The sequence below is a fragment of the Panicum virgatum genome, chromosome 5N (assembly GCF_016808335.1).
Source record: "Panicum virgatum strain AP13 chromosome 5N, P.virgatum_v5, whole genome shotgun sequence".
NCBI classification, from domain to species: Eukaryota; Viridiplantae; Streptophyta; class Magnoliopsida; order Poales; family Poaceae; genus Panicum; species Panicum virgatum.
In genome coordinates, this window is record NC_053149.1 from 51,007,955 (window position 1) to 51,121,057 (window position 113,103).

Consider the following 113,103-nt stretch of genomic DNA (forward strand, 5'->3'; position numbering starts at 1 on the left):
CCTCGGTACATTGGACCGTACCAAGTTCTAAAGAAAGTCGGAGCGGTAGCATACCGTCTGGAGCTACCAGAAGGAATATCAGATATACACCCAGTGTTCCATATATCCCAGCTAAGGAGATGTTTGAGGGTACCGGAGAAAGAACATGTGCTAGAAGAAGAGATAGATCTACAAACAGACCTTCGGTACCAGAAAGTACCTGTCAAGATTTTAGACACTGTCACTAGGAGGACAAAAAACTCCGAAGTACGGATTTGCAGAGTTCAGTGGAACAGACACGGAGTAGAAGAAGCTACATGGGAAAGTGAAGATGCTCTGAAGAAATAGTTTCCCCATCTGCTTAGGAGCCAGCTGAATCTCGAGGACGAGATTCATTTTAAGTGGGGTAGGTTTGTAATGTCCCGAAAAATTTACCACGATAAATCACGCGCTAAAAATAATTTTCAAAACCTCTTTTCATCGTTGAGCTCGAAACTTTCCTAAATCCCTTTCGCCCGACACCCTGATCCCTCGAAATTATTCCCGGCGACCCGCCGTCCTGACACCGGTACAATTCCTATCGCTTTCTTTCCCTCAACGCGCCGCGCGTCGCCGACCGGCACGCGAGCTCGACCGGCCGCGGTCGCCGCCGCGAATCCCGCCGGCGCCCCTCCCTTTTTCCCTCTCACCTTTTCTTTTCCCTTCTCCCTTTTTCTTTTTCTTCTTTCCTCCTTCTTTCTCCCTCCTTCCTCTCTCGTAGGCACGAACAGAGCCAAGCTCGTGCGGCACGCCGGGCGCCCCCACGCCGGCCCCTCTCCCAGCACCGAGCTCCCCTGGACACCGCCTTCCCCGCTCGCAGCCGCACCGCCTCTGCTCGCCCCGTCCCGTCCCGCTGCGCCACCGTACCGCTTGACGCCTCGACGACGCCCCACCCCGCCATTGCCGCAGGCTGCGCCCCCCTCCCCCATGCACTGCACGCGCGCGTGCCTGAGTGCCCACGGGCACCACGACGCCGCGCCGCTCGCCGCTGCCGTCCCATCACCTGTGCCGCCTCGGCACCCGAGTTCGCGTGAGCAAAGCCGCGCAACAGCGCCCCGCCCTCACCGCCGGCCGCACGGGCGCACTGCACCCACGTGCTCCATGAACCTGCAGTGCCTAGCGCGCCACTCAGCCCTGCCCAAGCCGTCGCGTCGTCCTGCGCCGGCCTCGCTACGTGCACCGCCGCCCCGCGACGCCAAGCACCATTAAAGGCCGCCCGGGATGCTCGCCAGCCTCCACCGCGCACCGCCCACTCCACCGCCTTGCCTCGCCTATAAATAGGCTCCACGTCGCGCTCCACCACCACCACAACCACCTCCGCCACCTCTAGCCTCCTCCCTAGCTCTGCAGCGCCGCCGCCAAGAGCTCCGCCACAGGTCCCCGTGGACAGCTCCCCTCGCTGCGCCTAGCCCAAGCCGAGGTAGGGACAGAACCATCTCGGTCCCCTCTCGCTTTCCCCCCTCCTTGACCGCCGCCGCGCCTCCAGGGTGCTGGCCTAGGGCCGCCGCCGCCCGCCTGCCGTCGTGGCCAGGCCGCCTCGCTCCACCTCCGAGCTGCGGCCGGGAATCGAGCCTCCTGACCTCCCTCTCCCTTTTCCCCCTCCCCACGGCCGCCGCCGAACCTCCAGGGCCGCCGGCGCCCTCTCCCCCTCCCCTGTTTCGGTCACGGGAGAGGGGAAGAAGAAGGGCAAATATGCCCAAAACCCCCTGCCCTTCCCTCTAATTCTTAAAGAACCCCCCCCCCTTATATGTTACTTTTGAATAAAGGCCCCTCTACTTTTACTTATTTAGGGAACTAGCCCTCCACCGTATAAACTTAATTTTAAATAGACCCCTACACCTTTCTAGTATGCCCCAGATATTTCTAGAAATTACAATCCAGTCCTTCCACCCTCAAAACTATTTACAAAGAGACCCTTAAACCCCCATTTAGCCCTAACCACTCCTTTAATGTCATTTCATGCGCCAAACATTCTCCGAATCACCCGAAATTCGACCACGCCATTTCTGACATAACTACGGCCGTACCATTAGAAAACCACCCAAAAATATTACTTCCATCTCCATATCGTAATTGTTCTCGATTCGAGCTCAACGATAAAACATTTATTTCTTTTTCTTGATTGTGTGCTTGCTTGTGTGCGTCGTAGATCACGGTGTGAACGAGGGAGAATCCGTCGACGAGCAGTACCGCGAGCAAGTGAACGAGGACCAGTTCCACGACCCCGAACCCGAAGGACAGTACCTCGATCAGAACTTCCCGGAAGGCTTTGAGAACGGCAAGTTCAATCCCATCCTTTGATGCATGTTTTGTCCCAATTTTTATAAACACAACCTGTTGGCCTGTTTTACAAAATTGCATATGTTTTACCTGCTGAAAACACGGTTGGATAGCCACCCCTTGATTTATTATAACCATTCCTTGACTGCCTAGATTAATGTCTGAATGTGATCTGTTTGGACGTTAATCGCTGCTAGAATACTTAGGACCTTAAACACGATACAACTTGTTTTATAAAGGGAAAATGTGTGAGTGTGTGGGAAGGGGAAAATGTGGAATTTCGATAGATGAGTTTAGACGGGATGGATGGCACTTCTGCGTGAATTGCCTAATGGTGTGCTCGTACCTGTGTGGTTGAGCAAGGAAGGGAGATATCCATCTTGTCACAATTAAGGACTGAGTTGGTGTGTCATCTTGCCTAACTCCACTATCGTGCAAACCACTCGACCGTTGTATGGGCAACGGCTTAGCATAAACCCCACTAGTTAGTCTGATAGCCATCAGGAGAGCTGAGAGCAACGGGTGACCAAGGAGAAGGGATAAGCTCTGTGTGACTGATGTCCCGGTTAAACCTCGGTGATAGGTCGATGACCCCTTGGTGGATCCCGTGGTGGCTAGTTAGGTCTAGCTAAGGTGGGTAATGGCTTTGTTGGGATCTGCACCGACACTAAGGTGATCGTGCTGTGGTACGCCGCTTGTGGGTAAAGTTGCACACCTCTGCAGAGTTAAAATCTATTCGAATAGCCGTGCCCACGGTACTGGGCGAGTTACGGTTTGGTCACACAACTAGTGTTTCTTCTAGGAATGGATGGGTTAGCGTGAGTTGTTTTGGAAAAGTGTCCAGCAGTTGTGCCGTGTGCTACGAAGGATGAGGAGTCCGGTAGCAAATTTAAAACTTGGATCCTGTGTGGATCAACTCTACGTGTTACTCGGTGTGAGAAAGTTGCTTTGAAAATCCTTTTTCTTTCAAATGAACCCCTGCATAAAAATTAGCTTTCCACAAATTAAACTCTAGACTTATCCTTTATTTACCATGTGCATTATATTCTGTTTATACCCCTCCGTGGGTGTGGTTGGACTTACTGAGTACGTTTGTATTCACTCCATTCTTAATTTTTACAGAGGAAGATCCAGACTTCATTCCCGAAAACGTTGAATAGAGGTTCCGTCCTGCACCCAACCTTGCCTGTGGTAGGGTCACCCGCAGGAAGCTCCGTATGGCGCAAGACTCTGATGACCTCTTCGTAGTCAATATCATTGTGTGGGTTTTAGTTGTTCTTCTCGCGATAGTGACGCTTCACTGCCCATTACCACGTAGAGCTGTACGGTGATGTACCATCTGTTGTAATAAATGTGCTATCAGCCTCCTGGGACTAATATTATATCACATTTAAGTCTTCTCTTATGAGAGGACGCTTCAAAAAGATTGAGCTCGTGCTAATCAGTTAGACTGTATAATTAGTTTTTTTCAACTGCATATAATGCTCCATATATGTGTGATTCGATGTGACGGATACTGTGAAAAAAAATCTGGGCACTAAACAGAGGCTGAGGGCGGAGTAAGTACGTGGGACGGGGTTGGGCGGTGTCGTCCCGGGTGGCCGGCGGCGGCGGCGCTGGCCGCGGGCACGACGGTTCGGGAAGATATGGCTGCCGCCACGGAGCTCGATGCGGCAAGTGGAGGAGCACTTTCAAGGGCGGAGCTCGATGCGGCAAGTGGAGGAGCACTTTCAAGGGCGGAGGCGTCACCGGCGGCCGCAGATATGACATCAGTGGAGGGTCCTGCGATGTTGCGGACGCCGGCGATGCTAAACGCGACGGCGCGGCGAGCACGAGAGCGCGCGCCAGGCAATGCGGGGTGGACGGTATTTCGTTGACCGACGGTATTTCATCAACCGTCCAGGTCTGGAGTATTTCAACCCGTTGGATCGGGAGGCTGCGGTCAGGATTCGGTCGATGAAGTGAAGCAGCAGCGTTGCTGGGCCAATCGGGGGCAGCTGCATGAGCCCACCGTTTGTTACCGTGGCCCATTGGCACTCAAACGGAGGCCGTGTACGCCGCCGCCTCCGTGAGGGTCGGTTTTAATCAAGATCTTTGCATGTGGTGACGAATGGGCTTCGTAGCATCACATGGGCTGCCTCTACTTCAATAGCCAGGCCAGAAGGCTATTCGGAGCTAGCTCGAATTGATTACTGGAAAAGTCTTACTCCCTCTATCCCAAAATATATATAAAGTACGGTCAAATTTGATATAATCTCCAAAATTAACATTTGACTCTTAATATCTCCCATAATATAAGTATATAACGTTTACATCAGCAAAATTAGTCATATGAAAGTTCTTTAAACACAAATACAGTGATATTATTCTTGTTAGACTAAGTTTCCATTATATAAGACTCTACAGGTTAACAATTTTAACATTTGAATTATGTGCGCCTGGAGGGAACACGTACAAGTCGGCATTGCAACTGGCGCTGCATCTGCGTGCATGCACGCACTACGAGCCGGTTGGCGATGCTAACGAGTAACGACCAATGCCAAACCGCCGAGAAAAAAAAACGCCATGCCGAACCGCGGCCACTTGTGCATACTGCATACACATATACTACGCGCTTTCTTCTGTTTCTTTGGTACCAGGATTGTGACGAGACGTGGTCCCCACACGGCGTAGCATGCACTGTGCGAGTATTCTATTGGCTCGCATGGCTTCCACGACATTGGAATATCCCAAACAGAAGAAAGGGTGACCAAGTTGCTGCACAGGCCCAACCGCCCAACTATGGTTTATCCGCCTGCGATTGCCTCATATCCTACAGAAACACGCCACTATACTGGAAACACCTGCCAAATTGTTCCCTGCGAGGCTGCGTCCACGACTCACGGTTGGTTCACGAGCGACAGCCATGCCCATGCGCGTTATCCATCGACGCATGCGTACGTGCACGCTGCTGATGTGTATTTATACGCTAACTCGCTCGTTACCTGACCATCATCTATCACTCGGTCTGCTGCAACTGCAAGTCTGTTGGCCACTGCTAGCTCCCAGTGTTGTAAATGTGAACTAATGTGAACACAAAACCAGTGTGAATATGATCTGGGCTAAATTAGAGCCCATAATTGTTGACTTGCCATGATTGGGGGCAAGATCAACCTAGAAACAACTAGGTGTTGTCCCCCCTATGTGCAGTGCTATAAAAGAAAGGGTAAAGCCCCTCAAGGGTTAAGTTTTTGCACTCTTGAGCCTCTGCCCTAGCTAATCCAATCAATAAACGCACTGTCAACACAGGGAAGGACCATCTACACGTCCTAGCAGCAAGAACAGAGCAAGAACAAAGATAGGAAGCTCAAGTCTCAAGGTATGTAGTGTGGATTTATCTTGAGCTAGTGATCCAAAACATCTAACAATGGCACCAGAGCCACCTAGCTCTAAGGTTGAACCCCTAAAGTTTCAATTTCATCATAAGAAGAAGCTCATGTTCGTGTTCTTCCTTATGTTCACGTGTTAAAGTTCATGCTCCTGCCCGCATACATGTGCTGTGCAAGCAAATCGTCATGATTTTCATGTGAAGATCATCATTTTCATGCTAAAGTTCATGATATTCATAGTTATTTTCAAGTTCTCATCAAGATTAAGCCTAGTTTAGCCCACTGTTCAGTGCTTAACCACTCAAGTTCAAGCCCAAATCATGCAAGCTGGCTGCATCAGTGGCCTATGTGGATCTAGGGTTTCGGTCTATGCATGCTAATGGAAGGGGACTGTGCAAATCAAAGCACACCATATCAAATTCCCCAAAACAGGAAACCCTAGATCGAAACACCTAAGCTTATCCCCAAATCAAGAACCCTAAGCTAAGGAAGCAGAAGTGGACGCACCTTAGGGCCAAGGTGGTTGTCGTTGACTACGGCGCCGTCATGGCCGTCACCTCAGTAGCGAGTGCGCGCTTGGGGACTTGGTACCGAGCGGCCTCGCCGTCCCCACCGCACCGGCTCGATGTCGGCCCTCCTCGTGCACGTGTTGCCATCGCGGTCGTCGTCACCACGCCGGATCTAACAGAACTCGCCGCTGCCGCCGCGAATCTCCCGCGCGCCCGGCCCTTAGGGCACCGCCGTGCACCGCTCGACGGAGCAGCACGCCTGTGAAGGCCGCACGCGGCTCCAGCGAGTGGGGCTCAGCAGCGCCACCGGCTCCCTCCGCCCGGGGTGCGCGCGCGCGACCGCGCCGCTGCCCTGCTCGCCCGTCGCCGCCGCCGGGTGAAGGAGAGAGAAGAGGGAAGGAGAAAATGAAGCTAGGGTTTTCAGGGGTGGCGGCCGAGCGGCCGATTTTTGTTCCGGCCGGGGCGCGACGTGAGCCGTAGATGCCAAATCCGATGGCTCGCGGTGGTCGGCCGCTCTGTGGGCCTAGCAGGCCGGCGTGGGAGCGCCACTTCCCTGGCCCAGGCCCAGTTTTTTGGGCCTGGAGCCCAGGCGGGAAGGCGGTGCGGCTAAATGGGCCAGGCCGAAATCGGCCCAGCTCGGAAGAGAGGCTTTGGGCCGAATTTCTTTGATGTTTTTCCTGAAAAATTATGAAATAAATATTGGGCTGCATAGTGATGGGCCAAATAAATTGATGGGCTAAGATAATGCTGTTTTTAGATTATAAATATTGTTTCACTTTTAAGTTTTATGATTATGATTGTTATTTTTATGTTTAAAGATCTTTTATCATACCTTAGTAAATTATGACAAGAATAATAAATGTATTTATTATGTGATGAAATTTCCTTACTTTTTGGAATTGATTATTAGGTTTATGCTCAACATTAATGTAACAATATTATACAAAATTAAGTTTTATTTTACAGTATTATTTTATGAAATTATTTTTAATAAAGTTATGAGCCTTTTTGCCCATAAGAATATTAGGGTCATAAACCAATAAGATTCATGATTTGAGATCAAATATTATTATTTTGGGCAATAAAATTAGGGTTTTTGAGCCATTTATACTCCATAATAAGAAATTATGTCCCTTTTATTTATAATAAATAGCCCAAAATAAAGTAATTAATGTTTGTTTCCCAAAATGATGTATTATTTGAATAATGCCTTTTATGATAAATGAGTTCGCTAAATTTAATATTAATAATTGATTTATTCCTAAGAAAAATTAGTGGCCTCTTATGATTAATCATATGTCAAGATCATGATCAAACCAATAGAAAATTTAGTTCTGAACTAAAGTATTGGGCTTAACTATACCTAATGTTAATTTTTCATGGTTATATACCAACCAAAGTTGCGTATAATGGAGTGTCATAATTTGTAACCCATTAATAATGGATTCATGTCCTTATGCCATGCATATTTAATTAGATTATTTTCATCAAACATGTCTCAAATTATATAAAGGTGGCTTGTATTTATCATTCTGGCCAAAGCTGATTGATAAATACATGTTCACAAAATTTTATTGTTCTTGTCCATTTCTGGCCAAAGCTGATATGGACTAGATCAATAAAAGAAGTACATAGAGACATGTAATTTCAATTAAGTGTGGCTTATATTTGTCATTCTGGCCAAAAGCTGATGTGGACTAGATCTGTAAAAGAAAATTAAAGTCAAGTAAAGTGTGACTTGTATTTGTTATTCTGGCCAAAGCTAATTAATGAATACTTGCTCACAGAATTTTATTGTTCCTATCTACTTCTGGCCAAAGCTGATGTGGGTTGGATCAATAAAAGAAGTTAATCATCTGGGAAAATCTTAATGCATGAATGGCTTTTGGATTTATTACTTATATAAGGCCACAAAATGATTAATGTATTACTAGGGAATTATGCTAAAAGCAAAAAAGTTTGAGTAAACATAAGAGAATATTAATAACTAATGTTTACGCTTCCGCAAATAAATGCCTCTAATTAAAGTGTTCTCGAGACTTGATAAGTTTTATGATTATATATAGTGACTTATGACTATATTATGACCAAAGCTGTTTATAGTCATGTGTCATTATTTAATTCCCAGATCAATTAAATTTTCAAGTCTCAAGCATGATCAAAGTTGATTATATTGATGTAATATTCCCTGAGTTTTGATATTTACATAAGGAATTTTATGCCTATAATAATAATAATAAATAATGTAGAATTATTAATATTTAATTTCATGTTAAACTCTACTTTGTTTCTGCCCAAAGGTGATGCAAAGTAGAATGATTAAGTCTTAAAATATCCTTATTGATAATGTTTTGAATTTAGCTATAATTTTCTTGGCTGTTTTAACTACCCTCAATAAGAAATGAGCTAAGTTTATTGATAGATTACTGTCTTTTGTGAGGTCATAAATACTTGTTGCGTGGATAAACGCAATAAGCTCCAATTAGAGAAGCCTTGATAATTAAGAAATTGATAAGAAATCTAATGGATTTCTTGTCTATTAATATCTAATGGGAGCAATCTAAAGAAATCTATCTTATGATCAATGCCAGTAAAGGTCTGAGAGAGTAAATCCCTTGGTACAATTATGTTATGATTTCTCTAGCAATAATGGAGAAGTAATTCTCAAAGCCTAAAGATCATATGAATAAAGCTAACATATAAATGGTCATTGGAACCTTTTTGAGTTCATTCTATCATGTTGCCAATCATAAAGCATTATGGTTGAAGCTCAAACAAATTTATGCTCATAAGACATTATGAGTATGATGATACTATGGCCTCATGAATATAAAAGTTTTGAGATAAAGTTCTCAAGTGTTAAAGAATGGATTGGAGGTTAATGCTAAAGGCTATTGGAATTTTTCCTAAGATTTCATTCTCCATTCCAATAATGAAATAGTTGTTATGAAGTTCTATCGAAATGTGACACTATTGCTTAGTTCACATTTCGAGGGGGAGAGTTAAACTTCCCATTGAAGAATGAAATGCTTTATCAGGTACGCTTATATGTATTGTGTATATTTCTTTTTTCTTTGTGATGTTTTATGGATACAAATGAAGTAAATTAAGAAATTATGTTATCAAAGATATTAATATTAAGACATTTATGCATATGTGAAATCATCTCTTTAATTACCTGACTTTATTAAGTATATTTAGCTTCTATACCTTCTTCAAAGGGAGTATTGTCACTAATATTGTTTAAAACATTTAAATCAAAGTTTTTTTTGGTTAATGATATTAAGAGTTATTAAGAATGAGTGTTTGTTTTAAGACAAAAGTGATTAAAGTATAATTAGATTTATCTTTTAATGCTAATGGCCTAAGTTAGTCATCTTTTAATAATAAGCCTCACATTATTGCCTCCTAACTAAGATATAAGTTTTAAGAATCCTTTCCATCTCATTAGATAAGGTTCATGTAAAATAAGGAATTGATTATTATGATAAAATATATTAAAGAAAAGAAGTGCTTATTATTGCACATTACTTTGAGGGTATAAGCTTTTAGAATGATGAAATAAAGTTCAATAAGAAATTTAGATTAGTCAGCATTTTGTTGACAATAAACAATAGGGATATTGTATATTATAAGGAATGAGTTTTATCCTCAGGGAATTAAGTTTATTCTTGGTGATGTCCCTTATGTTGTTTAAGATTCACCAAGATTGGTCCAGAAAATGGGAGTATTATGTATTATCCCCAAAACTATGTTTACTCTCATAAGGGAAATAAGTTCTCTTATGTTGTGGCAGACATAAGTGATGTATATACCTGAGTTATGATATGCCCTCAAATTTTAAAGACCGGGATATCTGGCAAACATAAGTCTAGGACTGGACTCCTGGAAAATTGTTTAGAATGCACTGCCTGTTGGCATAAGTGCTAAAGAAGTTTTGTGCTATAAGTATAACACTAAGGGATTACATGCTCATTTTGAGAAAGTCTGGTAACCACCAAGTTATGGGGTATTCGGACAATAATATTTCTTAGCAAAGGTGCATTAATGTCCACAAAAGTTGCACCCTTGTGGGGGAGCCATATTGTGGAATGGCTTCACTCAACTCAAGACATCATGAATGATCCAGATTAAGTTATGGCATGTTAATCCCAATATTTTCTTAGATATGGATTTATGTCCCTAGTCCATATTTTTGAAGAGTAAAGTATTTCTTTTAAGAAAATTATCCCGAAACTCATTATGCAAAGAGTGCAGTTTTATTCGAATAACATGTCAAAGGGTATTGCCAGGCCCAAGACATTGTGAAAGAATCATTCCAGAATCAAACATTACATGTTTCAAAGCCTTAATGATGTATTAAGATCTTAAGTTTTAGTGCTCAACAAATAAGTGTTAAAGACATAAGTGATGAGCATCATATTAGAGTTTAAGAGGCTTGCCTTCTAATATTGCCGGCATAAAGATTAAATGGCAGCCTATTATTCAGGGACAAACTATGATTTTGGAATATGTTTGATTTTCAATTTTGAAGTGCGCACATAAAATTTATAAGAATATATATATGAGAAATAAACTGCACTCTGGGACTATCGAAGCACCATCTCCCTATGAGCCTAAGAGGAATCATTTTGATTTTTGAACGGGAACTATGGTCATTTAGTCCTGTAGTACTTAATTGACTGCAGTGATTGATTGGTCTGGTGTACCGTCTTTTGAGAAATGAATCCATAAAGTTTTGTATAACGATAAAGAGTAAGTTTTTGAGCTCCTAAGTTAAAGAAGTTCATTTGATATGAGGTGGCATGCTATAGTAACTGGATTCAATGGTACGTATAATTGACCATTGTAATCCTTTTATCTTGGTATGTCATTTTTGTTGAAAAGTGGACTTGTAAATTTAGCCTCATGATCAAGGGGGAGAATGTTGTAAATGTGAACTAACGTGAACACAAAACCAGTGTGAATATCATCTGGGCTAAATTAGAGCCCACAATTGTTGACTTGCCATGATTGGGGGCAAGATCAACCTAGAAACAACTAGATGTTGTCCCCCCTGTGTGCAGTGCTATAAAAGAAAGGGTAAAGCCCCTCAAGGGTTAAGTTTTTGCACTCATGAGCTTCTGCCCTAACTAATCCAATCAAGAAAAGCACTGTCAACACAGAGAAGGACCATCTACACGTCCTAGCAGCTAGAACAGAGCAAGAACAAAGATAGGAAGCTCAAGTCTCAAGGTATGTAGTGTGGATTTATCTTGAGCTAGTGATCCAAAACATCTAACACCCAGTCCCAGGTCCCGAGCGAGATCGACGGAGCTGAGCCATGACTGCCGCCTTCGAGACGGCCACCAGCCCCGGCGGCGTTTCCGCCGCCGTCCCGGTCGTGGACCTGTCGTCGCCGGGCTCCGCCGGTGCCGTGGCCAGCGCCTGCGGCAGGCTCGGCTTCTTTAAGGCGGTCAACCACGGCATCCCCGTCGGCCTCGTGCAGAGGCTCGAGGCCGAGGCGCTGGCCTTCTTCTCCCTGCCCCAGAACGACAAGCTGCTCAGCTCCTCCGAGTCCGACGCGCCGCTCGGGTACGGCCACCGGAAGATCGGGACCAACGGGGACCTGGGGCTGCTCGAGTTCCTGATGCTCTCCGTCGGCTCCAACTCTGTCACCACCTCGCGCTGCCCACCGTGCTCTGGTACATATACGTGAACGAATTGAATGCATGACACGTTTTGACAAAAAAAAAAGTGTTTTTAGCTCTAATATTCCTTATAAAATCTGATAAATTTACACAGGATTATGAGAGTGCAATCATTGACGAATATGTCTTTTGTATTTCCAAATCAAATATTTGTAGAGAGGTATTCTAAAATCTAAACTCTGATTGGATAAAGTGAAGTGTCTGCATACTTGATTGGCTCGCTCAGACAGTCATCAGACTACTTTAATTGTTGGTCCATCTTCCGGTTTATTTTCAGCTACATGCTGGCGGAGTACATGAGCCGTGTGCAGGAGGTGGCCCTGAGGGTGCTGGAGCTGATGGCGGAAGGGCTGGGGATGGAGGACACCAACGTGTTCAGCCGCATGGTGCAGCGGGACGGCCGCGACGTGCTCCTGCGGGTGAACCACTACCCGCTGGCGATGCGGCACCAGGCGGCGGCGGGCGGCGCCGTGGGGTTCGGCGAGCACACGGACCCGCAGATCATCTCAGTGCTGCGCTCCAACTCGGCGTCCGGCCTGCAGATCGCGCTCCGCGACGGCAGCTGGGTCCCCGTGGAGCCCGACCCGGCGTCCTTCGTCAACGTCGGCGACTCCATGCAGGTGCTCACCAATGGGAGGTACCGGAGCGTGAGGCACCGGGTGGTGGCCGGGGCGGGGGCCGGGGAGCGGGCGCGGCTATCCATGATATACTTCGGCGCGCCGGCGCCGGCGCCGTCGGAGAGGATCGCGCCGGTGCCGGAGCTGATTGGGGACGGGGAGGCCAGCCGGTACCGGAGCTTCACGTGGCGGGAGTACAAGGCGGCCGCCTACAGGAGCAGGCTCGCCGACCGCCGGCTGGATGGCATCCAGCTCGACGCCCAGGGGTCGCCCGACCCCGACGACGAGCCATGATGAGCTGCTGAGCCATCTTATTACCAACACACATATGCACCGAGATTGTGTAACAAGCAACGTCGAGTTGGTTACTTGGTTTGGCCTGCGGCCTGCTTGTTCCGAAAAGTGCTAAGCGTTGTGGACTGTAATATGAATTACATACAGGTGATGAACCAAAGGCAACTTTTTTTTTTTTGATAAAACTGTAACCTGTATTAGACAAGGAAACCGTACACAAGCACAGAACAAATACAGGCACCCCCTAGAAGGATACAGGAGGACAGCTGTCCCAACCAATTTGCACAAAAGTCCCTACAAAAAAAGAAAATTACAACGAAGTTCTGGGAAGCTTTTGTGCCTGCCGTCCATGGCCGTCGCCTTTGTCTTCCTCCACCACCGTTGTCGGGAACACCAGGATTGAGGAAGAGCGACAGCATCACCCAGATCGAAAGAAGCCCCATCGCCCATAGGCTTTGAAAAGAGCCGCAGAAGAACATCGTTGAGGCGCATCGGCCGGGGACGCACCCTGAGCTTCTCCGACCATGGAATAGCACCCATCGCCAACAAGCAGCGAAGAACAGGAGCCAATCCATCCACCGAGCATCCACCAAACCCTTCGCCATCCCTCTGTAGAACATCACCACAGCTAGAACCATACCTGGTTTAAGCAGTGATGAATGAACTCCTACATCGGAGTCTCCAAGAACAGGATGCAACTCCGCCGTAGCTAAGCCGCCCGCTCTGTCGGACCCCGCCTTCCCAGGCCTCTCGCCGGCGCCGGAGACCACGCCGCCGAGGTAGGGACGAGGCCGGAAGGACTTATTCCACAGCGCCGCCGCCGCCTCCACCTCGCCGGCGTCGCCCGGACACAGACCTAGATAAACTAGTACCTACTGTACACCGCCAGCGTTGGAGACGCGGATCCCCCACACATCCGAGGCCGTCGGAGGCAGAGAGGATCAGCGTCCCCGCCGGCGGGACGACGAAATCGCCTTCTTTTCGCCCTCTCAACTGTAGCAGAACTGGAGCTTGTTAACCAAAGGCAACTTTGCCTCCACAATTCCGGGTTTCTGGCACGTCGCTAGAAATATTAGGCCGTCAAAGAGACTAAGGGCTTGGCTTTCTGAATAGCAGGTGTTCAAGCTGCTCAGTGGAAGAAACTCAAGAAATGGATCATAAAACAGGAATTAAGAATAGTGCCAGAAAAATAGGTAAAACGAGCCACGTACCACCCTAGTTTCTGCTGATTCCAGGTGGAGCTAAATTAAGCCAAGAGCTTATTACTCGTCAAATGAATGATAATGTACAGGATACAAGCATAAGCAGTGCGTTTACAAGGATACCTTCATCTCATCGATGGAAACTCAACACTGATCTAACAGCCCATGCACGAGTTCAATACTGAGTACAAATATCTTACAACAGACTCCTGCACAGAAAGGAATGCTACAAATGATTAGGGAGTAGTTCAAAGAACACCTAAGAAATCTTGTCATAAATATTCTTGGTCGTACAGCTCACTTTCAGCCATGGACATGGCTACCATAATCTTGGTTGAACTTTTCATATCTGTGTGCATGAAGATGAGCAGACGGCCTTGTATTCCTTAAAGCAAGTTCAATATCTTCTGACGTTACCGGACCGACTTCAGGCAACTCTGCAACATTTCGGCCAAAACAAGTGTTAAAATTCCACTGACTTCATAATAGAAAGAGCAGCAATTTACTGATAATTTACTTTTGATTTAACATGCACAGAAGGGTACTATCACAGTATAAATTCAGTTTTTTGTAATATGTGTGACTGCTTATTTTCTATTCTGCAAGAACTAGGCACAACTCATACAGCCATACAGGTAACATTTTCCTAGAAATTGAAAAGTAGGCAACAAAGAGCAATTAGTCGTCTGTTGAAGTGGTGACTAGGGTCATTTTTACACAAATAGTTGCTTAAAAGAAGTAAAAAACACTAGTTACAGACAGGTCACATACCATCCTCAGGGACCTCTTCTTGGTTGCGTTCGAGAACTGTCATTAACCGTCTTAGGGGCTGCATTGCTGCCTCCTTGCACACAAGGCGAATATCAGAGCCAGAATATCCTTCAGTTTTCTCCACAAGAACATCATAGGGCATCTCCATTCTGCCAGGACCAGATGGCAGGAGCTCTTCAAACATAGCATATCTAGCATCTGGCTCTGGCAATGGTACAAGAATCTGATTGACAAGTTAAGGAAAAATGTTCCTTCAGATTTGCCATGCAGCTTGAGCTTTGACATAAGCATTCTGGTGGCTGCTGAGTATTACAGTTTCTCTTGATCGCGACCAAACAAACACTGTTAGAATGGTGCCAAAAGAATCGGTTGTATTGGAATTCGGAAGTTCTAAGATAACTGAATAATTGGAATTGGAAAAGGACTCTATGCAGTCTTTTATTCAAGACTGCTAGAGGGAGGACATTATACAGTTATGCCAGTGGTCATTTGTATATTGTAAAAGTGCATGATTATCTGGACATGAAGGCTTGTCAGACAAAGCAAAGGTTTCTGCAAAAAGAAAAAGAAAAAAGACGAGAGGCTTGACCTCCTACAGTTCAGTGTAAATAGTTATACTCCCGAATAAGAAATTAAGTAGCTATCACACATTCAGAAAACTACAGGAAATCATGTGGTAATATGTATGCAATTTACAAATCAACTAACATCTGAAGTACAAGATTGTTTAGAAAAGGATACACGCTTCTCCAGCCGTCGCAGCATTGCTGCATCCAACTCCCATGGTAAATTTGTAGCCGCTAGAACAAAGACAAGCTCATCTGTCTTAGTCAACCCATCCATCTGCAGCAAAAAATCAAAATGTAATGAAACAGTTTGTTCTCGAAATTAAAGAAGATAAAGAAAGTCAAGAGTATTTGAGCATGTCAACTTTTTTTTTCTCGAACACGCAAGAGAGCTGCGCATCTTTGTATTAAGAAGAAGAGAGTGGCCAATTTACATCACCGATCACCCACCTTGGGCCAGAATGGGCGACGGTTGAACAAAACTCCTAAAAGACTCCTATAGAAAAAGTGTAGAGAGGTAGGACCTGACCAAAACACCCTAATGGCGTCTTCACTCTATCTGTCGTACACGCAGGGCCCTGAGCCCCTTAGCTCCTGCAGCTATCCAAAGCTGCAATTCATCCTTATAGGCTTGCAAAGCAACTTGGAGGCAGGGAGCTAGTCCATCAAAGAGACATGCATTACGGTGTTTCCAAATGATCCAAGTGCCCAGCATGTCAATTTTGCAAAGTCTGCAGATGCTAGATGATCCTCACGTGGTAGATGTAATGTCTTTTTTTTTCAGATTTTGTAGCTTCCATGGAGTTATTGGTCTGTTACTCTGATTCATGTTTTGAGGGCTGTGGGTACTCGATTTTTGTGGCCACTAGATCTTAATCCAATGGTGCATATTCATCTTCTACCTCCATACCTCCAAACTTTATTTTTTTTTTTCTCAACTGATTCCTCCATGGTGCCGAGCTGATCTCACATTATCACCATCAAGCATATGATGCCCCCCCCCCCCCCCCTTCCCATCAGCCACCACATCCTGTCTCTGGCGGGTCTAGACTGCCGCCACCCAGCACAGTGCTAACCTGGCTTGCTGTGATGCCCCGAGCCCAGGCACTGCCCAACTGGCATTCCAATAGCGCCCGCAGCCAGCGGCATCCACCAGTCCGCCCTGCCACCACGGCCTTGCTCTAAGGCCACATCTCCAGTGGAAATCCCACCCCCCAAAACCCATACCCCTAACCTCGCCGAACCATTGCCGCAGTTGAGGAAGATGAAAGCAGCTTCAATAGCAGTGATAATCACACAGACATCACTTGAGTCGAGCACAAATCTGAGACCCCAGAATTCTGGCATCGAGGAGACCCAAAACACTCAGTTGTTGATTAGCTTTCCTCTAAAGTTATTGCTTGTAACCAAATTATGATTGAGAAGATCGCGCATTTCTCAATGGAAGATGATTGATTATACTTTAGACTATGTAAATATCAAAGAAAGCTACCTGTATTAATAACTCAGTTTTCAATCGCCGGCTAGCTTCATGTTCACTACGAGCTTCACCACGTTGACTAATAATAGCATCAATCTCATCAAGGAAAATGGTAGATGGTGCATGATGCCTTGCAAGCTCAAATAACACTTTGACTAGTTTCTCCGAGTCACCTGCACCACTCTAACTATTAGAATAAGAATAACATTTCTGGAAATGAGGTCAGAAAATAATACTGGATGTATATTTTCCATGATGTGAATGTAAAGCATGGAAGTAATAATATCATAAAGACTACGAGTGTGTGTTGCGCTTCTTGCAATCAATTAGTATGCATTTGGCAATCAGCTCTATGGCAGAATTAACACCAGAGGCTAGAGGGGGCATTAGCATGGTAGCATGCTATGCAGCACGGATACGGATACGCGTATCGGTATCGGAAGGATACGGATACGCGGATACGACAATTTCCTAAAAAATCCGATACGCGGATACGTTTTACTATTTTTTTAAATAAATAAATAATGGCACATATTAAGTTTGTAAAAGCAGTAAATTACCTTGCAAGAAATTCTAGGAACTAAAATGTGAGGGAATATAAGTTTTAGGTACTAGATTGTGAGAAAATTGAAGTTATAGGGACTATATTGAGAGAAAAAAGAAGTTTCAGGGATCAGAATGCGTCACAACTTCATATATTCATATGTCCTATAATAATTAAAAAATATAAGGGGTAAAATGAAAAAGAACCAATCCTTATCTCTTACTATCTCTTAGACGAGTGGTGCTGGCGTGCTGCTCTGTTTTCTCCCGGCCTGCCCCTCGTCTTTTCTCTCTCTCGTCCCGCCAGCCCCTGGCGGCCATGGAGCTCTCCCTCACCGGCAACTCTCAGTCCATGCTCCCTCCCCCGCTGCCTACCCTCCTCTTCCTCTCCGCTCGGCGCGGCGTTCGCCGCCGGCGGATCTCCCCCTCCCCTGCTGCCTACCCTCCTCTGCACTCGGCGCGGACGGCCGCGAGCGGAGCGGCGCGGGCGGAGCGGCGGAGGCGGGAAGAGCGGCGTAGGTGGGGCGCATGGCCATGGGAGGAGCGGAGCAACACGCGGCTGCGGGTGAGCGGAGCAGCGCGGGCGGACCGAGCGGCGCATGCGTCCGGCGAGCAGGGACGGAGGCTCGTCGCGTATCGGCGCACGTGGCCAGCGAGCAGATATGTATCGGCTCGCGTATCCAATATTCATGAAAATAATAAAAATTCGGATACTCCGAGGATACGTATCTAAGGCGTATCCGACACGTATCCGTATCCGATACGTATCGGATACGCGATACGCTGCCTTAGTGGCGTATCCGTGTTACGGAGGTAGCATGTGATGCAATGAGGAATTCAGTGACAACAATGGCCATGAAAGACTAAAGTGCCACATAGTGCAACAATTAAGAACCAATAGGTGGCAGAAGATGGTATAAATACATGCCAGTGAACAAGAAGTGTTGTTATTTGAAGGCAAAGGGCACAGGTTAGCAGTTTTAGAGAATTTTATTGAGACAGTATGACAATTAAGAGCAGCTCACAAGTGAGCAGCATAGGAGGCCCTAAGCATTGCTGCATTGGCAGCAAATACATGCATACAGAAGCAGGGAAATATACAAACAAGAAAGAAAAGGAAACATAGCAAGAGTTATCCATCTCCTGGTTGCATACTGAACTAATGTTGAGGCAGCTCGAACAACAACAACAACAACAACAACAACAACATAGCCTTTTTTCCCAAGCAAGTTGGGGTAGGCTAGAGATGAAACCCGAAAGAAATAAGTTCAAGGTTCAGGCACATTAATAGCTAGTCTCCAAGCGCTCCTATCCAAAGCTATCTCTTTAGAGATGTTCCAATCTTTAAGGTCTCTCTTAACCGACTCAGCCCACGTCAGTTTAGGTCTACCTCTACCCCTCTTTACATTATCGACTAGCTCAAGGACCCCATTACGCACCGGCGCCTCAGGAGGCCTTCGTTGGACATGTCCAAACCATCTCAGCCGATGCTGAGTAAGTTTCTCCTCAATTGGTGCCACCCCGACCCTATCCCGAATAACTTCGTTCCGGACTCTATCCCTCCTTGTGTGCCCGCAAAACCACCGCAACATCCGCATCTCTGCTACACTCAGTTGCTGCACATGTCGCCTTTTTGTAGGCCAACATTCAGCACCGTATAACATCGCCGGACGAATTGCTGTCCTATAGAATTTGCCTTTTAGCTTTTGTGGCACCCTCTTGTCACAAAGGATGCCAGAAGCTTGCCGCCATTTCAACCAGCCAGCTGAAATTCTATGTCTAACATCTTCATCAATGTCGCCATCCTTTTGTAGCACCGATCCTAAATACCGAAACGTATCCTTCTGGACCACCACTTGCCCATCTAGACTAACGTCTCCCCCCTCATGCCTAGTCGCGCTGAAATCGCACATCATGTACTCGGTCTTGGTCCTACTAAGTCTGAACCCTTTCGACTCTAACGTGCGTCTCCACAGCTCTAACTTCCTATTAACCCCTGCCCTACTCTCGTCAACTAGCACCACATCATCAGCAAAGAGCATACACCAAGGGATCTCACCTTGTATATCCCTTGTGACCTCATCCATCACTAAAGCAAATAAATAAGGGCTCAATGCTGACCCCTGATGTAGGCCTATGTTAATAGGAAAGTCAGTGGTGTTGCCATCACATGTCCGGACAAACGTCGTCGCATCCTTGTACATATCCTTAATGAGGGTAATGTACTTAGTTGGGACTTTGTGCTTCTCCAAAGCCCACCACATGACATTTCTCGGTACTTTGTCATATGCCTTCTCAAGGTCAATGAAGACCATGTGCAAGTCCTTCTTCTGCTCCCTATATCTCTCCATCAATTGTCGTATTAAGAAAATCGCCTCCATGGTTGACCTTCCAGGCATGAACCCAAATTGGTTTTGGGTCACACTTGTCCCTCTTCTTAGGCGATGCTCGATAACCCTCTCCCAAAGCTTCATCGTATGACTCATCAGCTTAATCCCACGGTAGTTAGTACAACTTTGAACATCGCCCTTGTTTTTGAAGATAGGTACTAATATACTTCTCCTCCATTCTTCCGGCATCTTGTTTGACCGAAAAATAAGATTAAAAAGCTTAGTTAACCAAACTATTGCTCTATCTCCTAGGCATCTCCACACCTCAATGGGAATACCATCAGGACCCATCGCTTTACCTCTCTTCATCCTCTTCAAAGCCTCCCCGATCTCTACCTCCTGAATTCTCCTCACAAAACGTCTGTTGGTATCGTCAAAAGAGTCATCTAACTCAAGGGTAGGGCTCTCACTCTCTCCATTAAACAACTTGTCGAAGTACTCTCTCCATCTATCCATGATCTCCTCATCCTTCACTAGCAGTCGATCTGTCCCATCCTTAATGCATTTGATTTGGTTGATGTCCCTTGTCTTCCGCTCGCGGATCCTAGCCATCCTATAAATGTCCTTCTCCCCTTCTTTCGTGCCTAGCCGCTGATACAGGTCATCATACGCCTTACCCTTTGCTACACTCACAGCTCGCTTTGCAACCCTCTTCGCTAATTTATAGCCCTCGATGTTGGCTGCACTCTTGTCAAGGTGGAGGCGCTTGAAACACTCCTTCTTCTCCTTAATAGCCTTTTGCACCTCGTCGTTCCACCACCAGGTGTCTTTCCCCTCCTGTTTGCCTCCCTTACTCACGCCAAACACCTCTGAGGCCACCTTCCGAACACATGTTGCCATCTTTAGCCACATGTCATCTGCGTCTTCTCCTTCTTCCCAAGGCCCCTCACCTAGCATCCTTTCCTTAAACGCTTGTGCCGCTTCCCCTCTAAGCTTCCACCACTTTGTTCTCGCAATCTTAGTACATTTGTCCCGGTGGATACGTACCCGAAGACGAAAGTCCGCCACCACAAGCTTGTGTTGAGGGACAACACACTCCCCAGGTATCACCTTACAATCTAAGCAATCACGTCTATCCTCCCTCCTAGTAAGGATAAAGTCGATCTGGCTCGAGTGTTGTCCACTACGAAAAGTCACAAGATGGGATTCCCTCTTCTTAAACACGGTATTCGCTATCAACAAGTCGTAGGCTAACGCGAAGTTCAACACATCCTCCCCCTCTTGACTCCTGCTACCATACCCAAAACCCCCGTGCACTCGCTCGAACCCTACATTAGTCGCACCCACATGGCCGTTGAGATCTCCTCCTATGAAGAGTTTCTCGCTGGTAGACACGGTACTAACCATGCTATCTAGATCTTCCCAGAACTGTATCTTGGTGCTCTCACTAAGGCCTACCTGAGGGGCATAGGCACTGATCACATTCAAAACCGAATCTCCAACTACCAACCGGATTAGGATAATCCGGTCGCCTTGCCTTCTAACCTCTACGACTCCATCCTTAAGGTTCCTATCAATCAAGATGCCTACACCATTCCTACCCGGAGTTGCTCCCGTGTACCAAAGCTTGAAGCCAGTATCCTCAACCTCCTTCGCCTTCTGGCCCTTCCATTTAGTCTCTTGAACGCATAGAATATTTACACGCCTCCTAATTGCTACATCAACTAGCTCTCGCAACTTACCCGTTAGGGACCCTACGTTCCAGCTACCTATACGAATCCTAGTTGGCTCGGCTAGCTTCCTTACCCTTCGCACCCGTCGAGGGAAGTGCAAAGACCCTTGCTCATTTTTCACTACACCCGGGCGTAGATGTAGCGCGCCATTCAGGTGACGACCCGACCCTTGCTCACTTATCATCGTACCCAGGTCATGATACGACGCGCCCTTGGGGGGATGGCGACCCGGCCCTTGCCCATTTATCACCACACCCGGGTTCCGATGTAGCGCGTCGCTAAGAGGGTTACGCCCCAACGAGTTTCTTGTAGGTTTCATATCCATTAGAGTGGCATTTTTTATGCTGGTTTGCCAAAACCTAACGCAACCCTCCTCCTTTACCCGGGCTTGGGACCGGCTATGTTGAGACGACTCAGGAGAGAGAGTCTTCCAGTCAGCATAGGCGGAGTTGTTGAGGCAGCTCGAAATTGGATACAATTTATGATCAAGTTTCAGCTCCGTAGTTATGCACAAAACAACTTTTAAATTTCATGGAAGGATTAAACTTCCAAAGTTATGTAACTTTGAGCGGAGCTAAATGTTTCTGTCAAAGACAATTCCATAGAACAGGGGAAAAGGTTACCGCTTTAGCAAATTTGCAGAAACAATACGGAGTGCATGAGATATGCCTTACTTTTAGGAGAGGGATCCCTTTTACAGCAAAAGATTTGATAGCCAAGGCAGAAAATACAAGTGTAACATAAGGAAAGGCTTGATCATCCATGTCTAGCTCATGTTGGAAGATATACATAAGCTATTGCCGCCAACATGGAAAACATAAATCGATGCATGCTCGTGAACCAGTAAAAACATGTCAAGAAATAAACAAAAGACAGTGACATACCACGCCACTTGCTCACAATTGACGAGGCAGAAATATTGAAAAAGGTAGTTTTGCATTCAGTAGCCACAGCTTTTGCTAGCATCGTCTGAAATGAAATAAGTTGAGGTTTTAATAACAATTCGATTTGGCGATGATCAGCAATTGGCAGAGCCAGGATATAACATCACAGACAACATACGTAATGGCAGTAATAGTACAGAGGATGAGGATATACAGCTGAAACAAACCAGTGTATAGACAATTGATGTTAACAAGTGACATTGTCCCTTGTTTTTCAATAATTCAGTATAACTAAAACTAAAACGATACTGAGAGAGAAGAAACAGATTAACGGCAACTTATTCCAAGCCACAATTCTAGGTGTAATGAAGCTTGATTTTAGCCACCATAATAAAGGTAGCTTGATTCTCTATCATCTTTGATAGTTATGTGCTTAGCTATATCCCAGTAGACCATACCAAAAAACCTTTGTAACTTGGTAGTTCAATTATACTATGTTAAATACTTGAATTGTTTACTCAGCTATTATAGTTCCATGATGAAAAGTTCATAGTGTTATTTGTTTTGGACAGGGAAATTGAGCAACATGGACCATAAATAGCAAAACATTGCTAAACATTGCAGGCTTAGCAACTTATAAATATATACAAAAAACACTTAAAAATGGTAGAAATATCATATATCTGTCAATAAAAGAGCGAGACAAACAAATACACATATTTTTGTGAAGTGCAAACCTTTCCTGTTCCAGGTGGACCAAATAGTAATATACCTTTCCAAGGTGATAATAGGCCTGTGAAGTACCTGAGATTGAAATGCAATTACAGCGCAAGTGTTTCCCTAGTGCATCAAGATATGAGCTAACTTGGATAGTTGAATTATATCAATTGAGTCTGATTAATAGACAGAGAAAAATGTATCCCATAGGACATCACATGACTGAGAAAAGTTGGCATACAAAAGAATTCCTTAAGACCACAACTTATAAAATATCGGATATTAATGTGGGATTGTTTAAACATTTAGTCCAATAAAGATTACAAATTGTTCCTTATTTTGTATCCAGTAATTGAACTGGTAAAGTAGGAAATTAAAAATTGATTACCCAATTAATAACTGATTACCCAATTTCGATACATTGCTTGACAGAGTTGACCTTTTGAATCAGTAGAAATGGAAAGCCAATGTGAAAAGTATATACAGATACAAATTTAGTAAGCAAACCTTCTGAGACATGAATATCATAAACGTATACAAATACAAATGTCATGTTTAGAATATGTTAAGAATGTATCTTTATCTAAGTGCTTTGCATAGCTTTGCTGCTAAAGTATAGTCAAACAAATGTTCAAATGAATAAAAAAACATCTACTTGGTACTGCAGGACATGTGAGTCTTTCATTTCATCAAATATTTTCTAGGCTGTAGATACACAACATACTATATATTTCATTGAGAAAACAAACCTACTTGGGATATTTAATGGGCATGACAACTGCTTCTTTGAGGAGCCGCTTTGCATTCTCCAGACCTTTTATGCTTTCCCACTTGACATCTGGGATCCCACGAATTATATCCCTGTAGGCATTGGACATGGAAGCTATAGTAAGTTAGTAACAACAGTCCAAAATACATTTCAGTGCCACATGAATAATGTCCTGTGCAGATTTTTTTGACACAATGTTACCTCAACAATGTCTCAGCTAAGTTACGCATTTCTGCAGATTCAAATGAAGGAAGTAGAGGTTTCAGCCTGCAACCATCATATATCCTGTTATCACAAGTGTATTAAAAAAACTCGAACCCTGGGGGGTGACCTCCCCTGAGGTTTGACACGAAAGATAGAAGTTTTTCTCTTCCGCAGGGTCAAGAAAAGGCCACGAACCCTGGCTATACAGGACATGCCACTGACGACGAGGGCACGCCTACAGATGCGTATCATGCTGCAAACGTTAGTGGACCACGCATTTCCTATTAAATAGCACAACGAGTGGCCTTTTTTTACTCCGTGAGAACGGGAAGTCGAACTCCGACCTGCAGGGTGCACAGCTGCAGCCCTACCACTGCGCTACACGCACGTTCTCGTTATCTAAAGTGTATCAAGAAAAGGAACACACCTATGCATGACACGTGAAATACACAGTCCTGGGAGGTTGTGTTTCCAGACAAAATAATAGAGCAATGCTTAAAGATTAACAATTGGATCAAGGAAAAAAAACCCTAGTAGAAAAAAAGTTTCCTGCATGTTGCAAATAAAGTCGGTATTGTTTTGGAACAATCAAACAACTACTTTCCTAATAGTTATTTATCAACTACTCCCTTAGTTCCAAATTGTAGGTCTAGATACATACATTAGGAAAGTAATTTAGCAACTACTCCCTCCGTTTCAAATTGTAGGTCTAGATACATACATTGTTTTGGAATAATCAAACAACTACTTTCCTAATAGTTATTTATCAACTACTCCCTCCGTTCCAAATTGTAGGTCTCGATACATACATTGTTTTGAAATAATCAAACAACTACTTTCCTAATAGTTATTTATCAACTACTCCCTCCGTTCCAAATTGTAGGTCTAGAACTCTAGATACATACATTATGTCTAGATACATACATTATGTCCAAATTTATCAACTATGGAGGGAGTAGTAGCAAACTTTAAAGGAACAAAATGATTAGTTGTTGCTGCAGTTTGAAGCCCAAAATAAGGCGCACAATTCATCAGCGCCACTGAGCATCGAAAATCATATAGTTTTCATAATGTAAGCCACATGAAAACTGCTGGTCAACATGCAAAGCATATAAGGCTAAGAGCAGCTCTATCTTACTGGAAACCTGTTATCTCTGGAATTCAGTCAACTGAAGTAGAATGCAGGCTTTCAATCCCATCTTAGCTGACTACAAATTAAACAAATACTATAATACAGTTTCGAGTGAATTTGGCCACAATAACTGGTTACTAATTGCTGCCTGGAGCAGAGTAACATATGAACATCATATCAGTGGTCCAGATGAAAAACTATGTAGTCAAACTCTTTGTACGATAGACCCTAGCAAGTAGCAGGACTTACGGCGGCCCATCCTCTATAGCCCCATTGCGCGCCTCCACCTTCCTCTCCTGCGAATCAAAACAAGGGAAGCAAATAATTGCAGAATTCTCCCAACACGAACTAAAACCATCATCAACAACTGCAGCAACGCGTAGAGAGCCGCGAGATAGCGAAGCCGGCGACGCACCAGCACCATCCGCTCGAACTGCTCGACGACGGCGAGGTCCGCGCCGCCGTTGGCGCGTGGTACGGCGGGGCTGCCGGCCAGGTGGCCGGATCCGCGCGGCGGGGGCCCATCGTCGCCGTCGTCCGCGGGCTTGCGGCGGACGCCGAGGCGCGCCTCGTAGTAGACCTCGAAGTCCTGCACGCGGGGGAGGCCGACCGATGGTGCCACGGGATCTCTCAGCTACATAGCGGAGGGGAGGAGTGATACGAGAAGGAGAGGGAGAACGCGCGGAGGTCACCTCGAAGGTCCAGCGCGTGAGGGAAGGCTCGCCGTCGGCCATCGAGAACGCGCACCGCCAGTGCTGTGCTGCTCCGCCGCCGCGCGCGCCCGCCAGCGCACGCACGCACGCGCCACGCGACGCGAGCTCTCCGGAAGCAGCGAGCGGGGATGGAGGAAGCGGAGGGCCCCGTTTGGATGACACTAGCACGACTAGTAAAAAGAAAGAAATCTTACCTGCACGAAATACTAAACGAAATTTATTTATAATTTTTTTAATGAGTGAGTGCAATTCTTCATGATGAATCTAATATAGAGTAACCAATCTTTAATCGTACGGTCAAAAGTCTCATTAGATTTGTCTCGGAAAATAGCGTAGGAATTGTAGAGTTAGTTTTACAAACTGTTTTTATTTAATGCCTCTAATTATTGGTTAAAATTTGTGCAACTAAACAGGGCCGAGGTGCGGTCGGTTGGGCTGAAGGGAATAAACAACAGACAAGCGTGAAGCAGGCCGGACAGCGGGGCGGCGATGGAATCTGCGCTGGTCTTTGCCCTTCCCCCGGCCGCACGCACGGGACGGGAGGGAAACAGGGGGCCTCCGTTTCGCCGTGACCCCGCCGCTCTGACTGACAGCAGGGGCCAGCGCGCGAGCTCGCGGGTGGGGCCGATCAGTGGGAATTCAGAGGGGTTTATGTCTCGTGGGTAAGGGTAGGGTGGTAGGTCCGTAGGTCGGCCCACTTTTCACGGCGGACGCTGCCGCACAGTTAGCTACAGTCAGAACTCAGAAGCCTGCCGCTTTTCCGTGTCCCGTTTTCAACGTGGCGTCCATGCGGCTCTGACCTGACGGCTCCGCAACAGTGTTACTGTAGCTGTTATCCCCAGGAACAGCGAGACAATGACAGTGGGGCCGAGGCGTGAGCTGGCAAGAGAACCGATGCTGGTGGTTTTGGTAGCCCTTTGCCCAGGGCCCCAAGCAATTGCGTATAGCCCGAGCATCTCTTATCTCAATAATTTCTTCAACATCCATCAGTTCTTTAATCGTTCTAAATTTAAATTTATATAAAATACGAGTCAGGTTTTCAAAATTTCTAAACTAGATTTTTATACTCTTTACCCACAGCTAGTTATACGATGTTGAGAGTTGAGAGTGAGACCGCCCCGTGCTTGCTGTACCGTGCAGTCTCCGTATCATGACAGCAACACTGCTGCAAATGAGACAAGCTTTCGAAAATTCGCCAGAAAACCAATCATCACCTTTGCTTTACCAGTGGTCATTCACTTGACGCCGGGGCAACGAGGAGACAAACAACTGAACAAAATGTTAGATAACTAGGTAATTTTTGGTATATTTTAATTCCAAATATTACTAGCAATTTTATGGCATAAATGAGTGATAATGTGTGAATAAGATATATGCATGTGTTCATGTTATTCTTACAAAAAAGCATGAACAAAAAGTTAAACCAAAATAGGTTTAGAGTGTACCCCAAGGCGGGACTAGTGCCGGAGGCACCGGTTGCGTCGTTACCAGCTGGAATAGACATGCTATTCGACTGGCCTTGCCTGAAGTAGCCGAACGATGTCGATGCAGTAAGAGGTTCGCAGTGCAGTCTCACGAACGGTCACCAGGAAGCAGACGAAGTAGTCGTTCGTTCACGCCGGGAAGTAGACGAAATAGTCGATCAGGGAGCGAGCAGTCGCGTCAAGACGCTCCCCAAAAACCTGATTGCCTGCGTCCCGTGCAGGGCGTTCAGCGAGCAGAGGTTCCGGAGGCCTGCTCTCGCTAGAGCTGTGCGCGCAGCACTAGCGATGGGAACGGCAGAAAGCGGCAGAGGGAGAAGGGAGAGGTCCCCTAAGCAGGAGTATCTGGATCAAATGCTGAAGTGTATGTAGATGAGAGGAGGAAGGGGTGGTTTATATAGGCGTGGAGGTGCCTCAGGTTCAACGAACCTGGACGTCGTAAAGAGCTTTGATGAGCGGCAGTTACTGATGTGATTCTCCAGTCATTATTGTCAACGTTTATTCTCTGTTTTAATATTCTTAATAGCAAAACGTTCTTCTCATCTCAGCACATCACGTCGCACCGCACCGCACCGCACCTGCACGTCACGTCCGGCCGTGCACACGCACCGCACCGCCCGGCCGGCCGGCCACGCTGCGCCTCGCCTCGCCCACGCCCACGACCTCGGCCCGGCTCGGCGAGGCGAGCGAGCGCGCGCAAGTGTAGTTCACCGACCTCCTCTTACCGGCTTCACAAGTGGTGTACACGAAGTCCACCCTTTAAGTCGGTTGAGATCCTCCTCAAATCCCGGTACGGAATTAAGCAATTGATTCCCTAGCATTTAATAGTGGGTTTTAAATTCTTTTATTGTATTGATTAGAATAAATGGGCCAAACCCATAATTCCAACAATCCCCACCAAGAAATTCAAGCCACACTAGAAATGCGCTCATTCCCTCATTGATATACCAGTATTTGACATAGACTGTTAAGTTGAACTTCCATCTAGGACAAAAGCTACACTTATTCACAACTGTACAATGGACTATGCCTTGAATTAGCAGTCTTGTGCAAATAAGTTTGACCAGAGCCCTACACTGGTACTAGGCTGCAAAAGCATCCCCGCAGTTTGGAGCTTATAAGTCATACTCCAGGCCCTTCATGAGTTTCTAGAGAATAACCAGTTCTCATAGACCATGATCAGTAGTCAGACTCATATAGGTGTGTTCCTTTCAGATGTTCTGTAGGACAACATCTTTCTTTCAAGAAAACAACTCATTTGTTTTAAAGAAACCACCTGGAATACATTAAGGTATAGACCAACCTGCCATACAGATTAGAAGAAAAATGCACCTTATACACGGAATGAGCCCATTTCATAAAGGTTCTCTTCTCTCAGTCAGACTTTAGTTTGTTTCACCATCCTAATTCACGAGATCTCTGATCACATATGACAGGTTTCCACTATAGAATGACTCACATGGGTCTCAAGCTCAATTTCATAGATGCATTGTCTATCACATTTCATGAAAGACCCTTTGTAAACTGATCTGACAGATTTTTAGCCGTCTGAACATAGTTCAGGGCTATAACTCCGGAGTTTCTCAATTTTTTGACAGATTTCAACCGCCTTTTCACATGTCTAGATGACTTCATGTTATCCTTTGAACTGTTCACCTTGACAATCACCGTTTGATTGTCACAGTTCATTAGAATTGCCGGTATCGGTTTTTCAACTATCGGCAAGTCCATACGGAGCTCACGAAGCCACTCAGCCTCAACAGTGGTGGTATCTAATGTTGTGAGTTCTGCTTCCATAGTTGACCTCGTTAAGATGGTCTGCTTGCAAGACTTCCAGGAAATAGCTCCACCACCAAGTGTAAACACATATCCACTTGTGGCCTTTATCTCATCAGCATCAGAAATCCAGTTTGAATCACTATACCCTTCTAGTACCCTTGGGTACCCGGTGTAGTGAATTCCATAGTTTATTGTCCCCTTTAGATAGCGCATTACTCTTTCAAGAGCCTTCCAATGATCATCTCCCGGGTTTGAAACAAACCAGCTCAGTTTGCTTACAGCAAACGAGATGTCAGGTCTTGTAGCACTAGCTAAATACATCAATGAACCAATGATCTGAGAATATCTCAGCTGATTTTGCATTATCCTTTTGTTCTTCCTAAGAATTAAACTGGCATCATATGGTGTTGAGACAGGTTTATAGTCGATATAACCAAAGCGACTTAACACCTTCTCCACATAGTGAGACTGTGTAAGAATCACCCCACCATTGCTCTCTTTTACCAGCTTTATATTAAGGATAACATCAGCTTCTCCCAGATACTTCATCTCAAAACTTTGAGATAAAAACTCTTTGACTTCCTTAATCACATTAAGGCTAGTGCCAAAGATCAGTATGTCCTCCACATACAAGCACAAAATCATTAATTCAGCCCCACCATAGCGATAGTACACACATTTGTCAGCTTCGTTCACAACAAAGACAGCAGACGTCAAAGTTCTGTCGAACTTTTCATGCTACTGCTTAGGCGCTTGCTTGAGACCATATAAAGATTTCAACAACTTACAAACTATTCCTTCTTGACCCTTTGATACAAACCCACCCGGCTGATCCATATAGATCTCCTCTTCTAACTCTCCATTGAGGAAAGCCGTCTTAACGTCCATCTGATGAACGAGAAGACCATAAGAGGCTGCCAGGGAAAGTAACACTCGAATTGTGGTCAATCGGGCAACTGGTGAATAAGTGTCAAAAAATCTTCTCCTTCTTTTTGGGTATAACCCTTGGCCACAAGTCTAGCTTTGTACTTTTCAATAGTACCATCTGTAACGCCCAAGTGCTAATTAATCCTAATTACACTTAACCAAGGTTATTAGTTTCGAGTTAATCCACAAACCGTGAGATAGAAAAAAAAAGAAGTTTTCCTGTCAGTCTGGGTCCGACCGGTCTGACCGTTAGGAGCAACCGGTCTAACCGAAATTTCAATGTTTGGGTCCCACAGCATTTAAACCTCACTCCCTTCCTCTCACCAACTTCCTCAGTGTTCACCCCGACGGCCAGCTCCTCCTCACCCTCTCCCGTGCCCTCTCTCTCGCCCCAAACCCTAAAGCCCAAAACCCCCTCCATTTGATTCCAAGGGCTAGAACGGATCAAATCGGCGTGGGGGAGCTCCATCTCCTCGAGTCCTTCCCTAGGGTGCTGCGGATTCAAGCTCTCCTCGAGGAAAAGCCTCTCTCAAGGTATTTTTCTTGGCATGGGTCGATCTCCTTTTCTAGAAGGTGATAGGTGATATCCTCTGGTCAAAAGCATCCATATGAACCCATGAACTAGTACCTAGAAGGGTTTTAGAATTTGTGCACGATTTTCGCCGCATTGTGGATTCTAGGTTTGGTCTGGGTAGGACCGGTCTGACCGGTCGGGTGTACCGGTCTGACCGGTAGGGGCCCGGACAGTCCGGCCATTTGTCCGGATACTCCGAGTTCGTGGGGGTTTAGACATTCCGAGTTTAGGTCCGGATTCTCCGGACTCGGTGGTCTGGATACTCCGAGTATATGTCCGGGTACTCCGGATTTCGGTCTCAGTGTGCACCCAGGCCAGACCGGTCTGACCGGTTGGGTATACCGGTCTGACCGGTGTGGCAGAGGCTGAGAAGAGTTTATTCAGAGTTGCTGGTACAATTAGTTAGGAATTAAGTGGTTATTGGTTACTCTTATATTTTTTATAAATCATGCATGCAATCTCTCATGTCATGTGCATATGCATACGTGTAGCGGCCGCGGCGGAGGGGGTCGTATACGAGGTGGTTGCGGAGCCACAGGAGCCGCTGGGGCAAGCCCCGCAGCAGGAGGTTCGTGGGGAGTCGGCCCAAGGCCCAACTCACCCCAGTGTTGAGCAGCAGACGCAAGGCAAGCCCCGGTGCACATCCTTTTATATTAAATTATGACACCTATATTTATGTTTCTATTACTTGTGCATTAGGTTCAGGAATTGTTTGGAACCCTAGTTGCATGATCCCTAGGTTCCCTCGAGTTATACTAGTGGGTAGAGAACGTTAGAAATGCTACGCTTAATAGAACTCGGTAGAAGACGAGTGCTTTTGGGTCACTCGCGAGATATAGGGTATTTAGTTATTTGAATATATGGAATATTGAATTATGGTAAGAAAGGAAAAGAATTTGGGGACCGGGCGGGGAAAAGTTAGCCCCGTCTGTGTCGGTTAAGGACCGTTCGTTGTCTGGCCCTGTGATCGAGTTTGATCAGTACTGTCATCAATCAAAGTCATGAAATATCTTTTACCACATTTTGTCAACACTCCATTCATTTCGCACAAATCGGAAAGAATTAATTCTAAGGGTGCCAAGCTCCTTGCCTCCGCGGCCTTATGAGGCTTGCGAGTTTGTTTTGATTCAACACATACATGACACTTAGAATTTTTGACAAAAGTAATCTTTGGAATTAAACTCAAATTAGCTAAGCGCATCATACAACTAAAATTAATGTGACAAAGCCTCGAATGCCAAACATTTGTTTCATCAACGTTAATAACATTGTATGCAACTTTATTACAAACATCTGACAAAGAAAGACGGAACAAGCCTCCGCTTTCGTAACTTTTTCCAACAAAAGTACCAAACTTAGACAAGATACATTTATTGGACTCAAAGACTAATTTAAAACCATCTCTACACAATAGAGAGCCGCTGACTAGATTCTTCTTGATGGCGGGGACATGCTGCACGTTCTTCAGCTGCACGGTCTTCCCCGAAGTAAATTTCAGATTTACCGTACCAACACCAAGAACACGTGCATGCGATCCGTTCCCCATCAGCAAGGAGGAAGTCTCGCCGTCCTGGTAAGAAGAAAACAAAGAAGCATCAGCACAAACATGAATATTAGCACCAGTGTCAACCCACCATTCGGGTGAACAAAAAACTGAAAGAACTGTAGGTAATAAATTATCGTACCTCGATGTCCCTCCAGGCTCGCTAATGACCATGTTGGCGGAGTCGTTGCCTTTGCGGTTCGGATACTTTGCAGCAAAGTGTTCCGTACTAGCGCACACATAGCAAGCTCACTTCTTCTTCTTCTTCTTGAAGGTGGTTGTCTGCTTAGTCTTTGGTTGGTTCTGCGGTGGCTTTTTTTTGTTCTTGTGGGAGTTGTTCTTCTGAACAAGGTTGGCGCTAGAAGCACCAACAACTCCTTTACCACGTATGTCCTTTGCTCTCGCCTTCTCCTCAACATCAAGAGTCCCTATGAGTGCATCTATGATGAACTCCTGTCTCTTGTGTTTTAGAGAAGTAGCAAAGTCCCTCCAAGAAGGTGACAGCTTAGAGATAATACCTCCGGCCACAAACTTATTGGGTAACACACATGGGGACTCTTTGCTATAATTTTTGAGATTTTTTGCTAGAGTATGTATTTCATGAGCCTATTCCACCACAGAACAGTCTCCGACCATCCTATATTCAAGGAACTGTTCCATCGTATACAACTCACTACCGGCGTCAGACACTCCATATTGAGCCTCAAGAGCATCCCACAACGCTTTGCCAGTTGGCAGCCGGATATAGGAATCCACCAGGTTTTCACCGAGAACACTAATGACCAAGCCTCAAAAGAGGGTATCAGCCTCATCGAACGCACTCCCTTCCTCTGGAATGAACTGTTCAGGCTTACCCTCTTTTATATGGATCACTCTCGATATTGTTAACCATAATATAAGCCGCTCTTGCCAACGTTTGTAATTTGAACCATCAAAAGGTAGTGGTTTGATTGATGCAACAAAACTAGATACCGAAAGCCTATTAACAAAATCAGGTTTTTGGATTGTTAGATAACTAGGCAATTTTCGGTATATTTTAATTCTAAATATTACTAGCAATTTCATGGCATAAATGAGTGATAATGTGTGAATAAGATATGTGCATGTGTTCATATTATTCTTACTAAAAAGCATGAACAAAAAGTTAAACCAGAATATGTTTAGAGTGTACCCCAAGGCGGGACCAGTGCCGGAGGCACCGGTTGCGCTGTTACCAGTTGGAATAGACATGCTATTCGACTGGCCTTGCCTGAAGTAGCCGAACGATGTCGATGCAGGAAGAGGTTCGCAGTGCAGTCCCACGAACAGTCACCAAGCAGACGAAGTAGTTGTTCGTTCACGGCGGGAAGTAGACGAAGTAGTCGTTCGTTCACGCCGGGAAGTAGACAAAGTAGTCGATCAGGGAGCGAGCAGTCGCGTCAAGACGCTCCCCAAAAACCTGATTACCCGCGTCCCGTGCAGGACCTTCAGCGACCAGAGGTTCCGGAGGCCTGCTCTCGCTAGAGCTGTGCGTGCAGCACTAGCGATGGGAACGGCAGAAAGCGGTAGAGCGCATTAGCGATGGGAACGGCAGAAAGCGGCAGAGGGAGAAGGGAGATGTCTCCTAAGCAGGAGTACTTGGATCAAGTGCTGAAGTGTGTGTAGATGAGAGGAGGAAGGGGTGGTTTATATAGGCGTGAAGGTGTCTCAGGTTGAAGGGGTGGTTTATATAGGCGTGGAGGTGCCTTAGGTTCAATGAACCTGGACGTCGTAAAGAACTGTCTCGGCGAGGCGAGCGAGCGCGCGTGTGTGGTTCACCGACCTCCTCTTACCGGCTTCACAAGTGGTGTACATGAAGTTCACCCTTTTAGTCGATTGAGATCCTCCTCAAATCCCGATACGGAATTAAGCAATTGATTCTCAAATATTTAATAGTGGGCTTTAATTTTTTTATTGTATTAATTAGAATAAATGGGTAAAGCCCATAATACCAACACAAAAGCAATGAGACTGTACCAGTGGAGCCAACAAAATTCTTTATTCTAGCTCCACCACTGGCCGCGTCGCGGTCGCACTTTCCGCTTGCTCCATCTGATCCGAGGGCACTGCTCCGAGTCCCCAACCCACGGGCAAGTGCGGGCACATCACGAGTGCCTAGCCGCCTACTGCATTGGCCGGTCGGTGGGGCCATGCTCCCTGGTACAGTCTCCAATCCATCCTGGCCCGTGTTGTTCGCTCCGCTGCACGCAACGCATCCATCCTGGCATGTCTCACGCTCGTGTCGCTCATGTCTCACCCTCCCATACACGGATTCACATCATTTGACTTCGTTGACCTTTCTCTGTAGTCAACGCAGATCCATCGTCCAGCAGCAATCCTGCGGCACCTCGTAGGTAGCTCGCGCGCGGCTCCCTGCACGACATTGGCTTAGCTCGCGAGCTGACACGCGGGCCCCTGCTGTCAGTCAGAGCGGCGGGGTCACGGCCCGTGCGTGCGGCCGGGGGAAGGGCAAAGACCAGCGCAGATTCCATCGCCGCCCCGCTGTCCGGGCCGCTTGTCTGTTGTTAATTACCTTCAGCCCAACCGACCGCACCTCCTCTTCCTCCATTCCCGCTCGCTGCTTCCGGAGAGCTCGCGTCGCGTGGCGGGTGCGTGATGCGGCGGTCAGATACACCCGAAGTCAGAGGATCCCGTTCCCCCATACCCCGACCCTCCGCCCAGAACCTCGATTCGAAGATGCGACGCCTCTCCCACCCAGCCCCCCGTCTGCTCGGCAGCTCCGCAAGGGGCGCTCCCAGCGCTCTCTCCACGGACGCCCCAGCGATGTTCGACGAAATGCCTCCTCCGCTTCCCGCGTCACCAGCACTGCCTCGCCGCTCGCCGTTTTCCCATGCCCACCAGGTGCTCGGCGGAACGCACGCCTTGGGGTTCTGCAGCGCGGCTCAGCGTTCTGCGGATGACCAAACTGCCGCAGAGCCAACACGGTTCACAGTGGTACCGGGCGACACTGCCATGGATGGTCCGGGCACAGGTGCGGGTGTGGGCCTGTTGGATGCTGCCAAGAGGGTGTGCCGCGTCGTGTCAACGCAGCCAGAACATGGGATTGTGTCAGCACTTGATGCGCTCAGGGTGACCGTGTCACCAGAGCTTGTGGCCGAGGTGCTAAAAAACCTGAGCAACGCCGGCATGCTAGCGCTTGCCTTCTTCAGGTGGGCAGAGAAGCAGGAGGGCTTCAGGTACACGGCTGAGAGCTTCCACAATCTGATCGAGGCACTTGGCAAGATCAAGCAGTTCAGGCTGGTGTGGAGCTTGGTGTAGACCATGCGGTGCCGGTGCTTGCTCACGAAGGACACGTTCAAGCTTATTGTCTGGAGGTATGCCCGGGCGAGGAAGGTCAAGGAGGCTGTGGAGACGTTCGAGAAGATGAGTAATTTTGGGTTCAAAACTGAGTTATCGGATTACAACTGGTTGATTGACACATTAAGCAAATCCAAACAAGTGAAGAAGGGACACGCCATCTACAAGGAGATGAAGAGGAAGGGCAGGTTTGTTCCTGATTTGAAGACCTACACAGTCCTCATGGAAGGCTGGGGCCATGAGAAAGATCTGTTGATGGTCAAAACAGTGTACCAAGAAATGCTGGATGCAGGCATTAGGCCTGATGTTGTGGCGTATGGAATGATGATCAATGCCTTTTGCAAGTCTGGCAAATGTGATGAGGCTGTCAAGGTGTTCCACGAGATGGAAGTAAGTGGTTGTATGCCGAGCCCTCATGTGTACTGCATGCTTATCAATGGGCTTGGTTCCGAGGAGAGACTGGATGAAGCTTTGAAGTACTTTGAGCTTTATAAGGAAAGTGGGTTCCCCATGGAGGTGCCTACATGCAATGCGGTTGTTGGAGCTTACTGCAGAGCCTCAAAGTTTCAGCATGCTTTCAAGATGGTTGACGAGATGAGGAAGTTTAAAATTGGACCCAATTCACGGACTTATGATATAATTCTTCATCATCTTATAAAATCGCAGAAATTCGAAGAGGCATATGATGTATTCCAGAGGATGGGGTCGGATGGCTGTGAACCTCAGCTCAATACATATACAATGATGGTTGGCATGTTCTGCAGTAATGAAAGAGTTGATATGGCATTAAAGGTGTGGAAGCAAATGAAGGAGAAAGGTGTCCTCCCATGTATGCATATGTTTTCAGCATTGATCAACCGGTTATGCTTTGAGAACAGGCTCGAAGAAGCTTGTATATATTTCCAAGAGATGTTGGACAAAACAATAAGGCCACCTGGCCAGCTGTTTAGTAATTTGAAGGAAGCTCTTGTTGAAGGAGGAAGAATTAGTTTGGCTCAAGAGATGGCTTTGAAGTTAGATACGTTAAGGAAATCCCCTTGGCGTGGTTGAGGAATTCTTTTTGTTCTTAAAATATCTGAAGTGATTGGATCATTTCACAGTTATACACAATATTTGGGCATGCAATATATATTTTGTAGCCCTAGCAATTGGTGGAAGCAGTTTGAGTATTCTGTACTTCAGATGACTAAAACAATCTCTAGCCATCAGCTAAGTTGTATTTTCTTTGAAATGTGACAATCAATATAATATCGTGAGTTTGTGAAGAAAATTTGCTTTTTGATAAAAATAAACTAAGCATATTAATATGTTTATGTAGATTATCATGTTTGCATTATTACTTTCCTTTCACAAGAAGGTATGTAATGTATTCAAACTAATAAAGATAAAAAAAATAAACGTTCCATTTGCGCGGAACAAGCCTTTGTTCATAGTTATTGATCTCATTGTTTCTTCATTTTCATGGCTGTTACCCCTAACGACTCCGAGGAGTGCTCCGCTTGTTCTTGCTCCCACAAGCAAAGCAGATCATTTGCCTGGAGAACGTACCCGGTGCTCCCAGCATCTCACATGCTCCTTTGCTCGTCACGTCCCGAGCCGATGGATGGATAACGGATGAACAAGATGGCGGTGGAAGAATAAGTAAGTGCTATTATGTATGCAGCCCCCTCAATAAAAATTAGAGTGCATTTTAGTCCACGCTTGTATCTCACTTGTTCCCCAACCGACCAAATGGAAGCCCCTCAAGAAGCTACGTACAGTGCAAAACCAAATCCATTTGTTCTCAGCCTACGGGTCAGAGAGGAATTGCCCGAATCGCTACTGCTGTGACGCTACGCAGAGACAACGCACGACATTGCAGTGGCACCGGCCTGCCGGACTGGCAACCGAGATTGGCGGCGGTCCCGGGGCAAGCTAGGGAGGGAGGAGCGAGCTATCTTGGCGCTGGTAGGGAGGCGTGGCCATGCGAGCGCGGAATCCACAACGGTGGTCTGCTGCCTTGCCGGCATGAAGGGCTGCTGCGTCCTCGGCCGGTTGCCCAACGTGTTTTTTTTTAACGAGTCAGGCAGAAGAGCTACCGATTATATTAAAAAGAAGAATAAAACGTCTAGACTGGGCGCAACAAACAACAACACATGCTGGTTGGATTGGGACATCAACACGGCCACACAACTTCACACTCTACTCAACAGCATCCGGTTCGATTGAGACATCAACGCGGCTGTAGCCTCAACTAGACTCCACACCAAACCACCACACCACAACCCAAAGAAGAAACGGCACGAGTCAGACTCAAACACTGCACCTCCCAGAGACTCATGCTCCTAAAGTCGTCGGAGCTAATCATGGCCCCACGCTGATAGGGAACAAGAAAAGGCATACCGCACCGCACCGAGAAAGCCGCCGTCCTATGAGGCCCTACGCCGAAATGCCGCTGCAACACCATCCACCAACTGACAGAGTGAAAACACCACATTCGACCACTCCTCAACGCGCGGGGGCCTCGCCACGTCCGCCGTTGGCCTCCACTCACTCTAAGAAACGTTGCCCAACGTGCTGGATCACTAAGGGTCTGATTGGTTCGCTGCTGCGCAGCGCCTGGTTCGTACTAGGGAGCCAGGCTCTCAGGAACCAGGCTGAGCGCATGCAACACTCCCGTGATTGGTTGCATATCTTTGTCTAACCTTGCTGCTCAGGGTTCATGTTTGGTTGGCCGCATAAAGTAGCAACTGCATACATTTAAAGCTTGTTCCAGTGTAAACTACCGGCGTGCTTGCACCACCCGAGACAGGCTCTGAAGAAACGGTCATTTTCTCCGTATCCCGAGAGCCTGGCTCACCAGCACCTTTTGCATCCGGCCGCCCAGGCTCAATCCTTAGTCCAAGCAACCAATCAAAGCACAACTGCATCTAGAGAGCCTAGCCAGAGCAGATTCAGCAAACCAAACAGGCCCTAAAGTCGAAGCTAGCGGCGGAACGCCCACCGCTAGAGCACAGCAGCAAGCCGAGGTGCAGCAAGCCGAGGCAACATTGCAAGGTACTGATTTCAGAAACTTGTGACTTGTTTTTGGTGGGTTCCTCATTCACAGCCATGGCAGGAGTTTCAGAAACAAAGTCTATTATTGCATATTCATAAGAAAAAATAGCTCCATGTACACGTTATAATCTAGGAAAGCAGAAATGAATTTTGTTTACACACAAAAATAGAGCAACTGCCCACAAAACACAAGTTAGCAGTAACTGTCGCATATTATATTGGAGTAAACATTACTAAAATTACCTGCACCTTTAACACCATTAATAGAATATTAAAAAGAAAAGATGGTACTCATGAATAACAAAATTGAGTGGCTAAAGCCACCAGCCCACCAAACAATACAAGCTTACCTACGTGTGAATAAACTAAAGCAAACATTTTCATAATTCACCCCATTTCTAGTGGCATCTTAACTAGAATCGTCTCAATTCGAGGATTGTTATCTAGAAGCGCTCTGATGCCACCACTCCATGCCATGCAACATAAAAAAGGGTGCCCAAATTCTAGATTAGAAGTTGGCACCTCCATAGGGCGACTGCGCCGGGCCAAAGATCATGACGTTGAAGTAGCGCATGTTCTCCTCCGAGGGCAACGCGCTGATCCCCGGCGGCTGCACGCATGAACAAACCAAGCCAAATCATTTAGCAAGCAGTGATGTGGCTCCCAGAGGAGGGCCACAGCCGGGTGGCGTAGCGCACCCGCCTAATCCCAGAGGGTGGTTACTCGGGAAAGTGCAAGCTATTCCTCAGATCTACTCATGAAGCAAGAACACAAGAACATACGAGGATTTAGAGTGGTTTGGGCCGCCGGAGCGTAATACTCTTACTTCTATCCGGCGTGGGGAGGGCGGCCTGTGAGCAGCCGGTGCTCCCTGAGCTGCCACGTGCCCCCTCCGTGAGATAGCCCGACGCGGGCCGTCCGATCCATCGCGGGAGGTTGATCCGCGCCGTTCCTCGGTTCTTTTGCAAATAGACCCTTCAATTTTTTTTATTCAAACCCGCCGTCCATGTTTTTTTGCGAAACACCCCCCGCACCACCCTCCCCACATCCCCATCAGCCCCCGCCCCCCGCCCCGGCACAGCCTCCCCTCCCCTGTCTCCCCCGCCCCTCCCCTAAACCTAGCGTGCCCCGCTGCCGCCCTCTGCCCTTCGCCCTCCTCCCCCGCCGTCGGTCGCCATCATCTGCTCCTCGCCCTCCTCCCCCGCCGCCGGTCGGCCACCGCGTGCCTCCCGGGCTCCCCACCTCTCGACCCCCGTCATCTGCTTCGCCCCGCCGCCGGCGGGGGATCCGACCACCGGCGTCCCGGAAGCGGATTTGGCCTGCTCCGCCCTCCGGCGTCGTCGTCCGCCGAGGCCCTTGCCCCTTCCCCCTCCCACTCCATCCCGGTCGCCGCCGGCCTCCGCCCTGGTGGATCCCGGCATTAAGGTGGTGGATCTAGGCGGCGAAGTGGAGGAGGAAGCGCGCGAGCGGCGGATCCGGCCGTCGGGGGTGGCGTCTGGGGCGGCGGCGCCCGGGCGAGGAGGCGGGGCATCGTGGAGGGATGGCGGCGGCCTCACCCGGGCAAGGAGGCGGGGCGGGGCTGAGGGGCGGCGGCGGCCTCACCCGGGCGAGGAGGCGAGGCATGGCGAAGGTTCGCGAGGAGATGAGGAGAGGGCAAGCGGGGCGGTGGCGCCCGGGCGACGAGGCGGGGCACGGCCGAGGGTCGCCGGGAGAAGGCGAGCATGGCGGCGGCGCCCGGGTGAGGGTTGGCGACGGCGGCGGTTCCGGGGAGAGGGGAGGACGAAGAGGATAAGGGAGACAGATTTTTTTGTCACATTTCGAACTGGGTGCGGCGGAGCGCGCTACTGTCCTAGTACCCTACGTCCACTGAGAGTTCTATTGCTCTAGAGTTCGTGGATGAGTCTATCCTCTGCCTCTAAGCCCCTTTTTCAGACTTGAGTCCTTCTCTAGCGAGCGTCCCCCCTTTATAGCGCAAGGAGGACGCGTACACAGGCATTGGACCCCGACAGGTGGGCCCAATAAGGATGTATAGTATACCACGAAAAAGACATTGTTGTGCTATAGTGATGGAGAATCTTTTGCCGGATACGCTTCATCGCCCTGTAGACTCTCTGACCGAGGGGGGTCTTCACCTGTCCCATCGGCGAAGTGACCGTTGAGGCGGTGTAAGTTGCGGCGTAGACTGTTGGGTCTACTGCATAGGCGTTATGATACTCCGTCGCCGAGCTGTCGTGTCTAACTGGCGTTGCAGACTGACGCGCGTGGCGTGGGTGGCGTCAGCGGCTGCAATGTGCGCCTTGGTAACGCGCGATCAACAGTACAGCCTGACAAAAGTCACATCGGGCTCTGCTGTAGCAGAGCGCACTTAACGCCTCCCGCATTAAATGCGGTAGTGGGCGAGTCTTCCCGAGGAAGCCTCACAACCGCGCGCGTGCCTGCGCCTGCGGATGCGTGGCGGCTCCGGACTCCCCAGGCAGAGTGTATGTTCCTTCCCCGCTGAGGGGTCCGGATAGTATATGGGGGTCCGAGATCCCGTGGAAGGTCCGGGGCCCCTGGCTGTTTTGGCTTAGCGCTCCCTTCCCCGGGACACGCAGCGTCACCGGACTCTTCCTTAGCAAGGAATGGGTCTGGGGCTGCTGACCGGGTGAGAAGGGCTTCGGACCGCGGGGGTCCGGCTGCTCAAGCCGTCAGCGCATAGTCACAGATAATTACGAGGACACGTGGTGACACCGGACCCGTCCCAGAGCGGGAAGCGGGTCCGGGACCGTTGGTCTGGTGAGGTGGAGTCGGACCCTAGGGGTCCGGCTGCTCAGCTCCTTAGGGTGTAGTTACGGATAACTACGCGAGTCTTGACGTAGCAAGAGGGGGTACCCTAGTCCAGAGGTACCGACAGTGGCCCCCGGGCCCACCTTGGGGGAGGTACGAACCCGCAGGTGGGGCCATTATCGTGACGTGTTCCAATGCAATCCTGGTTGCGTTGGCGTGCTCATGTCGAGAGCGGGTGCTCCGGACCCCCTAAAGGTCGCAGCACTTGTTGACAGGTTCTAGTACTAGAGCGTTCTCCGTAGGGCGGCGAAGGTGCAGGCTTAGGGTACGGAACCAAGCTAAGTGGCTGCACTGACCTCGAACCGCCCAGGGAGCGAGCACCTCTCCCCCGGACCCGGCTTTAGGCGACCGTGGCGAGTGGTCTCCGCCGGAGCGGGCCACCAGAGTGGACTTTGAGCTGTTGCCATCGATCCACCGAGATATGCTACCGGACCTCGCGGTGGGGCATTAGGAAACCACGCCTTACACTAGAAAGGAGTCCGGACCCCTAGGTACGGCAGCTTCGGATATTAGGGTACTCGTAACAGGGCAGTGAAGTGCGTAGGCTTAGGGTACATTACCAGGCTAAGCGGCTACGCAGAACTTCTCCACCCCAGGATACAAGCACCACTTCTCCGGAGCAGGTCCTTAGTAGTTTGGACCGCCCTCCAGCTAGAAGGGGTGTCGCAACCTGACCACAAGCCAGTAACTCAATTTGGATCGTTAGCAACAAAAAAACTCCGTTCAGGAGAAGGAAACATGCAAACTGAACGGACAAGTGCTATTAAGTTAATGTAAAGATAGGACCGAGAAAGCAAATCTCCTTTATTACTTGATTTGTGGTGTACATCAGAGGTCAGGATTACGAGGGTGAACCTCTACCGCTCTGGACCACTTGCTGGTGTCGCCTGTTTGTGCGATGAAGCCAGAGGTCGGGTTTACAAGGGCGGACCTTTACCGCTCTGGACCACACGTAGGCACCACATCATTACAAAGGAGAAACACACTCAATCTTGTCTAGATGTAACCTACAGCCGTCGCCTCGTAAGGCATACACGTTCCTGGCCGGAGTGGAACTGCCACCTTGGAGGTTCTTCTCAGTCGTTGGGGGCGAAGGCGCCCTGGACGTGCATATACAGCATCATCCAGCATCACCTCGGGAGCTTGTAGGGCTCTTCCCAGCACAAGAATTGTCCCACGCTCAGACAGCATGGGAACAGATTCTTTGGCTTTGAATGGGAGTGGCCCTGCCGTTGCCAGCTGCCGTCGGAAGCCAGCCCGATGGCCGCTCATAGTGAGCTGAAGCCAGCTTGACAACCTGGCGCAGCGGGTGGACGGGTGCTCGTTTGGACGAGCACGGAGCGTGGAGAAGGGCGGTCGTTCGCCGGTTCCACCTTGGTGATAGCACAGGGCCCCCGCGCCTTGCGGTGGAGGTCGACGCCTATCTGCAGCAGCTCCAAGGGGGGTTTGATCCAGGCCAGGGAGAAGGCGACAGACATCCTTCCCGAGCCACAGCCGTCGGCTCCAGGCTCCATCTTGAGAGGAAACCTTGAGCCGGTGACGTGCCGCCACAGGGGACCCCCGGTGGTTGCTTGAGAGAAAATCTTGAGCTGACGCTGAGGTGTCGCAGGGTGATGTGCAGCAGGTGTCACCCCTGCGCGCCACCGTGCCGGCTCTGAGGTGTCGCCGTGGCGATGCACAGCAGGCGCCGCTGTCGTGCGCCACCGCACCGAGGACACTACTGCCTCAGTGCCAGGGCATGCGGGGTAGGTGACGCCGCGCCACTCTTCATCTTCTCGTCGACGTTGCAGAGGATGAGCTCAACCTCAGAAGCCAGGAGGTGGGCGAAGATCTGGCCAACGCTTGCGCGATCCCCACGGACGGCGCCAGATGTCGTGGCTCTAAGAGGAGGGACACAGCCGGGTGGCGTAGCGCACCCGCCTAATCCCAGAGGGTGGTTACTCGGGAAAGTGCAAGCTATTCCTCAGATCTACTCATGAAGCAAGAACACAAGAACATACGAGGATTTAGAGTGGTTCGGGCCGCCGGAGCGTAATACCCTACGTCCACTGAGAGATCTATTGCTCTAGAGTTCGTGGATGAGTCTATCCTCTGCCTCTAAGCCCCTTTTTCAGACTTGAGTCCTTCTCTAGCGGGCGTCCCCCCTTTATAGCGCAAGGAGGACGTGTACACAGGTATTGGACCCCGACAGGTGGGCCCAATAAGGATGTATAGTATACCACGAAAAAGACATTGTCGTGCTATAGTGATGGAGAATCTTTTGCCGGATACGCTTCATCGCCCGGTAGACTCTCTGACCGAGGGGGGTCTTCACATGTCCCATTGGCGAAGTGCCCGTTGAGGCGGTGTAGGTTGCGGCGTAGACTGTTGGGTCTACTGCGTAGGCGTTATAATACTCCGTCGCCGAGCTGTCGTGTTTAACTGGCGTTGCAGACTGCCCGTGGCGTGGATGGCGCCAGCGGCTGCACTGTGCGCCTTGGTAACGCGCGATCAACAGTATAGCCTGGCAAAAGTCAACTCGGGCTCTGCTGTGGCAGAGCGCACTTAACGCCTCCCGCATTGAATGCGGTAGGTGGGCGAGTCTTCCCGAGAAAGCCTCGCAGCCGCGCGCTTGCCTGCACCTGCGGATGCGTTGCGGCTCCGGACCCCCCAGGCGGAGTGTCTGTTCCTTCCCCGCTGAGGGGTCCGGATAGTATATGAGGGTCCGGGATCTCGTGGAAGGTTCGGGGGCCCCGACTGTTTTGGTTGAGCGCTCTCTCCCCCGGGACACGCGGCGTCACCGGACCCTTCCTTAGCAAGGAATGAGTCTGGGGCTGCTGATCGGGTGAGAAGGGCTTCGGACCGCGGGGGTCCGGCTGCTCAAGCCGTCAGCGCGTAGTCACATATAGCTACGAGGACATGTGGTGACACCGGACCCGTCCCAGAGCGAGAAGCGGGTCCGGGACCGTTGGTCCGGTGAGGTGGAGTCGGACCCTAGGAGTCCGGCTGCTCAATTCTTTAGTGCGTAGTTACGGATAACTACGCGAGTCTTAATGCAGTAAGAGAGGTACCCTAGTCCAGACGCACCGACAAGCAGAAACAACCCGCCCTCAAATAACGAAAACCTTGCCGAAATCCGCCGAGACCGCGCGGCAGAAAGCTCCCGCACCTGGCTCGCTGAGCAGCCGCTGCGTCTCCTGCCAGATCCAACCGCACGACAGGCAAAAAGTGGTCAGCCAGAGCAAGCGAGAGCGCAACGAATAGGATCAGAGGCGATGAGAGATATGCACCGGGGCGATCAGATCGGACACGCGGACGCGGTTTTTGCTGTAGTCGTCTACTTGTGTAGCGCAGAGAACAGTAGTGCTTGGGTTTTTTCTGAGCCCTGTGATAGAATCTTTGATGGTTGTGATCAATCCTTGCTTTTTTTTTTCTTTTTTCATGAGGGCCGTTATTTTAGGTGAAGTGGAGACCCGCTCTAATGCTTAATAAATTGGGTATAATCTCACGTAAATTGACTTAAATACTTTCATATTTATTATTACCTACTAACAATTAAACGTTACCATTTCTATTTTGCTTCATGCATGGTTATGTTGGACTTGGGCTCTATTTATGATCATAATGTCTTTTTGAAAATTATTATGATCATAATGTTATAAATATATTTTTTAGAAGATATAATACATTTATGGTTCTTTCTCCCATTTTGTTGACAAGTGGACGAATCTCCTAGCATAGTTTCGCTTATTCTATTCCGGTTTCTTGCTTGAAGCATGTGTTTCTATTGTCATGATAGTATTCTACTATCTTCACAATACTTCTATTACAAGCAATAATCAAATTTTGCATAACATCACGTTTAACTTGTGTCACGATTTTTCACTAGTTTTACATGACCAGCTCTTAAATTATATTAGCATTATTTTTCATGTGCAGACTAATATTGGGGCCTAGCAAGTAAATGAAGGACTCATTCATACTGTTTGGTTATTTACCTCGGCTGGCTGTGGCTGGTAGCTGGTGTTAATTTGTTGTAAGAGAAATTGGCTGGCTGGTGGCTGGTGGTTGATGCTGATTTGGTATGAGAGATAAACACTGCTGACTGACTGAAAAACCAGCTGAACAGAGCCTAGTTCCTGTACACAAAGTTCTTAAAAAAAAGAAAGCAAGTTCGTGTACGCGGGCAGAAGAATGACGTGAATAAAAAGGTAGAGACGCCCAGGATTCTTTTCCAAGCCAGGAGCGAGGAGCCGAGGACCCAAGCTAGCCTCGATCGTACGCAACCCCACACTCTCCTGCGGCATCTGACGTCAACCGCTGCGTCACCCGATCCCCTACCTTTTTCCTTCTCCAGCCGCATCCTCTCTCTCTATCTCTCTCTCTTCTTGCGGGCGAGGATCATCGCAATCACACGGGGGATGATGGATAGACAGACGCTCACGCTGTGCTGTGGCCGCGACAAGAGCAGAGATTTAACTCTTAATTAGAGATCACGACGATCCCTCGATGGACAAGGAGACGGGGCCGCGCCCGCGCCGTTCTTCTTTCGTGCATGCTGTGGCCGCTGCTCACATGTCATCTCGACCCCATTATCCATCCAGGTACTGTTTCCACGGAAAGCAGCATAGTTTATGAGGCCGGCAGCTCACGTGGGAGCAGGGTTGTTGTTGATTAGCTGTGCCTTTCTGAAATTGGAGCGAAGTTAGCTGCCTGACGTACGAGTCGGTTCCTAGCTCACCAACCGAGGGCAAGCTTCTCCGATCCGCTTCACTACCAATAATGAACTCCATGGATTTTCTGTCAGGGAATTGAAGAAAAGAAAATAGTAAGACTGTGAACTAGATAATCAAATTGGAGGAGTGTTATAGTGATGACACTTCTCTCGCATTTTATGATACTTTCTCTTCTCTCTTTTCTATTATATCAATAAATTTAATGTTCATGACACTTCCATGACATTTTCTATTGAGACCGGTCCAAGCATAGTATTTTCTACATCCACTGTTGTTGGCATTATTGTGGAACCTCGTTGGCTCAAAGAGCTAAGAACATTTGATACCGACCTATCTTTAGAAATTCAGAAAAAGAAGAGCTTTCAATTTCTCATGTGAGATATTAATTAGATAAAATATCCAAGAGAGTTTCTCATCAAACTATAATTATAACAGCATAACTGCCAGCTGCGCGCTAAAAAAATGTCAGATGAGCGTGACAATCAGATAACTGCACGCGCCCTTGTTTGAATGAGCTCACAACGGGACAAACGACAAGTTTGAGCTTTTCATAAAACGGACCGCGGGCCTGATGATCTAGGCAGGTGAAGGTGTCCCTTGCTGGCAAGCTAGACTGGATGTTGACTTCAAGTATATATAAATAAAAGATTACTACTACTCCCTCCGTCCTTTTTTAACTGTCGCCGTCGGTGTGCGTGTCACAAATTTAACTCGATTTGTAGAAAAAATGTGCAACAATTATATCTCCAAATAAATTTGTTAAAAAACTAGATTAAAAGATCTATCTAATGATATTAATTATGTATCATAAATATTAATATATTTTTATATAGAATTAATCAAAGTTTTTCTCGAGAAGCGAAAGTGATAATTATTTAGGTACGGAGTGATAATTATTTAGGTACTGAGGGAGTACACCACTAGCTCCATCTCTCGTTTGACGAGAAGGCTCAAGTACTCGTTCGTGCGCACAAAAGCTCCACACCACACGCCATTCCGAGTCTGTTCACTGCATACAAATCAGGGTCCCGAAGCATGGTGTGGCATGATTGGACAAGACTGCCGGAGAGGTGATGCATGCACGGCGGGGAAAAATCAGCTGGCCCGGCCAAACTTGGACTGGCCGGCGCGTCACCTCCAGCTTAGCTTAACATTCCGGATTGGGACACTCGTATGTGCGTGTGCTGCTTCTTCACATATTCGTTGCATCTGTTCATGCCTTTTTTTCTTTTCTTTTTTTTTGGCGGAGAACGCGACCATCCACATCCTGGCATCGGCATGCATCATTTTATAGTACGTACACGTTTTTCTCACTGGTTCTGGCGATTTGGTCACCAAGAATTGTAAGCTCTTGAAAGGTCAGTAAGAGTGAGTCATCAGTCAGGTCGGTAACCATAGTTTTACCAGCTTCAGATGACCGCGTGGGCGTGGAATTACCCTCCTCCTCTCATCTAAGCTGGAACCGAAAATGGAAAAAAAGACAGGATCATCCCGTGGTCACGCTCACGGGGGATCGCCCGTATCCGGGCGGCAGCACAAGTTGAGCACAGGCCCCCGGCGCTTTTCGCAGCTGGGGAGATGTCACGCGCACACAACGGGGATCGAGAGAGAGAGCGACGATGTCAACGCCCAGCCAAAAAAAGATAAGCTCCCGTCTCCCTCTCCAGCACAGCACATGTCGGCATCCTCCGAGCCAGATGCTACAGCAGCTACCAAGTACCAATCCCACTGGTGCTTTTCCGGCCGTGTTGCTTCGCGGCTAAACAAGGCTGCTGCTGCGGCACACAAGAATCGTATCGCTCGCCCACATGAGGCCAATCCGCTCTTATTCCGGGGCGGGAAAAAGGCGGCGACCGTGGGAAGTCAAACGATTATGATAACGAGAAGAAATCGCCGGGGTCAACACGACGTGAGGCGGGAGCCGGGAGCAGGCTGGCAGCAGCCAAAAAAGTTGCAGCAGCGGCTGCGGCGAGGGGATCTCTCGCGTCCGGCGCCCGAAACCCTTGCGCTGCGCGGCCGGCCAAATCTCCGGGCCACATGACCCCGGCATATTTTCTCTGCGTTTTCCGCCTGATTCCCCCCCCCCCCCCCCTCTGGGCGCCTGCGGCTCCATGCCACGGTCCATGCTTCCCAGTCCAGGAGGCACCAGCCAGAGAGAGACCTTCCAGTCCGATCTTAAAAAAGGTTCGGGGAGGGGGGGAGCCCATGTCTAGGGCTGGACTCGAGCCGAGCCGAGATTTTTTTCGAGCTTTCTTCGAAATCAATATATTCGTATTTATTATAGTCTCCCGCGTTGTTTGATATGCAACTTCAAATCGAGCGAGCCGAGCCGAGCCGAGCCGAGCCGAGCCGGTCAAAATTGACTTTTGTTCCAAATCAACTAATCTTTATTTAAAAAAAAGAACGAACGTAATCGGAGCAATTTTGAAAAAAGGCACCGAGCCAGTTAACGAGCTTTTTTTCCAGCAGCCACATGCGCTATTAGTAGCGGGCGGTCACGCAAAGAAGTCAGGTGTGTGAAGCAAAGTGAGGGCGGGGGAGAGGCGAGGCGATGACCGGCTCCACCTCCGCTCCCCGGGTATAAAAGGCGGCGGCGGCGGCGTCCTCCCCCTACCCACCCCCGCGCCCCCGCCTCGGCGCCTCCCGCAGTCCCGCTGCTCTCCACCCGACCATGGCTGACCTCCCCGACGCGAACGCCGCGGGGTTCAAGCTCTTCGGCAAGGTCATCCAGCCCCCCGACGCGCACCGCGCCGCGGAGGCGGGCGCCGATCCTCCGCAGCCGCTGACGACGACGACGGCGGCGGCGGCGGTTCTTCCGCCTCCGCAGCCGCAGTCCCGGCCGCTCCCGCCGCCGGTTCTGCAGCTGCAGGCGGCCGGCGCCGGCGCGGCTGCCGGGGCAGGGGGCGCGGGCGAGCCGCTGCCGTGCCCGCGGTGCGGGAGCCGGGAGACCAAGTTCTGCTACTTCAACAACTACAACGTGCGGCAGCCGCGCCACCTCTGCCGCGCGTGCCGCCGCTACTGGACGGCCGGCGGCGCGCTCCGCCGCGTGGCCTCCGCGTCCCCGGGCCGCCGCAGGCCGCGCCCGGCCGCCCGATCGGCCGCCGCCGCCGCCGCAATCGCCACCGCGTCCTCCGCCACCGCCGCCGCCGAGGAGGGGGGCGGGGAGCGTTGACCCGGCGGTCGTAGGGCGCGGCCGCTCCGCTCGCTCGAGGCTTCCTCCCCGCGCGGGCGTGACGCCGTGGCGCGGTGCCGCGCGCCCGGGGCCACGCCCCAGTGACGGGCCGGCCGGCCGGCCTGCGTGGGGCCACCCCCGCGCCCCGTCGTCGCCCTTTTCACACGTAGCCCCTCCCAGGGTTAACAGTTTCGTTTTTACTGTTCGGAATTTCATTTGTTTGACCAAAATTTGACTTTTATATTTTTGAATTTGGAATTCAAATATACAATTTTCCGAACCGAAATTTCTGTCCCGGTGAGTAGCGAAAACGGGAAAAATGACCGAAATTTCGGTCTTTCCGACCGAAATTGTTAACCCTGGCCCCTCTTTGCCCTTTGGTTTTATTAGGCTCTATTTTTCATACCTTTATAGGATTCTTTTGGTGGCCAAAAGGATGCGGCCGGCCAGCTGCGACCGCGAGAGTTAAGTTTGGTAGGCGGTTTAAAAAGTGAGCTGCTATGAATGAATGCTACGTTACCCCGATACTCCAGAGAGGTGCGAATTACGTATCCGATACGTATCGGATACCGATACGCGGCGAATACATGACGGATACGTATCGAAGAAATATCTGTAAAAAAAATAAATGAAACATAAATCAGATACTTATTTGGGTACGTATAAAATCTACTTCCGATCGACCGATCTAGAAAAAGGGAAGGTTATATGGACTGTTTGGTGGTCTCTTGGGCTGGACTTTCTTAGTTTCTTCTTCTTTTCTTTTTTATTTTCTTTTTCCTACCATTAATATGCATTAATATTTATTTTACAAAAAATTACTAAAACGTATCCGCATATTGATTTTTTTAGAAAATGACGTATCTCCGTATCCGTATCGACTCGATACCGATATGTGTATTCGTATCCGTGCTGCATACTGCATAGAATGAATGTACTAGTACTGCTGCTGTAAAATTCGGCAACGGTGAAACGGTGAACTATGGAAGGATCATCATTCTCCATCCCCCACTTCCTCTTGGTTGGTTCACGTGTTTTTACCCTCCGCGGTGCAGTTCAGTTAATACTAGTATGTGCAGGTGACATTCAATGAATGCTGGATCATGTGAAATCTGTGACAACATTCAGCGGCAGGCAGGTTGATGCAGATCTGGAAACTTGAATGGGAATCGGAAGGGGTAGGTAGAAGCTGTTGTTATCACTACCGGGCACTTTTGGAATAAATGATCTTGTGTGGAGTTTCAGGACATCTCTGGGAAATGCCGTAGTTCTGATTTCCTAAACGAGTCTCGAATTATGTGAATTGTGTTGTCCCAAGAAAAGGTAAGCCTTATATTTCCATTTTCAGCCCCAAACCTTGAGAGTAAGGCTAATAATACAACCAGCTTGATAGCTGTAAAAATCCTTGCAGCCTTCTCTTAGGCCTCCTCCAACAAAGCAAGATATCGCTGGCTTAAGGTGAGCTGAAAGAGGGAGGAACCGTGAAAATTGATGTACCGGCTCTTATCTCGTCGCTAACCTATAGCAAGGTATGTGAGAGCGGAACGCAAAACGAGAGCGGGGAAGGGATGTTGTTTCAATTTTTTATTGTTTTAATAGCTCCAGTCAGTCGGCAATTTCACCAGTGTCGTTGGACACGGCCTTAGCCCACCTCTCTTCACAATTAATATTTGACCCACTTGTCTCTCTCACAGATTTTCTTAGTTCTTGTGTCCAAACTGGCTGTAAGCTTCAGCCCGCTTCTCTTCTCTCTCATCTCTTCTCTCCTCCACCTCATCATTTAGCCGACTTACAATCAAATATAATACTTATAATATAATACTTGCTCTGATGGAAAAGCTGCCACGGTTCAGATGTCCATTCCGGCTAGTGGTGGTGGAGCTGTAGAGGTGATAGCTTTACTGTTACTGACTATTGCCGTTTACTTGTTCTCTTCAACGTTAAGCATATACTGCTTACATTTAGTACCAGTCAACAAGATCTGGTGCAAGTCCAAGTGTAAAACACACAGTGCATAGCTCGTGCCTAACAGACAGTATATGAACATTTGCCATAAACATAACGAGTTTCTCGATGATTATTGCATTTGCAAGGTGTGGCTTTGTTTAAAACAAGAAAACTGACAGCCGGCATTACTTACATTCATTCGTGGTCTATGAACTGTATACCACTTTGTTCATCCTGCTAAATGCTGTCATCGTGGTAAAGTTCCCAAGTTGTAAATCTGTACAACATTGATGATCTACGTATTAACAGCATGGAGTGAATATGGCCACATCACCTGTTTACCACCTTGGGTCGTAGTAGAACATTTGTATAAAATATGTTGTTAACCACTATTCCACTAAAGATTTTCAGATGGCATCCTTAATGAGCATCTCATCTACTTGGTGATGACGCCAGATCAGATCCTTTTAAACCAACCTGTAAAATAAGCCTTTGGATCAGGGTAAACGGAAAAGGTTGTACTTCTTTTCATTTCATATGGTGCAAAATCACGCATGCCTACAGCAATCCTGCTTCAAGGATGCTACGAGCATAAATCTTTACAGTTCTTCCGTGGTCAGAGTCACATGCATCAGCAGGGAGTACACTCATTATTGCAATTTAAAAACACTGTAGACAGCAAAAGTAGGCATCTGAGATTCCGGATAGGTGTCTGCTGCTTCAAGTCTAGGGTCATGCATGCACTTTCAAGGGCACCATGAGGTGCGGGCACAATAAACGAAAATCAAATAATGGTCAGAATCACATGCACTGGCTACAAGCATACTTATAGAAACAACTTCAAAACAAAAAAAAAAATGTTTGGTGATTCCCAACAGGTGTGCTTCTTAGGTTCCGTTTGATAACGGTGGTTTGTTTCCCTTTTCGGGGTCAATGTATTATCTGTCTGGGTTTGACTTATAATAATGAACAGATATCTTGCTTGCTGATTTCAAAAATAAAAGGGAAGGAAAAAACGAGAGGAAGAAAACCACTATTGAGTATTGACAGGAACATAGGCACATATTTGTTATCATGCTGAAGAGAGGAAGATTGGTACCTTACTATCTGGGTGACCACTGACCAATCTTCCCTCAGGGATTAGGGTAACGACATGTATCTTCCGTTCACAAAGGCACTGTTCAGACCTCACGATTTCCAACTGTAGGTATCGAATCTTGAATTGCTTGAGCGAACGTAGCAATCTTGTAGGTAAAAAATCCAACAAGCATCGGTATCAACTCCAGGTGCATGAAGCCATAATCCGGAACTAATATCCTGAACCAGATACAAAGAATGTAAGAAAAATACTTCCTTTCCCATAATCTGAATCAATAGTAAGAATTTACTGAGAATTTTATCTGCTTACTCATTCCATCTGTTGTACATCATCACAAGTAACACTGGAATAAGCAATCTTGGTTGTGCAGCAGCACTCCTGCAAGCATGCCATAAAAGGGTAGCCTTCATCACAAACATCTTTTAGAAGATACATAGCATTTAGGGCTTGTTTGGATTGAGCCTGGCAGGCAGCTCGCTCGCTCAGGCAGCGATCGTGGCCCCCGGCGACCGAAATCGGAGCCAGGGCTGCAAGCAAACAAGCCCTTGCAGATGTGCTACATCCTATTGTACGTTGCAGGAAAAAAAATACAGCAGCCATTTTATGATAAACAAATAATTGTTACTAAGGGAATTGGCTTCTCATGGATATTCAGATGATGAGAACCATCATTTTTTTCACGTTCTTTGGTTAAACCCTACAGAATGACAGATTACCAATTAAAAGCATCCTACCCTGTTTTGTGTGCATGAAAATCAGCTGCTTAAACCTTACGGATCAAGCAATGTGCTGGGTCACAACTACAGGGTATTACTATTATCTGAACTGCATCTCCACAATCTATCTCGACAACGAAGCATAGCTCCAGAAAAGATCTCGAATGTAAAAAGATCTTTTCCTTGTATGTTCTGTTGTCGAAGGTTATTGAATGAATTAGTTCTATCAGAGGGAATTGACCAGGAGTAACCTTCGATTTTGAAAATAGAACTGCAGACCTTTAGAATGATATCAGAAACTATATTTAGCACAAGCTAGCTGTGCCAAACTAAACCTAAGTCTGAGCAAATTTTATTCAAGCACCTATCTGCAAACCCAATTTTTCAAATAAGCAAACTAAACCGAAGTCTGAGTAAATTTAATTTGAGCATCTATCTGCAAACCCAATTTGTGAAATAAGTAAATAACTAACTGAAGGGAACATACTTGACAGTCTCTCCAGTTCCACCTGCTAGGGAATCTACACTGGTTCCAAGCATGCGGAGGTACACCAATGATCCAATCAACCCTGCACCAAAGCTGAAGAGTAACTGCTGTCAGTTGAAGACTTGAAGTAAATGATAACCGTAGACTGGAAGTGGTAAAGCCAAAAGGCCAATTTTCAACTTTATCTCTACATAAGCAGGAAAACTAACCTGGCAGCAATTTCAGGAGAGTATGAAACATAAGCAGAGACTACACCAACACCACCAACGCCTAAAGTGAGCAGCTGCAATCTTTGTTTTAACTGCAAAAATTGGAGTTATCAATAAAATACCAAAAGATGCATATTTCAAGAGTACACAATACCAATATGGGCCAAACAAATTTGCACGTGCAACTCCCTGATGAATATCATGTGGAGGAAAATGACTTGGATATATATACCTTTAGGTATTCCTCTCTGGACCTAGCTGCCAATACCTTAGGGTCCCCTTGCTGCACTCTTGACTTGGACTCCCTTAGTATAACATCCTAGAATGGGACCAAAAGAACAGATACCACTTATGAAAGAAGTAAAATTAATAATAATATACAAATCAACATATGTACAAATAAGAGAGGGGTGGGGGAGCTAAGTGTACAATAGTTGCAAGTTGTTACATCACACATCCTGAAGGATCTAGAGCAACCAATAAGCCAATTAAAGGATTGTAGTGACTTACACTGCCACCAGTAGCAGCCTTGGCAGCTCTGTCCCACTTTGCCTGCTCCCGGCGAGTCGGGACTAGCCTCCATCTAGCAGAGGTGGCACCATTCACAGCCTACACCCGAATTCCACAAACCCAACTTATCACCATCCCCAGTAGACAAAAGAGCTACAATAAAGGGAAGAGGTTAGCACGTAGAGAAATCTCACCTCAGCACCAAAGGCCCGGCCTCTCCTGGCAGCCTCAACCTGGGTTTGCAGGATTGGCCTGGTCGGCGCTTGAAGCTCCTTGCTCAGGTCAACCTCCACACTACAAAACATACACCCAGATCATTCAACCGTGCAGAACTATTGTCGAAAGACAGAGAATTGATCGATATTAAGGCAAGGCGAGATATGGCAGGAACCTGTCAAGGCTCATTGCACGGTTGATGCTCAGAAATCCCGACTCCTCCTCATCGACCTGCTCAATCGACTTACTCCTTAGAAACCTAGTATCCACGCTCGAGCTCGATTTTTTTTTTAAACAATTGAGACCAGGCAGGTCGGTCTAGTCGCTGAGTGGAACTGCAAAGCCACAAGCAAACTACGGGAACGAGGCGGAGAGCGCAGGTACACACCGGAGTAAGGCGGGTGATGGTGGGCTCCGCGCTGGCGCCGCCGTTGGCGATGACGCGCTCCATGTGGGGGAGGAAGTCCTTGTTCCAGATGAAGTCGTCGGTGTTGCCGACGGGGTCGCGGTCCTCCTTCCCCCACCAGTACTTGCGCGGCTTGATGGTGGCCGGCCCGCCGCCGTACTCCCCGGGCTCCATCCCCGTCGACCACTTCTGCGGCTTCTTCTTCGGCAGGATCACCTTCACGGGCCTCCGCGCCGCGGTCTCCGCCGCAGCCGCAGCGGGCGACGGGACCGCCTCGCCCGAGGCCGCCGAGGCGCGCAGCGGCCGCACCGCCGCGGCGCGGGTGGAGGAGGCGACGGCGAGCAGCGGCATGGCCAAGTGAGGGGTTCGTATGAAATATCTCGGCGGCGGAACGGGGAGGAAGCGGAGGAGCGAAGTGGACCAGTGGCAGTCGAGAGAGTGATCCGGAACGCGGACGGGTGAACGGGAGATTGCCGTCGTGGGCTCGCGGCGGGCGCCGCTGTGGGGTGGGCGGCGTCCGGGTTTCACTTTTTCATATTTGCCCCTCATCTTTCGAGGAAATGGTGATATATGACGTCCTCAAACGTTTCTGACTTTTTTTTTTGCGAAACCTGAAGTTTTTCTTACTGAACGTGTACCGAATACCGATCATGTTAACTGTCATCTAGTCACCAACAAAAATCCATTTGTGTATAACTGGTAGAGGATCAAAAATTAAATTTATAAAGTTTAAAGATCGAGCTTTAGAAAACAGACTAAATTCTTATTATTTTTTTGCTAAAAAATTAAAGATTAAGTTGGACGCAAGGACAATATGCTACGTACATATTCTGTGCTCCTTCTAAGCCTGTAACTTAAGATAAAGAGTTCAAGTTTTTCCAGGCATAATCAGAAGGAGAAGTTTGAGGACGACGGCAGTGTTTGAGACGTCACTCTAGTCTCTACCGATCAGATGTGAGATGTCTCGGCGCTTGGTCAAAGGGTGTCTAGCCTAGCAGTTAGCGGTTAGAGCACCGAGACCTGAGTAGCACCCAGTAGGTCCAGATTCGAATTCAAATTGGAGCGAATTTACAGGACTGGTGTTACAAAATACCCTCCCGGCAAAATCACTAACTGAAGAAAATCAACAGACATCATACCAGAACAGACGAACTGCATAAACAGAAGGCAACAGCAAAAGCTTTAGATCTCCAAAATCAATTAACTTCATTTGTAATTGGAAGTTAGAACGCCAATTACATAGCGCAATATCAGCCCTTCACACCCATGGCAACGCCCAAAACTGAAGTACGATAGGTGCTTCTATGCATGTCATGACACCTAAAAAGGGTATACAACAACAGGAAATATGAGGTTTCCAGTGCCTTCTCTCACAGCAATAAACGCTCCACACCACTTCAGATAACCACGAGCAGAAGAGAGCACAGATCAACAACAGAATGTACACATTGCCGCAGTACCAGCAGTACCAAAGCAGTACCACAGATCAACCAGCAGAATGTACACATTGGTCAGCTAATCTACCTTCATGCTACCTTCATGATACAGTCTACTGCGAGAACACAGTTGACTTGCAAACAGGGCACAAGATCCTCATACCGAGCCATCTGTCGATGCACTGCAGAAGACAAGTTGGATCGAGTAGGGATATTAAACTGAAACATTAGGACAGAAAACAGTTCTGACCAATTCAAGCGTTTGCCTGTACCTCTTTGTGAAACTTGTGCAAGCATGGCAGATGCCGGAGGGAGTCCCCACCAGCAGGGCAGTCCAAGCATATAGGGCAGGGTTCATCTGAACAAATATCGCCCTGAAAAAGGAAAGGAGAGGAGTCAAATTAGGCCAGCTAAAACGAGGGAAAGGGAATGCACACCATCATGAGTAAGATTGAATCCGAACCTCAACTCTTGACAGCGGCAGGCTGTTTATTTGATCATCAGAAGCACCTCTGTGATGGATGTTGGCATCAAGTGCTATGAGGGTCTCATAATCATCACTAACAAAACAATAATACAAAACTAATTAGTCACAATGGATATGCAACAACCCAGCAAGGAAGAAACACATCAAGAGGGTCTCATTCATATTGCAGGATCCATATGGGACAAGCAATTGGAGCAACCTATAAGCTACGGCACTGCACGCATGAACTGTTTGGAGTATTAGCATTTTTTTAATATGAAACTTTGCAGGACGTGTTCCCAAATAAACAATATTTGATACGCAACAATCAACCAAACATGATAGCAAAGGATGAAATTCTGAAAATAACAGAACATATGGTCGGAGAAATTTCCACCCAAAATTATGTCTGAAAAGAAAAGGTGCCACAGAAAAGGAAATACTTACTCATCAGAATCTGGAGAAAATGTCTCCCCACAGTTATCAAATGCTTCAGAAAGTGAGTCCAGTACAGCCATTCTCTACATGTTACAAAACAAAAAAAACACAGCATGATTGCTAAGACGTTGATATTGAAATGTGTTAAGCGGTATACTCTTTAGATCTAGTGAGGGACGTGGAAGGAGGCTTTTGGTTTGGTATTATCCTTCCATATCGAAATTAATCTATCAACATATTGTATGGCACTTTACAAACTTTTACTGTGACTATTGCCACAACCCAAGCGGTGTGGATATTTAGGTGTATAGAAGCTGCTTGACATACTCCGTATTAGATAAGCAGAAGAGAATAGGTAAATGCTGAATGCTCTCAAAATTCCAAAGTAGCATGATCGTCAAGAATATAGAGTATGTTCTAACCGTTTCTAGATCCATGTCTTCTCTGAAGCACCCCCTGGTCAACTGAGAGATGAGCATCTGAGAATGAGAAAATGTCAGGGCACAGGACAGAGGTGGAGGTTCAAGAAACTAGTTTGTAAGTATCTCACATCACGTTGTGCCGCTTGAGGACAGTTAGTGTTTCTTGGCAAAGTTCTGGTTGGTATTGGAAGCTGAGTATGATTGGATGCCCAAGAAGCAAAACTTTGAGCAGGTGAGTGCCGACCAAATGAATACAAGTGTGCCATTGATCTGTCCCTCTGGTTCTGGGGATAACAAGAGTACATTTTTTTAGAAAAGAAAGGATGCTACTAAAAGTTAGATAAATAGCAACTGAGAAACAGAATTCCATAGTAAATAGGAGGAAAAAGGACATATGTCAAGGTGGGGATTCATATAAATGAGAATAAAAATAGACATGAATAACAGGGAAATACATAGGTACAAAACTAGAATATAAATCAAGATTGGAGCAATGAGAGATACTTTTTAATACTTCTACGGAGGCTTGCTTTCTATTTATTATTTAATGAACCCACCAAGTGCTAAATTTTACATGCTTACAGGCAGGCATCATAATATGCATCCTCTTCAGTTCCAATACTTGATGGGATATAATTGAGCTACTTGATTAGATTAAGGTGTCCATAACTTCCAAAAAAAAATTATCAGTATCAACATATCAGCTCATAGTTAAAGCATTTGGTAAACATGTCCAAACGACTTTCACAATCCAGAAAACAACACCTCGTGCTGGCATCAAGCCATGTGAGAACTTACAGAACTAGACTGCCCTTCTCTTGCAGCAAATCTGGCATGCAGAGCATCTTGCTCATGTAATGTCCAGGCTATTGTCATATCAACCTGCACAATGTTAGCCATAAGTGAGCTATTTGTGACAACTGAAATACACACGAATCATCAGAAACAGACACATAAATAGACAAATCAACTATGGAACAGAAATTGGTTGAAAAAGACAGTGAGAGGACACGTCAATATTAAGATTTGAGTAGTCCAGAATAACAACCGCTTCAGAATGCTGAGAGCCTGGCTGTTCCTGATTGAGCTGCTCCTGAAGCATTCGGGCAAACACCTCATCATCCTCAAGTTGCTTGGTTCTCAACTGACGCTCATCAGGAAATGGGAAGTTCAGCCCTTCGATCCTCGAAAGCCATGCTGAGCTACTTTCTTCCATAAGAAAGTCATCACATCCAGAAACTTCATGAGTATCCAGAGAGTCTTGAGATAGCATTCCAACCTCATTTTCTCTCTTGCCAGCATTAAACGGGTAGCGCAGTGTGTTGGCAGGATCAGCAGGTCTAGCACCAAGAATACCCTTCCAGTGATCATCTGATGTGGCAGAACCCTTGCGAAACTCCTCGCTCTCCGATCCTTTCTGCAGCACAGGGACTGAGTCGCGAAGCTGATCACCCCAATCACCCCAGGCATCCCAACACCGAGCTCCAACATCTCCACTGTCTCCAACCTTACGCTTGCTCACCAGTGCGCTCCAAGGATCTCTCCCAGCTCCCACGACGACACCAGCAGCACCGAGCGATTCTCCGCCAAGTTTCGGAGGCCCCGCAGCCCACGCGCTCTTCCCCTCGCCAACCTTCTCCTTCCCTTTCTTCACCGCGTCGCTGGGCGGATGCAGCAACCTCGCTGCGCCCTCTTGCCTAGAGAGGCTGTCGACGCCGCTTCCTCCAATTCCTGTGTTTCCACCCCCGCGATCAGCACCTGGACCCGCCTGCCGCGCGGGACGCTTGTGCTGAGGCGAGTGCGCCGACACCTCGCCCTCGGAGTCTGACGACAAATCGAGCACCTGCACCTCCATCCCCTGCAAAAATTTTGGGGAAACGCCATGAGGATCAGGGGAGCTCCACGCAACAAAAAATTGGAAAAACAAGCACCACAACCACAAGCGGAAAATTCGCAAAAAGAAATGGACGGATTGGGGTATCCAATAGAAACAGACACGTGGAATCGATCGATCGCAGAAACGGAAATGGGAAAGTAAGAACCCAAATGAGCCCCCAGCGAATGCTCCTTACCAACGAGGGAAAATACAAATTCCGGGTCCGCATAGATCCGCGCCGCCGGCACTTGTCGAGGAGAGAGGGGGGAGGGCAGCGCGCTACGGGAGAAGAATTCGAGGTGATGTGTCCCGGTGGGCGGGGGCTTGGCGAAGCGTTCGGCGGCGCGGTGAGGCTTCGAGGGTTCGCCTGGTGATCGAGGGAGCTGGGGATGAGGTCGCGAGGACCCCCGGCCGCCGGTGAGGCGGAAAGCGGCGAGAGGTGAATTTTGGGCTGAGAAGGGAGAGGGGCAGGAGCCAGGAGGAACCAATAGGGCTGGGCATTCGGATATTGCGGTTAAATCAGTTCGGTTAATTCGGTTTTGAAATATTTCGATTATGACAAACTCTTAACCGAAATTGTAGCTAGAAATTTTTTAACCGCGTAAATTCGGTTGCGGTTAAATCGGTTCGGTTTTGCGGTTAACCGTAATGTATACAATACATAAATAACAAGCAAATTAGAATGAAATTATGACATCAACTACAAGCTATTGGCCACTAAAATAAGCTTAGAAAGCTAGAAAAACAATTAATGTAGCCTCACTTAGATATCTTAATTATGAAAACCAAGAATTCTTGATATCTCACATGATTATACATATATTTAAGACATAAGATAAATACATATTACACTCAACTTGCTAAATCGGTTAATTCGGTTAAATCGGTTAGTGGCACATCAAAACCGAAATAATATGCGGTTAAAGAATATCTCAAAAATTTTAACCGCAAAATTAACCGTTAACCGAATTAACCGACTTTTACGGTTAAAGCGGTTCGGTTCGGTTCGGTTAATCGGTTTCGGTTATATTTTGCCCACCCCTAGTAACCAAGAGGCGAGAGAGAGGGAAATGGAGAGGCGGTCTGTGGCCTCCGGCGGAGCCGGGTGGGTGCTCCGGGCCCACCAGGATTTCCAAAAGTTTGAGGCGCAGGACAGGAGGGAGTGAATTTTCGGAGGCAGTTAATCGGAGACAGTCCGAATTTTTGGACTGGTGGGATACCTCGGCGCTAATGCGGACACGTGGTTAAAGGGCAAGTACATTGCTTTTCATAAGTCGCTTATGATTACGTGGTGGAGAGAGAGGGGGAGAAGAGGGAGAGGGAGGGGGAGAAGAGGGAGTAAAGTGGCTATTAACATTTAGAATTATGAGACATGAGACTGACTATTAGACCATATCAGTGCAGTTGCCCTAAAAGGTCAGGCTAAACGCAATAAAAACTATACGAAAAATGCATGTACTTTTTTACCTAGGTGTGCAGGTAACTTTAATCTGGTTAGTAAGTTATATTTTTCTACCTTTGACTAAAGCTATAAAAAGTATATTATAATTGTAATATCAAAAAATACACTGACGAGTCATATGTTGACTTTGTTGTGGTGGGAGTAAAAAAATTTGCTAAGACAGATTTTGATGGGTGTTCCCATAAATTCGATCAAACTAAATTGATTTAGAACAAACTTAAATTGACCACATTCTAGAACGAACTAACGCTATTACCAATACTTATGAAATAAAAATATTTTTCCAAATTTCACCGCAAGAGTAAAATTTAAGCACTACTACAATCGAACTGTATACCGGGAGGGAGCATGCCACCCTTTTATATTCTAAATAAATACAATTCGCGTTGTTTTTTTCACTCCAAAGCTTGTAAAAAGAAGATTTAGCGGAGTCTCCCCTACAGTACCTCTCTAATTCCCAAAGTAAAAGCAACAAGTGCCCATAAAAAAAAAGCAACAAGTGAAATTTCGAAACGGTAAGAAGTTGCAGCGATGCACTGCCATGTTCAGTCCGGCGCACAGCAAGGGATGATGCAGCGTTCTGCTCTGGTGTCCTCCACACCACCTTTCCCAAAGAGGCAAAGTGACAGTGAAGATGGAGCCTACAAGGACGTGATGCCGAACCCCATTCGTGAATGAAAACCTCGCGGAGCAGGGCAGGAGCAGCTTGCGGCTAGTGCGGGTGTGGCACTTGTTAGAGCACATGACCACTGACAAGGGGACGGCCAAGGACAAGTGACCGCGCCTTCTCCCTGTGCTGCTTGATATATTGCTAGATTCAGCTAAGGCCTAAAAGGGACCTGCTGCTCGATACGAGTGCTGGTTCTCTTTAAGCTCAGTTCCTCTGTGGTGCCTGACTGGAAATGCGTCGGCCGTAGCCGTAGACGCACGCCAATAATTTCAGTCGGTGAATCCATGCAATGGGGTAAATTCCAGAATTTTTGCGGTTAAATTTAGAATTCAACTGTGTCACTTGAACTTTGGTTACAGAACTATATGAGAACTGCCAAAAGAAAACGAAAGATAAGGGCCTTTAGTTTACATGACTCCGCTCAGCAACTCAAAACTGTTTAGGCAAGGGAAAAGAGGGATCAGACATGTCGTCCACACTTGGGGACTGATTGGCGAGAACAGGTATCACGCCATCATCAGCAAGCTCACTCTGTTTCCACTACCAACTTCAGGACCGTCTATACACCAAACTGCTACCAGTGAACCTAGTGGATCTTCAACGATGGCAAAATCATCTCGTTAGCTTGTCTCCTAACAATCTGAAAAGAACAGAAACTAATAATGTATCAGTACGCAATACTGCTGCCCAACAGAAATGCAAGAATTTTTTCAAGTAGTAAATCTGATGATGTACAAACTAAAAATACAATCATAAAACACAGACGACAAATCTGATGACGAACCTTAAAAATACAAAGACGATGATTGGTGATGAAGTAAAATTCAACTGTAGTCTTTGAACACCACTTGCAAGATCAACACAGGAAATACAGTGATAGGTATGGAAATGATGCAACAAGACAGCTTTACGCACAAACTAATTCTTAGTATGAGATTTCCTAGGAGTGATTGACGTGCAATCAAAGTACAAACTCTTATTGCAATCTAACCAATCAAACAATCTTCTTTTTATATCATCTCATCTCTGGAAGAACTGACTAGAATAAAAGAGGGTGCAACATTGGAGAAAACAATAGGTACATCTGTACATGATACCACGAGTTGTATACAAAATTAACAAAAAAAGTTGTATGAAAAAATTAACAAAAAAAGTCCAATAAATATCAGTAGATGCCAACCATCACACAGCATGCCAAGGGCATTTAAAGATAACAAGCCCGGGGTATTTGAAATTGAAGGGGATCTAAACTCATGCTTGGATTTTGGCAAAAAAAAAGTGTTTGCCAATATCAAAACAATGCCTGTTTTGCAAATCAGAACAGACTCCAGCTTATGCACAAAAACAGCAGACAAGTACTAGACTTAACAATAGAAGTAAAAAAAAGCCACATGTTTCTTCTATGATACATGGGTCATTAATGATTAAATACTTAGATGAGCTAAGTTTGGTTTAATCTATGTCAGAGGTGGCTAATGAGCATGCAGTTAAATGTTCTACTACTGGTCCACCAAACAAAGAAAAAAATATTGAAAAAACAATTAGTATAATACTATAATTCAAATGCAAATACAACCAGACATGTACAATTATGTACACTAATGAACTAACCAGAAATATCCCACAGATGAGCCTGGCAACTCTGAACTCACATAATGTGAGTACAACAAGATTCAGATACATTAAACTATTTTTTATGACATTCTTCTTAAGTTCCTGTGTCAGACAAATAACTGCTAGTACAGTCTAATTAACAGACAAAAACAAACAATCAGAAAATTGCACCTATACCATCAAATACAAAATTATCTATCCATCTGTACCATCAAAAAGTAACTCTGCCCATCCATACCAAGAAAGTTCAAACATTCTTTCAGTTACAGCATATGTCCATCTCCTTTCATCCCCAACCTTGCTCCTGTCCGATGTGGCCATCTCCATGGCATCAGCCTTGCTCCTCCCTCGATCCTCAGAGGCTAAGAACGCAGGGAGCCCATTTTTTAGGTTGGACGTTTGAAATTTGGAAGGGAAGCAGGCTTCTTAGTGGTGGCATGAGGCAGTGTGATTGTGCGAGTAGCTCGGTGCACTAGCAAGGTTAAACAGCTGGGACAAAGGCTCTGGTCAGCGACGATTCATTCCTTTGGACCAAGAGGGGTGGCGTTTGGCACCGGTGTTCTGGATGACATTGGCTCGACAACTACTTTGTTACCGTGGATTGAGAGGGGCAGCGTTGGTGCCAGGTGGTACAAATGACGTCCTGGCAGGCTCCTAAGATGGGAGAGAGTGAGACTGGCCTAAAAGAGTTAATTGGTGCTCTGCGAGACAGGGTTTTTCGGAAAGCTGGAACGAAAGTAACTTCAAAATGTTGTTAAATGCCGCACACTGGTAAAACCCTCCAAGCTGGTAGCATCAGTCAGGAAAACTGCACAAATGGCTGTGCGTGCGTGCTCTGTGTGTGTGTGTGTGTGTGTTGTGTTTTGGGGTGGGGGGGGGGGGGTGCAGCAGAGTGGTTGGGGACATGGGTAGTTTGTCCATTAGAAATGGAAGGGGATAATAACTGTAACTTTCAGAATAGTGACGATATGGATGAAAGTATTCACTTTCTGATGGTATATATGCAAATCTCCCAAAAAAATGCAGTACTACCAACTCAAGCAAGTTCACATAAAACAGAAGACATTATAACATGCTTCCTCATATCCCAAATATAAGTCCATTTGCCTTTGTCCTAAGTCAATTTGTTTACCTTTAACCATCAATAACTCAAATGTTACATAGATTGGTAACATGATGCTGATGTTACTAGATTCATCAGAAACACTTTCATGATGTGTAACTCTTTTTATTCAAAAAAAAATATTTTATAGATATTGTTGGTCAAAGTGTAATATGGACAGCGTGTCAATGTCCTACATTCCTAGTGGACTTACATTTGGGATTGGAGAGAATATATCACATTGAATATGACAGCAGGTTATGATTATCATCATTTGTGCAGGCTAATTTCATTTATGTATTTTTTTTAAAAAGAAAAGGATCTAAAATTGAAATATCTGAGGAACAAGCCAAGCACATAACACGTTCAGAAAACTAGAAGCATAACATTCTACTAAGCGAAACTAGTGGATAATTTTAACTCCTCATCGATTCAATTCTATCAACTAAGCTTAAAACCAAGTTCAAGGGAAGATCTTAAAAGTTAAAAATGCCTTCAGTCAAGACTAAACTACCCAACACCGAGCTAGTACAGAACCATCAAATTCTCATATCAGTGACAAAACTTGACACAAAGGATCATTACCATCCATTAATGAGCACTCCTTTAAGGTTGACCCAGACCAAAGATTTTCAGCATTGGCATTTGGCAAGTCACAACAGACAAACTAAAACTAAAAAGGTAAGGAAACCTACTGTCAGGTACACCAAACACAACTTTGTGAGTTGCCAGGGCTCACATATACACTATTAAAAAAACATAAAGTATTAGAGTTTCCCTCCAACTCCGCCTATGCTGACTGGAAGACTCTCTCTCCTGAGTCGTCTCAGCATAGCCGGTCCCAAGCCCGGATAAAGGAGCAGGGTTGCGTTAGGTTTTGGCAAACCAGCATAAAACTAGCCACTCTAATGGATTTGAAACCCACAAAAAACTCGTTGGGGCGTAACCCTCTTAGCGACGCGCTACATCGGAACCCGGGTGTGGTGATAAATGGGCAAGGGCCGGGTCGTCACCTGAATGGCGCGCTACATCTACGCCCGGGTGTAGTGAAAAATGAGTAAGGGTCTTCGCACTTCCCTCGACGGGTGCGAAGGGTAAGGAAGCTAGTCGAGCCAATTAGGATTCGTATAGGTAGCTGGAACGTAGGGTCCCTAACGGGTAAGTTGCGAGAGCTAGTTGATGTAGCAATTAGGAGGCGTGTAAATATTCTATGCGTTCAGGAGACTAAATGGAAGGGCCAGAAGGCGAAAAAGGTTGAGGATACTGGCTTCAAGCTTTGGTACACGGGAGCAACTCCGGGTAGGAATGGTGTAGGCATCTTGATTGATAGGAGCCTTAAGGATGGAGTCGTAGAGGTTAGAAGGCAAGGCGACCGGATTATCCTAATCCGGTTGGTAGTTGGAGATTCGGTTTTGAATGTGATCAGTGCCTATGCCCCTCAGGTAGGCCTTAGTGAGAGCACCAAGATGCAGTTCTAGGAAGATCTAGATAGCATGGTTAGTACCGTGCCTACCAGCGAGAAACTCTTCATAGGAGGAGATCTCAACGGCCATGTGGGTGCGACTAATGTAGGGTTCGAGCGAGTGCACGGGGGTTTTGGGTATGGTAGCAGGAGTCAAGAGGGGGAGGATGTGTTGAACTTCGCGTTAGCCTACGACTTGTTGATAGCGAATACCGTGTTTAAAAAGAGGGAATCCCATCTTGTGACGTTTCGTAGTAGACAACACTCGAGCCAGATCGACTTTATCCTTGCTAGGAGGGAGGATAGACGTGATTGCTTAGATTGTACGGTGATACCTGAGGAGTGTGTTGTCCCTCAACACAAGCTTGTGGTGGCGGACTTTCGTCTTCGGGTACGGGTCCACCGGGACAAACGTGCCAAGATTGCGAGAACAGTGGTAGAAGTTTAGAGGGGAAGCGGCACAAGCGTTTAAGGAAAGGATACTAGGTGAGGGGCCTTGGGAAGAAGGAGAAGACGCAGATGACATGTGGCTAAAGATGGCAACATGTGTTCGGAAGGTGGCCTCAGAGGTGTTTGGCGTGAGTAGGGGAGGCAAACAGGAGGGGAAAGACACCTGGTGGTGGAATGACGAGGTGCAAAGGGCTATTAAGAAGAAGAATGAGTGTTTCAAGCGCCTCCACCTTGACAAGAGTGCAGCCAACATCGAGGGCTATAAATTAGCGAAGAGGGTTGCAAAGCGAGCTGTGAATGTAGCAAAGGGTAAGACGTATGATGACCTGTATCAACGGCTAGGCACGAAAGAAGGGGAGAAGGACATTTATAGGATGGCTAGGATCCGCGAGCGGAAGACAAGGGACATCAACCAAATCAAATGCATTAAGGATGGGACAGATCGACTGCTAGTGAAGGATGAGGAGATCATGTATAGATGGAGAGAGTACTTCGACAAGTTGTTTAATGGGGAGAGTGAGGGCCCTACCCTTGAGTTAGATGACTCTTTTGACGATACCAACAGACGTTTTGTGAAGAGAATTCAGGAGGTAGAGATCGGGGAGGCTTTGAAGATGATGAAGGGAGGTAAATCGATGGGCCCTGATGGTATCCCCATTGAGGTGTGGAGATGCCTAGGAGATAGAGCAATAGTATGGTTAACTAAGTTTTTTAATCTCATTTTTCGGTCAAACAAGATGCCGGAAGAATGGAGGAGAAGTATATTAGTACCTATCTTCAAAAACAAGGATGATGTTCAAAGTTGTACTAACTACCGTGGGATTAAGCTGATGAGCCATACGATGAAATTTTGGGAGAGGGTTATCGAGCATCGCCTAAGAAGAGTGACAAGTGTGACCCAAAACCAATTTGGGTTCATGCCTGAAAGGTCAACCATGGAGACGATTTTCTTAATACGACAATTGATGGAGAGATATAGGGAACAGAAGAAGGACTTGCACATGGTCTTCATTGACCTTGAGAAGGAATATGACAAAGTACCGAGAAATGTCATGTGGTGGGCCTTGGAGAAGCACAAAGTCCCAACTAAGTACATTACCCTCATTAAGGATATGTACAAGGATGCGACGACGTTTGTCCGGACATATGATGGCAACACCACTGACTTTCCTATTAACATAGGCCTACACCAGGGGGTCAGCATTGAGCCCTTATTTATTTGCTTTAGTGATGGATGAGGTCACAAGGGATATACAAGGTGAGATCCCTTGGTGTATGCTCTTTGCTGATGATGTGGTGCTAGTTGACGAGAGTAGGGCAGGAGTTAATAGGAAGTTAGAGCTGTGGAGACGCACGTTAGAGTCGAAAGGGTTCAGACTTAGTAGGACCAAGACCGAGTACATGATGTGCAATTTCAACGCGACTAGGCATGAGGGGGGAGACGTTAGTCTAGATGGACAAGTGGTGGTCCAGAAGGATACTTTTCGGTATTTAGGATCGGTGCTACAAAAGGATGGCGATATTGATGAAGATGTTAGGCATAGAATTTCAGCTGGCTGGTTGAAATGGCGGCAAGCTTCTGGCATCCTTTGTGACAAGAGGGTGCCACAAAAGCTAAAAGGCAAATTCTATAGGACAGCAATTCGTCCAACGATGCTATACGGTGCTGAATGTTGGCCTAAAAAAGGCGACATGTCCAGCAACTGAGTGTAGCAGAGATGCAGATGTTGCGGTGGTTTTGCGGGCACGCATGGAGGGATAGAGTCCGGAACGAAGTTATTCGGGATAGGGTCAGAGTGGCACCAATTGAGGAGAAACTTACCCAGCATCGGCTAAGATGGTTTGGACATGTCCAACGAAGACCTCCTGAGGCGCCGGTGCATAATGGAGTTCTTGAGCGGGTCGATAATGTAAAGAGGGGTAGAGGTAGACCTAAACTGACGTGGGATGAGTCGGTTAAGAGAGACCTTAAGGATTGGAATATCTCTAAAGAGATAGCTTTGGATAGGAGCGCTTGAAGACTAGCTATCAATGTGCCTGAACCTTGAACTTATTTCTTTCGGGTTTCATCTCTCGCCTACCCTAACTTGCTTGGGAAAAAAAGACTATGTTGTTGTTGTATTAGAGTTTCCCTCCCCAACTAGAAAGGAGAAAACATTACCCTACAACACCGTGGGACCACCACATGTCTCAAATGAGAGAAACTGGGAAGTCAAAATTTAACATGGCAGAGGACCACGTACACTAACAAAAACTACTAGACTTCCCTTCCAAATTAGAAAGGCAGGTGACAATAAAAAAAACAAAGCCACCTAATACTGCGATAACATAAATGAAGCAAAGGCCTCCCATCAAAGTTGCAAACAAATCAGGCATAAACATAAATTGCCAAATAAATCTGAAGTGATATTGAACAAAGGCAATAGATATTAAATTCCTAGATTACATTGGCAGTTACATGTCCTAAACCAGTAAATTTCCATCTCACCTAAGAAAAACTTAAGCATAAGGTATTGCAAGGCATGTTTAAACACCTGCAGTACCTCTGTGGTTTGTATCAAACAATGGCATGGACTTAGCAAGCACAAAAACAATCCACTAAAGCCTATCGCAGCAACCAACTGACTGCACCCTAATTTAAGCAGCAAAATCTTCTTTTACCTAACTCTTCTTCAATTCAGAGATAAGCAGGGCTGCTGAGAAAAGGCAGTGCGGCTAGAGACATGAGCATCTCCGATGAAGCATCACCTTTCCTGGCGTGCTTTGCCCTTGCAAGCTGCAGCTGCATGTCCACAAAAGTTTGCATCCGCTTGAGCTCCAGATCCTTGAGGAACTTGATCCGCTGCCTCTCCATCTCCTCCGCGTGCCTCTGCTTCGCGGCCTCCATGCGCTCGTACATCTCCGCAAACGTCTCAATTGCCCTCGCTAGCTCCCCGAACCCACCACTCCCGCTGCTCATCTTCCTCTTGCTGCCAACAGCAGGAGCGGCAGCGGCACCACCACCGGAGCGAGAAGATACAGAGCGCGATGGCGACTGCTGAGAACCATCATCATCGTCGGAGTCATTGTTGTTGTTGTAGCCGTCCTCTGAGTCAGACTCCGCAGCGGCGGCCGCGGCCGCGGCGGCTGCCTTGTGGATGAGGTTCGCAGAGGGAAGATCGGAACCGCGGCGGTAATTTGGCAGGGGCAGTGCCATGGGAAGCGGCGGTGGCGATTGCGGTGACGGGGAGCGCGACGGCGACTTGCGCCTCCTGAAGACGGGCATCGCGGCGCGCGGCGGGGACGGCTTCTTGGAGCCGTTGCCGCCGCCGGCGAGCGTGGGCCCGACGAGGAGGTCGAGCTGGCCGTAGAAGGCCCACGGCGACGGCCCGCCGCGCGCGCGCTCGGCCTTGTACTTCTTCTTGAGCGTGTCGACGCGGTTCTTGCACTGGATGTCGGTGCGCGGCGGGCGGCGGCGCGCGGAGGCCCCCAGGCGGGAGTTGACGGCGTCGGCGACCTCCCGCCACTGCGGCTGGCGGAGGCTGCCGCGGTTGAGGTCGAGGTAGCGCGAGCCCCACGCGTCGACGAGCGCCGCCGTCTCGCCCTCGCTCCAGCAGTCCTCCCGGTACGGCAGGTTCGGGTTCGGCGGCGGCAGCTTCCCGTCCATCGCTCCTCCTCCTCCCAGATCTCTACGCCTCACGACGACGACCTAGCCCTCTTTCTCTCTCTCGCCTGCGCGTCGAGACGGACGGACGGGTGGATAGATGTGGGGCGGCGGGCGAGGCGAGGCGAGGAGGCCGGGGTGGGGAGGGAATAAAAGAAGGGGAGGGGCGGGCGGCGATGGGAGGGGAGGGGAGGAGCACCGGCCCGTGGGCCGTGACGAACGCGGCGCGGCACGTGGAGGAGCGGAGCGGATGCATGGGGGGTGCCGTCTGGGCGAGCGGCCGCCGTTGGATCGGCCCCGTCGGTGGGGGGCGGGGCGCGGGTTTGACCGGGACACCGAGCCGGCGAGGGAAGGAGGGGTTAGCTTGGCTAGCTGTTGGCGCTGGGGGACGGAGCCGGAATAAAGATCGGCGTGGTTTCGGTTGGCCGGCCGGCCGGCACGGCGCGGGATAGGTGGGTGGGTGGGACGGACGGACGGACGGACGGACGGCGTGGGCGGAGACGCGGGTGCGGGCCGCCGGGCCGGGGAAGTTACGCGCCTCGCGCCGCGCCGTGCCGTGCCGAAGGGGGGGGGGGGGGGGGGGGGGGGGAGGACTCGGGAACCGATCGCGATCTCGCGGGGGGAGGTGAGGTGGGAAGGTGGACCGGCCAGCCGGCCGGCCGGCCGCCGTGCGTTTCGTTTGGGGCGGGCGCCCGCGCCGAAAGGGATGGGCGCGGCTGGTGGGCGGCGTGGGAGACCGGAGACTCCGCGCGGGGGACGCGCGCACCGCGCCCGCCGGCTGCTGCGTTGTTTTCGGCGGGCGGTTCGGTTCCTTTTGGCTCGCCGCCGAGGTCCGCGGGGAACGAGTCACGCCGCGGCCGCGCGCACTCGGTCGTGGCTGCCTCGCTGCTGTCCTCTCGTGTTCTCTGGCTTCTCGTCAATCTGGGTCTCTGAGACTGAGAGCTGATTGCCCGATTCCGAAAATTCAAGGGTCAAAATATACTAGTAGTAGTAGAAGAAGCATGGTGGAACAAGTCAACGTTATCGTGATCCGATTTGTGTTAACATTAGCAAGATAGCCACGTAAGCAAAGAAGTAGTGTTCTCGCAAAAAAAAAAAAGGCAAAGAAGTAGTGTATCGTTTCATGAAATTCTTGTCCCCAACGTATGGTGCTATAGTTTCATGATGTTGTTTCACAGGTATATGTTGATCCTTGAGTGTCACGTGATGACTGACCACATGATCCACATTAAAAACTCATTGGCTACAATGGAGGTTGGAGAGATTTTTCCAAAATTTGGAAAGAGTGTGCAAAAGATTTTCATCTAGATGAGATCGGCGCGCTCCAAAAATTCTGGAGCATATCAAGAATCTTATATGATGACTTGAATGTTACGTAGCCATGCCAAATCAAACAAAAGTGAAACTACAACGTTTTTACTAATATTGTTTTTGACTAGTAATTTCTACGTAGTTGGATAAGAGGGTGGTCATGCATAGAAGGTGCTCTTCAATAGCCTAGATTAAGGTTGACTTTCATTCGCACAAAAGCAAAAGAAGTTACCGCTCAGCTTCTGAAGTTTATTTACAGTCTTGTTAAATTTAGTATAGCTCCCACCCTTTTAATTTATTTCATAGAACCACTTCATGAAATCAATCTAGAATCACTTTTCTGCACACACTTATTTGACAGAGTTGCTAGTCATTCAATCTGAAAGCGGGTCTAAGAGCTCTGCCAAACAAGTCTGGCACATGAACCCATCACTTGTAGTCATTTATCATTCAATTAGTGAAGCATAAACTCACTCATTTGATTTCCTAATATTTTTCCTAATATTAATCAAATTAGCATATTTCTTACTTTAGAAAGAAAGCCTTTTTGTTTTTAGCAAAATTCTTTCTACTTCTACCTGCTCAAGGTATTCATCATTCCAGCACAACTGTTGCAGTAGAATGACAACAGACTCGTGTATAGGGAACTAGATTAGCTTAGCTATCTATCTAATTTATTGTAGAAATTCCGAGATCCGCGATTGGACATGGAAAATAGAAATATTTTTTCTTGGTTAAAGGAACAGATGATTCGATCGATTTCTATATCGATCATAATATAAGTAATAACTCGTACATCTATCTCAAATGCACATCCCATTTTTGTGCAACAGGGTTATGAAAACCCACGGGAAGCAATTGGACGAATTGTATGTGCCAATTGCCATTTAGCTAATAATCCACGGTATGGCGGCTGCAGATACTGTGTTAGGAAATTCTAGCTCAAGATATCATCCTATTTCTTCAGTCACATATGGGCTACGGGTTAACAGAAAGTTAATATGTAAGGGATGTGCAAATAGATAAAAAAAATTGTACCATTTTGTAAGGCCATGTACAATGATATAGACCGCACTTGTCTGTAAATATCTAGAATATCACACAAAGACAACAGAGTAGATAATCTGTACAATAGTGTGTCTATGTGAATGTCTGGGCTATTTAATAGGTTTCATAGACACACGAAAATATGGTGATCAACCATACAAATGATCTTTATTTACTGTTTTGTAGCATACATGAAACCATCTCCCTGGTGCCTTTTTTTTCCCCTTCCTCTCCCCTTTCTTCTTCCTCCAGCTCGATTGAGCCGAGCAGGAGCGGAGCAGACCGCCGCCCCTCCATCGATTCCGACCAGCTCGACCTGCCATTCCTTGATTCCTCCCGTGAGCACCTCCCTAACCTCGTCCTCCACCTCCATCGCGCAGCACCGGGCCCAACTGAACTTCTCCCTAGCCTAATCGGCCCCTCCACTATCGGCCGCCATTGCTGCTCTACCCGAAGATCCGTCCCCAACGACGATCCCCACCTCCGGTTGCTTCTTCTTGCCACCGACCGCACAAATCAGCCCTGGTGAGCTTCGCAACCGCTGAATCGGCCCCTCCACTGTCGGCCGCCATTGCTGCTCCGTCCGAAGCTCCGCCCCTAATGACGATCCCCACCTCTAGTTGCTTCTCCTCGCCACCGACCGCACAAGTCGGCCCCTGGTGAGCTTGTCTCGTCAAACGACCCTGCATAGCGCGTCTCCTCGGCGTCTCTTCGCCTGGGAGCACAAGCCCGCAACCATCACCTCGCAGACAATAGCTTCAGGCTACAAAGGTGCTTTTTGCAAAATTCACGACTTACGGACGGCTCACAAAGTCACAATAGCCCGTTGTACATGCCCTAAGAAATCCAACTCCACGCAGGCTGGGGAACTACGCTGTACAACGATGAATACAAGACTAGGTCCCCGAGTCCCCGTCCCCGTCCGGCTGTCCCTGGTTTCCTGCGATCCACCCGCCCCCGGAGCATCTCGCCCGGCATGCTCCTGGTCCTGGGGCCTCGCGGGCTCCGTCAACCGTCCTTTCTGTTTGCAGGGGCGAGAAACTCAGAAAACGAGTTGGGATATAGGCAATCCTTTGAAGTTGATGCAAAACTATTGTAGTTCCACCCAATCATAATCAATCGCGTCGGCGATGCCACCCAACACCAGCATTTGAGAATTACTAAGATGACTACATGAGCCGGAGCAGAGATACGTAGCAGCTGCCAGTTGGGGTCAAAGAACGCCACATCCGTTTTTGACCGACGACTCGCCCTGCCGCTCGCAAGAGTAAAGCCACTCTGCCGGCCCAGGCGCAACATTCAAATGTTCAGACCAATGCCGAAAGCCGCCAAACACATATAGTCATGGGTTAGTCTCATAGCGAAAAAAAAGTACTCTCCACTTCCACTTGTTTGTGATTTTCATCAGAGTACTGAGACATAGTCTTGGAGACAATCAGGCAACCATATGGTTCACCCAGCTCCCGAGGACGTGCAACTATCCAGGTTCCATAACAGGTAATATACAGCAGCATAACAGCAACTAGGCTCGGTCCCTGCGACGCGAGGAACATTTCTTGGCCAGAAATGTTCTTATATGACCGGGGGAAACAGTTTTTTACATCTTTTGGGGGAGAACGGATCGCCGTCATAAAGCAGAAATATAGGGCTTCAATATATGTAACCTCGCCGGTTGGCAGAGTCGAAAGGCTGCTTTTTACAGGTTTTATACAAGAAAAACGTGCCCACCTCTGCATCAATCAGGTGGCGGGTGAGCAAGTACTTCAGCTGACAGCGTATTCGCAGTCCAGCAGGCGGGTGAGGATCTCCTGGCAGCTCGGCCGATTCTCAGGCTCTGCCCAGCAATCTGCAGCAAACAAAAACAGTAACCACAAAGCAGCAAGGCATGATGGAAGCTAACCAATTCAACGTGAGTTGAAGCTTCCCATTGATATGATCTCCACTCAAATCACAGAAAAAAATTCAAATCTCTATCATACATAGCAATCAACAATACCTGCAATTAACCTGCCGAGAGGTCCTTCAGGAATCTTGAGCCGTGACCCTTCATTAGCAACCGAGTACACCACCTACAATTTTCCAAATCCATCTATATCAGTTCACAGCTTTCCCACTAGGATGTGCCACAAGAACATCAAGGTCGAGGATATGTAGCAACAAGAACATTAAGGACTAGGAATGCACCATGGTGGCACTTTCTAAGTGCCTAGCAGTTTTGAGCCACAAGAACCCCAAGGGTTGGTCAACATAAACCTTTAGGAAATGCATTCATGCTAACTGTTTTGGCAGCATGGTAAATGGATGCTTACTTGAACGGGAGAGATGCCCTCCCATGGGCGACTCAATGTGCACAGCTCCCACATAATAACACCGAGGCTAAATATATCACATTTCTCTGTGAAAGGTTCATTCCGGATAAGCTCAGGGGCCATCCATTCTGGGGTGCCAGCAGAGGAGTTATCAGTCATTGGACTATCAATCGTCACTCGAGATAAACCAAAGTCACATATCTTGACAGTCCAATGCTTGTTCACCAGGCAGTTTGCACTTTTGAGATCCCTGTGAACTATCTTCATGCGGTGTATGCACATCAAACCCCTTTCAAGCGAACAAAACAAGATCTTTCAGATAATCAATTCATAATAAAAAGGACTAGAAAAGACTAAAGTCTAACAGGCAAAGAATTGCATCAAATACAGTTCTCTTGAAAGATTCAGAATATTTTAAAGGTCAAACTGCTCAGGAACACTGGTCACTGGAGACTTGAGTAAGTCGGTAACGAAAAGGCAGCAAGCATTGTGTCATAAACATGTTACCCCAGGTCCCGCATACCATCCTCATATACGATGTTATTTACCAATTCATACATGTCAGCGGTACTACAGAAAAAATCTCTTTTAAAATAGCCAGCAGAAATATATGGAGTAATGGTTACTCTGTAACTATAAAAGATCAACATACCTGCATATATCACGTATAATTTTCAACCTCCTACGCCAACTGAGCTTCTTTTTCTGACCACTCATGTGGATGAGATAGTACAGTGATCCCATTTCCATATATTCCGTAACCATTGACAGGTGTGGAGGCGTAATGCATGCACCAAGAAACAATATAACTACGTAACAAAAGGGACATATATATTTGGTTAGAAAGCAACCTTACAAGACATAGCAGATTTCAGAATCTAGTTTGGAGCAGTTGAGAATTGATTTGTGTAGAATAATAGAATTGGTGTAATGGATGATTGTATTGCATTGAGGCCTAGGCCGGTATATATTGGGGTACATGACTTGGAGGGCAAGCCTCCTACTGTATGGTAGAGTCCGGATACAATCCTAACTACCTATTATAGAGATATCCCAAATATACTCTAATATCCCCCCGCAGTCACAGCGGGAGCACTGCAGACGGTAAGACTGGAGAAGCCGAAGATAGGAACCAATGGACTGACATCCCCCTGCAGACATAACGTCGGTGCAGTACGAATACTGTGACTGGAGAGAAACTGGCGAAGCCTCATGCGGATGACAGCCCTTTGTGCCGATGTCGAGGTAGCCGAGGTGGAGGGTGAATAGCCATGGTCGACGATGCCGCGCATACCTGCAGACATAACGTTGGTGCAGTACGAATACTGTGACTGGAGAGAAACTGGCGAAGCCTCATGCGGATGACAGCCCTTTGTGCCGATGTCGAGGTAGCCGAGGTGGAGGGTGAATAGCCATGGTCGACGATGCCGCGCATAGGGTAGCCGTGGTCGACGTAGAGCTGTTGAGGTTGCCGAAGACGAGGTAGCCGAACATGAAGCCGCGGGCACACGAGGAGGCGCCATAGTGGCGGCGTAATGGAGAAGACGCCGGAGACGAAGATGGCGACGCGTCGAGGCAGTCGTAGAGGGAGCGATGCCGAAGTCGATGCAGGCAGGCCATCGGGCAACACATGCCCGAGTTTGCCAGGCTCGGGAACGCATCAGGGACGATGGACACGCACCGGTGTTACCAATACCGGACGTGCAAGGGAGGATGCACAACCAGACGTTGTCGCCAGGGGGACAAGCAGAAAAGGCCCCCATGGCGGTCGCAGGCGTAGAAGAAGGCGAGGTAGAAGATGCCAACGCCTGCTGTTGCTGGAGACCTGAAGTAGAAGAAGTAGTCGGAGATGAGATGGCGACGCTGGCGACGTGGTTGTGCTAGACGAAGTGAGGAGGGGAACCCAGATTTCCCATCTCTCTCTTGCCTCTGCTCACCACAGTGAAAACCATAGTGCGAGAGAGACAGGCAAACGAGTGGCCAGGCAGCGATGAGGAGGGACGAGGGATCCCGCTCGGTCGGCGGCGGCGGAGGGGTCCCGCCGGCGGATCTCGCCGGGCGACAGGTGATGCCTGGAGCATGGAGCGGATCCCGCCAGGCAAGGGGGCGACGGCTCTGGCTCCGGCGGGATGGCCCGTCGGCTCGCAGGAGCGGCGGCGGATCCCACCAGGGTGTGCGGATCTCTGCCGGGAGCTACGACGACGAGGGGACGGGGTGTAGGCGGAGGGGCCGCCAGGGAGTCCGCCGGAGACGAGGTGGATGTGCCGTGCACAGGCCCCTGCTGCCACCACGGCAGCACGGGTGGAGCGCGGGCATCGCTTGGAGGCCGCGACTGCCACCATGGCAGCGCGGTACGGAGTTGTCGTCAACGTCTCCATGGCGGATGGTGAGGTACTTTCCGATCTGCTGCTGCTAGATGCGAGGACCGGCGGATTAACTTGATCCACCGCGACGGAGGGCGCTGCCCCCAGCGGAGGTCATGGACGACCTCCCCGGGGGCGCGCTAGAAGGCCCTCGAGGGGGGGGGGGCGCTGGTTGCGCACCGTGGGGAACAGGGGGGCGGCGGCGGCGCGAGAGGAGGGGCGCCGGCGGCGCTAGGGTTAGGGCAGCGGGAAAAAAAAGAGAGATCGAGAGCTCTATACCATGTAGAATAATAGAATTGGTGTAATGGATGATTGTATTGCATTGAGGCCTATGCCGGTATATATTGGGGTACATGACTTGGAAGGCAAGCCTCCTACTGTATGGTAGAGTCCGGATACAATCCTAACTACCTATTATAGAGATATCCCAAATATACTCTAATAATTTGAAACTGTAGTTCACATCAGACAGAAGGGATTATTACCATTTGGGTGTCGTAGCCGGCTGAAAGGAAAGAATAAATTTACCACAGTTAGTGTAAATATAATGAAAAATAGAAGGCTACCATAGCAAAAGACAAAAGAAAAGAGTACATCTGGTACCTCAGGATGAATATCTCATTGCAAAAGTCTTCCATATTTTCAGTTGTTAGATCCTGTTCTAGAAACACTTTGATGGCAACATCAGTTCCATTCCATATACCACGGAAAACCTCTCCGAAGAATCCTGATCAAACATCTCAGTGAAAAGTTAGCTCAGTAGGCTACAATCAGGAGCCAAAAGTGCCAAATGAAAAACGGAACAAGAATTGTGTCATTTCAACATGCAAGCACAAGAATGCAATATGAAATAACAGCGAACAATGCAAGCATAGTGAAGGACATGGTGAAATGAGAGCACACTATAATAGCAGCAGTAAACATGCTGTACAGCATAGTGAAGAACATAAATTGAGCAATCCAAGAATATGAGAGTTGCATTTAGTGAGCATGTATGCTAATAAGGGTACTGTAGACTTCTTTATGCCGAGGAAGTTCAAGATTATTTACCTATTCCAACCCGTGTGCCAATAGTTATCTCGGAGAAATCTATGTTCCATTCCTCAAAGGGCAATAATGGTTTATTAAGAAATGGGGAGCTCTGGAATACTTTGTTCCATGCCAATGCCATCTTCTCTTTACTCATAAAATCATCACTTTTTTCAGTAACTTGACCCCTATATTCATGTGGTGAAGAAGGTAATGACATGGCCTTCTGAGTAGAACCTGTTCGGTTTCTTGAGCCATTGTCAGTAGCACCAACTCTCCGAGATGCGTCATCCTAAGAATCAATATAAATTTTAAGCCCAAACTGTCGGTATTCTATGCATATAAAACATAAAGGACAAATATGGAGAAAAGTAAAACAATGCAACTTGTAGATCTGTACATCATTTGGGCAGTCATTTGCATTGCTTTGGTCCTCTGTAACATGTGAGCATGAACCTTCAACATGATCCCTTTGGAGGCGATTTTGCTTTAGTGTTTCATTCATAGCCCGAACTGCCCTGTTAAAGAGTTTAAGATATTAAAAACAAATGCTTTATGCTCAATAACGGGTATCCAGCCTATCTGCATGTCTCTACCAATTAAAACATACTCCCTCTAGTCATGAAAACATGATGTTAGGATATGATGTTTAGGAGAAGATTTGGGCTAAACATCCTGTACTAACTTCATGTTTTCATGACTGGACAAAGTATGATAATCAACAAGGATATCTAGAATCTGGGTTCAACCATGAGCAGAACATGCCGTGAACACTGACATACTTCGTGTGAAAGCAACATTTGCCCTAAGTGAACTCTGAAAAAAGCAAAATAGAAATCACCATTCTCATCAAACAGCTGAAATTATAATTTACCTCACAATGTCATCTCCAATCTCAGGCGTGATGCTAATGCTTCTTCGTCTTATTCTTCGAGCATTAGATGTTGAAGTGCCATCAAGACCATCTGATCTACATGTGTATTAAATGGTTTGTTTAGGAACAGATTTGCATACTACTGTATTTTTCACATTTAAAAATGAGCTTTAGCAAAGGAAGAAGAACTACGATAAATTTTGCTGTTAACAAGGCTAAAAAGGAGTAAAATTAGTAGACACCTCAGTAAATGGCCAAATCATAAGAAAACCAACCAACTCATTTTATGTACATTTTTTCTGTAAACTGTGCACCATTGTTCAAGCACTCGCATAATCAAGTATTGCATTTGATTGGCAATAGAGGTGATACTGGAGGTTCCATGTGTTCACTAGAGCATGAAAGATTCTCACATAAAACAGGAAGAAGGCTTACTCATCCATCAGATTAATGCTATCTACAAAAGCCAGAATTTCTTGCTATGGCATCCTTAGCTGCATTAACAGTCTAGAAAGGATGAAAGGAAACACAACAAATACTGGTTGGGACATTTCCTCTATCAGTATTTCTTGATTATTGTAAATGGTTTCTTTGACTGAAACCTAAAAAGTGAATCAAAATGTAGTCCAGGTGGCTCAAACTTTATTACGGAATCTCATAGCAAAACAAGTCCTTCTTCACTTGTCAAGCTACAAGTTTACACAGATCAGTATTCAGATTGCTAGAAGATTTAATAGGCATTTTTGTCCTCAAACTATGCCCAGAGACTTGTTTCAGCCCCTGAACTATTAGAAAGGTATATTCAGTCCCTAAACTATTGTTCTTGGTTCAATTTAGTCCCTGGTTGGCGTCCCACGTTGGCATGCCACATCAGCTGGTCTGGTGCGCCCCACATCCGAAATGTCCTCCTGCCTCTGGTGCTATGCAGGGTTGCAGCGACGCTTCACCCTTGAGCTCCCTCACTCTTCCTCGCAACTCCTCATGCTCTAATCGCCAGCGCTAGCTGCTGTTTGCATGTGAGCTCGCTGCCGTCGATCTCCTCTCTCACGGAGCCGCCGCTGTTGCTCCCGTGTGGGAGGGGATGCCCGGAGATAGGGGATGACCCTGAAAGGTGGGGCCTTCCTGTGAGAGAGGGAGAAAGACGGATGTGCTGGTGTGGTGTGGAGGCTCTCTGGCCACAGGGGCGAATCCAAAAGATGAGGGGGAGGCTGGAGGGGGGGGGGGGGTTGAAGTATAACAAATATCTTGTCAGGGGCGCTAAATTCATTTTTTTTCTTTGAATTACTTCACAAAAACTAGTGTGCACTAGTGGTGAACAGTGTACTCTTAGCATAGGAGGGGCAGTTAGCGTAGGAGGGGGAGGCCCCCCCCCCCCTAGAAGCCGGGAACGCGGAACGTGGGCATGTTCCGTGTTCCGGGAACTTCGTCCCGGAACGATGAACGAGAACGATAGGGAACGGCATCCCAAAATGGTATGGAACGTCGATCCGATGCTGCCGGAACTTGTGCCTCGGCCCTCGGCCGTCCGCCTATGCCATTGCTGGCTTGCCGCTTGCCGCCGCCGTCGTCCGCAGCTGCGCAGCTCCGCTCGCGGCCGTGGGGCGCAGGCCGCAATCGTGCAGTCGTCGTGCTCCTCGCAACGGCTCAACGAGAAGCACGGTTCGCCCTCGCCCACGGCCTGCTCGACGCCTCGACCTTGCGCCTCAGCGGCTCAGCCTCGCCAGCGCGGCAGCGGCCGCCATGGAGTCCGACTCCGACCCGTCGGTCTGTCCTCCTTCGGGGTCCTGAGTCCTGACGGCGGACGGGTGTAGAAGAGGATAGGGTTTGTTGTTTGTGAGTCGTAGTAACCGACAGCCGGATTTGAGTCGTCAGCATCTAATGGACAAGTATGCACATGACTTAAAAGACCAACAAAAAAAACAACGTTCCGGGAACATCGTTCCCATCACACTTGGAACGTGTTCCATCTCTGATTGGAACATATGGAATAGGTATACCCCCTTCGAACCATGATTTCACAAAACGATGTTCCACGTTCCACATTCCCAATGTTCCGGGAACATTCCCAATGTTCCGGGAACATGGCTTCTAAGCCCCCCCCCCCCCCCCCCCCCCCCCCCTCAGCCCCTCCCATAAGTTGCCCCTGTCTGGACATTTGGCGTGTGGCACAAAAGACCAGGGGCTAGATTGGACCAAAATAGTTTAGGGACTGAATTTCCCATTTGATAGTTCAGGGACCAAAATGAGCCTTTGAGGGAAGTTTACAGACCAAAACAACAATTAAGACTTGCTAGAACATAGAAAACACACCACACGCCTAGAGCCATTCGAACATTAATTTACATTATAACTTCAAACATACCATGTCTTGTCATCTAAGCATATAAAGTACAAACGAAATATATGTTACAGTTTATAAATTACTGTGAGCTAGAAATACAATAAGCACATCACATGGTTCGAGCGCATTCTAGTCAACGAAATAGAATTAGCAAAGTAATTTGGCCTCTCAGCACCCCAAATGTCCCACAATCATGTATGTGTTATAAAACCAGGCACCATCTATGCAAAGCCATTGGAGCTCAGAATATGGTAGAGATGCGGTTTCAAAGTTGAGATTTCTACTATGAAGAACAACCAGAAAAACCGACACACTAAGTTGGTCGCATTAAAGACTGCACAAATTTCGTATTTGCTTCCTAGTTACGTAGATATACACAAAACTATACAGTTCCCAATAGCTAGGGAATAAACTAATAAGGAACAAATAATTTGAACTTATGACACTAGGCCATTATAACGAGTAAACGACATAAAGAATCAAGAATGCAAAACTTGAACACACACAAATAGCACAGTTGGCAAACCTTGATGCAGCACCACTTTCTGTGTATTCTTGAAATGGTTGCTTCTCACCACCAAGTATAGATCTTCCCCTTGCTTTCATTAATGGATGCTCAGGACTGGGAAAGAAAAATGAAAAATAAAATCTAATAAGAACACAGGTAGCTCTGGTTTCAGAAATTGAAACAGACAGATGTTCATAAATGTCATGCAAGTCACCACTCAGTACTCGATCAAAATAGGTGTAAATGGAGAAAAAGATGCAAGCCATAATCACAAAATAACCACAATTTATTTCACAATACTCCCCCTTGTCACATGGGCACGACCTCCAAAACACAAATTTGACAAGCATATTATATTGCAATATATGTTTGAAACTTCTTAAAATCAACATATTATTAGGGATGCAAGTGGATCGGCCCAGACCAACCTATTGACCCACTTCATTTGGTCTATTGAAAACGAACTAGAAATAGCGTATAAGTTTATTCCTGAGTGTCATGGTTTTGAGAGCTGTGCAACATTGCATTAATTAGAAGTGAAGAACACAGAAGTGTGTGCACAAACCACACATAGTGATTTTCAGGATACATTGAAAATAGCATTTTCCATATGGCCAACCATAACTCATGTGAAGAAATGCAGGTCAAAGTTCCAACAGTTCGATGGCATAAGTTCTGAAATGTCAATGCTTTCAGATTGGATGGACTAGTAATGTTAAGTTTGATGATAATGATAGTGTGATTTTTGAAGGTCAACCAAGAAGAACACAAGTTAGGCCTCCAAAAGAAATCTTGCACACTATAATAAGGGATACTACCTAGAACTGTACTTTCAACCATAATTTACCCTGTTATTCTAAGATCTCAGTAATAAAGGTTTCGCAATATGACATTTAAACAGCAATAGAAAAGATAAATCGAATTGTGCTAAAGAGAATTGGGTGGAAATTGGAAACCTTGAACTAGCACCACGGGGTTCCTCAGCAACTCCTCTCCTTTGGCTGCGCCTCCAAAAGGCATTTGCTATATTTGGTTCACTGCATGACGTGCTGATTTAAAGAACCGACAGTTTCTTAGCAAATGTAATGAACAAAGAAGTCCAAATTATAGACGTAGGTACCATATGGTTGCAAATTTCATCTAATGGTAATAAAACAAACAAGCTTTTTAGCAACGAGCTGTGAAATTATCATTAGTTGTTACCTTAATTTCCCCTCTGAAAATGTTCTTGATCTCAACATCATATTACGTAACGATCGCCCAGATAGATTTGATGAAGATTCAATTCTGCACTGAGATGGAGACAAAATGTTCTCATCTTGCACATAATCAAGACTCAAGTTTACTAAATTAGCAGAAGGATTGCAAATTGATAAAAAGGTACGAATAAATACAGCTGACAGGTGGTCTCTCATATATCTAAGGCTCCGTTTGGTTGGGCTTTTAGGGGCTGTAGCTTCCGGCCAAAGTCCAAAAGCCCAACCAAGCGGCTTGTCCCGTCAAGGTGCTTCCACCGAAAGCAGCTGTGGAGCCAATAGTCCGATACAAATCACGCAGCACCTCAGGACGTGCTTTTAGCAGCTGTGGAATCGAATTCGTCCCTGAAATTACCCGCACTGCCACTCAATATGTGTACCGGTTTGTTTCTTTTATTTATTCCCTCCCCGACGGTTGCTCGCCTGTCTTCCCCACGCCACCCTATCCTGCCCCGTCGCACCTTTGCCGGTGTGCCACGGACAGCTCCATGCGCTGGTGCAAGCCTCCACGGCCGCGGGCCCAGGCATGCTCCGCCGGCCATCGGCACCACCCCGAGGTCTCGTTGCTGTTCTCTGCCTTGTGGGAGGAAGGAGATGCTGACAAGCAGGGCCCGCTTGTTGGTGATAGGGGAAGAGAGTTGAGTGATAGGGTTGTGGATGACACGTGGTATCCGGTTAACAGTTTTCTCAAAAGCCACAACTACCTAACCAAACGGCTTTCGGCTTTCTCACAGCCCACAGCTCGCAGCAGCTTTTCTACAGCCCAAAGCCCACAACAGTTTTTTCAAAAGCCACAGCTCAACCAAATACACCCTAAGTATGTAACTTCCGCTGTACTCATGGTTTTCAAATGTCCCATCTTGCAACAGTAACATAGTACAGTACTGATTAAAAATATCCATTTATGAAATTATCCATATAATCTTACTTTTTAACATTAGGGGTGCAAATTGGTGACCCTTAGGTGCACCTCCAACCCTTTTTAGTTCAAATATTTGTGCTAATTTTGCAAAGTGAGATTCAATTTTGGAGAAGTAGCACATATATTTGAACTCAAGAGGGTTGGAGGTGCACCTAAGGTTCATCAATTTGCACCCCTATCTAACATAGTGTTTCCAGTGTAAGATTCACTTCAATAATGTTTCTTCCAGCCGCTAAACTAGTGTTTGAGAACCAAAAGTATCAATATGCCCCTTATGAAGTACTTTGTATTCGAAAAAAATACTGTGGAATAATACTCATGTACTCTCATTCCCACCGTTCCAAATATTATTATGTTTATAAGTGCCCATAGAAAATATGTGTTAGAGATACTACCAACAATACAAGTCATGATGACAACCAACCTAAAGTATTATCAATGTTCTGTCTATTGAAATCCTATGTTTCTGCCATTTTTTGCAGGTTCAAAATAGGAGTTCAACCTTATTTAACCTTATCCTTCAAATTGTTGAAATATGCGAAACATTCAACAAGTCTATGCAAGCTAAATATCTTAAAGGACCCGCAGAATCATATGCAAGGTCTTCTCCAACAAGTATACTGTTAAATATCCCCATGAACAACAACACATATATTACAGTATTGGAATATACAAGGCCTGAAACACATAACTGAGAGGACGTATTTAATACATAGCATACCCTTCAGCTTCAACTTTATCAGACAATCCATAAAGAGGGCTGTTAGGCTCAAGGGGAGAATCACATGAATCATTTTCAGCTGAGTCGCTTTCACCCGCAGCAGATATATGAGATATAAAGATAGCTTTAGCTGAAAAAGGGATCAACTGGCCTGGGAATCTCATAAGATCAACTAGCAGCTCCATAGAGTTCAGTGAAACTACCACAGACATATGTTTGTAAGAGTCCACAAATCCAACAGCACCGTCATCAGGTAGACCCTATGAAAGACACATTTTAAGTATTTTGAACTTCTATTTTATTACAAATAACATGTGGAAAACGAAGCACAAACTATGAAAAAAAAATTAAAAAAGGAGATTAACCTGTAGACATACCACTACAAGTTTACTCTCAAGGCCAACAGCATCTGCAAGAACTTTGAAGAGAATAGCTCGGGGTCGGCATGACCCTTGTCTTATCTGTCCTAGAAGTTGTGGTCCTTTATTTCCAAAGAAATGGGTATCTTCAGTCAAACCTCTTGCTGGACTTGAATCAGGATTTTGTCGCTTGAAGCAGTCAAAAACCTATTATGGGAACAGTAAACTAGGTGTTACACATGAAACTAATTTTATGCTAATGCTTACTAACTCTAACATCATTTCAGTAGGGATGCCCTTGATGTGGTTGATGCAAGGACACGTTTAAAAGTGCTGTCCAAAATTTGGACATGTAAAAGTTTTAACAGGATTAAACAATTCAATTCCAAGTCCTGCAGGCATCAAAGGTACCTAATGATGTTATGATGAACTGATAATCATGAAACTTATGTCCAAGATAAGGAATTCCACATGGGAAGACAGAATAATTGCATCCAATTAACACTGGAAAAAAAAACTTACCAAACCTGCTATTTTCTTTATCACCAATGCTGGGCTAGAATTTAACCCTTTCACAAGTGCAGCGCTAAGCTGCTTCAACATGAAAACCTTCTTATCCCTCACAGTGTCTACAATAATTATGTCAGCCTTAAGCCCATCTGCTTCAAGAGCTTGCAGGTCATCCAATGATGGAATCGTTGGGAAAGTCTCCTTCAGCTTTTTATCCTGCATGAATGGATTACAGGTCAACAGCATAACATGGAGAAAATTAAAATATCAAACTCATAAAGAAAGGAAATAAAGAAAAACTTTTAACTAAGCCATTGTCTTTTTCTTTAGAGTAACTAAAATCATCATATTATCAAATTATAAAGAGAACTAAACCAAAATATTATGCAGGCCAACCGCCTGCAGAAGAGTTTTTGTCAGCATGTCACTCAGCAGCTGCTTGGTTTTGGATGCTTTCTGTCTAGTGCAACGGTTGCCTAGACCTTTACATGTGTCCGGTTTATGCTTGTGGTGTACCATCAGCTGGTAATCCAAGATTAAAACTGGTGTCCGTATGAACTTGTATATGCTTCATACAAAAACTGGGTAACCCTGTTTCGTAAAAGTATATTATGAAGCATTGAAATCTGAATCTAGGGTCTATTACTTAAACTTGATGCTTAATGTGTAGGAAATTGTCTTTTTATTGAACAAAGACGCTGATAAAGAGTGATTGGCATGATATTGCAAACGGCTATAAAGAAATCTAGCATAGTTACCGAAATATATCTCCAGGAAAATAAAAATGAAAAGAAAACTTAGCTACAGAGTAATCCTCACCGGGATGATTGAATAGAAACCATTAGGGATTAACCCTGAGTAAGCTCCTTGCGACCACAGTAATTGAGAAGCCTTCCAGGATGAGGACCTTAGATTACCCAAAACATCCTGTTTCCTTGATATGGAAGCAGACTCTATCTTCTCCAAAAAGTCTGGTGGCCACCAGCTAGGTTCACTTGAACTAGCTTCAGACTGCCCGGAACTAGTTGGTGTTTCGTCCATTTCTCAGACAGTGAAGCTCCTCAAACCGAACCTATGGGCACCGTATTTAGCATGACAGAATATGACGTACAATAATAGCTTTGTATTCAATATGACCACCGACCAATTTAGTTCATATCTGTGCAAAAGTAACATGTTAATATAAATCTTAGAAAATAAGAAAGCACTCTAAAAAACTTCACATGAAGAAGCTTTTGTGGAGTCCAAAGCTTTTGTTATAACAACATTTGCATGGCTAATCTTCCATCCTCTTTAAGATACTTAAAATTTCATGGACAACTCCAAAAAAACAAAAAAGAACAGAGGAATATAATATAATTCGATTCAGGGTTGACATAATGCAATTCTGAATTTGTTTACTAATGAATCTAAAAATGCAAGCAGTGTGACAGGCTTTAGGATGCGTATAATGTGGTCGATTGTATTGCAATGAGCCCCTTGGGCGGTATATATATGAGTACAAGACTTGGAGGGCAAGGCACCTCCCCTAGAGATAAGGAAGGCTATCACGGGATTACATCAATCCTAAACTACTATATCTGGAGTTGTCTAATATACTCTAACATCCCCCCGCAGTCGTAGCGGTAGCAACACGAACGGTTAGACTGGAGAACAATGGAGACGTATCCCCCCTGCAGTCGGAACTCCGGTGCGAAAGCTTTGACTGGAGACTCAAGCAGATGATAGCCCTTTAGTGCCGTAGTAGCCGAAGTCGAGGTGGACGTGGTCGAAGCCGTGGAGGGGGGCGCGGGTCGAAGCGTCGTCGAGGTGCTCGAGTACGCAAACTCAGCAGCTTCTTGCCGAAGACAGCAGTAGGACGGTGCGGCGAATGACGAAGGTAGACGGCGCAGTTTGCGACTTAGGTCACGCTCAGGACAGGAGTGGCGACGGCGCAGGTTGCAGCAAGTGTCGCGCTCAGATCTGGGGTGGCGACGACGTCTTCCTTCAGGAACATCGGCGGCGATGTCCGCGCGAGAACGGCTGGAGGCGCGGAGGTGGATCGAGCGCCTGCTTGACGAAGACCGGCGGCGAGTGGCGCCACCGCCTGAAAAGGCGATAACACCGGTAGGGTGGCTTGATCACGAACGTCGTTGCTGCAGTCTGGAGGGCGTAGCAACAACCTCGTTCTTCGGGAGGGTCGACAATGGATCGAAGACGAACGGCAGGGCGACGCAAACCCGATAACGAATCGGGAAAAACCTAAGAAAAACACACAGCAACAGCAGGGTGACCTCCGGGTACAATCTCGGGTGCCGTAGCGAATTCCTCTCTCCTCCTTGTCTCTTCCCCGCGTGGTCAACACGGGACAGAGAAAACAGAGGAGATTGGAAAACCCGAGTGGCTCTCCTCCGATCGTCAGGCCAAGATCCGCCCCTGTAGCCGCGTCTTCTCGAGAAGCAGAGGCGGCGCTGGGGAAGGAAGGGCGGCGGCCGATGGCGCAGAGGAGGTAGCCGGCGAGGGAAGGGCGGTGGGGCGGAGCCCACGACGCGGTGGCCCGACAGCGACATCGACATCGACCGGCGATGCTACGGCCCGTTCGCTGTCGTGCGGCGGCGGCGGCGCTGGGAGGGGGGGCTGGCCTGAGGCGCGGAAGGGGCGAGGAAGCCATGAGCGGGGCCGGGGACGACGACGCAGAGGCGGCGGCGGCCCAAGGCGGGGCCATGGCGATGCCGACGAGCGACGCGGCCACGGCGACGGTAGAGGTCAGCCCTCCTGCTGGTTGTGGACGACAACGGCGGCGCGGATCAGAGGGATCCGCGGCGCATCCTAGGAGGGCGCTGCCCCCGGCGGAGATCAATCTCGATCTCCCCGGGGGCGCGCGGGTGCAGCGGAAGCGGCGGCGCGGCTAGAGTTAGGATCTCGTAACCTAGGCGTCTGATGCCATGTAGGAAAGGTAGGATGCGTATAATGTGGTCGATTGTATTGCAATGAGCCCCTTGGGCGGTATATATAGGAGTACAAGACTTGAAGGGCAAGGTCCCCTAGAGATAAGGAAGGCTATCACGGGATTACATCAATCATAAACTACCATATCTGGAGTTGCCTAATATACTCTAACAGAAAGTATTGTTACTTGCAAACTTCATAATCTTATTCAATTACTTTTAACCTTTTTTTCTCAAAATCCACAAGCCACATGATTATAACATCTAACCGAAAAGTGTGAGAACATGTGACTACATGAGCACCTCCAGGTTAAAAGGTATTAGAAGTGTGCACTCCAGGGTTAGCGAGTAATAAAAGTAGATCACATTCTTTCTTCATCAACTGATGTGCACCCTGATGTCTATCCAAAAAGAGCACCCAACTTGAAATGTCATCACATGATACTTCACCATGTGGGCTCTTCTGATCTTTTCTTCTCTCACAAGAAAAAATACAGTGTAATAATGTCTGCTGCGCAAATAGTAGATTTGCAACCAGGTCGTCTACCAATCCAATCCAGTCACTGTTATCATGGATTCCTAGTACATTTTAAGAGAAATAGGCACTGTTCATTTTGTCAAAACATGGAGTCAATTTAAGGCATCTTTGACCAGGATTTATCTGAGGACAGTGTTCAATTAGTGCATAATGTCATGCATTCTGTGATCTAGATCTAACCTCATGTTTACCTGAATTCAGCACCACAGTAAAAACTCCAACAAGCAAGCAAACAAAAGTCTCTCTGTGAATCTGCACCTCGGCATGACATTACAGTCCAGAATTCCATAGACTTATGATGCAAAGGGGAGAAAAACAGTATGAGTACATCAGCAACTTTCCTTCCAAAGCTTTTTCTGGCCAAAATGGACAGAATCAGGGCAGACGCGCCCAGGGCCAGGGGCGGACTTAGCGTGGAGCGAGCGGGTTAAGTTGAACACGCAAAATTTCTGGACAAAAACTGCACCCGCACCTTAATTGGGTATGGTATCTAGAACTAGAAGTCATATCTCCTACTCGTACGGTGCCAACCAATGTCGATCTCGCAAGCTGAAGGAGACGAAGAACCTAACTGAATCATGAGGGTAGATGGATAAGAGACTAACAGCGCAGCACGCAGCGCACGAATTCACAGCCGACCGAACCGAGAGAACGAGAGATTTGGATCCGAATTGAGAGCGGAACCGACTCCCACGAAAACAGGGCAACACACCAGGGAAGCCAGGATCACTCACCAACACAGAGCAGAGACCCCAGTTCAAGTCCGGACGGATCTCCGCTCCGCTAGCGGTAGACGAGAGCGGAGCGGCGGCCGTGCTCGGCCGCGTGGCGTGGCGCTCGGCGCGCGGAGGAGGAGCGGGTGGGAGGCCGGTCGCAGGAGCCACGCTTCGCCGGCAGAGGAGGTGACAGAGGGAGAACAGCGAAGCGAGAGCGGGCGAGGGAGGGAGGAGGCGCCGAGGGAGGCGGGTGGGAAGATTACTGCTAGTAAAGTACGGTTCCAGCTGTGGGGAGGCGTCGGTACGCGCTGGGGGCTGCAGGACGGAGGAAAAAATTGTAATATTAGGAGTGTAAACACTGATCACTCGTGAATTTACCACTTCCAGTGAATGACATGGTGAGAGGAGCAGAAGTGAGGCGGAGGAACAGTGGTGGCCTGGACGCCTGGTGCTGGTGGTGGGTCCGTCGTCTCCTCTGGGCTCTGGTCTATCCGTCTAGCGTCTAGAGGCGCTTCTTGTGTGCGCCTTGCGGGGGGTTTTTTTTTGTCACAAGATAACAAGCAAAGCTGTGAGAAAGAAAATTATATAATTAAAATATTAAAAAGAACTATATACGTTTATTCTACAACGGTTAATCAATACTAACTAAATATCAGCAGAAGAGTGCTACTATACGTAGAATCGTACAATTAAAATATTATATGTTGAATCTCATGTGACTTTATAAGTATTAATCGCTCTGTTCAGCTGGTTTGTCAGCCAGCCAGCAGTGCTTTTCTCTCATACCAAATCAGCATCAGCAACCAGCCAGCAGTACTTTTCTCTAACAATAAATCAGCACCAGCTACCAGCCACAGCCAGCCGAACAGAGCGATATATTTTTTGCGCATAAACATTGCATCACTTGATAAGTTTTGCAACTATTAAATCATTGAGTCAAAATAGATAAGAGCCGACCTTAAATCTTATTATTTTTTATTATTTTTACTTTTGGAGACGGATCATCATGTTTACTATGTATGCTAAATTAGGCATGCTAAATATTTTTAGGCCAACCCGCAAAAAAAATATTTTTAGGCCATATGTGTCTAATATATGTTAACATATCTATCCATATTTTTAATTAATTACTATTCATCAAGGTGGTATGTCCGTCGACAACGTGTTGTATGTGGCAACTTTATCAATACCAAGATGTGAATGGCCTAAATTCTCAAGACGTTCATAGGTGTGCGAAACTACGCCCGTATTTAGCAAAAAAAAATCTAAATATATCTTCGTGTTTTGTTACTGCTGATTCGCAAGCAATATATACATATCTGTATCTGCTACATATGTATGCCATATTGGATATATATGCTAAATGTCCTTTAATTATGCGTATCAAATGATGAATGCATGTTAACAACGGATATGCTATGATTGATATCATAAAATGTCCTTTGGATACGTACCACATGGTCAAATAATTCTATATTTTTATTATTGTTGTTTTTTGCGGATAATTTGTTCATGTCTGGTATACATGTATGCTATATTGGATATGTTATAAATATCCATAGCACATACAATATTTAAACATATCGGGATACTAGATGGTTAATAATTTTTATAATTTTTTTCCCACGGACCATATGGCTACCTAGGCCCTCTTTGAATCTAGGTGCTAAAAATTAGCACTCCTCCTTTTAGTCCATTTTAGCTTTTAAGGATCCAAACAGACGTGCTAATTTGGAGCTAAAGTAAATTAGCATACCCAAAAAAATTGGCACCTTCAAGTTGTGCTTATTGGGCTAATTCACCCACCCAATACACCTAATGGTTGGGAGATATGTTTAGTCCTCAAATTAGCACATGGACCCAAACAGCTTTAGGGGCTAAATTTTAGAGGGCTAATTCATGGACTAAAGTTTAGTCCTCAAATTAGTTCAAGAGCTAAAGATCCAAACAAGGCACTAGTGCCTTGAGCAAGCTTTGAATTTATCATCCTTGTGTCTAACTCAACAGCCATGTGAAACATACCACTGCTTCAACACCTTTCGTGTCACTAGGCTTGCAACCTAGCATTGCATAGTTGCAAATTGCAAATCTACCACGTCTCGCAACCTAGCATTGCATAGTTATTGTTTTGTTTTATTGTCACAGGGATTGAAAGAAAAATGACAACATCCCATTACACCACAGTATCGTGCGACACAAAGGCAATGATAGCCATACGAGCTTCAAGATACCTTGAAACTACTGAATTAATGACAAATAAAAGATAGACATATTAATGAACATACATTATTTTTATCAAAAAGTTTTTTATATTATAATTAAACATACAGAAATGAAAATGTAATGAAAAACGAGGACACAACATAGATGTTCCATCAGTACTATATATATCTCATCTAAGAGGATGAGGATCCAAACAATAGTGATATGATAAGTTATGTCAATACCAAATTTTCACAAATGTCAATGGCAACATAGGCATATTGTTGTTAGAATTTGTTTAGTCTCCATGTTATAACTCCCAATCTATTCAGTGCATACTTCCTCAACTTTCCATTTTGATAGGACAAGCCTTTGACCATTAGTTATTCTATTAACATATAAATTATATGACACTAAGATGTATCATAGATTCGTGCATTAGTAAAATTTTGCAACATAAATAATCACTACTTGAGTAACTATAAGCCCAATTCTTATCAAAATATGTCTGTAAAAAACTGAGGGTATGGATAAATTTACTACGAGCCCTAAGTGGTGGGTCAGTTATGGTTATGGAAAAAAAAACAACTATGGGTTAGTTTAACAAACTATTTTGATGGGTTGGTTTACAACCCTAGTAGGTTCGAAGAAGACTAAAAAGAAGCCGTCTCGAGCCTTTGACAACAAATCCATAACAAACTCTTTAAGATCTTATTCAGTTATGACCGGAAAATGAGAGATACAGTAGCCCTCACCCCTCCTATGCTCTTTGGCCCTATTTAGTTCCAAAAAAAATTTAAGATTTTTTTTCACATCAAATTTTTGAACACATGCATAAAGCATTAAATATAGTTTTAAAAAATAACTAATTGCACAGTTTAGTTGGAAATAATGAGATGAATCTTTTAAGTCTAATTAGTATATGATTTGACACTAATTACCAAATAAAAACGAAAATGCTACGGTAGCCAAATCCAAAAAATTTCACGAACTAAACACGCCCTTTGTCGCTGACGACGGCAGCTAGCTAGCTCGGATGGAAGTGGAAGCCACTAGGATCCGTCATTTGACCCGATGCATGGTAGCCATCACGCCAAGCATGCATGCGCATGGTCACCATCGTCCACCACCACCAGTAAGCAGTGTAGCACACGCGTAGCACCCGTCGTACCATCTCCCCCGGTCGTCAATAGCTGCACGGCAGCGATCGGAATTCATCGCGCGCGTCGACCCTGGAGATGACAGACGAGCGTGCTGCGTGCGTGTCCGTTTGACGCGCGAGGTGCTGCCTCTGCCTACCTCTACCTGCATGGTGGTGCTGCTGCTGCTGCTAGCTGCAAATTTTTTTCGCGTTTACACCCATCGGATCTAAACAGGGCCGTAGTAAACCATAGCAAGGAGTATTTATAGCATTACTAGCCCCTCTGGTGTTGACTGGCCGGCCCGACCGATCCGCAAACTCATCATCAATCACGACGGGCAGCAGCAGCTCGTCCCGATCCGCAGACGCGTCGTCGGTCGATCTCCCACATGCGCCCTCTGCCACCCTCGGCCCGCCATTCCCGGCCGGACGGACAGCGCGGCGGCGGCGTCCGGTCACCGAAGCGATTTTTCAGCTGGGGTCACGGGCTCACGGCAGCTGGCGTCGTGTCGAGCCCCGCTTCGCTCGGGCGCACGGGCGGGCGCGTGGGCCGCGGGTCCCTCCCCTCGTAGCCTGACGCCGTGTTTAGTTCCCAAATTTAAAGTTCCAATTTTTTTTCCCGGGCACCTGTATGGAGATTTAAATCTAAACAAAATAAAAAACGCATTGTACAGTTTGCCTGTAAATTGCGAGACGAATCTAACGAACCTAATTAGACTGTAATTAGACGCTAAATTGTTATATTAATGCTACAGTAAACAATCTTTAATAATAGATTAATTATACTCATTAGATTCGTCTCGTGATTTACAGACGAATTCTGTAATTAATTTTATAATTAGTCTATGTTTAGTATTTTAAATGTAGAAAAATATTTTTTAAAAAATTTTACAGGAGGCAACTAAACAGGACCTTAAAGTCTTGTTGACTCCCCCTTCTTTTTTGAAGGCCCGGCTTTGACGACGGGGCGCGGCGTTGCTGCCAGCCTTGCGCCGCGGTGCCCCCACCCCCGCGCCGCGCGCCCGTGTGGGCGGTCTGGCGGATGATGATGGAACCGAAAGCGGAGCAGCGAGCACGGGGGATCTGACCCATGGCCATGCCCCGTCCTCGCCGGTTCCCTCGCTTTCGCCCGGCTTCCTCACCGGCGGTCACCTGCGGGCTGACGCGGACGCGGCGGTGGGGTGGGGGTGAGGCGGTGGCGTGCGGCGCGGGGCCGGGCTGGGAGTGCAAGGCGTGCGGACGCGGTCTCCGGTTGCATGCGGCGGGTGGAACTGTCGGTGCGACCTGAGGTGGACGCGCTGCGTGCCCCCGCCCCGCCCCGGGGCCGAGGCCGCCGCGCCCCACGTGCGCGCGTGGTCGTCCCTTTGATCCTTTACCCCTTTTTCCCCTTTGGACGAGCGGACGAGCCGGGCGGCGCACCGTGGCGGCAGGTGGTGCGCGGCCACCGATTCGCGACTCACTAGGGCACTAGGCGATCTCGCGGTTGGAGGATATTTGGACGGAGTGAAATTGATATTGATCTGGTGACCTCAACTGAAGGCCGGCTGGCTGGCTGAGAAACTCGTTTTTTTCCAAAATTGTACGGGTCGGCTGCTGGGAGCCGTGCGGGAGCCTGGGGCCTACCACGCGAGAACCATGGCTGATGGTTTCTCTCCGGTGACTAAGGATGGATGTAGTCATCCGAATTCTTAGAACAAATTTGATATTTTAAAATAGATATGTTTAAAATTCTATGCTAATTTTTTTTATATTATCAAGCATATTATTACACATAAGAATAAAATTTTGTATAGATTTTTATGTATTATTTGCTCCCTACAATTAAAAAGGTGAAAAAAGATTCGAATTCGTATCCGATTCGTATTCGAATTTTTATATTTATTATTTGAGAATATATATGATAAATTTGAGGTTTAGTTTTTATGAATCTTTACCAGATCAATGTTAAATACAAGGCTATGAATTTACATAGTAAATTATATATCTTATTTGTCCATAATCGAAGAAAAATGACCAAAAATCTGACATTCAAATAAACATCCGAATCCATCCTTACCGGTGACCGACCATCTTCGCCGCAAGTGCCCGGTGGCCACCAAACAAAGTCTCTGGCCTGTAAGTCGCGAGTCCTTTTTGAGCACCAACCGTAGATCGTGATCGCATGAGCGGATCGATCACCTGCTGGCTGAGGTTAGTTGCCAACTCCAACGTACCTCCTCCCCTCATCTTAAGCTAAGGATTAAGGAATGGTACGGAGCGTCGAGTACGTACGTACGGTAAGTCTGTACTTGAGTGTGCGTACCTCGTCTTTGAAGCGAGCCAGCAACGACAGGGCCTCCCTGACGATACTGGCCTGGTGAGGTCTTTTGCACATATAATTGCATTGCATTGGAGCGGCTCCAATCATGTAATTGCGATGTGGCGTAGGGCCCGGGGTCCTCGTGACTCTCGTGATTAGGATCGGAGACACCGTGTTCGAGCTGGCATTCATTCCGTTCAACGCCCGCGCGGGATGTCCGCCCGCCAGCGCCAACTGCCAGTCACCATTGGCTTGAAATGAGTTTAATAGATTCGATTTTTAATATGAATTGTGTTTGGACGGAATTAAATGGGTTATATTATTTAATCGAAATTGATTGAAATTTATTGGAGATGGCTCGGTATGACTAGCAGCTACTTTGTGCAAAGCAGCATGGCTAGAATTACACGTGGCTCTCACGTCAAGAGTCGGACTCTGGAAATAAAACCCCGCGTTCACACTATAAAATTTTATCGAAATTGACTGAAATTTATTGGAGATGACCCAGTATGACTAGGAGCTACTCTATGCAAAACAGTGTGGCCTGAATTACACATGGGTTCCACGTCAAAAGCCTGTTGTCGGTCAAAACCCACCGACGAGTAGCGGCAGGCAACACGAAGAGTCGGGAGGCTGCCGGGGCGCTGGCTGGCACCGGTCCCTCGGTCAACGGCCCAGATCCTGACACACGCCGATGCTTTCGGAGATGCAGGGCGTGCCACCTGACCTATACCCGATCAGGAAGGTGCAAACGTGCTTTCGACGATTTTGCCTACATGTACAAACACGTGTAAACATTAGTCCGAGCCGTGGTCGGCTCCCCGGGACAACTCTTGTATCGGCTGTAAAGAGCCGATCGAGTCCCGGTGTCAGATCAGATCTGCATATCTGGATATTAATAGATAAAGCAAATAACTGCAAAAACTACTTCAATTAGATCTAGTTAATCTAATCCACGATGGTAAAAGCTTCACTGCTAGATCGGAACATCCTACACGTAGTAAGGCCTAACGAGCGTAATAGATAACCAAACTTTAACCAGAATAGAGGCATAAGAATAAGCAAAAGCCGATTCCCGGATCAATCCCTGTTAAGATCAAGGCAAAGCATCTAATACGTCGCTGGATCGTCCAACCCGTTTGCAAGGCCTAAACTAGCAGATATTAAGCCGATTCTTACATATAAGAACAAACCATAACAGATTAGATCTACTAGATAGAAAAGAAGCAAGGTGTTATCTCTACGCAACTAACTCTATGCAACGAGAATTAGTATAAGATTAATACGTGATCACGCAGAGATAACATGATATTCGTAGATGATAAACAAGAGCATGATAGATCTACTAAAGCTCATGCTACGAATACGAGGATAACTAGCACTATTCGCCATAAAAAACGCTTCAGTACGAGTAATACCAAGGTAAAAGTAAGAACAATGCTGCCCTGATCGCAAGAAATAATCAGGACAGCATGACGCTTACTTGGATGAAACCCTAGAATTAGGGATGGCGGTGCGCCGAGAATTGTTGTTGCGAGACGTGATGACGTTCTTTCTCCACGAATGTCATAGGGTATATATTTATAGTCCGGAGACTTGGAAAACAATCTAAACTAATGTGTCCATATTGGACTCTATCTCTAACTCAAACTGAACTTAAACCTAAAGGTACATGGCCCAAATGGCCCGAACGCCGACGCAGGAGCCGACTCGTAAGCCTCCTTTAATTTCTGCATTAAGCCCAACTCACTTGCGGCCCATTAATTAACCCTGTTAATTTATGGCGATAACAGAGCCGGACCCTAAAAATAAAACCTCGCGTTCACACTATAAAAATTTATCAAAATTGACTGAATATTATTGGAGATGACTCAGTATGACTATGAGCTACTTTGTGCCAAGCAGCGTGACCTGAATTACACGTGGGTCACACGTCAAGAGTCGGACCCTAGAAATAAAACATCGCGTTCACACTATAAAATTTTATCAAGATTGACTGAAATTTGTTGGAGATAACTCGATATAACTGACAGCTACTCTGTGTAAAATGGTGTGGTAAAATCTACACTATAATTTGTTTTTTGGGGAAAAAAATTCTTATTGAGTTGTAACTATAGTTTGGCTAATAGTTTATTACATAATGAGCTGAAATGTTTGGGTTGAATTGATTTATTGTGGTGGTGGTTTGGAGTGGTGTGGGTAATATTAATTTTCATAATGAGAATAAATTGGTGTGGATATAGTTTGGTTTGCAACCCATTTGCAGGGTGAACTGCCGGGCATATGCTTGGCTCGGTTGGGTCCCCCAATCTTTTGTTGTAGAACAATGAGCCGCTACCGAGCTGAGACCAGGGTTCACCAAACCGTCGGTAACCGGTCCGGTTTGACCGGTAACCGGTCAAATCGGTCCGGGCCGGTATGAAACCGGTCCAAATTCAAAATATAAATTTGAATTTAAAAAAATGAAAAATTTCTAAAAATACTTCAAGGTGCGACAAATCTAATGGTGTCAAATTTTCTCAAAAATTCGTTCATTTAGTATAGTTTGCGGGGATTTGAAGTTAAACAAAAAAAACGTGCATACAAAAGTATACAAATATAATGTAAAAGTAGTACAAAAGAGGGTTGGAGGGTTCATTTAGACTAAAATATGTTATACAAACATTTATTTAGTATATTTTGCGGGTATTTGAATTTAAACCAAAAAAGAAAAAAATTTGAATTTGACCGGTTACCGGTCAAACCGGCCGGTAAACCGGTCAAACCGGCCGGTAAACCGGTACGAACCGGTTGAACTACGCCATTTAAATTCAAATTTGAATTTGACCGGTTCCGACCGGTAACCGGTCAAACCGGTCCGGTAAACCGGAACCGGAGGCCGGCGGTTACCGCTAACTGTCGGGAAATAAAACCCTGGCTGAGACCGTGATGCATCGCCGTACCTCTTGATTAAAAATGTCGTCCTACCTACCTGAGGCATGCCACCGTCCACCGAATGCCTCGAATTGTTGCTGTCGGCGCGTGCGGTACCATCCACGGGACAAGCAGTGGCGGAGCTTGATCTCCGATTTTAGAAAAATGAGGAGGGGGGCATTCTTTTGCTACAGTAATAAATAGTGTCAAAATCACTGTTCGTTACGTGTGAAATTTTGACTGCCAAGGGGCCATGCGCCCCTTTGGCCCGCATGAAGCTCCGCCCTTGGGGACAAGTTGCCCGCCCGCCAGGCCGGGGGCCTCGCGCAAAGCCGGCCGCAACAGGACTCCCCTCCCCTGTTCGGTTTCGCATGGCAGCAAGCTGCAGCTGCGCCGTGCCGTGCCGTGGTGACGCCATCCGTGGGCCGTGCCGTACGATAGATAAGGCCCACCAGCCTGTTTGGAGAACACGTGGAGAAGAAAGGTCACGCGCTGTGATGGATACTCATACTCTCGCACCCTTAACATGATGATGTCATGCGGCTCGATCCATTTGTTGGGCTCTTCATAGCTGGGACCTGCGGCCCCGTACGGTCCAGCTAGCGAGCAGCGCGCGCCCCTGGGCTGGGGTTGTGAGTTGTGACATCGTTGTGGTCCGTGGATTTCGATCGGAAGGCGCTTACAGAGCGTGGCGGACTGGCGGCACGCATCATCAACACGAACGCAGAGAGAGAGAGAGAGCGAAACCAGAAATTGAACTCCGGGTCAACGCGAGCACGAGGTCACCGCAGAGGGAGCCATGCGCATGCAATGACGCAACAGGGGCAGGTACGATGGATGTGCATGCATGTACACATCCAAGGATCCACCTCACGGCTCACGTTACGGGACACGACAGCAGCCATCCCAGCATAGCTGCCTAGCCTCAATCAACCCCGAATAATTAAAACGGTAACGATAGAATTAGGACATCCAACCTTCAGAAAAATTCGGACGCCCTAACTCAACACGCTAATATTTCTGTGCGAAATTTTTTACACACAATTTTGTTACGATAGCTAAGAGATTGTAACGCCCCGATATTTTGCCGGGGTCACCAAGGCCAAATTGGCCACCGCACCGCCGAACGACGCGCGCATTCCATGTGTCCCGTGTTGCCGACGTGCCGCCCCTTCCTTCTGCTGCTGCTCGCCCACTGCCATCTTTTCCTCCTCCCTCTGCTCGCGAGTGCTCCGTGTGCGCGCCATGGCCGCTAGTTTGCCCGGCTTCCGCCACCGCACGTCGCGGGCCGCCTCCGAGCAACCCTGCGCCGCGCCACGGGGCGTTGCAGCTGTGCCTGGCTGCAGCGTTGCTCGCCTCGTCGCCGGCCAGTCCCGCCCGCCTGCGCTTGCGCAACGCCGCTGCTCGCCATGGCTGCCACCCGCCCCTCCATGCTGAGCCACCACTCGAGCCCACGCCGCCCTCCACCAACCCCCCGAATCCGCTTGCTCTCATCCCAACGAAGCTCCCGGGCCCGGCCATCACCTCCACGCCTCGCCGGAACGCCGCCGCAACGGCATAGCAGCACCGCCGGCCGCCGCTCACCGTGGAGCCGCCGCCACTGGCCACCCCGAGCCCTCAAACCACCACCCACAGGTAGCTCTCGCTCTCCTCTTCCTCCGCCACCCCTCCCTCGCCGCCAGCAAGCCCTCCCATTGCCTAAATCGTCGTTTCCCTTTCTTCCCTACTTCAAAATCGCAACCAAGGACCTTGTACGACAATTGAAACAAGTTCAGGGGCCTCTCGACGACACCGGAGACCACGTTCTCGATGTCAGCACTTCTTGGGTCTGCCGGTCGTCCGCTTTTCTCGCCACTGCCAGCGACCACACTCTTCCAGGACTCACCGTCGACAGTCGCTCTCCCCGTCGTTCCACAGACACTACTTTCAGGGGGAGGAGGAGAGGGGTCCTTACTTCAGCAGTCGACACAGCCGGCAGCTTCAGCACTCACTACGTCAGATGTTGACACTTCTTCTGCTGAGCCGGTTAGCACGTCTACGGACCCTCTTCCAGGCAGTGCTAGCACAAGAGCCTCTACCACAGCTACACCCCCAGTCAGTTCAGATCCAGCAGGCAGTACTGACCAGCAGCTCCTGTCTGTCACCGAGGGTTCACCGTCTGACGACGATGACGACCCGGACCGCTTCCTTGCCGTGCCACGACAGCCGGATCAGTAGCTCGCCTTTTTGGTACTTTGATGCCAAAGGGGGAGAGAGTCAGAGTCAGGGGGAGGGTAGAGTTAGAGAGAGCTCGTAGTTATCAGGACCTTGATGCTTTGTATCACATTTGGTGTTAGTTTATGGATATGTACATTTGTCGCTTGAGTATGCTGTGGTTTGAGACATATCTATGGATTTCGTTTGAGCCGTTGAGCTCTTTGGTCCTTTTTCGAGTTTGCTTGAGTTTATTCTTGTATTATCTTTCTCGCTCTCTCGTCATTTATGTTTGTGTTGTCATCAATCACCAAAAAGGGGGAGATTGTAAGCATCTAGGCCCTCAAGGTATGTTTCGGTGATTCATGACAACCATTATTGTGACTAATGAGTTTGTGCAGCTTAACAGATCATTATCGCTCATTTGGTCATATGTCAAAAGAGGCCCCTAAATTTCATTATCCAAAAAGGCGATCTCGGTTTTCAACTCTAATATATGTCAAGACTAAGGATCTTTCTAGTCCTAAGTGTCACAAGGTTGAGAAGGACACTTAGGTTAGTATAGGTTTTATAGTTTTGTAGTGATCGCACTATTAAGAGGGGTTAAGGCCAAGTAACTTGAGCATGGACATGTTCAATCAAAAATGGATGCACACTATGGTCATTCAGGTTCCTAGAAGTTCAAATAAGTGGCTTTCAACTTATATCTCAAGAATATTTGGATTTCATTCAAGACTCAAATCAGAAAAGGCAAAATCAGAAAAAGTCGTTAACACCGGTTTAACCGACGTTCTCCCTTTTATATACGTCGGTTAAACGAAGTCAGCAGAGTCTGGACAAGTCAATACACCGGTTAAACCGACGTGTTTGAATTTAACGTCGGTGCATTAGTCCAGAGTTGGTTTTTTCAGAGTAATTCAAGTTCTATACACCGGTTAAACCGACGCTATTTGAAATGAGACGTCAGTGCAATTGACCAGTGAGATGGTTTTTCCATGGATTTCTGAAGTTGTACTCACCGGTTAAACCGACGATGTTTTTGAGTTAACGTCGGTGCAGTTGTCCAGAGACTTGATTTTTCAGTTGATCAGTGGACAACTACACTCACCGGTTAAACCGATGATACGTCGGTTAATCTGCCCAAGTTGTAACGGCTAGTTTTCAGAAGGGGCAGTTTACATTCATCGGTTAAACCGACGATGACTATTGGAGGTACGTCGGATTAACCGGCGCTACGCAGTTTTCTAGCAGCTTTTTCTTCAACGGCTCTATCCGTGTGAGCTGCCTATATATACCCCTCCAATGGGTCATTTTGCCACTCTTGACACCAGGCAACATCCATACACTCAATACTATAGTCAAGAGCCACCTTGAGCTTCATCTTTCACATACTTGTTCATTCAATCAATCAAGAAGCAAGATTAAGGACTTGAGTAGAGAGAAGCTTGTGTGCATCCGTTCTTGGTGATTGGTTCTTACTCAAGTGAAGGCCTTAGCTTGTTACTCTTGGTGATTGGCATCACCTAGGCGATCTTGGTGATCGAGGTGTTTCTCGCGGAGCTTGCCGAGGATTGTGGGAGCCCGGAGAAGAAGATTGTACGTGGCTTGATCTCCACCACGCCGGGATAGTGAACGGAGACTCTTAGTGAGCGCCCTCGTCTCGGTGACTTGGGAGGTGACAAGACTCTTTGTGAGTGTCACAACGTGAATTAGGGGTGTGTGCCAACACATCGATACCACGGGAAAAAATCCGGTCGTCTCTTGTTCACTCTCTTTATTCAAGCATTTTCTTTCGTGCAATTTATTCATGTGCTTGACTTAGAGATCATAACTTAGCTCTACCTTGCTAGGCTTTACTTCTCGTTTTATCTCTCATAGCTTGTGTAGGTAGCTTAGTTATCCGGTTGGTGAATTGGTGCCTTACTAGCATTGCATAGGTTAAGATTGCTTAATTGTGTTTTAGAAATTGAAAAAAGGCCCAATTCACCCCCCCTCTTGGTCCATCGATCCTTTCAATTGGTATCAGAGCCTCGTTGCTCATTTGGATCATTAGGCCTCACCGCCTAGAGCTATGGCCAAGATGGGTGGTTCGCCGCCTCACTTCGAGGGCAAGAACTTTGCTTATTGGAAAGTTCGCATGGCCGCATACCTTGATGCGATTGCCCCCGAAGTGTGGTTGGCAACTAAGACCGGGTTCACCGGAACTCCCACCTCGGAACAATTAAAATGGAATGCCAAGGCTAGAAATGCAATTTTCGAAGCCATTAGTGAGTAAGTCTTTGCTAGAGTTAATGGCATGAACTTAGCAAGTGATATTTGGAAGGAGCTCATTGAAATTCATGAAGGCTCCACTAAAGTTCGTGAGCAAAAATATCACTTGTTTAGAGCTAAGTATGATTTCTTTAAAATGCTAGCTCATGAAAATTGCAATGATATGTATTCTCGCTTGAATGTCCTTGTCAAGGACATTAATGCACTTGAAATATCCAAAATTGACAGTGCCTCCATCAATCGCAAGATTCTCATGCTCCTCCCGAAGCCCAAGTATAACATCATCAATGCTATGCTTCAAAAGGAGAATCTTGACACAATGGAAGTGGGAGAACTTGTGGGCGAAATTCGCGCTCATGAAATGAGTATCCTTGGTATGTCCGAAGAGCCAACTTCAAGCAAATCAATTGCTCTAAAGACCAAGGCAAACAAATCCCGCAAGCTCAAGATGATCAAGCAAGATTCAAGCTCAAGCAATGAAGAAGATGATCATCATGAAAGCTCATCCGATGTTGAAGATGATGGAGAACTTGCTCTCATGATGAGAAAGTTCACACGCTTGAATGACAAGATCAATAAGAAGGGTTTCAACTTTGACTCTAAAAAGGGAATGTTCCGGCCAATGGATGTCAAGAACAAAATTTGCTATAATTGTGGAGAAAAAGGTCACATCCGTCCAAATTGCCCCAAGCCGGACAAAAGAAACTAAGATAACAAGAGCAAGCATCGCCATGATTCAAGCGATGATGAAGAAGAAGAAAGGAAGAACAAAAACAAGAGACTTGGGAAGAAGAAGAGTCATGACAAGAAGACCAAGCTCTTCCCAAAGAAGAAAGAGCACACCAAGAGAAACTTCTTGGTGGAAAAACAAGAGTGGGTGACCGATGTCTCATCAAGTGAAAAGTCAAGTGATGAGGAAGAAGATATCATCACCATCGCCCTCACAAATGAAGAACCACCACTACCTCCGCCTCCTATGTGCCTCATGGCAAAAGGTAACATCAAGGTATGTGAGGTGGATAGTGAAGATGATAGTGATGAAGAGCTTGACCCTTATGAATTCACTAACCTCATTAATGAGTATACATCCGTCATCAAGAGGGAAAAGGGCAAAGTCAAGATTCTTGAGAGCACTCATGCCAAGTTAGAGCTTGCCCACTTCCGACTTGCTTGGCAAGTACAATGACTTGCTCAAAGAGCACAATGAGTCACTTGTACTCGCTAAGCAAGTTGAAGAGAGCCACAAAAATCTTAAACAAGAGCATAGGGAGTTGGCTCACAAGTATGAAGAACTTGAATTTGCCTATGAAGCAATTGACCCAAGTCTTGAGAACTTTGCTCATGAAACTATTGAGAAGGTCAATGCTTCTACTTCATGTGATGACCTACTCATCAATGATAAGCTACTAATGCTTTGCCCAAGCTTGCCCCTTCTAGGGAAAAGGAATTGATGGATCAAGTAGCAAGCCTCAAGAGTAGTGTGGAGAAGCTCTCAAGAGGAGAATACATCCACATGGAGATTCTCTGCAACAATGCCCGTGACTATGGCAAGAGAGGTCTTGGTTCATTTCCAGAGCCAAACATAGCTACTACTCCTTCTCCGGAGATCAAGATTAGCTTCATCAAGGAAGTTGGTTCATATTGCCAACATTGCCAAGTCACCGGGCACCACACTAGGGAGTGCACTTTACCATCACGTCCTTTTCCTAATTTACCCAAGAATTACTCATCAATGTTTCAAAATAACCATTTTCTCTTGAGTAAAGTGAAGGGCAAGGTGAAGGCCAAGTTCATTGGGAAAATTGCTAAGGAGTCAAAGAAGAAGCTCCCCAAGCAACTTTGGGTCCCAAAAGCTCTTGTCACACATGTGCAAGGCCCAAAGCTTGTTTGGGTTCCTAAAACTCAAAAGTGAATTCTCATGTGTGTAGGTGAACTACAAAGCCGGTGGAAAACATTGGGTACTTGATAGCGGTTGCTCTCAACACATGACCGGCAATAATAGCATGTTCACCTCTCTTGAAGACCCCGGTGATCATAAACATGTCACCTATGGTGATAACTCAAGGGGGAAAGTCTTAGGTTTGGGTAGAATAGCTATTTCTAAAGATTTATCTATTTCTAATGTCTTGTTTGTAGAATCTCTTAGTTTTAATCTTATTTCTATTGCTCAATTATGTGATCTTGGACTAACGTGTACCTTTGACAAGAATGGTGTTGTAGTAACTCATGAAAAAGACAAGTCATTGGTATTCACGGGGTTTAGGCATGGCAACATCTACTTGGTGGATATCTCTTCAAAGCAAACAAGCACCATGACATGCCTCTTCACCAAGTCGTCTCTTGGGTGGCTTTAGCATAGAAGAATTGCTCATATTGGCATGAGCAACCTCAAGAAAGCCCACAAGAGTGGGATGATCACCGGCTTGAAGGACGTCACTTTTGACAAGAACAAGTTATGCAAAGCATGTCAAGCCGGGAAGCAAGTTGCAACACATCATCCCATCAAGACGATATTGTCTACCTCCAAGCCGCTCGAGCTACTTCACATGGATCTCTTTGGTCCAACTACATACAAGAGCATTGGTGGTAACCTCTATTGTCTAGTAATCTTTGATGATTTTTCACGTTACACTTGGGTCATGTTTCTAGGCGATAAGGGTGAAACTCCGGAAATCTTCAAGACATTTGCAAGAAGAGCTCAAAGGGAGTACAACTCCCCAATAGTGAATATCCGGAGTGACAACGGCACCGAGTTCAAGAATATGAAGATTGAAGAATGGTGCGCTGAAGAGGGAATCAAGCATGAGTTTTCCGCCACCTACACGCCTCAACAAAATGGAGTGGTGGAAAGAAAGAACAAGACACTCATCACCCTAGCAAGAGCAATGTTGGATGATTATGGCACGTCCGAGAAGTTTTGGGCGGAAGCAATCAACACGGCGTGTCATGCATCCAACCGAGTGTATCCTCACCGACTCCTCAAGAAAACTCCATATGAGCTCATCACCGGGAGGAAACCAAATATATCCTACTTTCGAGTCTTTGGTTGCAAATGCTTCATCTATAAGAAGAAAATGCTCGGTAAGTTTGAGAGTAGATGTGATGAAGGTTTCTTTCTTGGTTATGCATCAAACTCCAAAGCATATAGAGTATTCAATCAAACCTCCGGGTTAGTTGAAGAAACATGTGATGTGGAGTTTGATAAATCTAATGGCTCCCAAAAGGAGGTTGTTGGCTATGACAATGTAGGTGATGAGGAAATTGAAGAAGCTTTAAAGAATATGTCCATTGGGGATATCAAGCTGGAAGAGGTGCGTGAAGTCAATGATCAAGGGGGAGGACCTTCCTCATCTACACCAAGCACCTCTATGGCACCCCAAGTGGATGAAGATCAAGACAAAGATGATACACAACCTCAAGAAGATGTGCCAACGCCAACACCCCAAATCCAAGAACAAGAAGAGCAAAGTATTCCACCACAAGCACAAAGTCACCCATGATCCACCCCAACAAGCATCCACGCAAGCACCGCTAGTGAAGCATGGTCGCATCTCCAAGGATCATCCAATTGGTCAAATCATTGGTAGTCCTTCCAAGGGAGTAAGAACTCGCTCCAAGCATGCTTCATTTTGCGAATATTACTCGTTTGTTTCTTGTATTGAACCCACTAGCATAGAGGAAGCGCTTGAGGACTCGGATTGGGTGATGGCCATGCAAGAAGAATTGAACAACTTCACCCGCAATGAAGTTTGGGTCCTCGAAGCTCCTCCGAAAGACAAGAACATCATCGGCACCAGGTGGGTCTTTCGAAACAAGCAAGATGAACATGGGGTGGTGATACGCAACAAAGCAAGACTTGTGGCAAAAGGGTTTTCTCAAGTCGAAGGTTTGGATTTTGGTGAAACTTTTGCTCCGGTCGCAAGACTTGAAGCTATCCGCATCCTTCTTGCTTACTCTTCACATCACAATATTAAGTTATATCAAATGGATGTGAAAAGTGCATTCTTAAATGGCGTAATTAACGAACTTGTTTATGTTGAGCAACCTCCCGGGTTTGAAGATCCGAGGAATCCTAATCATGTTTATAGGTTGCACAAGGCACTCTATGGACTCAAACAAGCTCCAAGGGCTTGGTATGAGAGGCTTCGTGACTTCCTAATCATGCAAGGCTTCAAGATCGGGAGGGTGGACACCACTTTGTTCACAAAAGACGTCAACGAGGATCTTTTCAACTGTCAAATTTATGTTGACGATATTATCTTTGTCTCAACTAATGATTTACTAAGCCATGAGTTTGCTACCATGATGTCTAGGGAATTCGAGATGTCCATGATTGGCGAATTGACCTTCTTCCTTGGTTTTCAAGTCAAACAAATGAAGGAAGGGACATTCATCCATCAAGAAAAGTATACTAAAGATATCTTGAAGAAGTTCAAGATGGATGAGTGCAAGCCAATCAAGACACCCATGGCAACTAATGGGCATCTCGACTTGGATGTGGACGGTAAACCGGTTGATCAATCCCTCTATCGTTCTATGATAGGGTCTTTGCTTTACCTTACCGCATCTAGGCCCGATATAATGTTTAGTGTGTGCTTGTGTGCCCGCTTTCAAGCTAACCCAAAGAAATCACACCTTTCGGCTGTGAATAGGATCCTTCGGTATCTCAAGCACACCCCTAGCATAGGCTTATGGTACCCCAAAGGCGCTAGCTTAGATCTCTTGGGATACTCGGATTCGGATTTTGCCGGAAGACGTGTGGATCGCAAGAGTACCTCCGGGGGTTGCCACTTGCTTGGGAGTTCTCTAGTTTCTTGGTCGAGTAAGAAGCAAAATTCCGTGGCTTTGTCCACCGCGGAAGCGGAATATATAGCGGCCGGTGCATGTTGTGCCCAAATCCTATATATGAAGCAAACCCTTTTGGACTTTGGTGTGAAACTAGATAGGATACCACTCCTTTGTGACAATAAAAGTGCCGTAAAAATTGCCAAGAATCCGATTCAACACTCTCGCACAAAGCACATTGATATTCGCCATCACTTCTTGCGTGATCACGAAGCCAAAGGAGACATATCTCTTCAAGGTGTGAGATCCGAGGAGCAATTGGCGGATATTTTCACAAAACCTTTAGACGAGAGTACCTTTGTTAGGCTAAGGAATGAGCTTAATGTGTTAGATGCGGCAAACGTCATGTAAGTTGCCATATCATATAGAAAAATGCATACATATAGGATACTTGTCTAACCATGGTAAGATAGTGATGAGCAAGGGTTTAGCTAGAGGTGGTGGTCCACTTATTTTCCTCTAGGCTTGTAGAAAGGCTCATCATGAAGAAGCTTCCCGTGGGTTCAAACTTGATAAGTAGAATTTAAATTCTTGCTATGCATTTCTTGTCATATAGATGTGCACTTCATGTTTACCTTACTTTCGCATATGGTTGTAGCTTGCATTATCATTGCATGCGTAAGGGTCACAAAGGAGATCACTTGATGAAAATGAGACTTGTTTCATATACAAGATCTTAATTCATGAAAAGTGAAAAGAGTAAAGTGTTAGGTGCGTTATTGCCTAGTGAGCAATGTCATGATGAGTTTGAAGCTTTCTATCTTCAATATTCCTATGACATGGCTCATACATTTTATTTGGCGTTTTGTCTCTCTTGCGGCTTTTCCTTGTGTTTGAAAAGAAAATTATTTAAGCTAGTGAGCTATCCTATTTGGTTTGAGGGGTAAAGTCGCCTATGCAAGTCCATTAACTTGAGTTTAGTTGAATTTTATAAGTTTATTGGACTTAGCATAGAAGAGTGAGCTGAGTGAGGGGTTTTTGGCTTCACTGGTTAAACCGACGCTCAACGGATCTATACCCATCGGTTTAACCGGTGTTACTAAGTTGTGTGTCAGCTCAGTCAGTTTCAGGCGTTCAACCGGCGTATACAAAAGTGACAGCATCGGATCAACCGGTGAACATAACACAGTTTTGACCTGTCAATCAACCGGTGTTAGCATCAATCAACCGGCGAGTTCAATTAACATATCGTCGGTTCAACCGGCGTTCAGATGGATTTCTGCAGGAGTCTTGGGTCAACTAAACCGACGCAATCAACCGGCGTCCAAACCCTATGCGTCGGATCGACCGGCGTTAAGAAAATCCGTGGGGTCCACCTGTCATATATCTCTCTTGCCCCCGCGCCGCCGGCTTCACTTCCTCTGTTTCACCCGCGTTCTCCCTTCACGCCGCCGCCCGACTCGATTCGCGCCGCAGCCGCCGTTCCACGCCACCGCGCCCTCGCTCACCCACGCTTACGCCATCGCTCGCCTGCACGCCGCAAGCCCGAGTCGCCGCCGCCATGCATCCACCTCAGCGCATCCTGCGCCGCTCCGCTCCCGCACCCGCGCCCGCGCCGCCAACACGCCGCCCGTGCGCTGCCGCCACCGTGTGCCTCCACGCCGCCGTCAGGGTCAGAGCCGCCGTCCCTGCACCACACGCCGCCCACGCAGCAGCACGCTTCACCGCAGCCGCAGCCGCAGCCGCAGCGCCTTCTCGCTCGCAGGGTGCTCAACGTTTTGCCCGAGCCACTTCTTGCGCTGTTTTCGCGCTGCGTTAGCTTTCCAGCAATCCCGCGCAACGTTCTAGCCACCAACAGTCGAGATGGGTCGCGAGAAGAGGAAGGGGAATGAGGTCGTTGTGGAGAAGCCCGTCCGCAAGCGGACTCGCGCAGAGAGAGAGAGGCTGAGAGGGCCGAGATGGTGGCCAAGGCCACCGAGGAGCAGGCGTCAGGCCGCGCTCGCCCGTTTGCGATCAGGGATCCGCCAGCCAGGGGCAGGGGCAGAGGTCGAGGTATGGGCAGAGTCAGAGGTGACAGGGCCACCAGAGCCACGACTGAGGCAGCAGCAGCAGAGTCAGATCGTTCACTTTCAGCTGCAGAGTCAGATGCAGATACAGAGGCAGAGCAGTCTGAGCAGTCGCAGGGGCAGGGCACACACGAGTCACCGACTCTACGACGGTCTGGCCGCACTCGGCAGACGTCCCCAGCAGCAGAGATTTCGCCAGCGACCGAGTGTCGCACTGGACCGAGGACGCGAGGAGGTCACCAGCCACAGGAGCCTCGCAGGTCCGCAGCAGCAGCAGCTCGTAGAGCCGAGGCCCTAGAGGCCGAGCGCACACTGTTCCGTACGAACACTGTTGTGCGTCTGGAGCCAGGTGTGCTGCTCCAGAACTTGACCAAGGCTAATGCGGCAAAGGTCAAGAGGCTCAGGTGGAGTGTTCAGGAGGAGGACTGGTTCCCAGTGACCCGTGACAGCAGGGTCGACCGTAGGTTCTGGACGCTCCTTCAGGCCTATTTCTACGAGACCTACCAGAGGCGGGGCCACAGGATCTTCCCGCACAGAGTGCTTGACTGGGTGTCACTGAGGACAGCCGCAGGGGGAGCAGACGTCAGAGAGCACTTCGCTCACTTCAGGGGCCTGCCCAGGTTACTCCAGATTGAGCAGAACAGATATATCGAGGACTGGGTCAGAGTCTTCTATGCCACGGCCTGGATTGCTCCCGAGCGTCGAGCAGTACACTTTGTTTTTGGACGCCAGGTCTTTGGTTTGTCGAGAGCGACGATAGCAGGGATACTAGGAGTTGACTTGGTTGACGTATCCCTGCACGAGATGGTTTACGGAGATGCAGATCCACCGCGCAGAGCCATGATTGGTGGGATTGCACCTTCTCACGAGGCGATCTCTCAGTGTTTCCGCCAGCCGTTCCCTGCCTCCTACGCCAGAGTTCCCAGCCTGCTGACCCCAGAGGCATACGCAGTACACATGGCACTCCGGAGGACTTTGCTACCGAGGAGTGGCTACCCAGAGGGGTTTACAGGACTGCAGCAGCTCCTACTTCTACACATCCTCACTCACGAGCCATTTGATATAGTTGACTTCATCTTGGCTGAGATAGAGGATGTGATCACAGACGGGATGGGTGTGGTGCGACAGTTTCCATATGCACACTGGATCAGCTATATATGTTCTATGATTGTGCCAGCAGAGTCACCCATCAGCGCTCCTTACCGTCACGACGAGGCTCCCCGGTTCCCAGTTTACCGTCCGACAGCACCACAGGACCGGAGGAGAGGCAGACAGGCTGAGAGAGCTGCCATGGCTCAGTTGTCCCCAGAGGCACAGGCCTGAGTGGCACAGGAGGACGAGGCACTGCTAGCCGCCGAGGCACAGCTTCCCGGAGGAGAGGATGATATACACTGGTCTGAGCTTGAGTCAGACTCCTCCAAGGACGTCGAGTACTTCCCTGCAGCAGCCCCAGCTAGTCACGACCACGAGGTAGGGGGGTCCAGAGAGCCAGCCCAGAGTCAGCCGTTGCTACTACAGTTTCTGAGTCCCAGGTGTCTCAGCCGTCCGAGCTCACCACACTTCTACAACAGCTCGTGACTCAGCAGAGAGAGGACCGGCTTGCACAGGAGGAGGCCAGGAGAGCCCATGAGGCTCAGCTTGCTGCTATACAGAGGGAGGCCGCCCGAGAGCGGGCTGCGACCGAGGAGCGTTTTGTCGGGCTTATTGACAGAGTCTCTCAGAGGACAGACGCTCAGTCCCAGCAGATGCAGCAGGGCATGATGGCGATGTTCGGGATGATCTCACAGCTTTACTCTCACACCGGACTCGCCCCGCAGCAGCCATGACTTCAGGGTGTTGCAGCACCTCAGCTTGCGGTCACACCAGCTCCTCCTCCGGTTACTACTGCAGCTCCTGCTCTCTCGACGACACCGGAGACCACGTTCTCGATGTCAGCACTTCTTGGGTTTGCCGGTCGTCCGCTTTTCTCGCCACTGCCAGCGACCACACTCTTCCAGGACTCACCGTCGACAGTCGCTCTCCCCGTCGTTCCACAGACACTACTTTCAGGGGGAGGAGGAGAGGGGTCCTTACTTCAGCAGTCGACACAGCCGGCAGCTTCAGCACTCACTACGTCAGATGTTGACACTTCTTCTGCTGAGCCGGTTAGCACGTCTACGGACCCTCTTCCAGGCAGTGCTAGCACAAGAGCCTCTACCACAGCTACACCCCCAGTCAGTTCAGATCCAGCAGGCAGTACTGACCAGCAGCTCCTGTCTGTCACCGAGGGTTCACCGTCTGACGACGATGACGACCCGGACCGCTTCCTTGCCGTGCCACGACAGCCGGATCAGTAGCTCGCCTTTTTGGTACTTTGATGCCAAAGGGGGAGAGAGTCAGAGTCAGGGGGAGGGTAGAGTTAGAGAGAGCTCGTAGTTATCAGGACCTTGATGCTTTGTATCACATTTGGTGTTAGTTTATGGATATGTACATTTGTCGCTTGAGTATGCTGTGGTTTGAGACATATCTATGGATTTCGTTTGAGCCGTTGAGCTCTTTGGTCCTTTTTCGAGTTTGCTTGAGTTTATTCTTGTATTATCTTTCTCGCTCTCTCGTCATTTATGTTTGTGTTGTCATCAATCACCAAAAAGGGGGAGATTGTAAGCATCTAGGCCCTCAAGGTATGTTTCGGTGATTCATGACAACCATTATTGTGACTAATGAGTTTGTGCAGCTTAACAGATCATTATCGCTCATTTGGTCATATGTCAAAAGAGGCCCCTAAATTTCATTATCCAAAAAGGCGATCTCGGTTTTCAACTCTAATATATGTCAAGACTAAGGATCTTTCTAGTCCTAAGTGTCACAAGGTTGAGAAGGACACTTAGGTTAGTATAGGTTTTATAGTTTTGTAGTGATCGCACTATTAAGAGGGGTTAAGGCCAAGTAACTTGAGCATGGACATGTTCAATCAAAAATGGATGCACACTATGGTCATTCAGGTTCCTAGAAGTTCAAATAAGTGGCTTTCAACTTATATCTCAAGAATATTTGGATTTCATTCAAGACTCAAATCAGAAAAGGCAAAATCAGAAAAAGTCGTTAACACCGGTTTAACCGACGTTCTCCCTTTTATATACGTCGGTTAAACGAAGTCAGCAGAGTCTGGACAAGTCAATACACCGGTTAAACCGACGTGTTTGAATTTAACGTCGGTGCATTAGTCCAGAGTTGGTTTTTCCAGAGTAATTCAAGTTCTATACATCGGTTAAACCGACGCTATTTGAAATGAGACATCAGTGCAATTGACCAGTGAGATGGTTTTTCCATGGATTTCTGAAGTTGTACTCACCGGTTAAACCGACGATGTTTTTGAGTTAACGTCGGTGCAGTTGTCCAGAGACTTGGTTTTTCAGTTGATCAGTGGACAACTACACTCACCGGTTAAACCGATGATACGTCGGTTAATCTGCCCAAGTTGTAACGGCTAGTTTTCAGAAGGGGCAGTTTACATTCATCGGTTAAACCGACGATGACTATTGGAGGTACGTCGGATTAACCGGCGCTACGCAGTTTTCTGGCAGCTTTTTCTTCAACGGCTCTATCCGTGTGAGCTGCCTATATATACCCCTCCAATGGGTCATTTTGCCACTCTTGACACCAGGCAACATCCATACACTCAA

The 113,103-nt window shown here is 47.2% G+C and overlaps 9 protein-coding genes and 1 long non-coding RNA gene across 18 annotated transcripts; 4 read left to right on the forward strand and 6 right to left on the reverse strand.

The window, feature by feature from the left end:
• The first annotated feature begins 11,185 nt into the window (after nucleotides 1-11,185).
• Nucleotides 11,186-13,081, forward strand: LOC120675217 (gibberellin 2-beta-dioxygenase 3-like). The gene is made up of 2 exons (XM_039956325.1): nucleotides 11,186-11,851; nucleotides 12,143-13,081. Exons 1-2 carry the CDS (start codon nucleotides 11,499-11,501, stop codon nucleotides 12,774-12,776), a joined length of 987 nt encoding a protein of 328 aa, XP_039812259.1. The 5' UTR covers nucleotides 11,186-11,498; the 3' UTR covers nucleotides 12,777-13,081.
• An 871-nt stretch (nucleotides 13,082-13,952) lies between these two features.
• On the reverse strand, nucleotides 13,953-25,967 carry LOC120675216 (katanin p60 ATPase-containing subunit A-like 2). Of its 3 annotated transcripts, none has more exons than XM_039956323.1 (12): nucleotides 25,800-25,967; nucleotides 25,523-25,696; nucleotides 25,357-25,403; nucleotides 23,973-24,038; nucleotides 23,756-23,863; nucleotides 23,023-23,089; nucleotides 22,286-22,370; nucleotides 16,808-16,968; nucleotides 15,491-15,592; nucleotides 14,750-14,972; nucleotides 14,280-14,415; nucleotides 13,953-14,187 (listed from the first exon to the last, which is right to left on the reverse strand). In XM_039956323.1, the coding sequence occupies exons 1-11, from the start codon at nucleotides 25,839-25,841 to the stop codon at nucleotides 14,282-14,284; spliced, it is 1,209 nt and encodes a 402-aa protein (XP_039812257.1). In that variant the 5' UTR covers nucleotides 25,842-25,967; the 3' UTR covers nucleotides 13,953-14,187; nucleotides 14,280-14,281. The 3 variants fall into 3 exon arrangements, with proteins under 3 accessions (XP_039812257.1, XP_039812256.1, XP_039812255.1); XM_039956322.1 differs by having other exon boundaries at nucleotides 13,967-14,187; nucleotides 14,273-14,415; XM_039956321.1 differs by having other exon boundaries at nucleotides 13,967-14,415.
• An 8,322-nt stretch (nucleotides 25,968-34,289) lies between these two features.
• On the forward strand, nucleotides 34,290-36,730 carry LOC120675218 (pentatricopeptide repeat-containing protein At1g71060, mitochondrial-like). Its single transcript, XM_039956326.1, has one exon. It carries the CDS (start codon nucleotides 35,425-35,427, stop codon nucleotides 36,508-36,510), a length of 1,086 nt encoding a protein of 361 aa, XP_039812260.1. The 5' UTR covers nucleotides 34,290-35,424; the 3' UTR covers nucleotides 36,511-36,730.
• On the forward strand, nucleotides 34,730-36,730 carry LOC120675219 (pentatricopeptide repeat-containing protein At5g15010, mitochondrial-like). Its single transcript, XM_039956327.1, has one exon. The coding sequence runs from the start codon at nucleotides 34,759-34,761 to the stop codon at nucleotides 35,419-35,421; it is 663 nt and encodes a 220-aa protein (XP_039812261.1). The 5' UTR covers nucleotides 34,730-34,758; the 3' UTR covers nucleotides 35,422-36,730.
• A 1,959-nt stretch (nucleotides 36,731-38,689) lies between these two features.
• On the reverse strand, nucleotides 38,690-44,642 carry LOC120675220. The gene is made up of 3 exons (XR_005675268.1): nucleotides 44,592-44,642; nucleotides 44,471-44,498; nucleotides 38,690-39,106 (listed from the first exon to the last, which is right to left on the reverse strand). It is a non-coding gene; the product is annotated as an uncharacterized LOC120675220 (long non-coding RNA).
• A 3,869-nt stretch (nucleotides 44,643-48,511) lies between these two features.
• LOC120675222 (dof zinc finger protein 5-like) lies at nucleotides 48,512-49,938 on the forward strand. The gene has a single exon (XM_039956329.1). It carries the CDS (start codon nucleotides 48,709-48,711, stop codon nucleotides 49,207-49,209), a length of 501 nt encoding a protein of 166 aa, XP_039812263.1. The 5' UTR covers nucleotides 48,512-48,708; the 3' UTR covers nucleotides 49,210-49,938.
• A 1,317-nt stretch (nucleotides 49,939-51,255) lies between these two features.
• LOC120675221 (protein CONSERVED ONLY IN THE GREEN LINEAGE 160, chloroplastic-like) lies at nucleotides 51,256-55,276 on the reverse strand. Its single transcript, XM_039956328.1, has 10 exons — nucleotides 54,782-55,276; nucleotides 54,569-54,624; nucleotides 54,372-54,471; nucleotides 54,178-54,276; nucleotides 53,900-53,986; nucleotides 53,668-53,759; nucleotides 53,459-53,551; nucleotides 52,565-52,633; nucleotides 52,256-52,473; nucleotides 51,256-51,633 (listed from the first exon to the last, which is right to left on the reverse strand). The coding sequence occupies exons 1-9, from the start codon at nucleotides 55,148-55,150 to the stop codon at nucleotides 52,338-52,340; spliced, it is 1,101 nt and encodes a 366-aa protein (XP_039812262.1). The 5' UTR covers nucleotides 55,151-55,276; the 3' UTR covers nucleotides 51,256-51,633; nucleotides 52,256-52,337.
• A 686-nt stretch (nucleotides 55,277-55,962) lies between these two features.
• Nucleotides 55,963-59,923, reverse strand: LOC120675223 (probable E3 ubiquitin-protein ligase RHG1A). Of its 2 annotated transcripts, none has more exons than XM_039956332.1 (9): nucleotides 59,634-59,923; nucleotides 58,610-59,419; nucleotides 58,360-58,443; nucleotides 57,690-57,845; nucleotides 57,562-57,618; nucleotides 57,149-57,222; nucleotides 56,699-56,795; nucleotides 56,508-56,609; nucleotides 55,963-56,417 (listed from the first exon to the last, which is right to left on the reverse strand). In XM_039956332.1, exons 1-9 carry the CDS (start codon nucleotides 59,664-59,666, stop codon nucleotides 56,349-56,351), a joined length of 1,482 nt encoding a protein of 493 aa, XP_039812266.1. In that variant the 5' UTR covers nucleotides 59,667-59,923; the 3' UTR covers nucleotides 55,963-56,348. The 2 variants fall into 2 exon arrangements, with proteins under 2 accessions (XP_039812266.1, XP_039812264.1); XM_039956330.1 differs by having other exon boundaries at nucleotides 58,610-59,421; nucleotides 59,513-59,923.
• Nucleotides 59,924-61,859: 1,936 nt separating this feature from the next.
• LOC120675224 (trihelix transcription factor ASIL2-like) lies at nucleotides 61,860-69,996 on the reverse strand. Of its 2 annotated transcripts, none has more exons than XM_039956334.1 (2): nucleotides 68,946-69,996; nucleotides 61,860-62,209 (listed from the first exon to the last, which is right to left on the reverse strand). In XM_039956334.1, the coding sequence occupies exons 1-2, from the start codon at nucleotides 69,841-69,843 to the stop codon at nucleotides 62,202-62,204; spliced, it is 906 nt and encodes a 301-aa protein (XP_039812268.1). In that variant the 5' UTR covers nucleotides 69,844-69,996; the 3' UTR covers nucleotides 61,860-62,201. The 2 variants fall into 2 exon arrangements, with proteins under 2 accessions (XP_039812268.1, XP_039812267.1); XM_039956333.1 differs by having other exon boundaries at nucleotides 68,859-69,996.
• A 3,560-nt stretch (nucleotides 69,997-73,556) lies between these two features.
• Nucleotides 73,557-89,895, reverse strand: LOC120675225 (serine/threonine-protein kinase EDR1-like). Of its 5 annotated transcripts, none has more exons than XR_005675269.1 (17): nucleotides 89,590-89,890; nucleotides 86,210-86,549; nucleotides 85,403-85,606; nucleotides 84,899-85,087; nucleotides 84,522-84,781; nucleotides 82,826-82,909; nucleotides 82,579-82,671; nucleotides 81,641-81,736; nucleotides 78,774-78,869; nucleotides 78,300-78,417; nucleotides 77,921-78,191; nucleotides 77,474-77,597; nucleotides 77,356-77,375; nucleotides 75,160-75,316; nucleotides 74,508-75,077; nucleotides 74,195-74,267; nucleotides 73,557-74,044 (listed from the first exon to the last, which is right to left on the reverse strand). XR_005675269.1 is itself a non-coding variant. In XM_039956338.1 (17 exons), the coding sequence occupies exons 2-17, from the start codon at nucleotides 86,429-86,431 to the stop codon at nucleotides 73,962-73,964; spliced, it is 2,379 nt and encodes a 792-aa protein (XP_039812272.1). In that variant the 5' UTR covers nucleotides 86,432-86,549; nucleotides 89,590-89,895; the 3' UTR covers nucleotides 73,557-73,961. The 5 variants fall into 5 exon arrangements, 4 of the variants coding, with proteins under 4 accessions (XP_039812272.1, XP_039812269.1, XP_039812271.1 ...); XM_039956338.1 differs by having other exon boundaries at nucleotides 74,508-74,796; nucleotides 89,590-89,895; XM_039956335.1 differs by lacking the exons at nucleotides 73,557-74,044; nucleotides 74,195-74,267; nucleotides 74,508-75,077; nucleotides 75,160-75,316 and adding an exon at nucleotides 75,400-76,332 and having other exon boundaries at nucleotides 86,210-86,462; nucleotides 86,535-86,549; nucleotides 89,590-89,894.
• Nucleotides 89,896-113,103: the final 23,208 nt, after the last annotated feature.

What these genes read in the sequence shown, in the direction of transcription:
- LOC120675217 (XM_039956325.1), top strand. Translation starts at nt 11,499, where the DNA reads ATGACTGCCGCCTTCGAGACGGCCACCAGCCCCGGCGGCGTTTCCGCC. An exon ending in ACCACCTCGCGCTGCCCACC is followed by an intron (nt 11,852 to 12,142) that starts GTGCTCTGGTAC and finishes GTTTATTTTCAG; the next exon opens with CTACATGCTGGCGGAGTACA.
- LOC120675216 (XM_039956323.1), bottom strand. Translation starts at nt 25,841, where the DNA reads ATGGCCGACGGCGAGCCTTCCCTCACGCGCTGGACCTTCGAG. An exon ending in AATTGTGAGCAAGTGGCGTG is followed by an intron (nt 16,969 to 22,285) that starts GTATGTCACTGT and finishes AGAGTGGTGCAG; the next exon opens with GTGACTCGGAGAAACTAGTC. An exon ending in AGAAGAGGTCCCTGAGGATG is followed by an intron (nt 14,416 to 14,749) that starts GTATGTGACCTG and finishes GAAATGTTGCAG; the next exon opens with AGTTGCCTGAAGTCGGTCCG.
- LOC120675219 (XM_039956327.1), top strand. Translation starts at nt 34,759, where the DNA reads ATGCGGCGGTCAGATACACCCGAAGTCAGAGGATCCCGTTCCCCCATA.
- LOC120675218 (XM_039956326.1), top strand. Translation starts at nt 35,425, where the DNA reads ATGCGGTGCCGGTGCTTGCTCACGAAGGACACGTTCAAGCTTATTGTC.
- LOC120675222 (XM_039956329.1), top strand. Translation starts at nt 48,709, where the DNA reads ATGGCTGACCTCCCCGACGCGAACGCCGCGGGGTTCAAGCTCTTCGGC.
- LOC120675221 (XM_039956328.1), bottom strand. Translation starts at nt 55,150, where the DNA reads ATGCCGCTGCTCGCCGTCGCCTCCTCCACCCGCGCCGCGGCGGTGCGG. An exon ending in GCCGGGCCTTTGGTGCTGAG is followed by an intron (nt 54,277 to 54,371) that starts GTGAGATTTCTC and finishes ATTCGGGTGTAG; the next exon opens with GCTGTGAATGGTGCCACCTC. An exon ending in AGGCTGCTACTGGTGGCAGT is followed by an intron (nt 53,987 to 54,177) that starts GTAAGTCACTAC and finishes GTCCCATTCTAG; the next exon opens with GATGTTATACTAAGGGAGTC.
- LOC120675223 (XM_039956330.1), bottom strand. Translation starts at nt 59,666, where the DNA reads ATGCGGACCCGGAATTTGTATTTTCCCTCGTTGGTAAGGAGCATTCGC. An exon ending in GCTCTCAGCATTCTGAAGCG is followed by an intron (nt 58,444 to 58,609) that starts GTTGTTATTCTG and finishes AACATTGTGCAG; the next exon opens with GTTGATATGACAATAGCCTG. An exon ending in TGCACAAGTTTCACAAAGAG is followed by an intron (nt 56,418 to 56,507) that starts GTACAGGCAAAC and finishes TGTCTTCTGCAG; the next exon opens with TGCATCGACAGATGGCTCGG.
- LOC120675224 (XM_039956333.1), bottom strand. Translation starts at nt 69,843, where the DNA reads ATGGACGGGAAGCTGCCGCCGCCGAACCCGAACCTGCCGTACCGGGAG.
- LOC120675225 (XM_039956336.1), bottom strand. Translation starts at nt 86,431, where the DNA reads ATGGACGAAACACCAACTAGTTCCGGGCAGTCTGAAGCTAGTTCAAGT. An exon ending in TAAAGAAAATAGCAGGTTTG is followed by an intron (nt 85,088 to 85,402) that starts GTAAGTTTTTTT and finishes TTCCCATAATAG; the next exon opens with GTTTTTGACTGCTTCAAGCG. An exon ending in CCCCGTGGTGCTAGTTCAAG is followed by an intron (nt 81,737 to 82,578) that starts GTTTCCAATTTC and finishes TTTCTTTCCCAG; the next exon opens with TCCTGAGCATCCATTAATGA.